This window comes from Solanum stenotomum, chromosome 1 (genome assembly GCF_019186545.1).
Source record: "Solanum stenotomum isolate F172 chromosome 1, ASM1918654v1, whole genome shotgun sequence".
Taxonomy (NCBI): domain Eukaryota; kingdom Viridiplantae; phylum Streptophyta; class Magnoliopsida; order Solanales; family Solanaceae; genus Solanum; species Solanum stenotomum.
This window is the reverse complement of record NC_064282.1, coordinates 18,955,038-19,091,280: the sequence shown is the minus strand read 5'-3', so window position 1 is coordinate 19,091,280 and position 136,243 is coordinate 18,955,038. Positions and strand designations below refer to the sequence as shown.

Here is a 136,243-nt window from a genome sequence, read left to right as displayed (position 1 = left end):
CCAGCCCCCACCCCCAAAAAAAATTAAGTTTGTTTTTAAAATTTTAATTTCAACAATTATTTTCTACTCTAGTAAAAATAAAAGAAATTTTTCAAAAAACATTTTTCATTCATAAATCAAACACTAAAAATCTTTTTCGGAAAATATTTTCTACTCACCAACCAAACATGAGAAAATAAGTCAAAAATCAACTTGTTTTCCAAGAAAACATTTTCCTTCATACCAAACACACCCGTAATATCATTAGACATATATGTGTACGATAAGCATAGCATAGCATATCATGTAAAATGCTTTTGATCTAACATATGTAGTTAGTTGTTGATTTCTGGTCTCCAAATAAACAGAAGTTGTGGCTTTAGCACTTGTTCATGTGCCCTGAAAACTAAGAGAAGACATTAAAACAGAGGCATGGTTAGAAAAGAACAGAGGAAACGAAAATATCCATTTTATCACCTCTTTATAGAAAGGAAAATCATAGAACGAAGAGGAAACCTACTTCTTCTTTCTTGATTGACGATTAGGATGAACATTTGTACCCGTGCTCAAAGTGATTGCAAAAAAGGTTAAATAACCTGCAAATATTTTTACCAAAAAAGAAAAGGGTGATGCTGGAAGATGAAAAGGGAAATGTTGTAACGTATATTTACTTACAGAATGAAAAAGAGAAATTTGTTTGTAACCCTCATCAAAAACTCCAGTTTTTACTGCATCTTCAACAATTCACTTGTTAAGTTGGTGGACGACAAAATACACAAACAAATAATTTTCTCACCTGAAGTATGAACAACTTCTGACTAAGCCTGGTTTGAACATCTTTCACTGAGAAAAACAAATTGAAATTTTTTTGCAAGTTCAATTTAAAAATGTAAAATCTATGCCGAAACTCTTCCACAGTAACAAAGTTTTTTTACTCTCTCGTCGGTAAATTTTTCTTTCTTGGATTCCAACATAGCTAACACATGCAGAAAGAAACAACTCAGTCAAAATTAGAGAACACCAAATTCGAATATTTTACTTTCGAAATACAAAACATTGAAATGGCTAATAAAAAAAGCAATGAAAAAGCCATCTATGGTGATAAAATTAGTGAGAAAAGTCATACTAGTTAGAAGTAGTTAGAATTAGAAAGTTAGTTAAATATGTTAGAAGTGTCAGATTAATTTCTTAGTCAGTTAATTTCCTTTCTCATGAATATGTATATAAACACACCAATGTAATGTTTATTTTTTCAATAAGTAATACAAAATATCAGTTTCCGGTTCTCTCTAGAAGTTTCTTCCATTTCTCATTCTCTCTGAGTTCAAGCTCCATTAATGGAGAACTCAAGTTCATTCCAGTATTTCTGTTTCTGATTTTGTCATGGTATCAGAGCTAGGGACTGCGTATTTTCATTCCGCATTTGAATCTAGATTGTGAGTATTGTATTGATCTCAATTCTCCTCTTACAAACTACGAAATTACAATATTATGGATCTTCTATGTTATCTTTATTCCGATTTGATTTAGTTTCAGTTGAATTGTTGTTGTCATATTTTCAATTTTTGGATCTTCTTCCAAATTCTGCGATCAATCATTATCGCATTTTCATTCATCTTTATTCGATTTCATTTGTTTTGAATACTATTCAAGCATGGTTGATGTTCAAGCTGATGACAACACAACCAATGTCAGAATGGACACTTCTAGTCCATTTTACCTACATCCATCAGAGAATGCAGGTTCAACATTGTTACCTGTTGTTTTTTATGGCACTGGGTACAGATCCTGGAGGAGAGCAGTTCTTAGAGCCTTGTCGGTGAAAAGCAAAACTAGTTTCATCAACGGGAAGATTGTGAAACCAGATTCTGCTGATCCAAGTTTTGCACATTGGGAGAGATGTGATGATATGGTAACCTCTTGGATTCTAAATTCACTTTCACATGACTTGAGAGATGGACTTCAATATGTGAACAATGCTAGGGAACTTTGGGAGGAGTTAGAGGACCGATATGACCAAATAAATGGATGCAAACTGTACCAACTTCAAAAGGAAATAAATGATCTGGTACAAGGAACTCTAGATATCACTGGATATTATACAAAAACGAAGAAGTTGTGGGAGAAGATGAACACAATTGATATCACTTCTCAATGCACTTGTGTGTGTACCTGTGGTGGAAAAACAAAGATGCACAAGGCTGAACAAGACAGAAGGCTCATACACTTCTTAATGGGATTGAATAAGATGTACACTGCTGTAAGGGGAAATATTCTAATGATGACAATTTTGCCTAGTATGGCACAAGCTTTTGTTATCCTATCTCAAGAGGAAAGGCAACGAGAAGTGAAGCCCCCTAACCAAGTTGCTTTGGAATCCACATCACTGAATGCATCTGCATCTCACCCCCACACCAGTAGAGAGTTCAAGACAAACTATAGTTCATACAGAGGAGGTCAAAATAATTCTGGAAATTACTTCAGAGGTAACTCTAGTACTGGTAAGTCACACTTGTTTTGTGATTATTGCAAAAGATCTGGCCACACCAAGGACAGATGTTATAAACTTCATGGCTACCCATCCAACTCCAAATTTCCCAAGGGAAAAAGTTCAGCCTCTGCAGCAAATGCTTACACATCTGAAGAAGAGAGTAATCAAGGTGGTGAGAAAAATCTTGAACTGAGGAGGCAAATGCCACTGAATTTGTCTAAAAGTCAGTATGAGCAGCTGCTCAACCTCTTGGGGACCTTGCAGGCTGGAAACAAAGACAATGATAATTCAGGGAACATGTTAAGTGGAGCTGTGAACCTGGCAGGTATACTTGCTTATTATTCTTCAATGAATGAGATAAGTGATCTATCATGTAATTGTGCCAAATTGACTGCTGGCTCTTGGATCATAAACTCAGGAGCATCACACCATATGACCTATGATAAACTGCCCTTAAAAATACTAGAACTCTGCCATATCCTTTTCTAATTACCTTACCAAATGGATACAAGGTTAAAGTAAATGAAATTGGAGATGTCTGTTTGAATCCAGTCTTGACTCTACATAAAGTGCTATTTGTGCCTAGTTTCAAGTTCAATTTAATATCTATCCATTGTTTATCAGTACAACTCAAAGGAACAGTTATTTTTAACAATTCTTCATGTTCATTGTAGGGTCCTTTTCTGAAGATCCCTCTGGAGCTTGGTAGAGCCAAGAATGACTTATATTTTCTGTGCACCAAGTGCCACAACTGCAGTGCATATTCTGATGGCACCAGTTCAGTCCATACTACTTGCTACTCTTCAGCTTGTCATCCTACTCCTTCTTTGGTCAATTGTAAAAACTTTTAGTTGAAAATAAATGTGCAATTTCCCAATCATCCATTGTAAGAAATTCCCAGTTATCAAATAATGAAACTTGTTCTACTGATCCTTTTTCTATTAGTGTTAATGCTTCTATTTCTAACTCTGTCCCCACATCTCATGATCATGCTACTGAACTCTTGTGGCATGCTAGACTAGGGCATGTGCCTTTTGTGAAGATGAGGAGTATATTCACCATACCTGTGAAATTTTCCACCAAGCAGCCTTTTACTTGCGTCATATGCCCTATGGCAAGACAAACTAGAATGCCCTTTCTAGAAAGCACCAGCACATCTAGTAAAATGTTTGAAATCTGTGAAAGCCCCCATATGTCTTATAGAAAACCAATTCCCACACTAAACTCAAAACCATCAGGTCTGACAATGTCCTGGAATTTACAAGTGGTGAGGCAACAACTTTCTTCCAAGAAAAAGGAATAATCCATCATAAATCACGCCCTTACACCCCCCAGCAAAATGGGGTGGTGGAAAGAAAACACAAACACCTCTTAGAAACGGGCAAGGGCACTTCTTTACCAATCCAAATTGCCCATGAGATATTGGGGAGAATGTATCCTAACTGCCACTTACCTCATTAATAGACTGCCTACCAAAATACTGCACAACAAAACACCATATGAACAATTATACCAAAGAAAGCCCACATATTCTCACCTTAGGAGTTTTGGATGTTTATGTTTTCCCTCTACATTGAAAACTCACAAGGACAAGTTTGAACCAAGGGCAACACCTCACATTTTTGTTGGATACCCTTTCAACACAAAAGGCTACAAGGTCTTAGATTTAGCTACTAAAAGGGTTCATGTATGTAGAGATGTCTCTTTTCATGAAACAATTTTTCCTTTTGTTATTGCTCCTGATGGTTCTAGTTTCAACTCTATTCTAAAGTTGCTTGTTCATAATTCTGATAAATTGACTTGTATACCTGGTACAATGAACACTTTAGTTGATGATGATTTACTGGACACAAACACATTCTGTGAATTTACTACTAACCAAGTAACCAATGATACCCTTGAACACACACTGGCCACCAATTCCCAGTCAGCCAGCACCACAACACAGCTTGAATCCATAGTTTCTAATGATGCTCCACCAGCACCAATACTTAGGAGGACAACTAGATCAGTTCATACACCTAGCTATCTCAAAGAATACAAATATACATTACCCAATCTGCATCCCTCTACTACACCTACACCTAATCCATCACATTCACTCACCTCAGTCAATGAGCCTATTTGTTTTACTTCTCTATGTTCAAACAGTCAGCAATTAGTAAAGGCACTATCACATGAATCAGAACCTTTTTGTTATGAGGAAGCAATCTTGAATCCTGCATGGCAAATGGCAATGACACAAGAGTTTGAAGCATTGTATGCAAATGACACCTGGGACCTGGTTCCTCTACCAACAGGGAAAAATGCCATTGGATGCAAATGAGTGTACAAAATCAAACACAAGGCAGATGGAAATGTGGAAAGGTTCAAAGCTAGGTTGGTAGTTAAAGGGTACACACAACAAGCTGGGGTTGATTACACTGAAACATTCTCACTTGTGGTGAAAATGACCACTGTGAGAACCTTGATTTGTTTGGCTGTGAAGAAGAGATCGAGTTTATACCAGTTGGATGTCAATAATGCATTTCTTCATGGTGATTTACATGAGGAGGTATATATGACACTACCAGAGGGTCTTATGGTAGACAGGATCAACCTGGTTTGCAGACTCAAAAAGTCTTTATATGGCTTAAAACAAGCAAGTAGACAGTGGTATGATAAGCTGGCCAATAGCCTTTGCTCAAAGGGTTACACACACTCCAACAGTGATTATTCACTGTTTTATAAATGTAAGGGAAGTTCTTTAGTGTTTGCTGCCATTTATGTGGATGATGTTATTCTAACAGGGACTGACTTGGAAGAAATCACATCTCTGAAGGTTTTCTTACATGACCAATTTAAGATAAAAGATCTTGGGAAATTGCATTACTTCCTGGGATTAGAGATATTGTACAAACAAGATTGTGTTCTTATTTCCCAGAGAAAGTTCACTACTGATCTCTTGAAGGAGTTTGATGTCATGAATTACAAAGTTAGCACATCACCACTTGACTCTAATGAAAAACTCACAACCACAGATGGAAAGCTATTATTGGATCCTACTATTTACAGAAAGCTGGTTGGGAAGCTTAACTTTCTCACAAACACAAGAATGGATATAACATTCAGTGTCCAGCATCTCAGTCAGTTTAAGCAATCACCTAGAGAGCCCCACCTTAAAGCTGCCTATCATGTGCTCAAATATCTGAAACAAGATCCTACTTTGGGGATTTTTATCTCAAATAAGCCTGATCTCACTGTCAGTGCTTATTGTGACTCAGACTGGGCAGCTTGTTCTGATTCAAGAAGGTCAGTTAGTGGATATCTAATTCTTATGGGAGACAACCTTATTAGTTGGAAATCTAAGAAGCAGGCTATAGTGTCATTATCATCTGCAGAAGCAGAGTATAGAGCTGTGAGACAAGTAGTAGGGGAATTGGTGTGGTTTGAAAGATTGCTGAATGAGTTAATGGTACACAGTCCCTTGCCTATACATGTGTTTTGTGATAGCCAAGCAGCAGTTCACATTGCCAAGAATCCAGTTTTTCATGAGGGAACAAAAAATATATAGAAGTGGATTGTCATTTTGTTAGGGACAAGCTGCAACAAGGGTTGATTGCTCTTCACCATATTTCCACACATTCATAGCTAGCAGACATCTTCACCAAGGCCCTAACTGGAGTTAAACATTCCACAATTCTAAGCAAGTTGTTTGTACTTACTGCACCTCCAACTTGAGGGGGGATGATAAAATTAGTGAGAAAAGTCATACTAGTTAGAAGTAGTTAGAATTAGAAAGTTAGTTAAATCTGTTAGAAGTGTCAGATTAATTTCTTAGTCAGTTAATTTCCTTTCTCATGAATGTGTATATAAACACACCAATGTAATGTTTATTTTTTCAGTAAGTAAGTAATACAAAATATCAGTTTCCGGTTCTCTCTAGAAGTTTCTTCCATTTCTCCTTCCCTCTGAGTTCAAGCTCCATTAATGGAGAACTCAAGTTCATTCCAGTATTTCTGTTTCTGATTTTGTCATATGGAATCCAACAAAGAAAAAGGTAGAACAAGAGTCAGAGAACAGCCAAAGCTCACAAGGAAAATTCAGAAGGAAAAAAAAAGATAACACAAATCTAAAGAAATCAGAATTTATTATAAAGAAGAAACTGAACTAAACAGAAGAAAGAACTCACCTCGGTGACCAAAAGAGTAGCGAAAAGAACTGAAAGAAGAATCCAGGAAACAGAGAAATTTGCAACGTGGGTCACTTGGAAAGGATGACAAATAATTGTTTTTTTTAAAAAAAAAAACAAAAAAATTGGGGGTTAGAGAAGTGGCCCTCATTTTTTATTTATTTACGAAAGTAGCCTTAGACGACCACATGTAGGCTATTTTTTTATTTCGTCGGACTGAGGCACCACCACTTATTTAGAATGAGATGATGATGATGATGAATTACGGAATTATGAAATTAGAAAAATACTTATAATAGTAGTGGAAAATATTTATCCACACTTGATTTATTATATTAAATATGTATAAAAATAATCAAAAATAGTCTATCCATTTTCATAAAATAGAAAACCTCACTAACAAATTTATATTGGATATGTTATTATTTAATTGTTAGATAAATTTTTGTCAACATTAATTATAAAAAATGTGACATACGTTACCACTAATAATAGTTAGTCTAATGCATTATTTTTAAAAGATAGATTGAGAAAAATACAAGAAAAAGTAGAAGAGAAAAAATTACAAAAAAATAATAATCTTAAGCGATGATGAAATTGAAAAAATACTTACTATTACAGTAGAGGAAAAGTATTTACCCACCCTCTATATTTAATTAAGCAAATAATTTATTTGTTGTTTGAAATTAGTTTCTCTAGCTTTATAGGGTAAGGGACAAGATTGACTAGACAATACTCTCCCAATATCCTATACGTAAAATTATATTTGATATGCTAGTATTATTTATTTGTTAGGATTTTTTTTGTAACACGCATTACCATTAATAATAGTTTATCTAATGCACTATTTATTTTAAAATTAAAACAAGGAAAAAGCATAATAAATAAATAGACAAGTAATATTGCAAATGGCGAGCAAGTACTCCAACTTTAAATATTTATACACATTTTATTTATATTAAGTAGCTAGATTTCTTCTAATATTTTCATAAGTTAGAGGTAAGAGGGTGTATATATCTCCCCCTCCCCCCTTACTAATATTCAACTTATAAAATCACATATTTTTTTTGTTTGTTAAATGAATTTTCTTTCAATACGAATTATAACAAAACATGACACGCGTTATGAAAACATGACATATGTTATGAAAAATCTGACAAGCATCTTCAAAAATGTGACATACGTTACCATTGTAGACACTATTAATAGTTTGTCTAATGTATTATTTATCAAAAAAATCACAAAAAGTATAGAAGAGTAAAAAAAAGAAAAAAATAGAAAGTTTTTTTCTTCTTTTTTTTTTTTTTTTAGTAACTGTAATTCTCATTATCAGATTATTAATATGTACAAAGATGGAACTCTACATATGAACAAGTTCCAATCTCACAGCCCACCTCCTTTAACAACCTACTCTAAGAACAGAAGTTATGACTATGCATAAACTTAGTAAGTTTAGGAATCATACCAGCTCTACATATAATGTATATATTGAATGATTAATCTAATGATCACCTCTATGTTCCTCTCCTTGTGTTGGAAGATTCTGTAGTTCCTCTTCTATCAAATGTAATATATTGTTGTTACTAGCATCACTTTATATACTTTTGCCAGTATTAATTATTTCGTTGATAGCATGTTTTGTAGTCCATGTGAACTCTTCATTCCATCTAGTACTACCTATTTTGATTGATAACCAAATTTGCATTTTTTGTCATATCTTTTGTGAGAATGTAAATGTGTAAAAATGTGCTTGTGTGTTTATGTTTCTGCACTGCATAGTGAACATTCAACATCAATAATGGTTCCCTACTTGTCCAACCTATCTTTGATGTATAGTTTTTTGTGTATAGTCAGGTAAAGTGCAAATACCCATTTAGGATTGCCTTGATTGTTGCATGTCAGTCTTCTCTATAAAATTTTATTGTATTCTCCTCTTAATTTCTGCCTCTATGATTTTTGTCACTTGCAAGCCCCTCTCTTCAAGTCAATACCTTGCATTGAATATTTTCCTCACAATCCAAGCAGTTTGATTAGTTAATATTTTCATCGTATTGATTTTATATGGTGTTTGGTTGTATTTTTGTAAATCTACATAGCTAATACTCACATAACTTATGAGGAAATCTATGTATAATTTTATGCGGGGTAGAAGGTGGAATAAGTTATAAGGGGCCATTCTGTTGCAGTAGTAGTTATGCAGGGTTTAGTTATGCATGTACTAGTTATGCAGGTTTAGTTATGCAGGAATTAGTTATGCAGGGTTTAGGTATGTTGGGTTTAGTTATGCGGGTATTAGCTATGCGGATATTAGTTATGTAGGTATTATTTAGTTATGTAGAGATTACAATACATGAATTATTAACTATTGAATATTGAATTTGTTGTAAATTATTAATATATATTATTTACAAAATAATAATAATACATGCTAATTAAATATGTGGAATAAATTGAATAAAATATAATGCTAATATTTGATTAGCATATGTGCCGTCAAAAAATATACAATCAAATTTCGAATATTAAAAAAACATTTACATTTGCATAAATAAACAAAAACTGTAAGTATATAAAAAGAAATTAAAACGGTCTATATATAAAAAGAAAATTTTAAAAAATAAAGCATAGTTAGGAAACAATAAAGTTTTCAATTAAAAAAAATTAATAGGGTAAATATGTAATTTATCATTTTAATACATGTACAACTAATACCCACATAACTTATTCCACCTTCTACCCCGCATAACTTATACATAGATTCCCTCCTAAGTTATGTTAGTATTAATTATGTAGGACTAGAAGAAATGCAACGAAACACCGTATAAATTAATATATGAATAACTTTTATACAACATTTAAAATCTTACCAACCAAACATGGTATAAGTTATGTTGACTTTTATACCTAATACAAAACTTTTACCAAACATAGTAAAGGGATAAGGGTTTGAAAAATACCCCAACTTTGGTCGAATTTGCTGTTGCGATGCTAAACTTTCATGAGGACCTATTACCATGAAAGTTTAGTATCGCAACAACAAATTCGACCAAAGTTGGAGTATTTTTCAGACCCTTATCCCCATAGTAAAACTAATGCAACTTTTTATACATGAATAAGATATATCTTATTCGTTATACATGGATTAAAATAATAAAATTTCATATTTATCCTTAATTTGTTTACTTAATTATTTGTTTGTAAATAATAATGTATATTGATTTATCAGATTAAGAAGTTAAATATTTTTCTTAAAAAAGACTAGACTATTTTTGTACCTCAAATTTAGTTTCAATATTTTAGTGCCCCCCTCCCCCTCAAATTTTAAAAAATAGAACTTTTCCTTCTCTTATTCGTTATATTAAGCAATGCTGAACTTGGAAAAATAATTAATATGGTAGAGAAAAGTATTTACTCGCGATATTTTATATTTAGTAACTAATTTTTTTTGATAAATAATTTATTTATCTTTACAAGATAGGAATGAGACTGTATACATACCAACTTTTTGATATATTGTAAAATTACATTAAATATATTAATATATTGTTATTATTTGTTAGTTGAATTTTTCTTTCAACATACATCGCGAGAAATTGTGACATGCCTTACACTACTACTAATAATGTCTAATGCATATTTATTTTTAAAATATAATGAAAAAAACAAGGGAAAACTTAGAAATATTATTTCTCTTATTTGGTTTGTTGAGTAATGTCGAAATTGGGGAAATGTCAAATAAGGTAGAGAAAAAACATTACCACGATATTTATATCAGGTGATTAAATTTTTCTTTTGAAAATTATCTCTTATTTTTACACGATAAATATAAGATTGTGTATAAATCATTTTTTCAATACCTCATTTATGAAATTACAATAAATAATGAATATGTTATCGTTTAATTATAAGCTCTTTTTTTTTTCAATATTCGTTGTAAAAAATGTGATACGCGTTACCTCTAATAACAATTTGCATAATATGCTATTTATTTAAAAATCAAAATGAAAAAAACAATGAAAAACATTTTTTAAAAAAGAAGAAGAAGAAGGAGAAGTAAAAATTATAAAATTACTGAGAAAATGTCCAAAATAGTCCCTCATCTTTGCGTTAAAACTCAAAGTCATCCTTTAGTTTTCACATGTAGTCCCTCATGTTTGCAACATTGGTGCACTTTTGGTCCTCCTTCAAAATTTTGCCTAAATCTTAACATTGATTTTATCCATAATTTATGTATGAAATGTTTAATGGTCATTTTATATATTTAGTAGAAATAATAACTCCATGTGAGAGATTGTAAGAAGAAAAACACCTCGTTTTGCTTAGTAAAAATCGTATTGCAGGTAAAGTCGAGAGGTTCATCACAACGATTTCACGTGTAATAGTACAAATTTTTCTTTTCTTGCAATGTCATATGTTAAAATGTTCTTAGTTTAGCTGTAATAATATTTCTACTGAATAGAACAATGTGTTCTTCTTCTCACTTCTCTCACATAGAGTTATTGTTTCTATTAAATGTATAAAAAGACAATGGGACATTCCTTACATAAAATAATGGATAAAATTAATGTTAAAAAATAGGCAAAAGCTTAGGGAAGGACCAAAAGTGCACCAATATTGTAAACATGAGGGACTATTAGTGCTCCATATGAAAATTCAAGGATGACTTTGAGTTTTAACCCAAAGATGATGGACTATTTTGGGCCTTTTCTCTAAAATTACTTCTCTTATTTGATTTATTAAGCAATGATGAAAGTAGAAAAGGGTTGATATACTTTAACTTTCGCCCTACCTTTTTTTATTTTATTTAGATAATTATATTATGGTATAGTTCATGAAGTTACCTTATATATTCAAAATTTTAGTAGTCGTTTGAACATGCGATATAAAATCATGAGATGAAATTCATATTCTTCAAAAATCATGATTTGAAAAATTCAAATCGTGATTTGGGATTTTTTAAATACAAAAATTGACCCACAATTAGTTTATATTTTATAAAAACAACTCAACATTTATATCTACCCCAAATCGCAGGTCCAAATAAAACTTCAACTTATTTCATGATTTCATCTCGCATTGCCAAATGAACCTTAATAGTATATAAATTTGTTTGTTATTGTATATGAATTTATACACACACATTTTATAATTTCATATCATATTATATATTGAAGTATAATGTTATATATTAAATTATGTTTTTATAAAAAAAAATTGAAAGTTTTATATATGGTTAAATACCGAATTGTTTTTGGGCTAAAAATTTGTAACGTAAGTTTTGAGTTGTATTCTTGCCATGTAAGATGGGAGGGGAAAAAACTCTTCGTATCTTTTTTTTGTTTAATATACATAGTAACAACTTTTATTACTATTTTCCTAAATTTCTTTTATCCGTTTTTTTTTCTTTTGAAATTCAGAACTAGAGAATGCCAAGATTGTCAATCAGGGAAAACCCAATAAAAAAATTTAGTACCCTAAACAAATTATTGTATTTTACATCAATCAAACTGTTGAGATTTTAGTATAGACGTGTAAAAAATTATAAAAAGAAATTTTAATTTGCATCAAAATTATTCATAGAATGATAAGAACAATTAACTTATTATGACCGAGCTCTCAAATATATGTACATGACAGAAGTGAAATTTCAATTGGATTAAACTTTCTAGCATTACGTGGTAGAGAAAATAACATAAACCAACAATGACGATTGTGTTGGAGTGATAAATACTTCTTCATCCTTAATCCGAGCTCTCAAGTTCAAGACTCTCTGAGTACAGAGTCACCTTTGTTATAGAGTAATTTACCCTCTAATGTGGGACTTTCTAAAATGAATTTAAATTTAATTGAACTTTAATATGAATATCGAATGGGAATCAATAAAAAAGAAGAAGTGGTCCTTTAATTTATGTTTGGGGTGGATTTAAACTAATTCTTAAATTATTTTTTGTGAGTAGTTTTTGTCTTTTAAATTTGTCAAATACCAGCATTTTTTGTCTCTCACAAATATGGGTAAATCGATTTTATTTTTATTTTTATTTAAAAAAAGAAATTTCCTCTAAATCTACAGGTGAAGTTTGTTAGGAAAAAATGATCGACAGTAAAAAGGTCCTTTTTTTTTTGACAAACTTAAAAAAGCAAAATTGTTCAAAATTATATGTAAGAAACTACTTTGAAAATGCCTCAAAGGAACCGTTTTTGTCTGAATTTGCGCCGTGAAGTTCCACTTTGAGGGGTAAATTGCTCCTTAACAAAGACAAGAGTGACAATTTCATATTTAGGGAAACTCGAACCCGAGACCTCTGATTAAGAATAAAGAAATACTTATCATTCCATCACAACTCTCATTGGTTCTTTCTTTCTTCTTTTTTTTTCCCACTAAATGATAGTGCAATTATGGAATGTCCAGGAAATAACTAAATACCATATATAGTTTGGTTTCATAGTTTTCTCAGATGAAAATATACATATGTTCAAAAGCTTGGTATAGATATATACATAAAAAAATCATTTTAATTTGTCGTAATTGTGGAAAAAAGTTTTTAATTATAAATTATAAGATCTGAAAATATCATTTTTTATTAGGGATGTAAAAAACAAAACTAACTAGGTTGGGGAGGAAAAGTAAAAATTAAGAAATACATGTCGTCATTTCTTTTGTTTGGTAGTAGTTAAAAGAGCAAGGGAAATGAAAATATATATTAAGCAACGATATAATATGAGTTAAAAAGATATTTTATGAGATTATTTTATTACATCTTTTGTTAAATATGGGAATAGTTGTTCGTCATTTTAGTACAATGATGGAATGAAATATTTTCGAAAGGTGGTGGAATCTGTGATGGAGAACATGTAATATCTCTGTAGATCGGGTGAATTATAGAAGCTGACCGTTGAGCCCACTCTGGCCTCGCATGGGGGGCATGTGGTTGCTAGTTAATATATCTCAAACCAAACATGAAATATAGTAGTTAATTTCAAATTTTATCTCGAGATTATTATTCTTATCTCACGTATCAAACAACTAAATAAATAAAAAATGTATATTCAATTATTAGGTACTTTCCTTCCAACCATACCAAACTATAAACGTAAATCAACAGTTATTCACCAAAGGAAATAATTAAACTACTCATGAATTTTCTTGTAGAGAGTAGGTACTAAATGCATTTATACAATAGCCATACACAAATTAGTTTTTGCATTTTATTTTATTTTACATTGGATAAGAGTCATTGCATGATTTGTAAATGGGAAAGAAAATCTTCTTGTTTGGCTGTGAGAATTATTTATTTATTTTTGAATTTTATTTTTTTAATTTAAAATTAAGTGTTTGATTATAAAGATTTTAATCTAACTTTGAGTTATTGGATTTCAAATTTAGAAAACTATTCCAAACATGAGAAAAATGTTCTATTTTCTCTTTTGCAAAAAAAAATATAATTAAACGTAACTTCATCTTCAATTTCAATTTTATAAATTTTCAAAAAAAAAGTAAACAATATTTCAAATCCATGGCCAAAAAGCCTACTTTGTTTGTAAAGAAAAAACTATTCTTCACTTTTTGTAGTTTGTTAACAAAACCAAGGAAAAAGTAAGGACCAGAAAGAAAACAAAAAGTTTTCCACTAGAACTCTCTTAAATTCTTCTTACACTCACTAAAATAAAGCTTATGTGTTTAGCAAATACACAATTTTCTTATTTAATTTTAGTGTTTGATAATTAAATAAAAAAATATGATCAAAAGAACAGTTATATAAGTGGAGGTGACTGGTGAGTGAGAAGAGGTGGAAAAGAGTCTATCAACGTAAAATGTCACTTATGAAATTTATTTTTTCTACTCCAATTATTTTCACCAACCCAACATACAAAAGTTAAAAAAAATATATATAAAGAATATATTCCTCCCTATCAAACACACCCTTAACCATACTAGTTTTTAGTTATTTCAACAGAATTGTGCTCTTTAGTGCTTATAGCACTACTTGATATAGGTTCACAAAAAGAATAAAACTACTACTTTGTTAGTATTATAGTTAGAAAAAAAAAGTTTTTTCTATAAATAATTGGTAGATTTTGTTGAAATCAATTTATTCCCACCATGAATAATTAATAAATATCAATCAATGTGTCATTTGATTGACACATAACTCTCAAATCTCAGTTTCTACTTTTTGTATTTTGCAAAAGCAACTTGAAGCAAATATTTTCTGAAAAAGGTACAAAATTGAGGTAGCAAATTCACCTAAGCTGGTACTTGGTAGACAAATCCATTGAAAAACGCCTATATAAATCAACTCAAATTTCTTTTATACAAAGGCAAAAGAGGAAGGTAAGTATAAAACTTCTCAAGTAAAGAACCAGAGTACAAGGAGTTACATCTCACAGCTAAATTTTTGAACAAATTCAGTAAATCTGTAGATATTGCAACAGTTAAAGGCCAGTAGCTATATTGACAATAGTTTCATTATAAAGCTTTCAATCAGAAAGCTAAGCTATTCGCATTCTCATGCATAAGCAGCATATTATAGGACACGATGAAATTTCTATCTATACAAAAAATCCAAATGCAAACACACCAAAAGGGGGAACGAGGGCAGAAGGAGTATCACAATGAAAATGGCTTCGCATACACATCGAATGGCTGGCAAGCTGTTAACTGAGGCTCCTGAAAAGAGTGCAGGGCAAATGTCAAGAACTACACTTACATTCTGTAACTCAAGGAAAATTATGATAGAATAATGACTTTACACCCGTACGAGTAAGTTTGATAATGGTCATAATTTCAAAAGAAGAAAGCTGATAAACACAAAACATGTCAAGTCTTTCAGAGCATAGCTAGTGCATTTATGCTCTTGCTAACCATGAGCTGCAAATGGAGTTGATACTTCGATCAATGCCAAAAAGAATTTTAAAATGTGGGTGAAATACACAAGGGTACTACAATAAACTCCCAAAATCACCCAAAAGGAAGAACAAGATTGGATCAAGCCTCAGATCACTTAAGTAATTGTGAAGCACCAAAAATTGAAGTTTGAAAGCCTCAAGTGAGCCAAGAATTTTTTTCAGTTCAAAATAGATTTGAATTATTCAAATATATGATATTGTTGACATTCTACTTAATGGTAAAATGAAATCACTAGATAACTAGAACTTTAGAAATAAAAGTGTGTGCAAAGCCAATTTTTTTAATTCAAAATGTATGAAATTATTTTCTACATTTCACATAGATGATGAGAATTTTAAAAAATATTACATTAACCTTATATATTTCCTAAAACATTGCATACATGTTTATATATAAATTTTATTGTATAAATTTAAACCACTTATCGGAGATAGGATTCAGAATCTAAACACTGCTTCTTCAAGAGCATTTTTTTCTTTATCAACAGGTTGAGCTGAGATCTAGACCTTTTAAATTCTTAAATCACCTAGCAAAACATGTACAGTTCCAGGACATTGTGAAGCATGCATGGCAGGATAATCAAAGAGGAAATGGCATGGGGAGAGAGTGGCAGAAATTAAAGAGGGTGAAGCAAGCACTAAAGACTCTCAATACAACTGAATTTCAGGGAGTGGAAGCTAGAATCAAGTTGTGCAGACAACAGTTGCAGGATGTACAGAGCTCTATGAGGCAACCAGGCCAGCCTACAAGCTTGATTGAAACAGAAAGGGAGGCGAAACTAAACCGAGAGAAATGGCTAAATGTAGAAGAAAGCATCACGAGACAGAAGTCAAGGGTGCAATGGTTGAAACTGGGAGATGGTAATACAGCTTACTTCCATGTTAGTCTAAAAAATAGGCTAGCTCAGAATAGAATCACCAGCTTGACCAGTGCAAATGTAAATATAATGACAAGCAGCAGTGATATAGAGGAGGAGATACTTGGTTTTTACAAAAAATTATTGGGGACTTGTGCAAACCAATTACCAGCAGTAAATCACCAAGCAATGAGAGATGGACCTAGATTGGATAGAGGGAAACAAGCACATCTGATAGTGTCTGTCTCAAGAGATGAAATACTACAGGCTCTACAGGGAATAAATGACAATAAAGCACCAGGGTCTGATGGTTTTAATGCCATCTTTTTCAAGACAGTGTGGGCAACTGTAGGAGAAGAGATCACTGATGCAACCCAGGAGTTTTTCTTATCAAGGAAGCTACTTAAAGCCATAAACTGCACCACTGACACTAATCCCTAAAATAGACCATCCATCAAATATTTCAGAGTATAGACCTACCTCATGTTGTACTGTGGTGTACAAAATTATTTCAAAAGTGCTCACTAATAGAATGCAGAGTGTGATGGATAGTCTAGTAGATAATGAGCAGTCTGCTTTTGTGCCAGGTAGGCTGATAAATGACAAACATTATCTTGAGCACTGAACTGGTCAAGGGCTATGAGAGGAAAGGAGTATCCCCTAGATGCATGCTGAAAGTTGATATGAGGAAAGCCTATGATTCAGTGAAGATAGATTCCCAGTATGTTTGTGGACTGGATTTTCCAATGCATAAGCACAATGTCTTGCACTGTCTTGATTAATGGCTTCCCCAGCACCCCCTTTGAGGCAAAGAAGGGGCTAAGACAAGGAGATCCACTATCTCCTTATCTCTTTGTTTTAGCCATGAAATATTTCACCAGACTGCTTAAACAACTGAGGAAGTCCCCAAATTTCAAGTACCATCCAAGATGTGCTAAAATGCACCTGGTCCAATTAAGCTTTGCTGATGACCTACTCTTGTTTAGTAAAGGTGAACTCACATCTGTTAGACAAGTTTATGAGCTTTTCAAAGTTTTCTCATCAGCTTCTGGGCTGGAAGCTAATATAGATACAAGCTCCATTATTTTGGAGGAGTATCACTTGAAATGCAACAAGCTATACTATAGGAACTAGGCTTCTCACAGGGCACAATGCCTTTTAAATACTTGGGAGTCCCCTTAAGTACCAAGAGAGTAACTATTGTGCAATGCCAACTATTGATTGACAAGATTATGGTAAGGATACAGAACTGGACCTCTAGGTTCCTTTCCTATGCAGGAAGGGTCCAACTTATCAGAGTGTGTTATTCTCTGTTCACACGTGTTCTGGTCGCAGGTGTTTATCTTACCAAAGAAAGTGATCACATGCATTGAAGGGTTATGTAGAAGTTTCATATGGACTGGAGGTGCAGATATATCAAAGGAAGCATTGATTGCTTGGGACCAGCTATGTAAACCAAGGACTACAGGAGGCCTAAGTATCTTAAGTATTCAGTAGTGGAACAAGGCAGCCATCTGCAAACTCCTGTGGAACCTGAGCAAAAAGAAGGACAAGCTATGGGTACAATGGGTGCATATGTATTAAGGGAAACAAGGAACAGTGTGGAATATCCAAGCAAACCAAGCCTCATGGATGGTGAGGAAAATACTACAAGCACATTAATACTTGGAAGCTGTGAGATGGAATGAAGCACAAGTAATACAAACAGTGAAGTTCTCAATTAAGCAAGTGTATCAACTGCTGAGAGGGGAATATTCAAAAGTAGAGTGGAGGAAACGGGTGTGCAATACTATTGCTTGCCCAAAATGGAGTTTTATCTTTTTTTTAACTCTACATGGGAGACTCCTGACAAAGGAAAGACTACTTGCTTGGGGAAGCGTGGATAGCACCAAGTGTATACTGTGTGATGCTGGGAATGAGAACATCGAGCATTTATTCTTCAGCTGCCCCTACTCGGGTCAGGTCTGGCAGAAGGTTCTACGATGGCAAAATATCCAGAAGCAGGCATCTGGATAGAATGAGGAGCAGAGATGGGCACAAGACCATTACAAAGGGAAATTACCAGAAGCTGAAATCTTTCAAATCATACTTGCAGCCAGTGTTTACTACATCTGGCAGGAGAGGAACCATAGGATTTCTCAGAAGAAGAATAGAGCTGTGGCGCTCTAATTAAGAAGATTGTTCAAGAAGTCCATATCAGAGGAGGAATGAAGCCGAAATTGAGCACGAAAATGCAGATGCTAGATTGGTACCCTATCTAATTAACTACTGGGTTATACGTGGTATTGGATAGACTAAGCAATGGTTTGGGGTAGAGTATGATAGAATGCTGGTAGTATACAGTTCTGGGAGATGTCCAGACTGTTCTTTTGATTTGTAACTCTCGCTTGGTAATAAAATCACTTTATTTACCAAAAAAAAAAAGAAGAAGAATACACTTCAGTGGCAAATTAACATAGTTTGTTCAAGTTACCTGACTAAATCCTCCACCCATACCAACACTACCACCTGTCAGAAGCATGGAGATGAGAGATGTGACAGCACCGCCACCAAAGTCACCCCCTGAACTTCCACCAGCTTGTCGAATAGCATTTCGCATTGCCGTCAATATACTTCCATATGTGGCACCATGACCACGCTCAATAGCTTGAATGAAACAGAAAGTCATAGCACCAGTTGAAGTTATTTTTGAAAGAGCCTGCACATCAAAGTCATTAGTTTCCTAATAGCTTCTAAGTTTAATCCAGTATACAGAAAGAGAGATAAACTAATAGTTTCAAGTTAAATTCAGTACACAAAAAGAGGGATAACATTAATCAAACTTACAGATGTATCAGCTGAAGTTTGATCATCATCACAACCACTAAAAGAGAAAACTTCACCACCATTAGTTCCTTTCCAGACACCAGAACGGGGACGATGGTCTTCCCATACATATTGTCCGCTCCTGTTTTCATGAAGTTACAAAAATAAGTATTACCAAAGATAGAGTAGAATTTGCCCCCAAGGCCTAGCTCAAGTGGCAAAAGGTGGAGGATTTGTGGTTTAGGTNAAGTTTGATCATCATCACAACCACTAAAAGAGAAAACTTCACCACCATTAGTTCCTTTCCAGACACCAGAACGGGGACGATGGTCTTCCCATACATATTGTCCGCTCCTGTTTTCATGAAGTTAAAAAAATAAGTATTACCAAAGATAGAGTAGAATTAGAAGTTGAACCTAGCTGGAAAAAAAATTACAGAACATTTTCAAGGTATTAACTTGTGTACTGTATATCATGTTCTAATTTAATCGTATTTGTAGAATTTGTTGTTTAGTCAAACCATATACATTCTCGAACTGAAGAGTCACTCATGGAACATATCATATCTCAAATGTCAGAGTAACCTATTAGTGAGGCGGCTCTTACTTATCAGCCCTCTATCTTAAATGAAAACAAAACAAAAGATACTTTGTTAATCTTTAAGATTAGGAATCTCTTAGAAGAGCTTGGTTGGTAATTAGAAGAGCTTGTCTCACCCATGAAGTGCTACAAAGAAGAGGTATACAGATCTGTTCAAAGTGCTACATGTGTGGACAGAAGACTGAAGTAAATGGTCATCTGTTTCTGCATTGCAAGATAGCTACAGATCTGTGGAACATGTTCGTTTGTATACTCGGGGTTAACTGGACAATGCCCAGAACCACTTTTGAGGTCCTAACACACTAGCAAGGAATCGGAAAGAGAGGATCAAAAGAAGACTGGTGGAAAAATATCCCTGCTTGCATATGGTGGACACTATGGAAGGAAAGGAATGGGAGATGTTTTGAAGGAAAGGTTAGCAGCCCAGAGGAGATCAAGATGAGATGTCTTAGTCTTTGTATTTTTGGTGTAAGCAAAATTTAGTGGGGGAAGTAGATAGCCTTGTGGAGTTTAAAAGCCAATTGTAAAGTTAGTTTTGTCTTTTTGGATTTGAGTATGATGGCACCCCCTGGGGGTTTGTAAATCCCACCTCATCGATTTTGATGAGTTCTTTTGTGTGAATACAAAGTTACCTATTTCAAAAAAAAAAAAAAAAAACATATTTAATGAAATTCGACTTCTTGTTTATCCAACTATACCTAAATGCTTCAACCAATAGATAACAATATCTAACAAAGAAAAATATCATAAATTACTAAGGATAAGTGACATACCTGCTCATTCTACAAAGGAATGGAAGGTCTAAAACAGTTCCGCTGTGGCAAGCATCTATTATGGCATGAAGTTTTACTCCTTGAGGAAGAGGCCTGACAATTGTTGCATTGATTTCATCATCAACAATCATACCCTGAGTTTCAAAATCTAGGGGACATAAAGTTTCATCATATCCATCCACTTCATCTCCATTGTAATTCCTTTGTCTTGAGCCATGACCAGAATAATGAAAGAGTAGCGAATCTCCCGGTTGGCATCCCTGTACAAGCCAATACAATGCCATGCGCATGTTCTGTTTAGTCGGAGTTCTATATGGATCGGTTTCCTCTTCTGCACATGCCAAGAGAGTTGAAATTATGAAACACGTCTCTAAAACAAATTACCCAAACTTGAAAAAATTCAAGCATCAACACTTCTGAGATTATTGTCAATGTAAAAAGGATAAACTATGATAACTAGTTGTTTCAAACAATAGAAGAGTGTAGACATACAATCATAACTATTCATCCTTGCAAATTTGTTAGGTACACTTTGAAAATTGATGGTGGCAATCAAAACTCAAAAGACTGTAGAGGTTGCACAACTAACCAAATAAAAAGAAACTATTAAAACGACTCCAGGCCGCTAACATCCATAATGTTAGACGTGCCATCATCTGATCATGTGGAGTATGCTGTCCTTTTTTCTTCATAATATGGTTAGCCCCACCCGAACCCCCTACACCTAGGAACCTGAAAGTCATTTTTTTCTCAGTTGCTCCTTTGGTAACTCTAATCCCCTCATTGTTAGAAGTTGAGGCCCTAACCACACTAGCCTATCCCTTGATCCTCTGAAACGTTATTGATGATCACTGCGTAAAAGGGACTATTTTGAAAGGCAATTTCCTTCTTTGACATGGTTTGGACACCACATGTATATCCGGGAACAAAGTTGTGTATTGATTTGCTCAAAAGGGAAAATAAACAACTTCTGCAATCTCAATCAATGTTTTCTCATTAGATTTTCAAAAGGTTATATCAATCAACTATATCTCAATCCTAAACTAGTTGAGTAAGGTAAATGAGATCTCCAAAAGAACAATTCCTAAGCAACAGAATCAAACAAATCATCCTAATTTATGCAATTCATATAATTGTCAAAACAGCTTAAAAAGCACAAAGATTCAATTTTTTTTTTACCAGTAAGCATAAGAATAGACGCCTCTGGAAAATGAAACTTGTTGATCAAGAGATATTTCATACATTTAGCATCATTAAGGCATCCTTTCAGTTCATGCCTAGAATACTTATACGATACACCAACAATCACAGCTTTCTTTCTTCCATGAGCATTGGGTGGTGGGCCAGGAGGTGCGTGGTTGTAAGGGGACGGAGGTGCGGCGGCGGCAGAGGAAGACGGTGGTGGGTGCTGGTATTGATTATGTGGTGGTGGAGGAACAGCACGCGGGTCAGCCAACTGTGTTACTGCCTGACAAATAGCACAACGAATGGATCTTGCACCTGGTGGTAGCTGTAATGGGGTATGACAATTGGAACAGTTTACCAGCATCATCATGGTTGATCTATGGCTCAAGAAAATTGGGGTAAGGGTACAAAGAATTTTTTGGAATTGAGGAATATGGAGAATGGGGTTTAGGTTAAAGGGAGAAAAATTGGGAGAATCAAGAATCTGAAGATGGAGGAATGATATGTTATAATTAGAGTATAAAATTTGTCATGTATGCAAAAAGGTTTTGACTTTTTATTATTTGGAAGAAAAAGAAAGAATCTAAGGGCAAAAGAAAATGACAATGGCTAACGCAATTTGGTATTGGTATTGTAAAGCTTATTTCAATTTTATTGGTCGAAGTTTCCATCAATTGTGCAGTGTTTCGTCCGCGTTCACGCTAAATGACGATGTGATTACTTATCTTCCGTTTGATTATAGATTATATAATTGAAATTTTGTAAATTTAAGTTTTTAGAAGCTGTAATTTTTTCCTCGATCAATTTCATGGTTAAACATATATTTAAAAATAAATTTTCAAAAATTTATAACCAAACGTCATGTTAATATAGCACGTATTGGAGGTGTGCTTTGGTTCGAATTAATGTATTATCGGTTCAATTTATCAATTTTTGGTTTTTTAAATATGATAAATAAATAACCAAACCAATAAGATATTTTTATTGATTTTTGATTTTTGGTTTAACGAATAAAAAAATGCTTATGAAATAAATACATGACTTCTCCAACAATTTGATGCGACAAGACACTAATGTAATTTTTAAAATGCTCATAGAATAAAAACAATAATAACTAACATAAAAAAAAACTATACAAGTTACACAATGAGAATATGAAATTAATAGAGTTCTTACTTTAGGTATTGGTGTTGTGTATAATATGAAGTTGTGAACTTAAAGTTAATATGTAGGGTAAATTGAAGGCCAGAGGTCAAAGGCACTAACTACTAAGGTACTGAGATTAATGTTTAGAGTAATATTTATGTACGGGTAAATGTTTAAATTACTACAAGTCTTAAGGAGTTATCGCTTATTGGTTTATCCAATATTAAAAAACCAAATCGATAACTTGATAATATTTTTTTTATAAAATCGTTAAAAACCCGTTAGCCCAATAATCCAATAACAATAAATCAATTACACTTTTTTTTATTTGATTTATCGATTATACAAGTTACACAATGAGAATATGAAATGAATAGAGTTCTTACTTTAGGTATTGGTGTTTTGTATAAAATATGAAGTTGTGACGTAAAGTTAATATGTAGGGTAATTTGAAGGCTAGAGGTCAAAGGCAATAACTACGAAGGTACTGAGATTAATGTTTAGAGTAATATTTATGTACGGGTAAATGTTTAAATTACTACAGTTTTAATGAGTTATCGCTTATTGGTTTATGCAATATTTAAAAAACCAAATCGATAACTTGATAATATTTTTTTTATAAAATCGTTAAAAACCCGTTAGCCCAATAACCCAATAACAATAAATCAATTACATTTTTTTTTATTTGATTTATCGATTATACAAGTTACACAATGAGAATATGAAATGAATAGAGTTCTTACTTTAGGTATTGGTGTTTGTATAATATGAAGTGGTGAACTTAAAGTTAATATGTAGGGTAATTTGAAGGCTAGAGGTCACAGGCAGTAACTACTAAGGTACTGAGATTAATGTTTAGAGTAATATTTATGTACGGGTAAATGTTTAAATTACTACAGTTTTAATGAGTTATCGCTTATTGGTTTATCCAATATTAAAAAACCAAATCGATAACTTGATAATATTTTTTTTTTATAAAATCGTTAAAAACCTGTTAGCCCAATAACCCAATAACAATAAACCAATTACACTTTTTTTTTATTTATTTTATCGATTAGTTTGATTTTTGCACACCCCTATAACATACTCATGTTACATGTTTACGTTTATTTTCAATTTAACACGAATATGAAAATTAAAATAAGCTTTAAAAAACAAAATATGACAATAATTTAATATTTTCTTAATCTTGATGACTAAATTAAATTAAACTCGATTTCTACGATTTTAATTCACTTTATTGAAAACTAAGTTATGAATTTGAATTATGTTACATCTCATTACAAAAATTTCATTCCCAAATGTTATTATATGAGTATTAGACTAGAAAAAAGGACTAAATGGGCCTGTATCCCTTACTGGATTTTAGGGCAAAACCCATGTTAGGATCCACCTAGAATCGGGCCACCCATATAAAAGCACCAACAAAAAGGACTAATGCTTTGCAGTCTAGGGTTTTATTGCAGCAGCCGCGGCGTCTTTCTCTTCCAGCAGGTGTCAAGGTTCTTCCGTAGCTCGCCAAAATGGTAATCTCTACTCTTAAAATTCAAACAACCATTACTGTTTAATACCTTCAGTAATTAGCAATTTGAACAATAGACTGTTATGCGGATTTACGCATCTTGTATTGTTTTGATGGATTTTTTTTCTGGTTTAAGTGTTGGATTAATCCTCAATTAGGTGAACTGTTTATTTAGTTTTTGTTGGTTCTTTCAAGTTGAAAAAGTGGCGTTCTTGGGATATGGTTGATTGTTGTCGTGTGTATAGACCAGTAAAAGTCAAGTGCTCGGGGGTAGCAAAGGTGTAGTCTTTAAGCTGATGATTATATGGGCCTCTTCTTCTGTTCTGTTTGGTGTTCTTCTGATTTTCTATTCTATTGTACTACGCTCATTTCTCATTGTATGCATATAGCTTGGGTTAGAAACAGTTTATGGGGAATATTACTCTTGTAATTTTGCCGACATTGCTAGCTATATGAATTATTAATATTAAATATTTTCAACTTAAATCTATATATTATTGCCACATATGTATAGGCAGAAATATCTTGTGTCCTTTGCGGTAGAGCCTCTTCTTTCCTTAATCTTACTTTGTGGTTGCCTGAATGGAATAAAGTCTATGGTTGTCCAATTGCAATGCATGGCTTTTGATTTAACTGATTATTCAATGATTTGATCTCTTATAATTTCTTGTTCGACTGCTAAGATATTTCTCATTTTCTTCGTTCTATCCTATTTCTGTTCTCATTTTAGCTTGACATGCTTGTTAAATGCAACTCTTTTATTTATGCAGACCAAGAGAACCAAGAAGGCTGGTATTGTCGGGAAATACGGTGTGTACCTTAAATGCTTAAGATGCTGTTGTGTTACTTCTGTATTTTAATGGTGAACAATAAGTAGCTTATTCTAGAAGATTGCATGTGAAGAAAAACAATAAGATTTGAATTTGCAGCTTATAGTTTATCACAATGATTTTCTAATAAACAAGACCGTTGTTATCTGCAATAACAATAATTATACCAGTCATTTATGTGGATTCTGTCTCCATTACTTTATTTTTGGTCATGATTTCATTTATACCTGCATTTGGTGGCTACGATCTACTGGTGGTATCCTCTAAGAAGCTTCATTTTCTTTTTTTAATGAAGTCCTTGAATAACCTCCTCTTTCTCCCAACATATAGGTACCCGTTATGGTGCCAGTTTGAGGAAGCAGATCAAGAAGATGGAGGTCAGTCAGCACAGCAAGTACTTCTGTGAGTTCTGCGGAAAGGTACAATTCTCCTGTGTTTTTTGTATGATAATTTTTTATAGAGCATGGATTCATTATTACATTGATAATAATGTCATTATGTTCTTACCTTGTAGTATGCCGTCAAGAGGAAAGCTGTTGGTATTTGGGGTTGCAAGGACTGTGGCAAAGTGAAAGCTGGCGGTGCTTACACATTGAAGTAATTATCATCTGAGCTCTTGTTGTTCTCTTTCTTCTTCTGTGCTTGAAGTACTAATTCTTTTATCCTCTTTTTTCCAGCACTGCTAGCGCTGTTACCGTAAGGAGCACTATCCGAAGGCTTAGGGAGCAGACAGAGAGCTAGTCATTTAGCTGCTAGCTAATTTAAAGTTGAAATTGATATAGTTTCACTGTTTGATATCTTGGTTTTGCATTGAAAGAGTTGTATTGTCTACTGTTTTTGAAAATTTTGATTTAGCCTAAGCATTGGAACAATATTCCCTGTGTGACTTATCCCAGATCTTATTTTCTCTATCTTATCAAGTTGAAGTTTAATGGGTTTCATGTTTCCTTGCTGTGCAAGTGTTTTTGTGTGGTCTATTGTTTTCTGATTTGCTCTTTCGTTATAATGGAACTTTGATCCCTGTTCGTTTAGGAGAGCCAAATCCCTCTATCTTAGTCGAGTAGTAGTTGAAATGACTTCATTGGCTTGACTTAAACATCTCTGCGTGGTGGTTATTGTACCAAATCATAGAAAGTATAAAATATAGCTACACGGATTATGCAATATAGCTTACTTATGCGTGAGCTATACACTAACTATACATTATGATACACTCAAAAAGTAGATTATAACTTAATTATACATGAAGTATACACCAAATAGACATATACACCCACTATGCATGAAATATACACTAACTATTCAATCTCAAACAATTAAAAATTTAGAAATGAAGTTCTCTCAATATTTTGAGTCTTTTAATATATAATTCGCTTGAAACGTATTGTTTGCAGTACATCAAATTATAAAGAAGAAAATTAAGAAAAAAGATGAAGCAGTAGCAAAAAAGGAGGAGGAAGGGGGAAAAAAGAAGAAGATGAAGAAGAGGGAAGTTGCTGGAGAAGAAAAAGAAAACGAAGAAGACACGACAATCATTTTCTTTTACTTTTATTTGAAAAAATTAGGGCCAAATAGCCATTTTATAACGGACTAAAAAGATGGTATGGACTGACATTTTGCATATCTTGCCCTTTTAACTTTTACCATATAGTTAGAATTTTGGGCTAATAAGAGTGTTTTGTACTTGAATCAAAACAAGTAAAGACAATCTTATTTATATTGATGTAACCTTCATTTTTTCTAAAACACTAATTTCGAAAAAAGTTTAGTTCTCGGGTCGTAGATTTCATCGAGAAAAACGCCGCACTTTCACTCTTCTTCACTCTTATTTTTCATCTTCTTCGATTTCACGTCTATAAGTTCCGTTGACCGATCAAAACTTTTTTTTATTCTTTTGAATTCTTGATGGTATTTTTTTTAGAATTTATAAATGTCAAAAATTAAATATACATTACTTGGGAGAAGAGTGAGAAATGTCGATTGATAGATCGGTTGACATTTCAAATAAAGTTGAAAAAGGAATTTTGTTAATTATATTATAATTTTACCTATATGAAGTAGAGAAATAACTAGAGATATCTACTTTTTAATCAAAAAAATCAAGATATTTTTGCAACAATTGATTAAGTATGAATGTTTATATACCATAAAATCAAATGTGGAACTTCAAATAGGAAAAAATGGATGAAAAAGAGTGTTTCTTTATGATTAAATATTAAGTAATCTAATTAGACAATTAATTTAAATTAATATAGTGTAAGGTTCCGTTCATTATTTGAAGAATGATTTCTTTGTGATAAAAATCAGGTACTATTATATCATATTAAAATCAAGTACTATTATATCATATTAAAATTAATTTAATAATTTTCAATAAAATCGTATATCATATATATATATATAAAAGAGAACCTTATGCCCGCCTACGTGGCGTCACTACAAACCAGAATTCCCTTTTAATTTATTTATTTACAAAACTAGTCTTCCCTTTCATGAAAAGTTGTGAAATTTATGAAAATTTGTGACTTTTATGAAAAGTTGTGACTTTAATGAAAAGTTGCGACTTTTATGAAAAGTTATGACTTTTATGAAAAATTGCAACTTTAATGAAGAGTTGCGACTTTTAAGAAAGGTTGTGACCTTTCCGAGGGGTTGCAACTTTTCCAAATAGTTGTAACATTTCTGATAAAGCGCAATAAACATTTGTTCACACTACCCTTTGTTGTCTATAAATAGAGGGTTTTCCTCTCATTTTAAAACAACGAAAATTATGAACCTCTTCTTCTTCTTCACAATTAAATATTTGTGTAATTTGCTCATGTTGAGTGGCTCACTGACACCATTTCTTATGTTACAAATCGTGGTATGTATTTTCACAATCATTAGTTTATGCTTTAAGGATAAATGATAAGACGTAATAATTTTCAATTTCCTTTACAGTATTAATGTTTGTTACTACGTAATTTTGTATGTAAGATAATATAATGTTTTAGTTTAATGACTGATAGTTTTTAAGTATTATTTTATAAATTTCATGATATTAAATTTCCGCGCGAAGCGCGGGTAATTTTACTAGTATATATATAAAAGAGAACCCTAGGCCCGCCTCCAAAAGGATAAGTTGCGTTGGAATTGATAAAGTTCTGTGGAGTTCATAATTGCATAAAAGGAGCCAAAGTAGTGGCTGCGGCGCGTTGAGGCACTTCTTCGACGGTCCCCGTACGCCTAATTCCCTTTTAATTTGTTTATTTCCAAAACTAGCCTTCCCCTTTCATGAAAATTTGTGACTTTTATGAATAGTTGTGACTTTAATGAAGAGTTGTGACTTCTATGAAAAGTTGTGACTTTTATGAAAAATTATGACTTTAATGAAAAGTTGCGACTTTAATGAAAATTTGTGACTTATATGAAAGGTTGTGACCTTTCCGAAGGGTTGCAACATTTTAAAATAGTTGTTGTCACGACCCGATTCCTCGAATCATGATGACACCTACTATAACCTACCATTAGGTAAGCCAACCCGTAACCCGGAACAACAAATAATGGGTCTGAGGGCAGAAACTAAACAAGAGTAGGCAAAATTTAAGATAACAACATAAACAGGCGGAAGAAAACCAAAACATATATACAAATAAAGATCCTTCCCAGAACCTGGAAGTCACTAGTACAGAGCTACCAACAAAACGAGTACAAGTCCCAAAAGTGGACCACAGAGACTGGACTGTCTCAAAAGGTAAAAGACAAGTCTATATACAGTTATACACAGATGGAGACTGAAATAGTACAAAACGTCGTGTGCTCACCCCCGTCTCCCCGTCTCCAGATCAGACTACTCCAAACTGGATCAACGCTGGCCACTGGTGCTCGAACCTGCATCACGAAATAGATGTAGAGCGTAGCATGAGTACCAAAACAACAGGTACCTAGCAGGCATCATAGAAAGACTGAACTTGAAAATTAAAGACAATATGAAAAGAAGGAATAACACAAACCGAAGTCAAGAACGAAAATCTAACTAACAATGGAATGCACACAAGTGTAGAAAGAACTAACTAAAGTAATCTATAAGCTAACTACACCTAACTGGATTCCCATAAGCCCAGAAGGTACACTCGTGCGCAAGTTAAATAAAAACCCAAACGGATCCCCATAAGCCCGATGAGTACACATAATAACTATAACAAGAATTGCATATAAAAATCTAAGAACAGAGAACATTGAATCAGAACCTCAACCCCAATTAGTAGAATCTAACAATATGGAGGCCGGACCTCGAACCGGATGCTCACCAGAAGTATCCAAGTAACCAATCACAAGTATCAAGTAACTGAGGCCGGAACTCTAACCGGATGCTCTATATAAGTATCTGGGCAATAGAGGCCGGACCTTAAACCGGATGCTCTATAAAGGTGCCAATGTAGCTGCTGAAAGAGTACTAATTGATCCACACCCATAAATGTCTATGGAACGCCATCCACACTTAGTCAATCAATGTAAGTCCTTGGAACCGAATTGAAAATCAAATTCCAGTCGTGAAGCAGAATTAGTGTCGCCGACGTAACTCGTGAAGTCATAACATCGGGAAAAATAAGAATAACTATAGTCGGAGCAAGCGTTTCGCGTAGCTAAAGCCCAAACTATCAGACTCAAGTCTGCTACACCAGTCTACAAGGATCTAAGCCGGTCGAGATCCGAATCATGCATTTCTAAGCCAAGCCCTAGTCAAACCTAAACTAAGGCCCAACATGTTTCAAATAAACAACAATTAAGCATGCAAGCACGCCACATAGCGAGAAAGGGTCAATTAATAACACAAAGCATGCTCACAGTTACCCGATAATTCTCGAAATAGGCCGAAAACATGATTTTTAAACACCTATACATGATTCAATAACTATCCAACCCAAATCCCAACTAATCAACATGCATTCACATTCTCGAGTTCAATCTAAGAGAGGAAAACCGTAGCCTACCTATAGGCCAATCACACGTGCTCCAAAATCACTTCTCCAGAGCTTCCCTTTTCGAACGACATCGAAACGCTGCCCCGCTATCAAAAATCGAGTCACAATGTTATTACGGTCGTTTAGACACCAAAATCACAACAAATGGAGACGGGTCAATTTTGGAGTCAAAACGGGAATCATGGGACCCCCACCGAACTGTCCGAATTTGACTCCGTCATGACACCCTAAACAATACCCCAAACTTGTGTTCCAAAATGGAACACCATTCGGGGCTCAAAACGCAGCAAAAACCAACAAGCAAGAAAATCACACTTTAATCAACTAAAAAGAAAACATTGCAGCAATCTAAACTCAAAATCTACAAGGATCTAATGGTGCCCATCACTCCTTGAATACTCTACGACAAATCCACGACAATTGTCAACACGTGGGACTTGGAATCACCCAAAATCGAGCTAAAATGAGTGAGATATGACCAAAACAAGGATGCCAAAAACAAAAGCTCGAAAAAGGGTACATCAGTCAGGTTTATCGCAAAATTTATATCGAACTACGCATACCCAACAACTTCCGAACACTCTACTGCGAAGCCACCAAAAATACAAAGCTCTCGCATTTTGAATCGCCTAATTCGGATGAAAGATGAGAGAGTTATGAGGGTTTCAAGTTTGGAAAATATTGCTGATGAATCTGTATTTTATAGCATATTTTTTGAAATTTTCCAAAAACTAAAATCTCCAATGGGGTGCTCCGATCTCGTTCGGAACCCTGTGCACGCAAACGAGATATACAACCATACCAAATTTGATATTCTAAACTCAATGACACAGTCAAAATTTTTATACGAGGTCATCTTGACAAAAAGTGGGTCCCACACCCAAATGCCAATTTAAGTCAAAAACCACAAAAGAGCTCCGAAAAATATCGAAACCTCGGGACACAAAAGAAAGGTCAATCTAGACCAAACTTGACATTCCGGAGCTAACCGCGTAGACTGAATTCTCATCCGTGCGCATTTACTCAGAATGTTGACCAAAGTCAAACTTTGGCTTAAAGTTAAAACGCCTAATCGCATCGATTCCCACTGAAAACCTCGGGAGTCATGCTGACCATGCTACTAGCATAAAATGACCCTTCCAGAGTTGATGGAATCGTCAGAAATGGATTCCGATGTCATCTTCTTGAACTTTTGATCGAAAATGATCGTTCAAGGTTCATAAGCTCCAAAACACAAAAACTCGCACCAAAACCAAACGAACGACCAGGTGACCGAACTGTCAGTCCCAATAAGTCATAAATGACTTGGGGTTGCTACAGGACCTCTCTAAACGACACACAGAAGGCTAGACACAGAAATGACCAGGATGGTCATTACAGTTGTGACTTTTCCTATAATGCACAATAAACATTTGTTCACCCTACTATTTGTTGTCTATAAATAGAGGGATTTTCTCTAATTTTAAAACAACAAAAATCAGAACTTCTTCTTCTGCACAATTAAATATTCGTATACTTTGCTCCTGTTGACAAACAACACTTCTTTTTCTGCACAATTAAATATTCGTGTACTTTGCATATGTTGAGTGGCTCAATGACACCATTGCTTATGTTACAGATCATGATATGTATTTTTACGGTCATTAATTTAGGCTTATGTTATTAAGGATAAATGATAAGATGTTATAATTTTAATTTTCTTTACATTATTAATGTTTGTTACTACACAATCTTGTATGTAAGATAATATCGTGTTTTAGTTTTAATGACTGATAGGATTTAAATATTATTTTATAAATTCCGTGATATTATATTCCCGCGCGAGGCGCGAGTAATTTACTAGTTTATGTTATAAATTTAAATATTTTGCATCCCCTATCTTCCTCTTTTCTTACAGTGCTTACTGGTTTGCAACCTTGGTAGTTTTCCCTCTTAACCCTTACCAACACTAGCAAGAAAATACCCGAACCGACTCAACTCGACCCGACCCCCACTAGGTACAATCCCTTCTCTATTCTAAATTGGGCAGTCGGAGCCGTCGAGCTTAGCGGCTTTAGAGACAATTATTTGAATCGTTTTCCCCAAATAACGGAGTAATTGGGGAAAGTGGTCAGAATTTGCCGCAGATTAATACCCTGAAGAGGGAGGAATAAAAGACTGGAACTTGAGGAATACCCACAATTCCTCTTTTCCATACACTATCAAAAAGTTTGATTGGATATACATCTTGCCCTGAAGTAAGTATTTGTTTATCAAGGTACTTTTGAACTGTAATTTAATCTTTTTTTGTTGACATGCTTATCGAATTTGTAGTGGATGAACTAATATTAGCTTCCTAGATATCTTTTAAGTCATTATGTGTTTTGATTTTTCAATTGTAATCCAGAGAATTTTCGTTTTCTTTCTTTCTTTCACCCTACAATTAGCTTGCACACGAAATAGGGAGCAAAAAGACTTGAACTTTAGGAATACCCACAATTTCTTTTATATATTTGAGATACACTTTAAGTAACTCAAGTTTAATTGGGTAGATATATTGCTTGGAAGTCTTTGTTTATTAAGATACTTGTAAAAATGTAATTTTTTTTGTTGATACTTCTTTGGGTGCTTATGGAATTTGTAGTGGATGAACTAATAATTTGTTCCTCGGGAAATTTTTTATTATTAATTTGTTCCTCTCTTCTTACCGTGCTTACTGTTTTGCAATCTTGGTAGTTTGCCCTCTTAACCCTTACCGGCACTAGCAAGAAAATACCCGACCCGACTCGACTCGACCCGACCCCCACTAAGTACAATCCCTTCTCCATTCTAAACTGGGCAGTCGGAGCCGTCGAGCTTAGCGGCTTTAGAGACAGTTATTTGAATCGTTTCCCCCAAATAACGGAGTAATTGGGGAAAGTGGTCAGAATTTGCCGCAGATTAATACCCTGAAGAGGGAGGAATAAAAGACTGGAACTTAAGGAATACCCACAATTCCTTTTTCCATACACTATCAAAAAGTTTGATTGGGTATACATCTTGCCCTGAAGTAAGTATCTGTTTATCAAGGTACTTTTGAACTGTAATTTAATCTTTTTTTTGTTGACATGCTTATCGAATTTGTAGTGGATGAACTAATATTAGCTTCCTGGATATCTTTTAAGTCATTATGTGTTTTGATTTTTCAATTGTAATCCAGAGAATTTTCATTTTCTTTCTTTCTTTCACCCTACAATTAGCTTGCACACGAAATAGGGAGCAAAAAGACTTGAACTTTAGGAATACCCACAATTTCTTTTATATATTTGAGATACATTTTAAGTAACTCAAATTTAATTGGGTAGATATATTGCTCGGAAGTCTTTGTTTATTAAGATACTTGTAAAAATGTAATCTTTTTTGTTGATACTTCTTTGGGTGCTGAATTTGTAGTGGATGAACTAATAATTTGTTCCTCGGGAAATCTTATCAGTGATCATGTATTAATTTAAGTGTTTTTTATTCTTTGTCCCCCCTCTTCCCCCGCCCCCCCACCCACACACAATTAGCTTGCACCCGAAACAAGGAGCAAAAAAAATACTGATACTTAATTTGAGGAATACCCAATTTTTCCCTCCCTCCAGGATATACTTTATGTTATAGAGGTTCCATTGAGTGGTCATCTTGGTCTGGACTCTTGAGTTAATTAAAAGCGGTATGAAAGGTTCTTAATAATTCTAAACCTTGGCTATTTTGGTACCTCGTTAGATGTTTATGGAGTTTGCAGTGGATGAATTGACAATTATCTGGCTTGACATTTTGTTGTTGATCTTGTTCTTTTAAGTCGACTGGATGTTGACAAATATCCATGTTTAATACACTCTCTAATGGCCCTTAGATGTGTTAGGTGCTTTATACACTTTTGACTCTGATTCAAGTAAATCAAAAGTGCTCGAGTTAGGGGGGTTTAAATCATATGAGTTAGGATTGTTAAATCCTAGCATGTAACTGATTATTACAAATAAAGAAATCACGCCCACCTTCACGTCCATTTAATAAATTCACATTTTTTTATATGAAATTGCATTCTGCATCACTGCATGAATTTCTTGTTGAATATGCATAAAGCTGACCATTATTGTAATACCCTATGATTAAACCCAAGTATTAAATTAGGGCAATTTAGTCATTAGCTTTAGTTAAAAAAAAGGAGGGGGAGTGGGCTTTAGTCCAGAGGCGTATCCAAGAGGGGGTCACCGGGTTCACGTGAACCCATGCTCCCCTCCTGAAATCATATATAGAAGTGTTATATTTTTTTAAAAAGATTTAAATATAGATATGTGAACCCACACTTGAAGTATCATAGCGTGTGATTATGATTGGGTGCACTTCTCTAAGTGAGGTTAATAACTTGAATCTTGTATTTATCTCGTTTTACTTTCCTTTCTAAATTTGGGTAACGCTTCTCTAAGTGGTTTGGATAGGTAAAAATAACTTTGGACCTATAATTTTAAAATTTTAATTATTTTTAGTGATAAGAATCTAAATGTTAAACCGATCAAATTTATATCTTAGATTCACATTTTTGTAATCAGGGGCGGCTCTAATAAATCGGTGGCCTAAAGCCAAATCCGAATGGAGGCCTTAAATTTGAATATATATATTTTTATGAAATTTTATTATAGTCAATTATTTGATCTTTCTTGAGACATAACATTCATAATTTGTCAAATTTCTATTACTTCTTTGCTCTTTTATAAAAAGTTTTTATTTTCTATAAATAATACTCGATATTTTTTTAAAAAAATACTTATAACCTATCTTTTTTTTTAAAAAATGAGGCCCCTTAAATTTTGGAGCCTAAGGCAATTGCTTTTTTTGCAAAGCTGTAGAGCCACCCCGTTTGAAATAGTGCACCCATCGTCTCAAAATCCTGAATACGCCTCTGCTTTAGCCCCCTCTCATGTGCAAAAAAGAGGGCTTCATGACTGCTGAATCCGTTCAGCCTTCCTCCTCCCATTTACGCAGCAGTAACTAAAAAGAACAAAAAAAAAAAAAAAAGAACTCTTCTTGTTCTCCGGTGAATGAACGAAGAAAGGAAAAAAATTCAAGACTTTGATTCATAAGTAAAGAGAGAAGCAGAAGAGAAAGGTAAGTTCCTAAACTTAGTTTATAGATTTGATTTGTCTATTCTATGGCTATACAATTGGGTTGAGAGTTATCAAACATGAATTTAAGAAATAGAAAAATTTGTTAAATTTTCCCGAACGGGGGAGGGCATTTAATGATTGGAATGTAAATTGTTGTATTTTGACATACAACAAAGAAAAGAGATTGAGCAGCAAGACAATTTTGGTTGTTTAAAGCACAAATTTGAATAATTTTGGAAAGAACTTTGAATGGAATAAGGATCTGGTAAGTTGGTAATATAATGGGCTAATTGAATTACTCAAAGTATGAGTAAATATAGTTGGACGAAGTGAGAATCAACCATGACATCCCATGGGTTGGGTATTCTAAATTTATTATGAATTAGCTTAAACGAGATTTCAACACGAGATCGATGTGATGTGATTGTAGAGTGATTGAAGGGAGGGCATACAGGTTGCTAGAGGTGACAAAGTTAGGTATTTCAACACGGGTACTATGACTAGTAATCTTACCATAATTTGTGTTTATAACTTCATGATTTATACATGGCTTACAAAGGGAGTGATTTACTGAAATGTTTTGAACTTGCATATGTGATAAGTCTTTTAATTGATATGATATCAAAATAGTTATTTGAAGATGAACTCATTTTTAGAAGACACGTTTATTGATACTTGAGATGTGATTACTGTTATCGAAAGAGTTTAACATTTACTTGAGAAATAGTATTTTGACATGTGTTTTTGATAAAAGTTTTATATACTATGGTTTGATAAGAACTTAAATGTCTTATAACATTTTGAAATGTTTCTACTATTTACAAAGAAAATTATAAACGAGGGTAGACCTTGATGGATCCTGTAGCTAACGGGGGTTCGTTAGACCGGGTGAACCTTTTAGTTACAGATTACCGATAAAGCCCTTGCTAGTGGGAAGGTAGAACTAGTGTACCGTTATCGATATCCCTCGAGTAGGGATCTACCGATATGAATATTTAACTCCTTATGAGGAGTTCACTGTTATTGGTTACTTCTTGAAGAAGAAGGCCACACTGATTACATGATTCATCCTTTGAAACCTCCCAAATATAAGATTTGATATGAAAGTGTTTTTCTGAGTTTATTCCTAGAAGTTCATATTGATTTTGCTTACATAAGACAAATAAGATTGAATATTATTACCGTTTCTGAAAAGGCATTGATTACATCATTTTGACTATCATACTAGCATGTTTTGAGACTTGTCCCTTATTAAAATGGTTGTGGTTAAGTGTTATTACTCACTGAGCTAGCGTCTCACTCCTTGCTAAATGTTTTTACGGAGAACTCAAGTGGTATTGATGAGGATTTCATTAACTAGAGAGCGATTTGGTAGCATTTGGTGAACCCCGCATTGCTTCGCGTGGCAAGAGATTTATCGAATTGCTATGTGTTTTTTTTTTTTAAAACTCTTTGAGTCGCTCCATTTGTCAGTCCTTTATTAGATTCATGATTATTCCTTCGTATTGTAGTCAAATGACTAGTTTTAAACTTCTATTCGTAATGGGAGAAGAATTGGTATAATTGTGTGGCGATTGAATTGTTGATGGATATTGGGTCATGAGTTAGAGATGTTATTAGCTGTATTGTTGATTTCTATGACAGGGAGAAATTGGATAGGCCCAAAAACAAAAGAAACTCTACCCGATTTTCTTATATTAAAGCTTGCTTTGGGATTCTTTCCCCTTAGAGCCGGTCACAGACCTAATTTGGGTCTTGACAATTATAGTTTGAAACTTTAAGACGACTTTCAACAATTTTTCACAAGATGGTGTATTGTTTGAGTTGATTCAGGTTACTTTGAGCATGGTGTGGTGTGTTAATTGTGCACAGGACAAGCCGACTAAAGATGTGGAGGGTAAAATGTAAGCTACATCACCTAGAATTCTTCTTCATTATAATACTCCTCTCCTTCATTTTATTTTATGTATATGGTTTATTTATTCTAAGATGCTTCATTTATGTATATATGTTTCATTCTAAGATGCTTCATTCCATTACATTATAGATGTTGTTCCTTCTGTGGAAAAGTACTTGAAGAAGATAATTTTTCTATTGAGCCCACTTTCGTCAAGAATGCTTCTGGACAGGTTAGTTCTTTCTTTCTTCTCCTTCTTGATGCATATGGGTTGCTATGTTTTAGACAGTTTGTTTTCCTTCCCTAAGATGCAATCCTAGATAGCTTTGATGGGGTGATTAATCTCTCTTAAACATTGTTATTAATTGTTAAAATAGAGTTTTCAAGGGGCAATGTGAGCACTGTTTAGAAAATAGAGGACATTTCATGAGGAAGACTGAGGACATCTGACTGCTGACAACCTTTTTCTTTATAAGCATGTGACTGCTGATAACCCCTTTCTTTATTAGTATGTGGCTGTAGTGGTCTGTGAATGTTATGAAATGAGTGAAAACTAGGGATGTCAAAATGAGTCCAAAAACAAAGGACCCGTTGACCCACTCAGATTTTTATGGGTTGCGCTCAAAGTAATTTAAAATTGGGTAAGTTCTTTTGAGAAATAAAACTGGATAAATTTTATGGGTAGTTCCTTACCTTTGTCAATAGTTCTATTTCTTCAAAACAGTATTGTTGAACAGGCTATATGTATGGTTATTTGTACACTATGTTTTTTCGATTTGTATTCTATCAAGACTAACTTAAATCATTTATAGAGCCAATTGTCAGGAAGCAGGGTGAGCACTATCCAAAGTAATTATTCAGTTTCACGTGAAAGAACACTAAAAGAAGGTATCCTATATATCTCTGATTGTTGTTTCCTCACAATGCGTTATGCTTACTGTACCTATTCGTATGACTTCTAAAATTTTCCTTTTCTGCTGAATGATTGATTGATTCTATTAGGGAAATTAGACAATTTTTGCTGATCTAGTTCTTGATTTTCAGTGGAAGTTGTATTACTTTCTAGAGTACAGTTGCATTTCCTTTGCATCAGATTTGGTCTGTATTATTAACATAATAAACGTTACATTCATAGTTTAGTTAGTATTTTTGTGTTAATGTGAGACTTGAATTCTAGTTTCCTGTAAGATTGGTGATGTGCTGCTCATTGTCATTATAGGCATTCACGTGGAACTATTTTTGAAAGTCTTCCAGTTAAGGAACTGTCTAATTGTGTCAAAATCAACTAATTGTATAGCTCAACAATGAATGTTGTGTTCTTGTTGATTGGTCACAACTCTCTCCTGATATGTCAACATAAGAGGTTTTGTTGATGGGCCAAGTGCAGCACTGCACTTAGAGTGCTAGTTTATGTAGCTATTATAGCAAAACACTGACTAGGCCTATCATATGGTCGATTAATCTGGTTAATATGATGTTGTAACACTACACTTAGAGGTGCACAAGCTATGTAGCACATATTGGGCTTGACAATACATTAATCTTCTCTTTGGTGTCAATATGATTTATTTATTTTGAAATTTTAAAAAATAAAAAATCAGATTGACACCAAAGAGAAGATCAAGTATGGTGTCAATATGATTTTTAAGTATGAAGTTCTGGCTGATGCATTTTTTTTGTCTTCCCCTTCCTGCAGCATATGAGGGTATAGAGGGTATGCTTTATGGGCTAGGAATTGATGGTGGTGATTCAATAGCTCGTCCAGCTTTGTCCTTCTATACGGTATGATTCATTATGCTTGGATCATACCTCTACTAGTAGGATATATCATTCTATTTCTGAATCTGTTCCTTTCAGATAGCAGTTGAAAAGAGTTTCACAAGGGGGCGCAGGAAAGAGCAAGTTCAAGCTGCTTGTCTTTACATTGCATGTAGGTGAGAGATTGTGTTTTATGATATTCTTTTTCAAAATATTATTTGTTCCCTAAGGGAAAAAAGAAGTGGGATAACTTGTAATGAAGCTTGACATGTAGGCAGGTTGACGTGAATCATGTTGTCTGTGCATCAGTGGTTGAAACAAAAAGAGAACATTGATTTTGTAAAACACAGGAACAACCCACCTGCATATGAGAATCCCATATTTCCGTTATAGTGGTTTGATTTTAGAGTGAGTGGTTTTAGCAGTTCTATAAGTATAATCAGTTATTTGATTTTAGGGAAATTTGCTCTTTTGATCCTTCAAATATTGACAAGTTTTCGTTTTGGTCCTTGTGATATATAACTAAGCATATTTAACTCTCAATTAATTAAAACGTGTAGGTTTGATCCCTCTACTTGTGAGTTATATGTTGTCTGCATACGATTATTCATTGAGTGTAAGTATCCAAGAAAAAACATGCTTTAAATGTTGACCTGAATTCTGTGCTGATAGTGGAACTAATTAATATGGTGGCTAAGTGAAAGAACTTAAACATTATAAACTTGACCTGGTTAATTGTGGATGAATCTATCAACTGTATTCTGCAGCATGGAGGATACCAAACCAACACAGTTTTCTTTAGTACGTAAGTAGAAAGAGTAACAAGGAAAGTAATCGTTTTGATTAAATGTTCTAATGTATTTCCTTGGTTCAAGCTACTTTACTAGTTACCAATTGGGGTTTCTTTATGTTTATTTTTCTTGCAGGGAGAACAAAAAGCCATTCCTACTCATTGACTTTTCTGAGTACTTGAGGATAAATGTGTACGTAAGCTTCATTTTTGTTTTGATGTAACACTTTGGATCAGTAATCACGAGCAAGAACTTAATGGTTTCCCTTTAGGACAGGAATTTTTATTATCCTATTCAGTATTATGATATTCTGCTTAGTATTTACCCCTTAGCTCCTTCTTGTAGTTATATTGTGAACTAGATCTCATGTGTGAATCTTGTGCGGTTAGAGTAAATTACAGAAATCTTGCTTCATGTTTAGCTAGATATGAAAGCAGCCTTGTGTGAAGTTGTACGCAGTGTTGGATTTGTGAAAGATAAAGGAGATCTTCTTTTTTAGCGGGAAGGAAATTTAAGACAGAAAAGGAATTGACTTTTGAGAAAGTTGCTGGATTATATGCTTTACAACCCTTCCAAAAATCTTCATGAAAAGGGTATATGATTTACAACCCTTCCAAAAATCTTCATGAAAAGGGTATATGCTTTATAACCCTTCCAAATATCTTCATCTAAAAACAACCCTTTCAAATATCTTCATCAAAAAACAACCCTTCCAAATATCTTCCTCAAAAAAACTACCCTTCCAAATGTACTCTTGAATAATCCTCAGCGTGACTGATTGGCTTTTGAATTTGAGGGCAGTTTCTCCCTTGCTGCAGTACCTCTTAACTCCCTACTTCGACAAGTTTCCTTTCCTCATCGGAAGAATCTAGGTGACCGTTTGCATATTAATAACTTAACATATTGTTAATTATGGAGGTTTCTTAGTACAATGCCTTGTTACTAATCATGAACAGTATTCTACTCTAAGCAAGTCCTATTGTCTTTAGGTCATTCATGAAGGGTTATACCTAAAGTTGGACAGTTGGAAAAACATTTACCCAATCACTATCTTTATTATCATAATTGAAACCTGTTCTCTTACTAAATGCAGGTATGTATTAGGAGCTGTATTCTTACAGCTTTGCAAGATTCTACACCTTGAAGACCACCCAATTGTTCAAAAACCTGTGGATCCGAGCCTGTTCATTCATCGATTTACTGATCGTAAGTATTTATGATTTGCTGGTTAGCTTTAATGTTTCTTTTTTCTTCTTTCTTGATCACCTTGTCACAGGTATCAACTTTGTGGCAGGGTTTATATATATTTTTTATTTATCCTTTGGTTTCTTGATTACGTTTTTGGATTTTCATGATGAGAAGTTTAAGGATCTTGTTTTGTAAGAATTTTATTCTGCAAGCGTGGTATTTGTTGCCATTGTTCTGGCAGTTAATTCTCTGTGGATGCTCATAAATGGATCTTGGTTACATCTTTTTCTTTGCCTCATCCGTGAGCCAACGATGTAGCATCTTTTAATCTCTTTTTTAAATAGAAGAGCAAAAAGGTTTTAGATTAGCACTAAGGTTCTAGATTGGTACACTGTGCCTTGAGGTACGCTGTTATGGAAAACACACCACTAGTTGATACATGGGGGCGGGAAATGCAGTTTAAAGCAGTTGAGGCTCAAAAAAACAGACAGGTTAACGTTTTGGTGGGCAAACTGGTTCTATTTATGTCACCGTCTGGTAAACCTGCTTTTTGGTTAGATGACTCATTTATCGTTAGCTCCTTTTGTAGACTAGAGCTTTTGCCTTTTTGTGTGGTGGTCTTGCCAGATTTAGCATCATTAGTTCAAATCAAAATTAGTGGCTACTCTTTGGAGGGATCAAATCAGATCCGTACTAATAAAGATTAGAACCACTCAGGTATTCAATTCTAGGTTTCTTACATGTGTGGGTTTTCATAATTGGTATTGTCTATAAGGAACATTAATGGTTTTTATGTCATATTTTCAAAAAAATAGTAATATGCTTAACTGTTAGTTTGAGATCAGTACGTTATAGAATAGACATATCCACAAGATGAGTGTGGTCAAATATAGATGTTGTGATGGATGTGATGTTAAACATGATTGGACAAAATTAGATATGATCACATTGATAGAGGTGCAAGCAGCACTCAGAGGAGAATGTTGATTGAGAGGTTTTGCTATATCTTACACAGACCTCTATATGCACTGGTTCACAAATGCGAGAGTTTGAGATTGAGGGTACTAAAAGGGGAAAAAGTAGACTTCAAATCACGATGAGCAAATTTTCTAGGAAGACTTATGATATATCAGATCAATGTGGATAGAACTGGGAAGAGACTGCTATGGTAAAGGATCTATATAGACTATACTAACATATTGGGACCAAGTCTTAATCATTGCTGTTACACTTCCGTCTGTTGTCTGTCAGAAGTCCTTTCCTTTCAGTATTCTAGGGATTTGTATGTCAATGTAGGGATAGATGGGAGATCCATAAAACATCTTATTTTCCTTTAAAGAGCAAATTATTTAGTAGTTACATGAGTGTATCCCAAATAGAATAAAATAGATAGAAACAATTCACATTGCCGACACAACTCATTCGAGATTGAGCAGGTAATTCATGCTTTATATATGACGGAGTTAGTTAGAAATCAAAAGGTATGTTTAAGCTTTCATGGACTGTGTCTCACTCTTCCAGATTGCTAACCACTTTTCACACCTTTTATGTACACTATTCCAAATTTAAAATCCATCGACATACCCCAGATAAATAGTTGGTACTGGACCCACCTCACATCCCAGAATAGCTGCTAGGACCTGGATATTGACAGCCTTAGGAATAACATACTCTTTCTCCAATTAACATGAATCCCCGAAACTGCTTCAAAATTATAATAAGCCATAGATATTTTAGTTGGTTTGCTTAAGTGTCGCAAAAGAACCAATGAATCATTTGCATAGAGAAGATGAGTGGTCTCTGTATTGTCTCCCTCCCTAGAGCCTTTAAATCCTTTCAGCCAACCTTTTTATTGAGCACCAGACTTGGTCCTTCCACTGCAATGAAGAAAAGGAAAGGTGATAACAGATCATCTTACCTCAGGCCTCTCTCGGAAGAAACGAATCCCTCCGGAGAAGAACTATTTACCAGGATGGAAATCTCATCATTTTATATGCAAAGAATATCCAGTTAATCTATTTTTGGGAAGACAATTGGCTGGGCAATGGCCTCTTAAAGTAACTGTATCTAGATTGTGTACACACAAAACTATCAGCAAGGGCAAAAGTAAGTGAGGTATGAAATAACCAAGGATGGAACCTCTCTTTCAGAAGACATTTGAATGACTTGGATTTGGACAGAATCACTGCCTACTTTAACAATCTCAATCAATTTAATGGCGTGTCAACGCATCAGGAGAACTATGTTGGGTGGGAGACAGAACATGAATTTTTTCAGTAAGGCCAGCATACCATTTGAAGAACAATAAAAACAATACACAGACACTATGGCCCAGGAGACAACTGTGGAAGGCAAATATACCTTACAATTGGCCTGCTTTGTATGGCTAGTGGTTAAAATGTCTTGCTTGACAGAAGACAGGTTGGAAAGAAGGGGGATACACCTATGCTCTATCTGCCTTCTATGTGGAGAATATGCAGAAACAAATGAGGACATATGCCCCATTTGTTGGGTATTTGAAGAGGCGCACATATGCCCCAGTGAGGAGGTGCTAGAGGTTGGATATAGTGGGTAGGGGTAGGCCAAAAAAGTATTGGGGAGAGGTGATTAATCAGGACATGATGCAACTTCAACTTACCCAGGATATGACATTTGATAGGAGGGTGTGGAGGTTGCGGATTAGGGTAGAAGGTTAGTAGGTAGTGAAGTGTTGTCTATTATAGTTTTATCCTTATCCTCGTAATGTATTGCTTTTGATTTCTAACACCATTTGTTTGTTTATTGTATTTAGTTTATCACACTATTTTGGTGTTGTTTCCTTTAATTAGTTGTTATGTTTCCTTCTGTCGTTTTTCCTTTGCATACCTACTATGATTTGCTGTACTTGAGCCAAGGTTCCTTTGGCAATAGCCTCTCTACCTCCACGAGGTAGAGGTAAGGTCTGCATACACTCTACCCTCCCAGACCTCACTTGTGGGATATCACTAGGTATGTCGTTGTTGTTGTTAGCTTGCTGGAGTTCTCAAGTGAAGACTATCAATTTATAATGTAGGTTTATTTGGGGGAAGGAAGCCAAACATTTCTAGATCTGCTCTTCACATTTTGGCTAGCATGAAGCGAGATTGGATGCAGGTTATACATCATTTTTCTGTATATAATTTTGTGTTACTGGATTATTTCTTTAGAATTACAGTGTTCTTTTGATAATTCAAACCAAAATAAAATCCACATTTGGTTGAGAGAATGGGTTGTTGTCTCGTTGTATGGCCTTGGGAGATTCTCATTGCAAGGACAAACATATCTCTATCTTGGTTTACCATATATTGGGACCCCATGTTGTGTTATCCACACTCCAGTTAACAAGGCCTAGGCCTGGGTGGGCTGGGAGGGGGGTACATGTTAATGTCCGACATTGGTTGAGAGAATGACTTGCTGTCTCCTTATAGGATCTTGGACAATCCTAAGCTCATGAGCTAGCTTTTGGGATTGATTTAGACCCAAGGTCCATTTACTTAACATAGATACAAATTACTTGCTTTTTTGCACTAATCCACAAATTGTCCATAGACAGGGAGAAAGCCAAGTGGATTATGTGGAGCTGCACTGTACATTGCTTCTCTTTCACATGGACTGAGTTGTTCTAAATCAGAAATTGTAAGTGGTCTTTCTAGGTTCCTTTATTTTGATTGTCAGCATTCAGATTCTTTGATCCTGTTTGGATTGACTTATAAGCCAAAAACCATAAGTTAAGATATGTAATTTATGGCTTTTGGCTTATTTTTGTTATTTTGACTTAAAAACAAGTGCTTGAAAGCACTTTTTAATTTTATCCAAACACTACAAAATGCTTAAAAGCTATTTTAGCTTAAAAGCACCTAAAATAAGCCAATCCAAACAGTCTCTTTACAGACAGACTTCACGTTGTAAGTTTTATTCGGTTTTGAGAAACTCTTATGTGCTTTAGCTAGTTTTCAAGGACTACTTGTTCTTAATCTCATGAAGTTCAGAATTTTTCCTCATCGAACTTAACAACTGTTCATGTTCTACTCTCTTGGCTTATTTCATGTTCTAGCCTATGTAGCACAAACACTGGCACTAGTTCACATTTATTTAGGGTGACATAACAAATGAGCGTGATATTTCCTTTTTCCTTTTAATCAACAGATCAAAGTGGTGCACATTTGCGAAGCAACACTGACAAAGCGTTTGATTGAATTTGAGAACACAGAATCTGGGAGCTTAACGGTATGTAGCATCAAGGCTGGTAGGATCAATACTGCTGGAACTTCAATTTTCAAAGTTTGAAAAGCTTCATGTGCATTTATTTAGTCATGTGTGTAGGTCCTTTAACTTTAGTGGGAAGGGGGCAGCTGTTAAAGTAGGATCCTAAAAGCAATCTAGTAATAGGTGTGTGCTCCTGTAATGCTCAAATTTTGTGTTTTTTCTCTGAGTTTGATACCATTGTGAATACTGAAAATATAATAAAGAAAGGAAGGAATCTAAAGGAAGAACAAGCATTATGGGGTTTGGGTTCTTATCTTAAAGTTGACAGGGGTCAGGGTAAGGTGTAAAATGTAATTGTTACCAAAGCTGGAACCAATATTGTAAAACTTCTGTAGTGCATTTACTCCAATTACATAGATAAACGCGTGTTCATGTCATTCGGTGAGAGTTGCAATTTTTCCTCTTATTTATGAATATTTATGTTTCTTAACGCTCTTCATTAAAACACTTATCTAAAGTAAAAGGGAGTCTATTTATTTTTTCACACAAGCTTATTGAAATAAGAGTATTTGAATTATAAGGATAAAACGGAATGTATGTACATATATGTATTGTTTACGGAAGATTTATTTATGTTTTAAAGTATTCAAAATTAAGCATATATGTCATTCGTTAATAATTTAGTTCACATATATCTTTATTGTTAAACAATACTGGGTCCAATACATCTTTAAATTAACTGAAGTCTTCAATTAATTACTTACAAAGGGCCAAAAAAAAAAAAACGAGCCAATAAAAGATGTATCTAGTGTGCTACTGTCATCAGATTTGATATGTCATGAAGCCACTCAAAGCCTGCACTCTGGAGAAGATTTTAATTCCATCTGTCTTCGACCTCTTGCTTCTTTTTGTCCCTGCCTTTTCTTAGAGTTCTGCTAGTGGGATCTTAAAAGAACTCGCCTGTGGGCTGCGCGCCTCAGCCTTCAAGTCATTTTGTTGCTCTTGTCCATGGGAAATCATCACCAGTGATGTGCTATTTTTTATGAGCCTGACGTGTCTGATGACATATTTAATATTGTTGACAGTTAAAACAAATTTTCCTGTGTATTTAAAAGTTTTAACCCCTCCCTTTTCCTTGGCACATTATAGTTGGAGTTTGATGCAATTTGATTCAGTTGTCATGGCGTGTAGGCCAAAAAATTCCTTTCCAAGTTTCATACTAATTCTTGAATTACTTGCAACTAGATTGATGAGTTCAATACAAGAGCTGAGGAGCTTGAGAAAGAAGAGACGCTGGCCCTGCAACTTTATTCGGGGTCAAAAGGATCTGGGATCACAGAAGTGCTGTGTGAACACAAGAAAAGCGTGAAGCTGCCTTTTGCCCATGGCCTTTGTGAAAGTTGTTATACTGATGTAATTACTTATTACCGGTCCTTTTAAGTTTTTAGTAGTATTGCGAAGTCATATATATAATACTTATGAATCTGTTTGCAGTTTGTAAAACTTTCAGGTGGGCTTGATGGAGGATCTGAACCTCCATCCTTCCAACGTGCTGAGAGGGAAAGATTAATGGCAAAACAAGATGCTGAAGAAATTGCGGAGGATCCAAGTTTTCCCATGTCCAGTCAGATGGAGAACAATGTCGGCGAGTATTTGGAGGTACTCCTCAGAGCTTTTACTTATCCAAAGCATTATTACCTTGTAGTCAGGAAGTAGAATGTATGCTCTCAAGGCTTTTGACTTCTGGAAAAGACACAGCTCAAGTTCTGAAAATTTCAAGATGGAAGGATGGATTTGAAAGAAAAGAATAGGCATCTATAATAAAATAGAGTAGGGTAGGAAGAAGAGGATTTCTTCGTAGATGCTAGGTTTTCTTGGGATTGAATTCCAAATTATGAGCTTGCAAAAGGAACCTAAAAGCACAACCTGCAAATGGGTGAACTGTATGATTGTTGAAAACTTGCAAGAGCTACCTCATAACTACTAAGTAATGTGGATGTTTGTGCTTTGGCAAAAGATCCTTTCAGTAGACTCATAACTCTTCCCTTTGTTTCTGGATTCTGAAGATATTAAGAACTTAATGAACTTCTAAGTTCTAAACATCTAGCTACCTAAATATAGAATCCAAACTATGTTGAGATGCAGATTCATGAATTCAAAAAAGGATGTAGAGTTCCGAGAAATCTTTGGGTTCTAAAGGCATTTCATTGGTGTAATGTAAGAAATCCGTCGACTAGACTTATCTTTGGCATATGTATCCTTTCAGTTCCACAGGCAGAATTTGTGAAAAATAAACAAAAATCAGCTAATGATGAGCTAAATTGTTTCCTGTCTGGGAATATGAGATTGATTTCAAACTTCCCCTAGTCAATGCAAGTTGAACTGCAGAAATCCAAAAGAGGCCTATATCTTGGTATGCTTGTTCCAGTCTGTTATTTGTCATATTATGCTTTAATATAATCTTTAGCTAGTAAGAAGTGTATACTAGTTACAGAAATGGGGAATGTCTGCTGGAAAAGAGTCTTCATATTTACTTACCTCAACCTCTCTGGTTGAGCAAATCAATTATTCTGCGTAGCCAATATGAATTATTCTTCTGCGAGATAAATCTTTGTAATGCAGACTTCCCCTTTTGACTGTTTGTATTTTGGTCTGGTATTTACTTCTGCTGATACTAATTCTTAGCTTTAGATGGTATGTTAAGGAAATATCCAGCATTTCTTGTGATTTCTTTTGAAGTATTTCCTTAGGCAGCTCCATACTGCAACTAATACCAAGTTCTTGAGTTTAGGTGTTTACTGGAAATATGCCAGGTTTTGCTTGCTTTCTGAATAGTGCCTCATCATTTATATGTTGTTTTTTTTTTCTTTTGGTTGATGATCAGCCTGATAAGGAAGGGAACACCCAGAGTGTGAAAAATGTGCATATATCAGGATCTGAGCAAGTAGGTAAGCAATATTTTCTCCAGGAACTAGAATGATGGAGAAACTTAGTCCTGGATCAGAATTAGAGAATTAAGTCACTTTTCTACATTTTCGAAAAAAAGAAGAAAAAAATAAGTCTTTTTTCTCTCAATTACAGGAGCATTCTCAGTGGATAAAACTGATCATATTGCGACTCCTGATACATTACATGGCATGGATGGTATTGATCATGATGAATCAGGAAACTTTTCCGATATCGATGATGTAGAGGTGTGCTACTTCTTTCATGTTTGTAAAATCTAGTAGGGACAATTCCACTGCTCACATTCCTCGAATGTTTTCATAAATTATCTGTCAGTCTAGATGCAAAAGCTGTGATTTTGTCTGATTTCATTCCGCTCTTCATCATGTGATACTTAGCAAATCATAGTATGATACTACCCGACCCTGCTTTCTTCCTTTGCTTAGGAAACATCATCGATAATAAGGGAAGTAACATGTAACAGATACTGGAAATTAAGTAACTGCTCATTAAAGACTTTTATAATGGTATTAGTTCTACATTTATGGGTATGTATTTTCTGGTTCACTAACTTGTCATGGCTGTTACCCTATACCTGCATTGTTGTCAGGTTGACAGTTATCTTCACAATGAGCAGGAAAAGAAATACAAGAAGATCATTTGGGAAACAATGAACCGAGAATATCTTGAGGTGAATTATTTTATTTATTTTTATGAATCACCATGTGAAGTCGTATGTAGATCGCAAGGTCCTATAGTGGTTTTAGGATTTATTAGTGCATAAGAAGTACTTGAATGAACGTCTCTGATTCTTGAGATTACAATTATCAGTTATAATGGGAATCTTGTCATGAATTTAGGATAGATTGATTTTCTTAATTAAGGATTTTTGATGATGCTTTGTATAGTCTACTAAGTTGACAGTGATTAAGCCATGAGTCTTTTTCTAACTTTTGCTCCCTTTTGTCCATCTTCAGGATTATTTTGCTTATCACATAACAGTAGTCTGCACTAACTTCATTAAAGAAAGAAAAAACAGTAGTCTGCACTCAGTGACTCTCTTTCTTACTGCCTCTTCCTTCTTCTAACTGACCTTGCTGATCAATATTTGTAGGAACAAGCAGCCAAGGAAGCTGCTGTATTAGAAGCCAAGAAGCAACATGAGTTCATTTTAGCTAACTGTCCGGAGGATGTACAAAAGTTTGCTGCTGCTGCTGCTGCTTCTGTTGCAAAGTCAAAAAAGGTAACTCTGAACTTATATTGAGTTTGTTACCTGGTGAAAATTGATGCTTAAAGTTTCAAGTTGAGGAACTAAGAAACTATAAAGAAGGGAAATTTGTTGATGTCGCCGGTAGTTAAGAATTTGATGGTTGTTAACATATTCAAACTCAGAAAATATTTGAAAATGACTTGTATTTTCTCTTGTGATTCGAAGAACTCAGGGCTTGGATACAATGATCCAAAAGTGAGACAAAAACACAGTTTTTTTAATGGTCAAATTTTGAGATTGTTTTCGCTACTCTTGCATGGGGAGGAATAGGGGCTATTAGTTTCTTAGTAAGTTCATAATGTTAATTGCCAATTTTGTCTGTTTTGATCTTGTCAGTTATCCAACAGTTTTATAATATAACAAAAAAGAATGGCAAGATTGGTCTGTGGTTGTGATATTTCTTATCTTCTTGATAAATTAAATCATCTATTGCCCTAAGATGGTACCAAAAACTTACATTTTTATCTGCACGACTGGCCTTCCAAAATTTCCACCCAACCATCTCTCAACATTTTCTTTACACTTAAAAGTATCAAAAAATACCAAAGAACTCCTAGTCTCAATTCCTTCAATTAATCATCTATTCCTCTCTCCTTCTCTTCCCAATAGCGCTCCTCTTTCAACTCATTAGGCCTCTTCAACTAAAATGAATTAAATACCAATTCTACTTGAAGGATGAGTAAATAAAACTCCACAAGCTGGTGAAAAGTAGGTGGGATTTGTGTCTTCCCCCCGTCCACCTTTCTTGAACTTACAATATCAACTGGCTACACTTGTTCTCTCTTCCTTAAGTTACTTTGCCACAAGAATAGCACATGCATGTGGCCTATCACCAAAAAGAAAAAGTGCGTGCATGTGATATTTCTTATACACAGTACTTGCTCTAGATGCCTTGTGGAATAAGCTTACACTCTGCTTTATGATATCATCTGCAGGAAAAACAACAGAAAAGGGCTGCAGAACTGAAAAATACCGGCCCTGCTCAAACTGCTGCAGAAGCAACAAAGCAAATGTTAGCTAAAAAGGTGTGTGTGATAGAGGAGAGAAATGTACAATCTTTAGCATTCTATTTGCACGGATCTCTGTGTTCTGGAAGCTTCTTACTGTTTCCTTGTGTTCAGTATCCAAAAACTATAGTACTTAAATGAATTGCTAATTGGGGAACTTACGCAAATGCAGAGGTGAACCCACATGTGTATTTAGGGGTGCACGTGCACCCGTTAACTTCGGAAAAAATCATCTATATATATGTATATCCATCTTGAGAAACTGGTAGAAACTAAATATAATTAATAGTCTTGGAAAACATAAAAGGGTGCTTTGGACTGCTGGTACACGCAAATACATCCACCCACGTGAACTGGGTTCTATCCCAGATACTACCTCTTTTTTTAGTTTAATATTAGTGAACTTGGAGTTTTCAAATTCTAGGTTCGCCTCTGCAGTCAAATGTACACTTCGGCCATCACTAACATGGCCGAAATATACACTATAGATACATTTTGGTTGTATGTGTAGTGTATAGGTATGTGTATATATGTATAGTATATGTATATTTAATATAAAGTATACATTATCTATACACCGTGTACATATTTTATAAACTTGATGTCCATATGGTTGTTGACTGTAATATTCCTTACTAATCTGTAGATTATGTATCTTCGTTGTTATCTGAAACCATAATTTCTAATATCTTCTGGAAGTTTGTCTTTGTTGCTCCATGTTTAGCCTCTACAATATGGTTATATGCTGTAAATCTTTTTGATGGTTGCCAGCATACCCTCATTGCTGAGGAATACAACTTTACTTTATCAAAAAAAAAAAACAATATGGTTATATGCACTAGGATAAGTGAAAGAGATTTGGAGTTCTGTAGTTTTTGAGAAAGATATTTTGTTCATTTGATCCACAAAATATCAAAATGTTTCTTGGAATCCTTTATTTATTTGTATGTAATGCAGTTTCAAGTTGTAGCTTCTTTTTCCTTGTAATTTATCCGAGTAAATTTAATGAAAATCCATACTTGCAGACTTGCAGAATGTTTCAGTTTTTTCTTGTTAAGTGTTTGTTTTTCTCAATTTCAACATTTCTGTTGCTTTTGGCCTGAGTTTGATAGAGTTTAAGGATTGCAAATGAGCTTGCAAGTCCATTTACCTATATGAATATGTAACTATGAAGTTCACAAAAAAGTTCTAGTTTCTTCCCATTGTTCACAATCATTTTTTGGCCTCTGTCTTATGTTTGTATTGTGTGGTATATCTTCCTGTTTGCGTGAACCAATATTCATAGATTTATCGGTTCTGTTGTTTTCCACTTACGCTGCTTTATATCATGTGATGCAGAGGCTGAGCAATAAGATCAACTACGATGTGCTAGAGAAGCTTTTTGATGATTCTGTATGTGCTTCTCCTACTCCAAAAATTCTTGAGAATTCCTTTATACCTTCTGCTGTTACTTTCAATTTTGCTTAGATGTCAATTCCTTTGCCAGAGTATTGTTTTCTTTTTTAAAAAAAAATCTTCAGTTTTGACCTTATTAGGTAGATGGAATCTTGGGTGTTGGGGGTGGATGGAGATGGCTGGTATTTGAGACATCATTATGCATAATATTTGGATATTTAAGAAGCTGGGAAGTACTTAAATAATGAAAACTTAGTTATGCTGCATCAAAATATTATAGAATTTTCCATTTTTCCAGTTCTACTGCTTGCTCAATTTGTAATTACTGGGAACTGCATGTGAGAAACTCTACTATTACAAGCGTAAGTTTTGTATCCTAACCCTTTCCTCTGTAAAGGGAACTGAGTTACAGTTTCTTGAAAAGGAGAAATGTATGGTTTATCTTTAGTTGGGTTCCGGATTTTCTTGTGATTAATATAAAAAGATTTGACAACCAAACACACTCATAAAATTTGGAAGAGAGATAAGAAACCTTGAAACTACAAGTCCTAGTAGAACTTCTGTAGCACCCTGAAAATTTATAGTTACATGTGTGTTCATCTAAAGGACAAATTACACAAATCCTTTGGCTTATTGCTGTCATAACTCATCTCCATATATATGTGCAACTCATGGTCATTTTATTTATGCAGTTACCTGAGAACCCAAAGAAAGCTCGAACTGCATACGATTCAACAGATGATTACGGGGTAAAGAGCGACAAATTTGATCCAGAAGTAGATGAGAATTATGAAAACACATTTGGCGAGGATGTTGGAGGATATGGCTATGATCAAGACTATGATTTGGATGATTATTGAATTAATCTGCCTTCCATATGGCTGGTTTCCCCTTAAGAAACAGAGGATACAAGATGTCAGATAGCACATTTTCCTTCACTTGTATTAGGAACTGTTGGGATGGCTAACTGCATCTCAAAGTTATTTTCTTTTTAATTATCATTGATTAATTTATTTTCTGGGAACACTTCCCATTGCTGGAATGTTAAAAAGTGTGTATCAGCTTTACTTGTGAGAGAATTCGGTTCTTTCTTAGAATAAACGTTTGCATGATTGAAGTTGAATCTGGTAATCTGTTCTGTCTTGATAGGAATGTGCCGCCACGACTTAGAGGGTATGTTTCATACGTGAAGGGAAGTCTTTCTTTTTTGAGCCGTTCCAGTTTTGTAAAGTATAAAAGTATATCTCCATTTTAAAGCTGGAGATCTTAATCTGCTTTCCTTTCTGCTGAAACCTACTTGACTCTGAAATACTTAACCTTTTCACAAGGGAGAAGAATAGTAAATAAACTATAGAACCAGTATCTTTCACAACATACTCGATGTCACATAGGACTAGTAACATTTCTATAAATTGAAATCGTTATATTTTTCTAATAACAAACGTGCAATATAGCATGCTAGTTTTGTAAGTTTTAACACAAATGTTGTTAATAATCGAGCAGGCTTGTTGAACTTTCATACCTCAAAAAACAGCTAATTGAAAAATATATGAGCGCTTGTGACCTCAATATCAGACTTTGAGGCTACAAAAAGGACTTGACGCATTCAAAATGGTAATGTTGCATATTATTAGTTGTTGAAATAATAATAATTTTTAGGCAGTAAACCTGAAAGGGAGGAGTCATTTTGCTAGCGTAGACACCTCTATCTAAGATCAAGAAATCATTTTCATCGAACTAAAAAAGAATAAGTGCCGATGATCCACACACACAACACTGCTAAACACATAACAGAATCCAAAAGCTGTCTAATATACAATACAAGGATGACTTAAACACCCCTCACTTTAGTATGTATCCATCGTCTTGGCATATTGCAAGTTTTCTGAAAAATATTAATGAATCCATGGCACACTCGAGTGATTCGTATTGCAAACACCATGTCAGAATACCAGGCATTGCACAATTTAGATGAATCTCTCCTCTGCCCTATCTTGTGCCAGAAGTACATGTCAGACAACAAACCTGCTTCAGAGAGACCAGCAAAAAGAAATTTAACTTTCTAGAAATCAATCTTATATGATTACAAGGAACTATCCGTCAGAACTGGAATGACACCCCCATACTGTGTAAAATATGCAAGAAATATATGAAACAAGATAAAAGAATTACTATTAAATTCTGTCTTCTTTTTATCTGTGGCAACCTAGAGATGCCATCATCTCAGCACTTGAACAGGATGAAGCTTCTGCATGCTATTTCTTCCTTTGAGCAGCCTGTGATAAGTTGAAACCGTATATGTAAGGAAGTTCCTTAAAAAAATACTTTTAGGATGGATAACGACGTACTGAAAAATTTCTTTCTAAACTATAAAGGTAAGGAGAGATGAGTAAAATGGAGCAGTTTGTAACAATAACAGTAACAATTCCACAAAGGAGAAGTGAAACGAGAAACTCTTTTAACTCCTCAAATCACAACTCAATCTGCCCTCCTTTCTTTTCCCTTCCATTTTTCAGTACAAGCATGGATATTTTCTTTCAGAGCACCAGCGAAGTTGTATCTGACCTCAAAATTAGGTAATATATGTAAAAGATGAACCCTCAGGGGTTGGCCTGCTGGCAATTGACTTGAGCCTTGGGGTTTGCTCCCTTTCAAGGTCTCAAGTTCGAAACCCACTAGGTGCAAACAATTTCTGAGGGCCATCGGACTGGGTAAAACCTGAATTAACCGTGGTGCACTTGCGGGAAACTCCTTGCCGAGGGCCTGTGCACCCCCGGGATTAGTCGGGGCTCAAAGAGACTCGGACACCCGGTGCAAATCAAAAAAAAAAAATAAAAAAAATATGTAAAAGATGAAACCCAATTGACGGCTTCTCGCTGATTTGGTTGTGTTCCACTCCATTCATGCACCTCTCGACCCTCCGAACATACTAGCAAAGCACATTCTTTTTTCTTTTTTTTGGAAAGAAATCGATTCATTTCTCCAATAACATCATCTTGTGTGGTTGAATGTAGAAAGTCAAAAGAGCAGTAAATGGACAGGTTATACTACCTAATTTGATTATAACCTCACTTGTTGACAAAATAGAAAAGTTAATAGAAGTCATCCATCAAGCTTTCCTGCAGTCTAGTCTCAGTAGCAACCAGTAGCAGAATCAGATTTTCCTAAAGCCTATGCAGCAATTTAGCAGTTAAAACAACCCTACTGAAATAATACTTCCTAGCAAAGTCAAGCCCTATCAGATTTCCTCAGCAGAAAACATTCATACATACTACTTTTTTTAAATAGAATTTAAGATCCCTACCCAGAAAACTTCCCTAATATTTTAAGTCACAAACAAACAAACAACTTCTGCTGGAAGCGCACAGGCATAACTTCAAAAACTCTTTACAATTTTTTTTATAACCCTTTTTACATAAAAGGTTCCCCTCCTAGTTACAGATGCAATTACTACTCTTAATAAGATTAACTTTGAGTTCTTTTCAACCATAGATACATATTCAGAAGGATTTCAACTTGAGGTAAAAAAAAAAGACAACAAATTCAGATAGAATAGACCTATTTGCGAATTCATTACAATCTACAGCACTGTATAAAAGGATATATCAGAATGTAAAACAACAGTTTAAAGCAGTTCATACCTTCCTCATTTTTTCCAATACCGAGTCTTCAAATTTCTGGTATCCAGCACCTACAAGATTACTCAAACTCGGGCCCTCAGATTCTCCATTTTTCTCAGCGTTAGGAAACGGAGATGGCATTGGAGGTTGGAGAGGCACAATTAAGAGAGGATTTGATAGATCCCCCAAGACATTTCCACAAGAAGCTCTCTAAAAAAGGGAAAAAACGTTACTGATGTATTCCAAACAGTAGAGATGATCAATTAAAATCAACACTCAATTTCCTTATATTAATCAAGAATCAGTACTCAATTTCATAAAGTACTCACAGCTGCGTCTTTAGATGACATGACAACAAGAGCAGAGCCTTTCTTCTTAGAACTCTTGATTACTACATCTTCAACCTCACCAAACTCACTAAACAACTCTCTTAGTCTTTGGGCAGTATAGTCTTCACCGATCTTCTCCCAAGATACCTTAAGCACCTTTTCCCTGTCTACACTATTCCCATTGCCTTCTGTACTACTCTCCTTAGCTCTAGCATGTGCCTCTTTCTGTAAAGGATCTATAGGAGTAAACACTTTCTTTGAATGCATTGCACGAATTCGAGCAATTTCCTCCTTAAGTTTTCTAGCAATTCGTTCCTCCTCATCTCGAGCTAGAACACTTGCATCAGGTGAAAAAGCAGCACGCTCTCTTGCATCGAGATCTGACATCATCTTTCTACGCTTTGAATCGTGTTGTGATTGGCGTTGGATCTTCTCACGTTTCACACGAAGTAGATCATCAAACAGCTTCCTAGCTTTCTCATCCTTGAGAATCTCGTATGAAGTTTTTAGCTTTTGAAAGTTCAAGTGAGCATTTGGGTCATCACGCCTCTTGTCTGGATGCAACTCTAGTGCTTTCTTCTTATAGGCTTTAGATATGTCTTTCTCAGAAAGTTGGGCCCCTTCCTCACCAGAGGGTAAACCCAAAGCAGCATAATGATCAACTTCAATATCCATTTTCTACCCCGGACTTTGAACTGTGCAACAAATTCAAACCAACTGCATCAGACAAACTATAAGATTAAAACTACAAACTGAAATAATTGACAATCATAAACTTTTCAAGATAGATTTTAGCTAGCTAAGGAGAGACTTAACCAATGACACATCAATAGATTGATAAAGGTACCATTCAGCAGTTTAACAAGTTCTATTAGTGTAGATCCTGTCACTGGTTCTATTCCCAAGTTCATTGATATTATAGATAGGGTAACAAATGATTTGGCTTGGAAAAGTTAAAAAAGGACACGTGGAATTAAATAACATAATAGAAAAACCATTTGTGAACAGAACTTCAATAAGCTTCATGTATATTATTACTAATAACTATTAAAGATTATAAATAGGAGAAGATCCAAACAGGAATATTGATGCAAGAATTAGCCACAACTTCAAGAATTACCAAGGCCATAGGTTGTAAGGCAACAACAACAACATACCCAGTGTAATCCCATAGTGGGTCTAGGGAGGTAAGAGTGTACGCAGACCTTTACCCTACCCCGAGGTAGAGAAATTACTTTCGGAAGACCCTCAACAATGCATATCAAAGCAGTTTGGAGAAAAAATACAGAAGTAAGGAGGACATAGCAAATGATATGGAAAACTTCACATGGCATTCAAAAAACAGAATGAGCAACAATAGCCAAATAATGTGATAATCGAAGCACAAGAAACATGTAGTAACAAAAATCGCAGGACAAGAAACTACGAGAATAATGTTGCTACTACTGGTATGGAAGGAGAAACATGTACGGAGCACCAATCTAGAAAGCAAGACAACACTAAACTACTTACTAACCATCTACCTCATATCCTCCTATCTTAGGTCATATCCTATTAAGCTCAAGATGTGTCATATCATGTCCTGTCTAATACTCTCCCTAAAACTTATCGGTATTCATCAATCCTATTGATGGGAATCTGCGCATCTCCTTTTCACATGCTCGAACCATCTCAATCTCGCTTCGCTCATCTTGTCCCCTTCCACCTTGTCCCAAATATATTCATTCCTAATCTTATCTCTCCTAATACGCCCACACATCCACTCATTCTTGCAAGTTTCACTTTTAGAACATGAGAGTTCTTAACTGGCCAACACTACGCCCCATACAACATAGTTTGCCACTTGACCTAACCACCACTCCGTAAAATTTACCTTTAATATTAGTTATCTAAGTGAGGCGGCTATAATACAAATTTTTCCCTAAACTATCAAACTGTTGCTTAGCTTTTTCCTCCGCCAGAAATTGGCAACAAAAGTACCCTCATTGTTACCCTTCCATATCATATTTTCCCTTCTTCTCCACCTCAACAAAAGAATCTTAGCCACAATTCACCATCGTCCACAAAAGTTCACACATAGATGACACGTTTGAGCCAATTCGGCCAGACAATACCAACTCCAACACCCATTGAGCCAACTCAGAAGCCCATGCCCATGAGCGCATCCAACACTCTAGACAAAAAATATCCCAAATTCCCGAGAATCTGTCAAACCCCTTCGTGACTCCCTTTTCAGAGGCAGATGCACTGCCTGTGATACGGGTTCATAGAGTAACTTCAGCTCAAAATTTGTATATACTTTTAAAAATTCACTAAGTACAAATAATAGTTTTGAAATCCAGAAAATCGAGTGGATTTATGGTAGAATTCCGGACTCAAATCCATAGTATTTAAATTCTAGCTATGCTCCTCTTCTGTTTAGGTCAAAAGAAGTTGAGTTGACTCACAACCATATGGAATTCTACACACCTTGTTATATTCTTACCATGAAAGAAACAACGGATTGTCTCAGAAAAAGCACTACTTTTTTATTCTTCCAGCAGAAGAGGGTATACTATGAGAGAGGAGCCGGAATGGGAAGCCGGCAGATGAGATTCCAAAATTATTTAGTATGAGATTAGAAGCCTAGCTCATACAGTGCTCAAGATAGTTTAAAATCTAAAGAAAAGGGAAAACGAAGATCAAGCAAGGGAATTCTGTAAGATCAATCAACAACCTGCAAACACCAAAATGCAACAATAAGGTCATATGGAAACTCTAATTACATTTCCAAACAATGTAGTGACAGCACTTGGGATCAAAAAGACAAATAAAAAGTTTCAGGTGTGAATGAGAAGCAAGTATACAAGTGTGTATATTATGCACAACTATCAATCTTCTATAGATAAAAGAAGACATATCAAGAAGAAGAAGATGGAAACTCTAATTTCACTTCCCAGTTATACAGGAACAGGTACGATAAAAAAGAAAAAAGAAGTTTCAGGTATGAATGAGAAGCAAGTGTACAAGTGTATAACAGTATACATTATGCACAACTGAAGCTTTTACCAGAAGAAAAAGATGGAAGCTCTAATTCCACTTCCAAATTACATAGTGACCACACTTGGGATAAAAAAGAACACAAACAACAGGTTTCAGGCATGACTTAGAAGCAAGTTAACAGGTACATAACTAAATATGTTATGCACAACTAAAGCTTCATACACTAATAAATTTTTAGTGTTAATAAGTGCATAGCTGTAACAAGTTAACAAGTGCATCACTGAATATGTTACACTGGAAATTATCCTCTGCACAGTGTACATACCAATTTACTGCCAGAATCACACTCAAACATTAAGACAATCATATAGAATAAGTTTTTGAAGAACTTCCTTAAAATAATACAGCATTTGCTTAAGTCCAGACTCACTACATATATTACCAATTGTCTAATGGGCAGCAAAAATGTGAAATTTTGGTGCTACATTACACCTGAGAGGAAAACAATAAGCTTTTTTTTTTATTGTTGAGAATAAAACAAAAAGTATTTTCTTTTGTGCAATAGCTTTGTCTTTTCACTCCACAACAGAAAGGCTAGTCATGCTCTCTACAACAACCTATCTATGACATGAAAAAGTGTAGCTTGAAAACAACGGCAAATCCACAATTTAAAAGGCCATGGGTGCTCATACACCCACTCAGCTCTATGGGGGTTCGTCCCTAGCTGCAAGAGAGAAGAACCAAATGTGCTAGTGAAAGGCAGTCACTTTACCTTGTGATAAAAAAGTAAGTATGTAATCCTAGGTGAGAAGATGTCAGGTGTGTTGTAGACGATGAACAGAGGGAAGACAAAAAGGGTAAAATTAAAATAAAACGTGCAAATTAAGAAAAGGAACATGAATCATTTCGACGGGCATCTTTACTAATGACCTGTATCATGGGTGCTCACCACATATAAACTTATCACTAATGATCATGAGAAACACCAATTTTAAAGGCGACGCAATGACAGAATTATATAAAAGCAAGCTTAACCAATTATCTCCGACTGATATCAATATATGATCAAACTGAGATGGTCAATAGATGCTCAGAAAGTTACCTAAGGTGCATGACCTTTGAGATACCTAAGGAGTGGCCACAATGGTAATCCTTAGATGAATTTTGGTATAATACTTCTTACCATGCCTCTATACATATGACCTTCTATGAAGCAGTTTATGGCCAGAAGCCATCCTCACTGCTTCCTTACATGGCATTTGATTCCTAACTGGATTTGGTTGATAGGAGGTTGAGGACAAGAGAAGCCACATTAAGGAACATTAAGTTCCACCTTGAGAGATCCTAGAGTAAAATGAAGTTGTTGGCTGATAAGGGGAGGACTGACAGATCTTGTAGTGTTGGTGATTGGGTCTATGTCAAATTAAAGGCCTACGGGATATTATCCTTAAGGTATCATGCTTATCAGAAGCTTTTATCCATGTTTTTGGGACACTTTAAGATCTTAGCCGGGGTCGGAGCTACTGCTTACACTTAAGAGTTGTCTATTGCCTCCAAGATCCACCCCAATTTTCACATTTCTCAGTTGAAAAGAAAGTTAGGATCTCACATTGCGACCCTGCATGTTGTTCAAACTGAAGTTGGTCCTGTCCTTTTGGAGCCTGAATTAGTGTTGGATAGAAGATCGATCTAGAAGCATGAAAAGGCTACTCCTCAGCTTCTGATCAATGGTTTAGTACTGCTGATAAGGACAGGACTTGGGAGGACTATTCCTCTTTTGGTCAGCAGTTCCCTCACTTCAATCCTTGAGTACAAGGATTGTCTCAAGGGGAGGGTAGTTGATATGATCCTAATGTGTCCTCCTCAATTTGGATTGTAGAAGTTAGTTAGTTGTAGTTATAAGCCTCATGTGAGCTGCACGTGAGAGGTCCTGTTAGGTTGTTAAAACACTTAAGAGTTAGTTATAACAGTTTTCTGGAAGTTCTTGTGTAGATTTCATATATGTAGTTAGTTCCTGTCAATTGTAATCATTCAGAAAGTAAATCAATCCAAACATCTCCCTCTTTTCTCAATCAGTGTTTTCTATATCAATACGCAAAGTTGCTCAAGGGCAATTCTCAATTCATTTTCTCTTTAGGCTAGCTCAATATTTCCAATTCTACTTGTAATCACGTCACATCCACTAAAGAAGAAGAAGACAACATTAGAACAGGAGATGGAGGTTTTTTCTCTTTTGCCCTAAAAGACAATCTTTTATCGTCTATACTGAAGGTAATTAAAGTGAATGGTTTTCTATTATGTATCCAGAAGGCCATTAGTTCGAATAATTCAAATTCATGTGGCGTACGCAGGGGAATTATCAAACTCCGCAAAATGAAACACTGAATAATTATCAGACTCCGCAAAATGAGCAATCAAAGTATAAACGGAATCTATCAATACAAATATTAATAAAGAAAGATGAATATTGGATTTGATAAAGCCAACTATTTTGGAGTGACTGACCTTGAGTTGACGAATCGATGGTAGTAGCAATTGCAGACTGTACGAACAACCCTGGTAAGAAATCCCGAAACCAGTTTTAGCCCTAGCAAATTGGGAAAAGAACAATAAGATGTTGAAAAAGCAATTGCATAGTAAAATTAGATGACTTTAGTATTTAAAGACGGGGATTTAGCCCAAAAAAACTTACCAGTAGCCGTTGAAAACTCGGAGAAACTTGGTAATATGGCAACAACGTTTGGGTAGAGAACTGTCAGAGGTATGCTGGGGCGAATTCTGTAGACTATCTATTCCGGTGGTGTCTAACAAAGTCAGTGATGATGAAGTGAGTCTGAGGAAGACGAAAAGGAGAGCAACAGGGTACTACTCCAGATATATAATTTTACAAGACCAAAGGCGCAGTTGTTACCCAATCAGAACAAAAAGCACAAAAAGTAAGCTTCCAAAAAGACAATAAGCACAAGAAAAAACTGGGTTTGACCTTGGATGGCCGCAATAGAGTTAGCCGGAGAAAACGTCCGGGAATCCGGCGGGTGTGGACCTCCGGCGGCGATTAAGAGAGCAAGTATCGGAGAGGTATTAGGCTTTTGAAAGGATAGATAGAGTATCACTTTGATCCCTAAGGATTGTAATATTGAGATTTAAACCCTCATTTTTAGATTAATATATAAAGTGGTATGCCCAGTCCCCCAGTCTCATAAAATAACAGTCAGATAAATTTGGGAATTGATTCCTTATTTTTTTTTATAGAATATATAAACTATATTATATGTTCCACAATTATTATTTGGTGACTTAAACAGATAACTTTTTTATAATTATTTTTACATATAATTTCTTTTAGATATTTTGAATTGTTAATTATAATACTTTTCTATATAATTTTTAAATATGTAGAAATTAAAAATCTATATTAAATTTACATGAAATTACGGGTCCGTTTGATCCTACGTTATGAAATCATGAGACAAAATTGAAATTTTGTTTGGACATGCAATATGGACTTTTTATGTTATATATTTTCTTATGAACATAAAAAGCTCATAAATTGTAAAACTATTAAAATTGTCCCAATTTTTATACAATCTTACTAAATATGCAAAAGCTTATAAATCACATAATATACTATTACAAAGTTATTCTAAAAAAAACATTTATTGATCAAACTTTAATTCAATAAAAAAAAATTGAACATAAGTTGTAGAGTCTTTAATATAATCCTCTCACATAGTATGGTCAATCTTCTCACGTTGAATTTGCGTTTCTTGATCATATGACCAAGAAGATGAACCAATAATTTTATATTGAGCCATTTATTGGTAAATTTGGTTGGTAAATAAATTTGATCAAAAATAAAAAATTTGGTGAATATAAATGATAAAGTAGAAAAAGATTTAAAGTAATAATAAATTTTATGTTGATGAGAATAATCCTTGGTTACCTATTACAAGGTAAAACTTCGTATATAGCTAGTTCCTTGGATGTTTGCCCAAACTAAGATTAAACTGTATATATCAAAATAACTACAACAATTATGAGTTTATCAAAATGTTTTGTTCCTTCCTCCTTCCTTGACTTAAGCATCAGTCGCCAAATTTTACTCCCTGTAGGCTGTATATAACAAAGAAAACTAACCTACCAAGTAGTATTAGCACAAAGAAATAACAACAAAGGCAAAAATGAGAAGAAAAAGCACACATTTTGCATTCAACGTAAAAACACATTACAACATCAGGAATCAAAACTCAAGGCTTGCACCGACATGCCTCTAGAATTATCGATCACAATTATATATTTTTTTTATCGTCATTATATCAAATTTGATTAGACTTTAGTACTGTATTGCGACGTTACATCTGGAAATGGTCCAACAAAAAGGAGCAAAAAACCTTAATGTATCCTAACCTAACCTCCAGACTAGTGCCTCTGCTGGAAAATGGCAGCATTCAGTATTGAAGCACCAAGAGAAAAGGGCAAACAGATACCAAAGAACTACATGAGGAATAAATCCAATTCTCTAGCTACCTAGAAAAGAAATAAGCTTACAGATGCTCTTTTGTATTTCATGATGAAATTTCAGAGACGAATTTCACTTGACAGATTCACCATCGTTGCTTTCTTGATCAATGAATCAAGTTTGTCATATCTAGAACTCCTTCCGTTTTTACCTGGGCTCTACCACGACGGCTTGTACATTATAGCCAGGTAAGAAGCATTAGTGGCAGAAAGCTTTAACATCTTCACAATATCACAATGGCCTTCACTGTCAAGTTTTGTGGAGCTTGAAACCGAATACCCTGGGGACATAATTTTGTGTTGGTTTTTGTGGCTTGAGGTGTCCGTAAGTCATCAAATAGAGGTGTGGAAATGTTGTTCCAAAGTAAGCTCCATCGATATCTTGGGCCGTTAAAGAAATCATAATAGAGAATAGAAATGCTCAAAACATGGCAAAGTAATGACTAATATTCAAGATCAATGAGCAAACTACCACAGAAAAGTGTACTCAAGTTCCATACAAGTGAAAATTGAAGAACGAGGAGAATCACAATAGTAGAAACTTAGGAACAAAAATACACACAGCTCAACCACTTGGCATAATTGTGAAAAGCTTCAGAGTAAACAAAAGAAATGTATAAATGACGAGAGGAGACATATATTAAAAAGAGGAACTTCAAAAAGTGATAGCATAAAGGATACTGCCTTGGTACTTTGATCGGGGATAATAGATATCCTCACATCTAGGACAGTATATTTTTACTGTACTTGAACGTGGAATATCGGACTGACCAACTGGAAGGCAAGGCTGTCCACAGCAATAAACTCGTGGACATCTCCCAAAGTCGTAGTTCTTGTACTTCTCTAACTGAAAAAGAGTTTTCCCAGAGTTTACACATCATGAGAAGTGAATAAAAAAAATGAAAGGAGACAACACAAAAGCAGATAGGTTCCTTGTGAAGCTGTAGTCCTAAGCATGGTTGGGTTTTTGTAATTGTAGATAGCACTGTTATGGTGCGGATCTAATACATATATACATGTTACCAGTTTCCAAAAAAAAAAAAAGAGAAAGCTAAGCATAAGAGATCACCATTGCAGCCATTCCCTTGCTAGTCAAAATGTACCGGACATGGATCAAACCATACAACATCTCTGCCGCTGACTCAACCAATTCATTCTGCTCCTCGGTGAACATATCACCTAGTCAAAGCAGGAAAAAGTTACAAAGTTGACATTCTCCAATTATGAAAAAGACGAGCTATCCTTTTGAGAGCATGCTATATATTCAGTGCCATAAGATAGACGATATCTACGTGGAAAAAACAAACTGGTTCTTATTTTCAAAGGAGAACAAGAAGAATATTGTAAAAGCAGGGGGAAAGAAGCATGAATTCGAATTTATTGCCTAAAGCAGATTCCATGTCCATTTTAAACTCATGTAAAAGAGATAATTCAGGGGTATCAATTTTCACATCTATCATTTTTTCAAGGCACTAAAATTTGTTGAAAATCACAATAACATAAAACAACTACATGACTATTCATTCATCCCCCCTCCCCAGAAAAAAGACATTCGATGAAGGGAAAGTGGTCAACAACACAGGTTGTATGCAAAGTTCTCTAACTGTGAGTCCTGGTTGGACTCTCTAGCATTTCTGGTCCTTGTAGTTTCCAACGAAAGTATCAAGGTAGATTGAAGCCATGAAGAATTGGCTGAGGCCCACAACTCCAACGAAGATTCAGAGTTTCTTGGGTTTGAACGGGTGTTATAATTATAGGAGGTTTGTGGAAGGATTCTCCCAGTTTTTCAGTAGCTAAAATTCAGTATTTAACAACAAAGAACAGCAGCTACTGTTAAAACACAGTTTTTACAAATAAAACAGCAGTGTATTGTAGTGGTAAATACAGATTTTATATGGAGGGTCAACTGGACAATGTCACTAAGGATTTCCAACTAAGCTGGCATAGAGAAGGTATTTGGAAACAAGAGGTCGAGTACTTGCTACCGGAAAACTCTGCCTACCAAAACTAAGACACAAGGAAAGAAATCGCCTAATGTTTTAGTCTCTACTGAGATTTGAACTCTGGTCTCCCATGGTTTCGATCTCACTTAGTCGTCTGCTATGTCACACCTTTGGCTGCAAGGAAACATCCAGCATCTTCTCCCAGAATTGATTAAAAAAAAAGAGTCACAAACTGCTGATTATGTATCCACATGTTCACTTAACATGAGAATCAACACCATCTAGATTGTTGAAAGAAGGACGAGTTCCACATGCCAAAAGAAAACAAAACTTGCAGAACTTGTAGTTTTACCTTCCTTTTTTCAGAGAAGATCAGATACCACATCCTTTGGTTGAAATAGTAAGACCAAATAGAAGTTTCCTAGTAATTCGTAGCAATACAAGAAGTACTCTAAACAAGCAAACATACTTACCATGAGAGGATTCAACATCAAGGATCAGGTCAAGTGCATAGTCATAGTATGGCACTTGACTGCTCAATCCACATAGATTAAAATCATCTTGAATGTATTCGTCATCAACTTCACAGAAGAACTCATTTCCACGCAGGTTACAAAACCAAGAAATCCATGATGTATCTTCCCCATCAGAACCACTAACATCAGACTCTTCACTGTCTGTTTCAGATTCATCTGCAAAAGACAAAATATTGGATATACTCTCATATTTAGTTCGAAATATAAAAGAGACAAAATAAAGAATTTATGTCTACTTAGCATGCGGAAATACTAGTTTACAGCTCGTCAAAAGCCAATATCATGAGCCATTTATCAAAAGGAAAACTAAAAAATGACGAACCAACATAAATTGTACTTAAATGATGATGTCAAAAGAGTTGTAGTAATGCGGAAACAAACTAAGCTTAAAGGTTGTTGCAACCAAATACATTAACAATCTCTACGGCGCTACCACCAGCTGTGACTCCATTACATACTCTCTAGTCTAAATTCTAAAGGCAAACACTTCTTTGAAATTGAAAACTAAAACTAGAGGCAACAAAACATTAAGATGCAACTATGAGTAACAGTAAGCAACTCTGAGCTTCTGACTGGACACCACAAAACATCATAAGCCATTAATAGAAATGGAAAACACCAGGGATATTCCCTGTGAACTTTTCGTTCACCCATGAAAGAATTCAAAGATTAGCTAGAACAAATTTGAGATGGCGCGCTAAGAACCTCACAGAATGAGAAGATGATCACAACTAGTCCATCCATTCTCTTTGAAACTTGATAATCTTTTTTCTGGTCCCATTCCACGCTGCTCTTCGCAGATAAGCATAATCTATTGCATTCAGACAAGTAGTCAGATCTTATTGGAAACAAAAATCACCACCAGCTCTAAGATAACTGAAAATGCTCCAAAGAAGCCCCTAAACATATCCCTCTGAGCAGTAAAGGATTCTGAGGGTCGTAAAACAACTTCTCAATTTACTCGAACAAAATTTATCATTACTGGTATTTTCTCAACACCCCCCAAAGAAGAATTTAAACTCAAAATCACAAAATTTGACATTATCAGATCTCCTCATCTTCTCAAGCTTCCCACAGCTACAAGGCAAGAGACCAAATTACCACATAAAACTTATTCCGGCATGAAATGCTCCCAGCCCAACTATGCAGCTAAACTGCTAGAGCGATATTAGACATATGTAGGTGTATCCTTCTCCTTGCATTTCTTCTAAGAGGTTTTTTCATGTTTCATACACAGGAGCAACTTTGTTGAGCCAATCCTCTCCCTCAATACAAATCAAACATATGGCCTAATAATAATCTTTCTAGCTTTTCACTAAAATAAAATCACAAAGACACTACACAACGTTAAAGACTACATGTTAAAACTAAAGCAGCATCTACCGGATCCACATTCCACTAACATGAGGGAAATGAATAATCAACCATTGTCAGCTACAATCTTACCCGATATCAGCAAATTAAAAGCATTCAAATATCAAAGAAATTGTTATACAGGAAATGAGGGGAATCCTTTTTTCCCAAAAAAAAAAAAGAGTCTAACCATCTGAACACTTGTTCTTCGTAGCGAGACTAGAGGAAGAGCGGGTGTCTCGATGATCAATATGCTGCTGATGCAATTTCCCGGCACCTACGGAGGTAGACGGAACCGCCTTGTCCTTCAAGGCTCTAGATGTAGAAGGTGCAGATTTTTCCAAGTGCTTATCCAACGCATCATTAATTCGCTTCCGATCCAACGTTCCACCAACGATCTCCGACCTTGATGAACCACCACCACCTCGATCCCTATACATTTCTCTCTCCTTCAACCAAACCTATACGTATATACTAATATATATCTATAAACCTATCAGTTCTACATGTATGAAGGTCAAAACTCCATAGAAACGGAAATATATAAAAGGAGAAACTGTGTATGCGAAAAGAGTAAGTTGAATAGACGGAGATAACTAGGGTTTCATCGACATTTGAGAGAGATGACAGGAGAGAAGCTAGTCCTCTGTACTTCGTCTTTTTCTCTCTCTTCTATATTTTTTTTGGTTTCAGATTTTTTTTATTTAATTTATGCGATCTAAAGTTTTACTTTGTTAATAAAATTAAATTTTCGATTTCATAATTCAGTAGAATGTACTCCAAAAAAAAAAAAAAGTTAGCATGCTTGATTCAAAAGCTTTCTCGTAGAAATCGACTCAAATGTTAATTAAATGCTTATTCTTCTTTACTAAAAAAATACATATTAAACTATACTAATAAAATAATGTATGACAACTTTATCTCATCTTAAATAAGTGCTCAAGTTGAAACCTGTACAAAATTAGAATCGTAAAGATTTAATTTATTCTATACTTTTCGTGAAGAAAAAAATGTGTAACCTTTTAATTTCAGAAATGTTTTTTCTTCTAAATTCGTAACATAATTTAAAAGGTTTCGAATTTGAATGTAAAAATAAATAAAAAATATTTAATTTCCAAATACAAATTTGAATTAGTTAGCTCTTTTCTCTTCCATATTTTATTGGAGCAATTAGCACTATAAGTTACTGCTTAAAAGTTTTCTATAAACGATAAAGAAACCTTTTGATTTTATGAAGATATAATTCATAAATTAGCTAAATGTACTCATATCAAGAAATTGGAAAGATGTGTTATGTGTTGCTTTCAATGTGGGTAACAAACAGACTAATTATTGAGATTAATTATAAAGATAGACAAACTATTTGTTAGAAAAATACTAAAATTGGTCATTCTTACTTTTTTTATTTACTACATTTTTAAATGATTTTTTCTGAAAGTTTACATTATGTATACTAAAATGATTTTTTCTTAAAGAAAACGTTAAAATTTAGAAATATACATAATGCTTACACCAGTATCCATTTTGATCTTTTCCTTTTCTTAAAAAAGAGAAAAAAAACTTTCTTCTGCACTCTTGCTTACGCACTTCTTTTATTTAAAAAAAATTAAGTTTGTACTTTTTTCACAAACATTAAAAGTTTTATAATTTATGATTTTTTAAAAAAAATCATTTCTTATAATCTTATCAACGGAGCAAATCATAATTTATAAGCAAGGTGTTAGAATATCTCTATGTTCATTTTATAAATAAAGTTTGCAATTATATGTTATTACAATTAATAACTAGCTATTATTTTAAACAATTCTTTCATATAATATGAACAACCTTTTCGCCGAGCATAATTTTAAATATAAATTTGTAGGTCAATAAATTATAAAAATAATTGAAATTCACAATTTGAAATCCTAAATTCTGCTTTCAAGAGGATTTGTATTTGAAATTTGAAATTATGATCACATGCAAAATGGTCTACTAAGTAATGAAACGCACCACACAATTTCATAACAGTAAACAACCAGCTAGTAAAATAGCTAGAGATGTTTGAGATCAGAAAAAACTTTATAGGCATCTGTACAAATGTATGAAGAGGCGTTGAAACAATAGGAAAACTGTGTTTGTGTGAACTATCATTTAAGAAATATTTGAATCGATGAATGTTTGCGCCAGAGTAACCTACGTCACACCCCCTTGAAGTACAATATTTTTTTCGAATCCAATATAAAAACAGGCAACAGAGCAAAGTAACTCCCATTGCATGCTATCATTAAAGGATGTGGTGTTGTGAATGGAGTCGTATCTCCTTTAATTAAAGGTCTTGAGTCACTTCTCCTTGAATGAGGCCACATGCGAAGCAAATCTAGATTATTCGGGCTTCAAATGAAAAAATAAAAACCACCATTGCTAGTGGGTTTGCTATAAATTATCCCCACAACCACATATAGTACAGACAAAGATATGAGAAAGCATGGGTCCTTAGCTTACCAATTTTTTTTATACTATTATAGATTAGTTACTATTTTTATCATGTATGATGTAACTGATATTTAAGTGTCATAATAATTTACACACATTACCTTATAAGGTAGTATTAAATTATGTACAGTAAATATCTTGAGATTGCTAGTACATAAAAACATAAACTCAAATCAATCAACAATTATATAAAAATATGGTAGAGTAAAAAAGTATTCTTCCTACTGGACAAGATATCACCTTTTTTGTTAGAGAACGATTTACCACATAATGTTGAACTTTTCAATGCAAATCTAAATTTAATCAAATTTCAATATGAAAGTACCGGATATCGGGCGAAAATAAAATAAAAAACCACAAAAATCAAGTATAAATACTAAGGTGTGAAAGGGAACAAGTGGGAGAATCTGACAACCCAACTGGAGTCTATTTGGGTGTCATCATTAGTGTCTCTGCCCTGCAGTATCACATGTGTGTACTCATTCTTGTACTGGAGCAAAAAAATCTCGTGAGAAGGACAAAACAAAAACTCTTGGGAAATAACTAGATAATAATTTAAAAGAAATTTTCTATAGGAAATTGAAATTTGTGTTCTTTCTATATACAGTAAGTATAAGTATATATGGACTCTTATCAAAATAAAATCAAGATTTGTCAACACCTCTGAATGTGGATTTAGTGACTGCATTTGGATACTAATGTAGAATTATACTATTGGACTACAACAATATATATAAACACCAACAACATATCTAGTGTAATCCCAAAAGTAAGGTTTGGCGGAGGGTAGGATGTACGCAAACCTTACCTCTAACTTTGTGGGGTAGAGAGGTTGTTTCCGCATTCTGATACACCCTTGGTTCACTACAACAATATATATGCTGCATAAAAAAACTGGTTTTCAAGATTGTATTGCAATGCTAACAGAATCACACACTACTCTTAGACATCTCTAAAATCTAAAGCACACAACTCATCCAGAAGAAAATAGATATAAGAAGAGCAGTAGCAAGTTGTATTCTGTAGAGTTCAGCACACTCATCCTTCTTCCAATAAACTTGCTGATTCTGTTCAACTTTTTGTACTCCTAAACTCAAACTCACTCACAAGACAAATAGCAATAATAGGCTGAGACACTGCTTCTACAAATTCCCAGAGTATGCCGCTGAAATTCAGATAAAAACAAGCCCTAATGAATCATCTGGAGTGAATAATGAATTACGATTCATATACAGTTATCGCTCTACTAATCAACAGATCTGTCTGTGAGAACTTGAGCCATGCCAAAAGAAACATCTTCCTCTCCCTTGATATTAGTATAGAATCTAGTACTCCAATATGTTAAAAGTTATTTCCTTAATGTAAATTTGTATAAACCTAAAACAACTTGTAATTTTCCCTCCCCCTACCCTAAGAATATAAATTTATTGGATGATCAGGGTTATTGAGATTACATTTACGACAACAGGATGATTACTAGAAAGTATTAAAAAGTTATAACAAAGTAATGTGGTATGTTGCTATGTAAATTTCTTGGGTTAAATGCATTTCTAAAGCCGAGGCTCTAAACAGTTTCTATTTGATAAGTTCCTCTTCAAAATAGTTCTTCCTAGTTCCAAGCCAAGGTTATAATCAAATGTTCAGATTCTTTTGAAGATGCAGCTCAAATACTTCTAAATACCATTACTCAGTTATATAGTAGCTAAAATAATTTCTACAAAAAGATGGCTGTTCTAGCACAACAATTACATCATAGAAATCAGTATAACTTGATTGACGGTGAACATTAACTAATTCTACCTACATCCCTATGTGAAACCAATACAAAGAAATCAATAACAGCTCTTGACAATCATGCTAACCGAAGAACCAAAAGTTGAATTTCAGGTAACTTTTCCCTTTTGGATACAACTCCAGCAACAATCAATGCAACTGCAGAAGAATCATGTTCGATGTCCATAGCAGATAATTGATCCTCTGCTTCATCTCTTGGAATCCCAAGAAAACAACTTAACATAAGGGTATCCATATCATCAAACAATTTTAAAAGCAAACAACAAGACAAAAAACAAAATGACCTTTTATTTATAAAAAAAAGACTTTATAACATCTAACCGCGCTAGAGGGAGAGGGAGAAACTCTTACAATTTGTACAGGCAAAATATGCTCCTTGTCACCTATTCAAGAGTTGAACAACAAAATACTCTACCATACTCATTTTGGCCAGTAACATCATCAAAAGGAGTGACCAACCAAGGATGTTATGCATTTGTAGGTATATTAAATCATTTGTTGAGTTTTTCTACAAGCACCGGGGTACTTTCTTTCACTGCTTCTGGTCTCACAATGCCAATTTCTCCTGCTAAAGGAAAAATCTTATACAAGTGTGTTACAAATAAGAAGAAAGGTTTCATGATATAGAACCTTCTAGAGTATGCAGGCTATAGCCAGATAGGAATAGTGGTCTTTGGAGTGCTTCTGCAGCATTTAGCTCAAGGAGACTGGTGTTTTACCCAGAGCATAATCCTGCTTCTTGGAAGTTACAATCACACTTTTCCATATGGTTTAGCAAGCATAATACATCTTCAATCTGTGTCACATGATAGAGGCTCTGCAGCTTATACTTACCGGGAGAGCTTCCTGAAAAACAATTTGGCACTTGTTGTGCCAGCATCGAAAGCCTAAAACCTTTGATGTTAAATTGAGTATTTTAGGACCCAGTAGCAAGATGCTTCATACAGCATTCAGATCAAGCAAAATAGGCAAGCGACAGATATGAGACCCATCAAGCACTCAAACCCGCCCAATTTTTGAAAGCAATAAGTGCCTCCATTTTACCGCGATTTTTCCTTCTTAACTTTGAAACTCTGAGCTTCTTATGTTTCTCCATGAATGCTTGTTTATATCTCCATTTATCAACAAAAATTTTCATCTCTTGAGATTTCTCCACGACTTGCATTACTGCATCAAAGAAGCCCCCTTTAACCAATGCATACAGAAACGCATCAACCAGGCTACTATCTAGTTTTAACTTTGTTTCCCCTTCTGCAGAAACCTTTCTTTTGACTTCATTCCACAGCATCATAACATTGAAATACTTCTCCACGGTCACATTTCCATTTATTAGAGAAAGATATGTCTGCTCATTTGGTTCGAACTGAAGGAAGGTCATTCTCCTGAAAGTCCTCCTTGCATCTTCTAGCTGTCCAGCCTTGCAGAAGGCATGGATGATGGAGTTCCAATCATGCGTTCCGATTTCAATTCTAGGATCCTCAACGATCTCATCCAAGAAAGCTGCCATGAGCTCAGGTCGATGACTTTCTGTTAAACCGGTCATGATTGTCAAGTAACTCCCTTGCAAGTCAGGTATTCTTGCTTCTCTCATGTCCCTAAACACAGAAAATGCAGATTGAAAATCTTGACATGACATTGAAGCTTCAATTAGAGCATCATAGGTAGCAACATCCAACTGGAGACCTAAACTGCTTATGTCTGTCACCAGTTGAGCTGCTTCAGCGGTTCTTTGCTCTTTGCAATATGCTTTCAGTATTGGAAGGTAGACTCCAAGACCTAAAGAAGCACCCTGAGCATTCATTTCATCAAATATCATGTGTGCCTTGTCCAATAACCCAAGATTAACGCAAGCATTTATGATGCCATATCCAACGGATCTCTCAACAATCACAGATGGAGATTCCAAGGTCTGAGTTTCACCAATCAACGTAGCTAAATCTTTTATGCTCCCATTTTGAAGAAACCCACTTACTACTTCACTATAAGTTACTTCTTGAAAACATAATCCTTGTCCATCCGTTTCTCTTACACCTTGAAGAATAGTTGCTGAAACAGACGCCAAATTACCACACTTTACAAATCCGCTAATCAAATTACTAAGAAAAACCCCTTTATCCGGGAAACCAAATCCACTTATTAAACCTTCTAACTCAGCCATTTTCTCTTTAAGACCCTTCAATGCATACAAATAAGCTAGTAAACCAAAACTACATTCATCAGGCCTAACACCCAAAACTGACATGGTCTCCACCACTTTCTCCGCATCAGTAATCGATTCAACCTCTCGACAACAACATTCTAGTGCAGCATTACAAGCTGCCAAACTAGGTTTCAAGAAATTCAACTTCTCATCAATAGCAACCCTACAATTCTCATTAAAAACTTGTAAAAACCCACCAAAGTTACCATTTTTCCTACAAATTTCCACAAGAACATCACCCCAGAGACTAAAATGGACGAAAAATCTGTTCTTGAACATACACTTCACCAAAGCAAAAGCAGGGGCAGCACTATTAGCATCCCTCATTGAATTCAACAGTACATGTACAGTTTCAGGCTTTAACAATTCTTGTTTCTTCTCTAACAAGAAAACTACTGATGCAAATGCTCTTTTTATGTTATGGGTATCATTCAGTGATGACAAATGAATGATTACTGAATTGGTAAGTGACTTACTTGGGAAAGCAGAGTAATTTGAAAGAGTCTTGAATGATTTCCATGCTTCATCTGTGTTGTTACTTTTGATTGAATCTAGAAGAGTGGATTCAAGATTAGATTTGTGTTCTTGTGTTAAGGTTAGAGGGGTTTGGTTATGGGGTTTTGGTGGGGTTGTAGAAGGTGATTCAGTTCTTTTTAAGGAAAAAATTGAAGGCTGGAGAAAGGAATACAAAGTGGGTATTTCAGGTTGTGAAGAAAAGGGTCTTTTTGAGAGATTACAGAAAGCTCTTCTCCACATTCTTGCTCACTGTGTCGCGCTGTTTGTTCGACAGAGAAGATGAAAAAAAGAAAGAAAAGCTTTGCGCAAAACTAATTAAGTCAAACAATTTTGTTACTAAAATTTATATCAATAGTACTTACAAATAAAATAGGGAAAATACACGAAGTTAATTAATATAGCTATAGTTTACATTAATTATAATTCGAAGCTTACTTTTAGTTATAATTACATTCTCTCTTTTGCCTCTCTCTGGATTCACACTCGCCACTCTCCTCTTTTGTTCCCTTATCAGTACACTTTTGTCTATTTTTCTCGTTTTATACAAACACAAATCATACAATTGAGAGAGATTGAATATACAAATATAAATATTTTAACTCGATTCAATTGTATACGAATTCAAATTGTATGCCAATATACAAATATAATAATTGATACTCCACATGATAGTTACATATATACAATTATCTAATCGTAATAAGCAAACTATACCTATGTAACATAATTAAGTTATTTTTGAGTGACTATATGCTAAAATTTCCCAAGATAAACCCCAACACAAAAAAAGAAATAAAAAAGCGGGGCATTCCGAGAATTGAACTCGGGACCTCTCGCACCCTAAGCGAGAATCATACCACTAGACCAAATGCCCATATTGATAATTGTTAGCAAATTTTTAGTTTTAGTATAAAAAGATTGTCCCTTGAAAGCAAAAAACAATTATGTTGGAAAAAATAGAAGCTTTCAATGCCGTGGAAGTAGCTGCTTCATCCATCTAGCATGTCAATGTACCACACCTTGCCATTTTTGTCTTCATATTTTATTCAATGGAAGGAGCATCATCAGAAATAATAAAATCTTAAGCCCCTCAACTCAAATATTTAACACCTTTTATCCATTTATAAGTAGATTCTATCAACTGATCAACATACAGTTTTAGAGGAATTTTAAAATGGAAACACAACAATTACTGATAATTTCATCACTAGTTTTATGTGGATCTCTGGTGTTGTTCTGTGCATATCTCACCAATTTTTTACTTTTACATCCAAGAAAATTGAGATCAAAACTTCAAAGCCAAGGGATTAAGGGACCTTCTTCACCATCTTTTCTCTATGGATATATCAAGAAACAGGCAATCCCAGAAGAAACCAACAATCAAGAATTACAAGAAAACAAACATACATGGCCTTCCAGAGTGTTTTCACATATAAAACAGTGGCAAATTGAATATGGTCAAATCTTGATATTTATACAACCTTCATTCATATAACTTCAATTCTTTTAGCGTATGTGGGTTTTTTTTTTTATGTTTAAATTACTGCAGGATCAATATTCATGTATTCATCTGGAACCATACAGATACTATGTGTAACTGATGCAGATATGGTGAAAGAGATATCTTTGAACCTTGGAAAGCCATCTTACTTATCCAAAGATCATGGTCCTCTTCTAGGCCAAGGCATTTTCTCTTCAAATGGCCCTTACTGGGCTCATCAGAGAAAGATCATTGCCCCTGAATTCTATCTCAACAAGGTTAAGGTACATACACATATTTATGCACTTGTTAAGTTTTAGTAGTATAATCACAAGTAGTCGCGGAACTAAGATTTTCACCAAGGGGGTGTCAATTGGCGATAAGGGTAGCTCCGCTCCTGATTGCAAGACTAGAATTTCAAATAGCTATTGATTATGCAGGAGATGGTGAAGCTGATGGTTGAATCCACCAGTAATATGATAGAATCATGGGATGAGAGAACAAGAAATTCAGAAGGAAAATCGGAGGTTAAGGTGGACGATGATCTCAAGAGTTTGTCAGCAGATATAATCTCAAGAGCTTGTTTCGGAAGCAGCTATGCTGAGGGGGAACAAATGTTCCTAAAACTTCAAACACTTGAAATGGTTATGTCCAAAGTTCCCATTGGAGTTCCTGGATTGAGGTAAAAGGATATTGTTGCTACTTTAGAACTATGTTTAGCTCTGTAAAGTGTAGGGGAAAGGGGAAAAAAGTGAGAAAATATCGAAAAAAAAATTCTAGTTTCAAAGAGGAGGAAAAGGAAGGAGGATTAAATAAAGTAAAACTCATGGTAATAGATAATTTTCCCACTATGTTCAGATTGTGACAGGCATATTCCAAGTAAACATAATAGGGAGATATGGAGATTGGACAAAGAGATTAAAGCAATGATATTGAAGATAGTACGAGCACGGAAAAGCCCTACTCATGAGAAAGACCTTCTGCAATTGATACTTGATGCTGCTAAGAGTTATGAAGAGAGTGGTGGTGATCAGCTACCAGCTGACGTTTCTGCTGAAATGTTCATTGTTGATAATTGCAAGAGCATATACTTTGCTGGCCATGAGAACACTGGTCTCACAGCATCATGGTGTTTGATGTTACTAGCTGCATATCCAGAATGGCAAGCTCATGCCCGTGCTGAGGTGCTTGACATCTGTGGTACTGAGTTGCCAAACGATTCTATGCTTAGACAAATGAAAGTGGTATGCAGTAATCTAAAAACCATATAATCAAAATTCACATACATTTTATACCTGGATCTCTAACATGTATACATATTTGATTGGCAGCTGACAATGATCATCCATGAAACGTTACGTTTGTACCCACCAGTAGCATTCGTGGTGAGAGAAGCGTTGCAGGATATAAGTTTCAAGAGAATTGAGATACCAAAAGGGACTAATATTGAGATTCCAATCCCAATCCTGCATCAGCAGTCTGAACTCTGGGGACCAGATACCTACAAGTTCAATCCAGAAAGATTTGCCAAGGGCATTGCAAAGGCTTGCAAAGTCCCAAGTGCTTATATACCATTTGGCATAGGGAGTAGAACCTGTGTGGGGCAAAATTTTGCAATGATTGAACTGAAGGTGATTGTATCGATGATTTTGTCCAGGTTTACATTTTCCTTGTCACCAGGATATCAACACAGCCCTGTTTTTAGATTAGTATTAGAACCTGAGCATGGCATCTATCTGTATCTCCAAAGAATTTGACATATTTCTCTTCTTGGATATTTGTCGATACCTGTAAATTGTAATCTATTAAAGTTCAATTGACCTAAGAAAGGTTTAATGAGTAGTTCTTCAGTCATGTTACTTTTTACAAGCCATCTCCTAGAGCAACACAACAGAGGAGCAAGAGAAACTACTGTTGTTACTTGTGCTGTCATAAATATTGCAATCATGCTATTCTTCCATTAGAAAACTCACTGTTACATGTTCCTTTCATTTACCTATTTCTGGTCCTGACAAATAAATCTTTTAAGTACTTGCCACAGATGCCACGAATGCTAGTTAGCATCGGTGCTAAAATGAAGATTAAAGAATCATATCAGAGTATATGCAAGTCTTGACCATGAATTAGAAACACGAAGATTTGCATGAGTAGATGGCTCGTCAAGTGAAACACGAAGATTTGCATGAGTAGATGGCTCGTCAAGTGAATTCACCTGAGCATGAGAAGAGAAGTAGTCGCCAGTCTAAACACACCAGTGTCTATAACTCTTCTTCGTTTACAAGAAGGATTAGAAACACGAAGATTTGCATGAGGAAACTATCAAAAAACATAGCCCCAATACTCGCCTGTAAATCAACATTCAAATATCTTCAACGCAATCCTCATCATTTATTGCAAATTAATAAATCTATTACCAAAAACGAGCCAAAAGGCCACAACAAATTAAACACAATCACATTGATTCTAACATGAAGGATCTACATTGTAGTTGCTTCTTGGAATAAGTTATATGAAAGTGTGATTAGCCTTATAAATAGTTCATAATGATAGCACTATAAACTTCAATCTCTTATGACTCATGAGAATAAAGATCGACTTCGATTGCGCTCCAGCCGAGCTTCCCTCTGCAACATGCCAGAAAATGAAAATGAAATATCAGAAATAAAATGATATATCATGAAAATCAATACCCAAAAAAAGGGTTAAACGAAAAATCTGAAGGCGCAGGAAAGGCAATTCTCTTAAAAAATTATTTAAAGCATAAAGTGGCAAAGACATTCCATGATGTCAATGTCAAAAACACCTAAAAACCATAGACAATTAATTGCTTAATAATATCTTCCCTCCCACCACTACATCCCTGTTTATGCACCACAAAATTAAATTTAAAAAGAGCTCCAAATAAAGTAAATATTTTTGAACTATATAATTCCAAGTGACAAAAAAGAATTGGGAGACTCTGTTCTCTCTATAGATTCAGGTCTGAGTATGGGCTGCATTGATAGTGATCCAATCAAGGACTGGCTAGTGGCAAGAGTATACAATTTTTTTTAGGGCAATGGCAAGAGTATATAACTTAACGAACACGAAAATGAATCTTAATCAATATGCAATCTTACACCTAAACTTGTTTGTTTTGAGCTGCTAAACAACTTGCTCCCTTTCAAAACTATTAACACAGAGTCTTGGAGCAACTTGTCTGAAAGTTTTTTACAAGTTCCTTCACACCCATATAAAAAAATATACCACTCCAAGTGTCCATGGAAGAAGCTCTCAAAGTCCATTTTACAGGGCAAAACTCTACATCAGAGGGGTAAAAGCATTTTGTACTTTCTTTCACATTATCAATTTCATCATAACATAATTTCTCGTGCATTTATCACAGGTTAGTACACATATACTACTATTATCCTCATTCACATACAAATAGATGTGGAAGAAAACAGTTAACATGCATACCTCCTTTTTCTTGCATTCCTTGTAAACATCAAAATGTTCTTGGCATTTGCTCTTGTCAGAGCTAAACTGTTCCAAACCTGAAAAGCGTTCACAAATTAATCAATTCCCTGAAACAACTGCATAACAGGGTAGAACATACATCTTTAAATAAATTGATATGACGGAAAAGCCTTTTCCACTAATTCTACAGACAATGAATATGAATAACAATGATATCTCAAATATAATTGCAAGAAATTGATGCACAATGACTTGTGTATATGGATATAGCCATGAACTCCAACAATCTGGATTAGTAAACCTAAATGCTCCACATTCAAAGGTCCTTCAAACCTTCCACAAAACCTTCATCAAGCTACTTTCATTGCTCTCTGATCGATTACCAAGTATTCTTCAAATAAATTATGGACAATTCTCTATGCAATTATCATTACAAATAAGCTCTGCTCAATTAACAAAAAATATGTTCTTTTACCTAAATTCTTGCGAATATAACTTATCTAACCGAAACAACCACAAGAATTCAATACCCAGATAATAAAAAGAGTAATATAATCTTACAAAATACGTTACATATCAAAATTCCAATAATGATCATGAGTATAATTTCTTTTCTCCTTAGAAAAATTCCAAATACAACAAAAACAGAATATGATCGGACGAACAAAGTGGCAGTTGAGTTTACATTTGAGCGAAGCAGTGTATTGAGGATAGCAATCGGAATCAGCAAGTTTTGCTGCACTTGGATACGCCGGTGTTTGAATTTTCGAATTTGCCATCTTGCCCTAATTTTTCCAATTTCCAGTCTGCAATTTCACTGGATTCAATTGGGTATTTTCTCTATTTATTCTTCGGGTCGAATTCCACCGACCGACTATGAAAGAAAGTTGACCCGGAAAGGAACAGATCGGCCCATCTGAACTGTGGTTCATATCACTGGCCCAAATAAGAGAGATCTGCCTCTATTTGCAAAAATGGCATTTTTTAAGTTTTGGCCTCATTTGATAAATATTTTGCCAAAATAAACATGAATAGAGTATGAATTTTAATTTTTGCATCAAATTGAGTACAAATCAATTTTAAGCGACTTCAAGTTTCATATTCAACAATTCTCGATGGTTATTTTCAATTTAGACTTTTTAAAAAATAATAAATTCACTATATATTTTCTAAATAATCAAAATTTAACAATAGTATTTCTCAAGTTTTTTTGTTTTTCCATCCGGTATTCGATATCTACATTAGAGTCTAACTAAATATAAATTCGTGTCGAAAAGACCCACAATGGGGTAAAACGCTCTCTAACAAAGGCGACTCTATAACCAAAGAGACTCAAACTCGAGACCTCCAATTAATAATGGAAGAGTATTTACCACTCCAGTATAACCCGGTGTCTTCAATTTTCTATATTTGAAGAAGATGGAGAAAAGGGGGAGAAAAAAGAGTAACACAAGTCTAATGAATATCTATACATTTGTACTACTTTTCTTAATAGGGCCAAAAGTAAAATATCAATCTTTAAAAGAAAAAAAAAAAAAAAAAAAAAAAAAAAATCTTTAAAAGACATTAGGTGAAAATTCTTGCAATTATCTCACCTTTAATAACTTTAGAATGTTGGATTCAATTTATGTGGCGTAGTTGATTGCTCACAAAATTTAAGAAAGAAAGTAGGAGAATTTTTTGAACTTATTGTGTTAAATAAGTCATACAGTACTTACTTGTGTAATTATAAATTGGTTTCAGTAAAAAATTAAGAATAACTTTTCATTTGATTGACACAAGACATACATAAAAAACACCAACACTAACTAACAATATATAAACAAATTGAGTAATAATAACTTCTTCTTTTTTAGTAATAATAACTTTTTATTTCTTTAAAACATTAAAAAATTGGGAAACAAATGATTTTGTGAAAGAATTCATTTATAAAATAACATTTGGCTACAAGGGACAGGCCCCCCTCCCCAAATTTCCGGGGCCGGATTAAACCCATCACATGATTACGTGGAAATGTGAATCGGTCGGTTCAATCATAAAAATTATAAATTAAAAAATAAAATGTAAAAATTAAATTTGTGTTTGATCATAAATATAAATTAAAGCTATTTGATTTTCTACGAGTTATTTAAATTGAAAAAAAAAAAGAAGTAAAACATTTTTTGATTTTTTTTTCAAATTTCAAAATTTTATAATTAAATTCAATTTAAAAAAAGTAAAAAATACATTTTTCCCTCTCTGACAGCTCAAAATAAAGCTACCTTCATTACTTTCCTGCCAAAAAAAGGGGTCTTATAAAATCTTTGTTTTGCTTTTTCTTGTTCCCTCCTTTTGTCCCACTAAAATAGAGTAGCTGCGATACTTTCTCCAAAGGGTTCTTGAATTTTTCTCCACTTCAAGCTTCATAAAAACTCAAAATCTTGTATTCTTTTTAGTAGCAGTTTTTCATTTTCTTGATTGATGAGATGAATAATAGTACTAGTGCTAGTAATAATGCTACAACAACTGGAACAAAGTTCATCAAATGTGTTACAGTTGGAGATGGTGCTGTTGGAAAAACTTGCCTTCTCATCTCCTACACTAGCAACACTTTCCCCACTGTATGTAAAGATTCAATTTTTATCTCTGTTTTTTAATCTTGTGGGTATTTTTGTTTCTTGATTTTTTTGTCTTTTATCTTTTCAGGATTATGTGCCAACTGTTTTTGACAATTTCAGTGCCAATGTTAATGTTGATGGGAAGATTGTGAATCTTGGCCTGTGGGATACTGCTGGTATGATAAACCCTTTTTTTGTTAGTATAAAGATCATCCTTTTTCATCAAAGTTGTCAATTTGGTCTTTGCCATTCTTGTTTTCTTTGTGTTAACAGATTTTATTGCATATGAAATTCTGTTTTGTTTCTGATTGTTATTTTCAAGTAAAGAAAGATAAGGGGGTGTTTGTACTTCAGTTAAGATTTTGCCTTAGTGCAAATCTTGAACCAGAAGTGGTAATTGAAATGTGAATGTTGGCAAAATTGTTAACTCTTTCTCTTTCAAACAATCAATTGATCATCATCAGAAGCAGTCGGATGAAATTTTAGTGTTTAATCAAGGTTATGTTTAGCTTGAAGTAGTTTTACATTAACAAGTAAACTGTCTGCTTTCTGTTCACTTTGGCTAAGTGTTTAGAAAAGTTATCCCAGAATGGTCATCCTCATGGTGGTCCTATTACTTAGCATGCTCATACAATGAAACTCAAATTGAGGGAAAAATTTAAATGAGAAAACCATATAATGTATGGATTCTTGTGATAAAATCTTATGGAACTTTGACATTGAAAAAGCTGCAATGAATCAGATTTGAGCCATTAGTACATAAGTAGTAGTAAAGACTAATGAGGAAGATAACAAACGTGTCGTCTTCAAGAAGTCATTCTACATGATAAAATTGTGAGTTTTCAATTGCTCTCTTCACAGGTCAAGAGGATTATAACAGGCTTAGGCCTCTTAGTTATCGAGGAGCCGATGTCTTCCTGCTTGCTTTCTCTCTCATAAGTAGGCCTAGCTTTGAAAACATATCAAAAAAGGTATGCTTTTTTTCCCCTCATCTTTCAACTTTAATAGCTGTTCCAGTGGCTGTGTTGTTCTTTTGCTCCTCTGATCATGTAATCCTGACATCATTTTAACTTTTTTTTATTTCTTGTTATGTTGGAAAGTGGGTTCCTGAGCTAAGACATTATGCCCCATCAGTGCCTATTGTTCTAGTGGGGACTAAATTGGGTAAGTTTTCTTTCATTTTAAGATTCCTATACTTTACTAGTAGCTCTTGAGAGGATATATGCCTTTTTCCCTTTGTTAAAGTTTTCCCCTTTTATTTCCCTTAAACACTTGTGAATTTGGCAGATACTGTATATTAAAATGAGTCCTGGAGTTTAACTAGTCTGTTAATGTTTAATCAACAAAAAAGCTAACACAAACTATAATTTTATTTGCAAATATGGATTATGTAGTGGTAATATTGCACTACAGTTTTTCTTCTACCTACTGTTTTTTCATTTTCTTGAGGAGGAGACCTACACACTACATCGGTCTACACTGTATTGTACACAAGTTTACTTATTTCACAGGGATGAATCCGAAAGCCCCCTTTGGAATATCCTCTGGATCTTAGCTAAAATATAACTGAGGGAATGGAGTGAACCTTCTCTTATATGTGCTTAACACGGGGCTGAAAGTTCTGACAATTTTATAGGCAAGAAATTATACCCATATGGTTTAATAGTTTGTTGTGCTCTGTGATCATATTCTTCTTGTAGACTCAATGCTTCATCTGTTTCTTTAGTTTCATTTGAGTTCTTTCTCACCACTTAGTGTTCAAAGCCGAGCGAACTGATTCAGTACTCCCACTCTCCCTATACTTCGAACTAAGACTCTTCTTCAAACATAGGTTCTCTATCTTTTATTCTTGGGGTACATAGGCTACACCATTCTTTGGATAAGGCTATATAGAAACCAACAATTGTTAACTGCGGAAAGCCTTGTAACATGATCTTGTTGTGTTTGACAATGGATAGTTAATCAATTTGTTCAGCAATGTATTGTTTTAACCAAAGGAAAAAAAAAAGACATAGCAGTGTATGTTACATGTTTACTGGTATATAATCTTCCATTATCATATAATCTGAGTCCAATGAGCTGGTTGATGCAGAGATGAAATTGAGCTTATCTATCACTCTTTATTTCTAAGTTTCTATCTAACCAAAGTTCAAATGGACAGATTTAAGAGAGGACAAGCAATTTAGAAGGGACTATCCTGGTGCATGTACAATTTCAACAGAACAGGTGTGTATATTTTGAAAAAGAGGTATATGTATTAAATCTTTCAAAAGTTTAATGTAGCTTATCCAAAAATCTGGTGCATGGGCCACCTTCTTATAAAGAAAGGAAAGTGAAAAGGAGAGCATAAAGTAAGACTTATGTCCCAAAAGAAAAGGAAAACATGAAGTATGAAAGCATCTGGGAATCGACTGTGGTCAGTCTTGGATGTTAGTGAGACAATGTCAAGTTTGAAAAAAATAACATGATAAATTAAGTCAATAGATTACCAAATGATGTAGAAAGGAAAATTCAGTCAAGTTTTCGTCTTCAAACACTCTCTCTCACATTACAAAATCTGTTGACTTTTTACTTCTCTTTAAAATTACAGGGTGAAGAACTGAAAAAACAAATAGGTGCAGTGGCTTACGTTGAGTGCAGTGCTAAGACGCAGCAGGTAATATTTGAAACTTTTAGTATCATTGGAACTTAAAAAGATTTAGTACATGAAACATGATGACCAATTCTAGGTGCACTTCCAAAACAAGCAAACAATTTAGATGAATGCAGCTTGTTCATTTTACGATTATATATGAACCGAAGCCAATTGAGAAAATATTCTTTGTAATGTAGAATGTGAAGGCTGTTTTTGATACTGCAATCAAGGTAGTTCTTCAGCCTCCAAAGACCAAAAAACAGAAAAGAAAACACAAAGCCTGCTGGATACTTTGATCTAAGTAGCTGGAAGAGAGATGTTTGTACATTAATCTTTTTCCATTTTGGTGAGATGTTTAGCCATGCTATCCGTAGATTTATAACTTTCTCTTTTCTTTTCTCCCTATTTGCTTTAGTAAGAATGCCAGTTTTCTCATTTCATAGTATGTGTGATGTGCTTGTTGAGTTTATTGCTGGCTGCTTGTACATGGTTTTATATGATGGAAAAAAAGTGGGAAGTTGTTTGTTTGTCAATGTGGTGGTATTGATGTAGACAGAACATGCTGTATTTTATGCAATGATCTGCGTTTCATGTGTTGTTTTGGTTTCTGTAGATGGAAATATTCTTGACATAGTCTCTCAGAATATTCAGGACTTAAAATTGTTTTCTCTAAGCCTAAAGAAGAAGCTTTCAAAGTAAAGTCACTCCTAAATCATTATGATACTCATATTAATGTAAAGTCACTCCTAAATCTCTCAGAATATTCAGGACTTTTACTCATCCACAATGAACTTTGCATTTCTTTTAAGGAATAGTAAATAAAGTACATATTCATATTAATGTTGGTGTATAGTCTTTAATGAACATGATAAATGATTTTGAATACATAGTTAATGATAAAGGTAAAAATAGTTATTGAAAAAAAGAGAGAAAATGGTCAAAATGGTCCTTCAGATATACCAGATAATTGAAATAGTCCATGATGTATATAAAAAATATGATCATTTGGTCCTTATGTGACGGTCCGCCATATCCTCATGCCACATAAGCCCACGTAAGTACCACATGGCATAAAGTTGCCCATGTGGAGGGCTTACATTGGAAAAAAGACTAGTTCTTGTGGATGATTCTACATAAACGTGAAGATTTCTCATGGAAGATTATAGAATTGCATAGAAGATCCTTAGAATATTCTAGGCACATAGAGAGTTCTAGAGAAAAGACCTAAATGTAAATATGTAGAGACTTTCATAACAATTATTAAATATTTGTATATCAACCCTTAAGTTAGTAGTTTATATAGAGAGCATCCATTTGTAAATTCATGAAGCAAAAATCAAAGTTCTCTAACAATCCGCTTGTGTTATCTGTACCATTCTCTTAGCGATTCCTAAAATTTTAGGTTATCTAACATAGCAAGATCGCGAACAATTGATGCAAGAACATGTGCAAGTTATCAAGTGTTGCACGTATACTTAGTAGAAGAGTAAGGACATAACACTAAATAGAAGGACTTAGAGATCGAGAATTAGGATAGAATATTAGTAAATATTATAGAAGTGTATAATTATTATTGTTCCCCTACACCTTTTATCATTACATGTTTCCTTTTCTTTAGTTACTATATTATTTGTTATTGATAATGTTCCTTTTTTTCATTATTTTTAAAATGGCTTGTTCACTAGTGGATTTTCTTTTCAAACCTGCTTTGATATATTTAAGTAGTTGAATAACAGTTTTGTGGAAACAGTTTTTCTATATTCACAAGATAGGAATAAAGCATTTATACGCCTTCCATTTATAGATTTTTCTTGTGAAATTGCTGTTATATTGCATCGCAAGAAGGCCTATTTTTGGGTGAAAAGAAAAACTATAGTTCATGAATATACAGATAACGAAGTTATATATTCAAAACTCGCTTTATTAAAGAAAATCTATAATTTAATTTACACAAACTCAAACCAGATGAAATGTCATTAATCACTTTACTCAATCCGCTCCAATAATACATATTTGACTATTCTTCTTTTCACTATATACATTAATGTCTTTTGTATTTATTAAACTGAGGATACAGGTGAAAAAAATATATTTTTTTAAAAAAACTAATATGTATTTTAAATCAATTATTTTTAATAATGATAAGTAAAATAAGAAGGATATTTTATACTTAGAATTAGTAAAATTGCACAAGTTTTTTTTGAAGTAAAATAAGTCCAACGTAAACTCAACTAGGTCATAGGTGGACCTCTTAAGTCTTCAAATTTAATGCTAGCACACAAAATTAATTGAGATCTGCCATAGGGCTGCAAATGGACAAATGAAAGTTTGACAAGTTTGAGTGAATGTGTGAAAGTCAAATGCATCTCACTTATACGACTTACGATATTCGTATTAGAGTCTGACTAATTTAGTATCACCTCAGTCTTAGATAAAATCCATTCAAAAATAATATTTTCTATCAAAAAAAAAAAATCATATCTAAAAATGGGAATGCACTTTTTCACCTTTAGATACCACAAGGCACATATTTGGTATGAAGGAAATATTTTTCAGAAAAATGATTTCCGTTAGTAAGTAACTTTCTGATATTTGATTGCTATAAAATATATATCTTTTACAGTATCTTTTAAAGAGAGAAATAACTAATTTCCCTGTTTAGAAAATGACTTTTCTGCTTATGAATAAGAGTCATTTTAAATAAAATTACCTTAATTTTGAAGTTTATATTACTTGTTTTGACTAATATTTAAATGTTAGTTATCATTTATAAATAAATATAGTACGTAGCATTTTCCATTTTGCCATCTATCTTGGGATAAACTTAAATACAATAAAAAATTGTGTTCATGTTTTTTAATGTATTCTTTTATAGTCTATTTGTGTTTAATTAATATGAAATTTTATCTAATCTATTACTTCACTAAGGTAAAGTATATTGTTTCAGTGTATGAATTTTTGTCATGATATTGTGGGATCTTAAAATGTTTTTAGGTTCAAGCTTTAACTAATATATACAAAGAGTCTGTTTGACATTGTTGTTGGGAGGTCAGAAACACTTTTTTTTGAAAAAAAAAAATATTTTTGTTGAAAGATTAACTGTTTGGCAAATCAGTAAAAGTGTTTTTAAATGAAAGCAGAAACAGTTTTTCTATTGTTGGGAATAAGCTAAAAATTTATGTATTTAAAAAAAAGCAGAAGCAGAAACAAAAAAAAAATTCTCAATAATAAAATGTCGTTTTCATATATACATATTAACCAATATATTTTTTATTAATTAATTAGCATATATCATAAGTTTGGTTAAATTTCATTTAATTTTATAAAATTATTTTTATATAATAAATTTTATAATTTATTTTACAATTATATATTATTATTTTATATATTATTTTACGTATTATTTTACAGAATTAGAAAAAATATATAACAATATTTTTACAAGATTAGAAAAAAGACAAAAAATAAAAATTAAAGATTTCAGCCTCCCAAAAAAAGTATAATATTGATTCAAATTTTAAACATGTACATTTTCATTTAATAAAAATAAAAAATTAATTAATTTTTTTCATAATAGATATTTAAAATAGTTTTTCTTTATAAAATAATTTTAATATTGGAAGTATATTAATGATTGTCCTTTTTTTTAAAATTAGACTCTCAAAAACACTTTTTTATAAAAGATCAACCAAACACAATTTGCTTATGAAAAACACATTTCAAATGAATCAGCCAAACACAAATTGTATTTTTCAAAAATACTCTTTTGAAAAGCTATTTTAATTTTAATAGATTATATAATTTTTTGCTAATTATGACATTTTATTTGAGCTTTTTTAGGACCATCAGAGAATTTACTAAGTGGCATGAAAAAAATAATCATGTTGAAAATGCCTAGCAACAGACAACTTTTCTATATTTACCTTCTCCTAGTTTCTATATATTCTAACACTAATGTCTAGCGGTCTATTAAAATAATAATATTATAATATATTACACCAATTAATATGTTTTTGTGTATATATTATATATTTGATTAGCATCTATAATTATTTTTTAGTACATATCCTCCCCATTTTGTTTTCATTGCATAGCCTTTTAAGTTCAATAACAATAATTACATATAATCTCATAAAATGAAATTTGAAAATACACATAATTTTTACCGTTCAGATACAAAAAGGGACCTTCCTAACTTCAAGAATAACAATGACATATTTGTACAATCTCATGAACAAACTGAAATTCAAAAAAAATAAAGTATACGTAAATTTTGTTGTTTAATTACAAAAAAGTTGTTTACATAATCTTTGCAACTTCAATAACAATAATGACATATTTGTATAATCTCATAAAATAAAATTTTAAAAAATAAAATATACACAAATATTATCATTCAAATATAAAAAAGTTGTTTACATGACTTGCCTAACCCTAACAACAACAATAAGTTGATGTTACTCTATATATACATAGAGGCTGTTTACATGACCTTCCTAAAGCAAAAAAGAAGAAAAAACTTCCCTACCTACCCCACACCCCAAATCTCCTTACATAACAAAAGGCAAAACCCCCCAAAAACATTGGAATACTTTTGGTGAAGATTCAAAATCCACTAAACTAAAAATAAAAATGGATTACACCAAGAACTCCATCTCCACTCTTGCAATTATTTCTCTGCTTTTAGTTGGATTTATTTATATTTCTACTTTATCTACTTTTCCCCCTAAAACTTTCTTGTCTTTTCAAATTAACCCAACAAACTCTCCACCTGTAAGTATCCTTATCAATAATTTATTTACCCTAATTTCATATTACTCCATGTGAATGTTAATTTTTTTTTTTGGGTAAAAACAGGGGATGGCGAAGTATGAGCTTGAAGGAGCTTTAAAAAAAGCATCAATGGCGGAAAAAACAGTAATTATTACTGTAATAAACAAAGCTTACGTGGAGCCCTATAACGGCGAGTACCCATCGATGTTCGATCTATTTTTGGAGGGATTTTGGGAAGGAGAGAGTACAAGGGTATTACTGGAACATTTATTAGTGGTAGCTGTGGATCAGACGGCGTATGAACGGTGTAGGTTCCGGCGACTTCATTGTTACCGGTTAGTCACCGGCGACGGAGATTTCGCCAGAGAGAAGATTTATATGTCGGAGGAGTTTATTAAAATGATGTGGAGAAGGACACGGTTTTTGATGGAAGTGCTTAAACTTGGTTATAATTTCATATTTACGGTACGTTCACTTTTTTCTAATTAATTCTTATTCTTATTTTCATTTGAATTAATTTATCTAATTTTAATTTGATACCTAAGTTAAAAATAGCATGGAGTGCGTGGTTTATATTTTATAAACATGTTAAAAAACATGTCATGTAAAGTGACAGTTAAGATTTTCCGTTTTAGATGAAGTAATTCTCGTACATTTTGTTCTACTTGTCTTAAGCTCAGCGAAATTTATAAATATTCGAAAAAAGAAATAGTATAATTTTGAAATTGGAAGTTGAAAAAATATAGGCATAATATATAAATATGACCCTTAATTTGACTTCAGCGAATAACTATGTCCTCCAATTTTGAGTGTGCACAAGTAGACACCTAAACTTGTATAAAATTGAACAAGTAAACACACATGTCCTACATGACATAATACACGTAGGACGCCACGTAGGACACAAAATTGCAATGTACCATGTAGGATGAATGTGTCAATTTGTTCTATTTTATACAAATTTAAATGTCTACTTGTGCACATCCAAAATTAAAGGTCATAGTTGCAACTAAACTAACGCCAAGTTAAGAGTATACTAAAATTAAATTGTGTTTCTATATGCATTTAACTTGAAATTTAAAGTTGTTTTTCTTAATGTAATGGCTAAAAGTTTTTTTAAAAAATAAATATTGAAATTGGTTTCGGAAGAACATCTATATTTATTGGCGGGGCTTGTTTATAAAATATAAATATGTGGATCAACTTTTATATTTTTAAAAATATGAAATTATGATGTAAAATTTTCGAATCAAATATTTTGAAGCATTTGAATTTTATCTCATAATTTCAAACACTTGAATTCATCTCGTAATTTTAAATTGAGATGAAAAGCTATTATGTACATTTTCTGAATACTTTAAATCTTCCCCCTCCCTCCCTCAAAAGTACATTGTAGTTCTGATTTATCAGTGAAAGGATTTTAAAAATCCAATTTTTAGTAAACTTTACATAAAAATATATTTGATTGATTGTTATTTTCCGTAAAAAAAATAAAACTGTGGTGATGATTGTGATCGCACATTTTGTCATTTTTTTTTTAATGGGACACGTGTTAGCAATAGTTTACTTGCTCTTTCTGATATTTACCTTTCACAGTTCAGAGACAAAATTTTCTTTTTCAATTTTCATGAACCATAGGCAGAGAGACAATTGCAATTTACCGCACCAAAAAGATATGTTTAAGTGGATGAGATTGTTTCGTTCTTTAATCAGATATTTTGGATTTGAGTCTCGAATATAGAAAAAAATTTGATAGAAAATACTTTTCCCCAAATAGAGCCCTATGTGGCATGATTCCGGAATAGTCGAGCTCCAGCGGCCGTCTGGAAAACAAAATAAATATTTGCAATCTAATTTTTAATTTTCATCCTTTTTGGACCCGCACAATTCTAATGGGTTTATTGGGCCTGATCCTTCTTTTCTACTAAAAGCCCACTTATAGATGACTTACCCAAGGCCCATTATAAGTAGAGCTAATTTTTGCAGGACACAGATGTAATGTGGCTAAGAAATCCATTTTTATTGTTAAACAAGAGCAAAAAATTGGATTTACAAATGAGTACTGATCGGTTCAATGGAGACTCTTTCTCCTACTCAAATTCCATCAATACAGGGTTTTACTATGTGAGGTCCAACAGAAAAACCATCACATTATTTGAAATTTGGTACGCGATGAGGAGGAACTCGAAGGGCATGAAAGAACAAGACGTGTTGGCCAAAATGTTACGTGAAGGCGTGAATAAGGAACTCTATCTTAGAATGAAATTCTTGGACACCCTATATTTTGGTGGTTTCTGTAGCGATAATAAAGATGTTAAGTTAGTTATGACCGTTCACGCTAATTGTTGCCGGACCATTGAAGCTAAAGTGGCTGATTTGAAGAATGTACTAGTAGATTGGAAGAGATTCAAGGAGGGTCATGTTACTGCTGGTGAAAATAGCTTCAAATGGTCTAACCATATTTCTTGTAACAATTCATGGCATGTACTTTGAGCTAGAGAGGATTCCTAGTCTAGCAGTGCATTATTTAGAATAGTAGAAATATATATAAGTGAACAAGTAGAGTATACTATAACGTTTCGAGAGTTACGTTCAAAGAATTCTACAAAAATAACATCTAACTTCAAGAGAATCTTTTCTATCTTTTGAATCTTCTCTAATGATTTTGACTTAATTACTTTGTTTTAAATACTTCAACGATTTTTATTATTTATGAATTATGAATTGCTTTGATATACTAGGTATGCTACTATTGTTATTGTTGGACTGCTTTGATAAAAAAACACTAATTTATAATTACGATGTGTGCTAACTTTTATTTTTGTAAAATTAGAGGTCGAGTTTAATTTTTCTATGATTAACATTTCCCATTTGTTTTTCTTCAAGCTCTGAATTACTCTCACACTAGATTATCAAGTGTGTGTCATCAAACCATCCACTATCTAAATTAAATCATCTTTTCATAACATAGAGAGAAGATGGTCAAATGATCCCTCAATTTATTATCGGATTTTCAATTACACACTTATGTTTTACGGGGTTCTATTAACCCCTGAGCTATTTTAAAGTGAAATTATTTCCTCCCTGAAATATCATTATCAGACATGTGTCTTGTGGTGAAATACACACACTTGACACGTGTATCTCACCATTTAATAAAAAAAAATTAAAAGAAAGTACTCCTCTTTCCTCTTCCTTTCTTTCCCAATCATTTTTTCAACCCTAACTATAATAAACACCATTTTTTACCTTAATAAATTTTTATATCTCTAACAATTTATAAAAACGAAAATTCAAGTGACCTTTTCTCTTCCCAATTTTTTATTCTTTCTCCCTCTAAATTTTTCATGATTAATTTATAATTTGAGTTTTTGATTTTGAATCTTCATGGGTTTTAGGAGAACATGTAGGATCCTTCTTTAAAAATGTAGAAAAAATTGTTTTGTTTTAGTTTCTTTTAATAAGTTTGAAGATATTTTTTAAATATACAATTACTTCGCTTTGATTTTGTTACACTTGAGTCCATGACTTAAAAAAAAATTAATTAATGGGTATGCTTTTTTTTTTTTTAAATAAATTAATTTGTTAGATATGTTCTAAATATATCTATTGAAAAATTATTTATTCATAAAATGCATTAGTTGTTATAATTTTTATACCAAACATCTATTGAAAAAGCTTCAACAATGATAATGGTGAAAAATGTAAAGTTGTATAGATAAATAAGAAGAAAGAAAGAGAAAGAAAAACGGAAATTTAAAAATAATAATAATAGGCAACTCACTCTTTCAAAGAGAGTGACATACACTCTCTATGCCAACTCAACACTTAAGGGGTTATTTATTCCATTCTAAAGTAGTTCAGGGAGGTAATAGGACTCCCGCGAAGAATAAGTGTGTAGTTGAAAATCTGGTAATAGGTTGGGAGGTCATTGACCATTAGAGATTACATGCATCTTTTATAATTATGATAAAGATAGTAGATATACTGTGAATTGTCATAACATAGATTACATGTATCTTTCATAATTGTGACAGAGATAGTAAATATGCTGCAAAATTGTCATAACAGACATACATGTATCTTTCATAATTGTGGTGGTGATATGTTTTAATATCTATTATCCACAATTTAGTTAATTTCACAATGTATCTAGGAAGACGAAAGGCATCACCTTGTATAGCAATGAACTAATAGACTTATAATGGAGGATTGTTTTTTACACCTCCCCAAAAATCAACACTAGCCATTATCACCTCCACAAACTATTATCACCCTTCTACAAACGTCATCAACTAATAGCGTAATATCTCAAACTGACCACCAAAATCATAGCTAGTAGCTGCAAGCGATAGTCACTTCCACCACTGACCTTCAACATAATCGTTATCATCAACCTCTACTACTGTTTATTAGATGTTGTTATGAATTCAAGATTGATATTTAATCACCTCTACTACTGTTTATTATATGTTGATATGAATTCAAGATTGATATTTAATCACATTTACCACAAGCCTTCAACATAATCACTATCATCAATCACCTCTACCACTATTTATCATACATAGATATGAACTCAAGATTGAAATTTAATCACCCCCACCAGCAGCCTTCAGCATAATCGTTACCATCAACCTCTACGACTATTTATCATATATAGATATAAATTTAAGACTGAAATTTAATCACCTCCACCCATAGACCTTCAAACTATTTATCATATGTAGATACAAACTAAAGATTTGATTTATTTTTTTTGACTATCTCAAGTTAATATACAAATAATAATCAAATTTATAATAAAATCTAACTTCAAGAGAATCTTTTTTACATTGCTTTCTTTTGAATCTCCTCTAATGGTTTTAACTTAATTACTTTGTATTAAATACTTAAGCGATTTCTATTATTTATGAATTACGAATTGCTTCAATACATTAGGTATGCTATTATTGCTATTATTGAACTGCTTAGATAGAACGCTTTTTATAATGATGATGTGTGCTAATTTTATTTTATTTTTTAAATTAGAGGTTGAGTTTGATAGTTAGAAGAATTGTTAAACTTTGATTAACACTTTATTTTGGTTTTTTTTCATGCTCCGAGTTACTCTCACACTAGATTATCAAGAGTGTGTAATCAAACCATCTCCTATTTAAATTCAATCATCTTTATCATAAACAGAGATTACATGTATCTTTCATAATTTGATAGAGATATCAGATACACTGTGAAATTATCATAACAGAGATTACATGTATCTTTCATAATTGTGGAAGAGATAGCAGATACACTGTGAAATTATCATAACAGAGATTACTTGTATCTTTCATAATTGTGGTAAAGATAGTAGATACAATGTGAAATTATCATAACAGAGATTACATGTATCTTTTATAATTGTGACAGTGATAGTAAATATAATGTGAAACTATCATAACAGAGATATACATGTATCTTTCATAATTGTGGTAGATATACTGTAATCCCTATTATCCACAATTTAGTTAATTTTACAATGTATCTTCTATCTCTTATCAATGTAATACATGTTTATACACTTGATATATGAAGAAGGAAGACGGAACACATTGTATCGTAATGAACTAGTAGGCTTATATCGGAGGATTGCTTTTACACCGCTCTAGAAATCAACACTAGCCATCATCACCTCCACAAACTATCACCACCCTTCTACAAACGTCCTCTGCTAAGAGCGTATCATCTCAAACTGACCACCAAAATCATAGCTAGTAGCTGCAATCAACAATCACCTTCACCACTGATCTTCAGCATAATTGCTATCATCAACCTCTACTTCTGTTTTCATATGTAGATACGAATCAAAATTGAAATTTAATCACCTCTACCACCAGCCTTCAACATAATCACTATCATTAATCACCTCTATCACTATTTATCATGTATAGATACGAATTCAAGATTGAAATTTAGTCACCTCCACCAACAACCTTCAACATAACCGTTATCATCAACCTCTACAACTATTTATCATATATAAATATAAATTTAAGACTGAAATTAATCACCTCCACCCATAGACCTTCAACATGATCCTATCATCAATCACCTCTACCCACTATTTATCATATGTAGATACAAACTTAAGATTTGAGATTTATTATTTTTTTTTGATGATCTCAAGTTATACTAATAAATTTATTAATATACAAACAATAATCACATTTATACTAATAAATTATTTATTGTACTTCTTTTTTCTCTCTCTATATAAAGCAAATTAGGGTTCCAAAATTCCCAATTCTCCTAATTCGGGTGTGTTCTCTCTCAATTTTTCCTGATATCATATATAGACAATAGAAGTTCTTCAATCTTTCAGATCATTCTTAATTTCCTCGAAGTTCCTAAAGATCCAATCTTTAGAGTTTTCTTGGAATTCTAGCGGCCGAAAACATGCCTCCGAAAGCTGTAAAGAAGACGACGACAGGATCTGCATCGAAACGGGGCGGGCGGACAGCCCGAGGGACACCTAAATCACAAGGAAATCAGCCGGTGGCGGCGGCGGATGAACCGGTAAAAGTTGAGGTTTCTGCGGTGGTGGAGGAGAGGAAGAAGGTGGAGGTCAAACAAGAATCAAAACCGGTGGCTGACCGAAAAGCCGAGCCTGAGAAACCAGTGAAATCTGTGGAGAATCGGGTTGTTGCTGAGAAGAGTAAGTTCTACTATTTTCTTGTAAATTGGTGTTATATGAACTTTGTTGATAATTTTCTGGCCAGCTTGTTTGTATCATACTTGTTGACAATTATTCCTGGATATTATATTAATTTGAAATCTTGTTGGTTAATTAAATTTTAAAAGTTCACTACTGAAGAATATTGAATTATTGGGTGTCTTTTTTGATATAGTAATTTGAATTCTTGTTGTTTAATCACTATAAATAATATTTAGACTCTTTTCTGTTATAGTAGTTCGAATTCTCGTTTATAGAAAATATAGTATCAAACATTATTGTAGTATAGGTACAAAAAGCAGTTGGTTTTATGGGTGAGGTTTTGTCGGTGCGGACACTGGAATTAATAGAACTATAAAAGACGATTATCCAAGATAGGATGAACATGGGAGGACAAAAGAGTTGTATATGAATTACACGATATGACCTGCTGAGAATTAATTGATACATGTTTGTCCCAATTAACAATTTCTGCTTTGGTGATTCTTGGTTAGTGCATGTAGCTGTATGAAGAAAGCAATGAAATAGCAAATCAACAAATCATGATGATTAGTCATTTATAGTGATATTTATTCCCATAACATGTTTTTTTTAATCCTATTTTTCATTCAATTTTATATAATAAATCGTTGCCGGGAAAATAGAATTACCTACTTAAGCTCTAGGCGCATACGGCGGTAAAACTATGTGTCCTCCACCTTTATGAGGGAAAGGTTTGGAATCAATTTGTAATTATAGAAAACTACAGAGGAAGTGTAGCTTCAGGATTCATTCATAATTTGGAGATGGATCAAATTGTTGTTCATTCTTCAATGAAGGAGAAACTACAAAGGAGGGTTACAGTGACAAGGGTGATTAAGCTCTGGTGACCTTGGAATAAGAATCTTTATTTTGACGTATTTCCCTTTCCATGGTTGCAACCCTCTTTTGGAGCATGTTTTCTTGATCAAGATATCAATTTTATTTCTCTAGATAGTTTCAAGTTGTGACAACTTACAAGGTTTACCATAAATCTGGTTACATGGGTCAAGGGGTTAGACTCTTCTATTTTCAGTTTATTTATGGGCCTGGATGGCTATTTTTTGATGGCAGAGGACGATGTGAAAGAGTCAGTTGATGAATATGAAAAAGGTGAGCGATTAGATTTGGAGGATAATGATCCTGAATTTGAGCCTGAAGAGTATGGTGGTGTTGATTATGATGAGAGAGGAATTGAACATGAGGATGTTCAGGAAGAGGATTATGAAATAGAGGAGGATCCCCAAGAGGGAGATGATGGTGAAAAGGAGGAGGGTGATATGGTTGAAGAGGAAGTTGAAGAGCATGAGGACTTTGAGGGCGAGGAAGAAAATGAGCATGCATCAGGGGAGGAGCATGAGCATGCTGAGATGGTCGATGCAGCTGAGGATGCAGAACATCACGAAGTTGCTAAAGAAAGGCTTAAGAGGAAGGAATTCGAAATTTTTATTGGTGGCTTGGACAAGGATGCTGTTGAGGATGACCTCAGGAAAATTTTCAGTCAAGTTGGTGAGGTAACGGAAGTGAGACTCTTGATGAATCCTCAGACAAAGAAGAATAAAGGATTTGCATTCCTGCGTTTTGCAACAGTGGAACAAGCTAAACGAGCTTGTATTGAGCTGAAAAATCCAGTGGTACTCTCTTGATTCTGTAGTTATCAGAGCGCCTGATGTTCATTACTTGATAAAGCTTGTTTCCTAACATACCAACTTCCAGGTGAATGGCAAGAAATGTGGTGTTTCCCCCAGTCAGGACAGTGATACCCTATTCTTGGGCAACATATGCAAATCTTGGACAAAAGAAGCTGTAAGTAGACACAAGCAAATTCATATGGTCATGAAACATCGACTTCTTAAGCTCGAAGAGCTGCTTAACTTCTGTCTGATATATGTTTACTTTCACTCCAGTTAAAAGAGAAGTTGAAGCATTATGGCATTGATAATGTTGAGGATTTGACATTAGTTGAAGACACTAATAATGAAGGAATGAATCGGGGATTTGCTTTTTTGGAGTTCCCGTCACGCTCAGAGGCCATGGATGCTTTCAAACGTCTACAGAAGAGAGATATTGTGTTTGGAGTTGATAGGCCTGCAAAGGTTTCTTTTGCAGATTCATTCATTGACCCTGGAGATGAAATTATGGCACAGGTAAGCTCTTCGGACCCATTTATCTGTTTTTGAAAAGGACTGCGGCTCTGGCCAAGTTTGGCTACTATGTCTTCCAAATGGAGTTGGTTACACTTAGCTTATTGGAGAAGCTTAGTTATTTTGCGGTGGACTATTTGGTATATACTAATTTTGAACTTGTTACTGAAGTAGTATATCCTTTTATGGTTTGCTTCCTACCCTCTTATTTTAGTACCTTATGCTTCAACAGGAAAGAAAGATGGGTGAGGCTACTGATTGTATTTACTGCTAGTTCAGTTAGACTGGATAACTTTGTTCCAGTCTGAGGTTCTTTATATTTTTTTTGTCTTTCTTGGTCGGGTGGGGGGAGGGGGGAGGGGGTTGATAGAGGGTAAGCTAAGTGATTTTTCCCCATGAAGGTGCTCTTCGGATGACTTTGTAGGTTCAATGTAGATCTTGCAGTGCAGCAAGTCATTATTTGACAATTGATGTGTATTGATTTCAGGTTAAAACAATTTTTATTGATGGTCTTTCTGCATCTTGGGATGAGGATCGTGTGCGAGATTTACTTAAACAATATGGCAAGATTGAAAAAATTGAGCTTGCTCGTAATATGCCTTCTGCCAAGAGAAAGGATTTTGGATTTGTCTCCTTCGACACTCATGATGCTGCAGTTATTTGTGTCAAAAGCATTAATAATGAAGAGTTGGGGGAAGGAGATAAGAAGGTCTGTCTTTTTTGTCTTGAATCTTATCTGAACATGTCCTTCTTGTGCATGCCTGCTTATAGTTGTATATTCCAGGTCAAAGTTAGGGCCAGATTATCACGACCACTTCAGAGGGGAAGAGGGAGATATGGTGCGCGTGATCTGCGACCTCGACGTGGGCTGATGCGTGGCCCCCCTGCTCCTTGGAGTCGTCCAGTCTCTCGCAGACTCCCTGTTCGTGGATCTAGAGTTAGTTCACGTGTCCCTCCCCTTGCCGATCGTAGTTTTAAACGACCTGTCGCAATGAGGGATAGGCGACCAGTTATGGCCCCTAGGGGCAGACCTATGTCTCCACTATCCAGCAGGTCCTATGACAGGAGACCACCTGGTATGGGATCAGTTCTGAACTTTTGTTTTGCCCTGCTGCTTCCACTCTACTTTCTTTCTAGATGACTAAAATTGAATTGCAGTTCCCTCATATTCAAAGAGTAACTTGAAGAGGGAGTATGCACGACATGAGGAAATTCCTCCTCCTAGAAGCAGAGCCACAATGGATTATTCTTCTAGGTTTTCTTCCGACAGACGTGTTTCCTACAGGGATGACTATTCCTCTCGTAGCTCGGGATACTCTGATTTTCCTAGAGGTACTGCTCGCACAACGACAAGGAGAACGTATGTTGATGATGATTATGAACAGCGGTATGAAAGGCCTCCTCCTGCGTATCGTGAGGGGAGAGGTAGGGAATATGACTCCACGTCGGGCTCCAAACGTTCATACAGTGCAATGGTATGTAGTCTTAGCCAGCGTGTCAGATGTTACTAAATGCAGTGGGATATTTTGATGTTCGTAACATTCTTGATCTACATAAGATGTAAGATCTAATTTAGTGTGTCCACATGTCAGGATGATGTTCCTCCCCGCTATGCTGATGCAGGACCCCGCCCTTCTCGTTCTCGTTTGGATTATGAACTTGGTGGTGCTAGTGGCACACAATATGGGGATTACAGTGACAGGTATGCTGTTTTTCTATTGAGATGATAGTTATATCCCTTGCAATTCTAGTGTTATACTGACTTTCTATTCCTGAATAGCAGTAGGCTAGGGAGATCAAATGCTGGATATAGTGGCAGCCGGAGTTCCCTTTCTGGTCAAGATTCTCATGGAATGTATAGCAGTCGTCAAGGAGGCTATGGTGGAGGTGAGTTCTTAGTGTTCTTTGAAAAATCTGGGGCTCATGTGAACTGTAGGTGTTATAGTGTTCGACGTTGGATAACTGTCTTAACTTCTTTTTGGGGATTTACAGGCTCCTATGATGGCAGTGGTGTCAGTGGAATGTATTCATCTGGCTATGGTGGCGATTACATGTCTCGTAGCAATGATGTATACTTTATTTTGACGATTATTTGTCTGGAGCTTCTGTTTTGATTGCGGACCACTGTATTTATGTTACTCTGTTGAAATTTTCAGGTTGCTGGTAGCTCTTACTCATCAGCCTATTCCAGCCGTAACATGGGTGGTAGTGGTTATATGGGCAGTGGTGATTCTGGATCTTATTACTAAGGTACGTCACATGTTAAAAGCTTGTGTTATTTGATGTTTATTTTGTTCTCGTGTACAGAGTATCTTACTGAATTAGCAAATTCTTTTTCCCTGTTAAGTTGTGGGGAAGATGGAGACTTACGTTTCTTCTAATAAGAGTTGCAGTGGAAGATGAGGAACTTTTGGTCACCACAAATTTGTTTATGGTACAGATTTGAGTTGGACAAAAAGATGGCAACTGGATGTGTATAGCTGGAAGCTCCCTGTGCAATTGGATCCCACCAGAAGAAGCTGGAGTTGATCTGTTATTTGGCCTCATTATTTAAATAGGGTGAGAGTGTCTTAGTTTTAGGTTGTATTGCTCCAGAGCATGTTGGATTCTACTGTGGGGAAAAGAGACATCTGGTCCTTTCCTGCTGTAAGGAAAATTGAGCTTTTTAGAGTACAGTCGACACTCTGGTGTTTAAACAACGCAATATTTTGTTATGGCATCTCCATGTAAGAATTTACTGGAATAATAGAGGAGGTATCCTGCATGATTATTTCAAGCGCAAATGGTACATGAAAGTGCAAGTTACCTATTATCTGGTTAAGATCCCCTTAGATATATTGCGTGAGGGTCATTAGGATAGTTTCTGACAGCATTATGTCCAGTTGTTGGATATTTTTCTCACAAGAATGCATAGTGTCGAAAAGAGATTCGTTTATGTGATCAAAGTATCTGGTATTATATTTTAGTTAATGGATTGACACGCATTTTGAAATATCATTAACATTGCTTTTGAAGGTTTGAGATTACGTTTGTAGTGAAGGGAAAATAAGTATTCAGTTAGATATGCTTGGAGATAATGCAATCATGAAGCAAAAGGAAGAAAGTCATTTATTTGTTTGTCAGTTGCTCAATTTACAAAACCAACACTTATTCTTGAACGGAAAGAAAGAAATTGATTTCTGATGTGTGGTGTGTGTTTGCGAATCCCATAACTGTGAATTCTCTGTGCTTGTTGTCTTGGTGCTGTAGTCCTTGGATTTTGAGCTGCTATGAAGTTCTCATTGTTGGACATAAAACATTGTCGTTCAGGTGCTTCAAATCCTCCCAGCTCTGGAACTATTTCTCGTCGCATATTTTTTGAGTCATTGCCTATATGATGCCTAATAGCGCTCCCAAATGAGATTTACTCTTTCAGTTGCTGTACAATTTGTTTGCACAAATCACATTACATTATTCCTGACAGCTTATGCTGAAGTTGATTTTTATTGAAATACTTCATTCTTATAAGCGTGAGGACAAGACAATGTGAAGATTTGCACTGTGCTGCACTCGTTTGTTCTGTTCCTTCATTACATGATGCTCTCTGATATATGGTAGTAGCTCTGTTGTTAATAGAGTGATCAACCCTTGGAAAAGAAATGTATACTAAAGATGAAAGTGGTAGTTTTCTAGGTTTTACTGTAAGAGGGAATGTGACGGTTCATGAAACTGCTGGTGTTTTTGTTCCTTGTAGAATGATGAAGTGCCCAGAGTCTTAAAACTAAGTAGCTAATGGCACCAGATGTTTGAGCAGCTTTTCCTTTGTTTGTGCAATTGCATTTTGTTAACTGATTTTGATGTTACAGTTGCAGGCTTACTCCGGTTTGGGGTGCACTTGTCTTCTCTTCTTCCCCCTTTTTGAAAATCCATTTAGTAGCTTTGGAACAATGTTCTTGTACAGTGGTTTCGAGAGCAAGCTTACATTTGGATTCATACATACAGATTAAGAACAGGATTTTGTATCAGTAACATCATGGTAATTGTGAAAGCTATAGCTGATTTTGCGTTGCGACTTTTGTATCAACTTGTTTTGGATGTACTTGTTTGCCCCCAATATTTGGTAGTAATTAGGAACCTACCTAGAAGAATGACTCAGTAGTACTGACAAAAGATGCAGTTGTGCTGTATTATTTATCTTTGCTTTTCAATCTCGACTTGACTTGGAAGTCTTGCCGTATTTAGTGGGAAGTAGAAAAATGACAATTACTCAATGACTTTACTGATGGTTTGGATTTCAGAAAACGTGCAAGGAAATTTTGACCTAAGAGAGTATACCAAGTCCAACCGGCAAAAGTTGATAGCTTGTTTGACTCGAACTTAAAAATATCTTGTGTTAAAGTTTTTTTTTTTTGGAAAAGTACTTTGAAGTATAATCGTTTGTGTTTGCCTAGTTTTGTAAAGTATGTTTGTCGATCGCTTGACCGATGCTCCAATAGTGCTTTTGGGATAAAGTTATTTTTTTCTCGAAAGCATTTTATGTTACTACTCAAAAATGCATATTTTTCTTTGGAAAGTTACTTTAAGCACATAACTTTCTAAAATAAGCGTTTTGGCAAGTTTGACTAAGCAAACTACAATGAAGGCCAAAAAAAAAAAAAAAAATCCATTTTCAAATGCTATCTAGTGTTTGGTACTACTACTATATATATATAAACTTAGGAGTGCTTGAGCATTCAACACACTAAAATTTTTAAACTTGGAACTTGTTATAACTTAATTTAAGTTAGAATGGAGAGTAGGCTATTTGATGCATCACGAACAGGAAACGTTGATGTTCTGATGGAGCTATTAAGATCTGATCCTATTATCGTTCGCCGCGTTGGCTTAGTTGATGGTGATTCCCCCTTGCACCTTGCTTGTTTAGGTGGCCACTTCAATTTTGTGAAAGAGCTTCTCAAGTTGAGGAAAGAACTAGCAGGGGAGCTAAATCAGAATGGTTTCAGTTGCTTGCATATTGCTGCTTCCAATGGGGACTTACACATTGTCAAGGAGATTTTAAAAGTGGACATTGGTTTGTGCCTTGTGAAGGGCAGGGAGAGAAGAATTCCTCTTCACTGTGCTGTTATCAAAGGCAGAGTTGATGTCATGAAAGAGTTGCTCTCTGCTTGTGTTGAATCTGTTGAAGTTGTGACTTCTCGAGGGGAAACTGCGCTCCACCTTGCTGTCAAGAGCGGTCAGTTTGAAGCGTTGGAAGTGTTGATCAAGCACATCAAGATGTTCAATAAGATGGAGGTCTTTAACAAACAGGATGAGCTAGGAAATAGTGTCTTGCATCTTGCAGCAGCAAGGAAACAGCACGAGGTACGTAGATATTATATTAGCCAGTTGCTAGCATATTGCTTCAATTTTCTTGTCTACATGACTCGTTTATACTACTATACAATAGCAGAGTCGGGATTTTCACTAAGAAACCATAGATGTTTCAGGTGGTGGATCTCTTGCTGAATGGGAGCTTACCAGCAAGTTTGGCAGTTGGAGTGAATTCTTTGAACCAAATGGGATTCACAGCTCTTGATGTCTTTTTTCTTTCTCAAAGTGAAGCTGGCGATAGGGAAATTGAAGACATTCTTCGACGAGCAGGAGCCCTTAAGGCCACAGACATGGTAGGAATACCAATCAGATCATGTAATCAAATCTGTGCATCAAACAGACAACATGGGGAGGTAATGTCTTACATATGTCTCGAAAACATTCCCTCATCACTTGCAGGGCTAATTCTTTTTCATTCACTAAGTACGCGAAAATCCTTTTTACTTGGACATACCTCTGTCTGTTAGAGAAAACACACTTTTATTTACTTAATTACTACATCTCAAACAGGTAATGCCTAGGCGAAAGATGAAGAGTGGGTGGTTAGTAGACTTCCTAAAGTACGACAAAGATAGAGATAGCATAGAATCCATAAGAGAAGTACTAGTTGTGATCATGATGCTCATGGCTATGCTCACATTTCAAGCTGCTCTTAATCCTCCAGGTAACTTACAACAACAGCAACAGCCCAATTACCAAATTGAAGCTGATCACCTGATTCACTATTCATCACACATATTCTTGTTTTTCAACTCGCTCGGGTTCTTCATCAGCCTCCACGTGTTCCACATCGTTACGAGGGAATTTCCCATGAGAGTTGAGCTGGTATTCTGTGTGTTTGCAATTGGGATAACTTACATCAGTTGCCTAATGATCAAGTTGCCAACATACTTTTGCTATTATCTTTGTGTAGGCGTACCATTCATACTGGTCTTTTCTCTCAATATCTCACGTTCTGCAGATTATTTGCATCCACACAAAATTACATCAGCCAATCTTTCACTAGTTAACCAACCTTGAAGGATTATATATCTGAATTTATTCTTAGCTCTGCATTTCTCTGAATTCCGGAGAGTTTTAGGATTTGACTATGTATCGGAGATTTATATATATATATATGTGTGTAATGCGAGGCGAATTTAGAATTTATTTATGTTTAACGTACCCTTAACACTATAGGTTCACCTCTGTACAAGGTTGTTTTCAGAGCAAACCAAAGTATGTTAAACATATAAAAACATTTCGCCTAATGTTATATGAACATTATGATAAAAGAGATTAATATAATTTTAGATAGATAAATGCGCAAACATTATTACGATTTGTGAATTTCAATTTATAAGTTAGTTTAGCAACTGTTAAATTTGATTTCTTAATGATATGCGTGCTATCTGTTTGTGTTCTTAACCAAATTTAATAAAATGACCAAGATCTTATATCTTCAAATCCAACGATAAATAGTAGAAAATTACGATTGATGGAAATAAGTCATTATTTAAATTAATTCATCAAAATAATATATTTCTTTGAAACTTTTCAAAACTAGGATAAATACATTCCATAGTAACATATTAGTTGTTATTTTATTTAGGGAAAAATTTAAATATGCCATTAAACTTTGAGAAAAATGGCTCATCTATGCAATTTTCGTTTGAGAAAAAACTCATTCATGTCATTATTTATTAACTGAAAGACCAAACACATATGCAAACCCTTAAACTTGTCCCTAAATATCATTTTGGCACTCCAACTCAACCTTGTTCCATTTTAACCCTCAACTCCAATTTTTATGTTCCATTTAAAAACACATACACAACTCCTATAACTTGCCCCCATTTTTTATTTTGACACCGTATCTTAGCATTGTTCCATTTTAACCCTTCAACTCTATTTTATATACTATTTAAACACAAAATACTAATTTTATGATTTCTTTATTTTTATTTATGTTCTTCATTTCCACTATTTCATTTTAAAAATCAACATCATATCTTTAAATAAAATTAACGGATGAACATCATTTTTTAATTTTTTTAGAGTTTCTCTACATTATTATGTGAAAAAATAACCTACGAAAGTGTGTTATTTTTCTTTTTTAAAACAATTAATTAAATTAAATGACACCACATATTATTTTTCTTCGTATCCAGTCTATTTGGATTTAACTCAAATACCAGCTTTATAATTTTTCATCAACTAAATACGAGTAAAAAAATCATGTTCATTACTAATTATTAACACTACAAAAAAACGCTAAAATTCGACACACTTTATTGGGTCGTCTATAATTTTTTTAAGAAAGAAAATTGACGCACTTTCGTAGGATATTTTTCACACGAAAATACAGAGAAGCTCTCATAAAGAAATTGTTACTTTTTTTAAAAATAAAATAAAATAAAAAATCAATGATCATCCGTCAATTTTTTATTTTTTTTACAATAACTAACGGATGAACGTCGATTTTTAAAATGCAAAATTGAAATTGAAGAGCATATATAGAAATAAAGAAATCATAAAATTAGTATTTTGTGTTTAAATGGTATATAAAAAAAGTTGAAGGGTTAATCTTTTTATTATTTTTTTTATTTTTTTAAAAGAAAAAAACATTTTTTTTTTGTTTTTCACTCTTTTAGAGAAAGTGTGATGCACATACTCTGCCACATCACTTAAAAGTGCCTGAATGAAACATAAAAATTGGAGTCAAAGGATTAAAATGAAACAAGGTTGAGTTGGAGTGCCAAAATGAAATTTAGAGACAAGTTTAAAGATCTGGCCTAAGTCCTAATTGAAATAACATAAATGAACCAAACTTTTAACAAATGACATAGATAAGTTTTTTTCTCAAAGGTCGATGACATATTTGAGTCTTTTCCTCTTAAGAAATGATTTAATTAATGATGCGGCCGCATTATAATTGACCACGCGTAATTTTTTTTTCAAAATCAGAACTATTTTCAATTAACAATCATAGCCTTTTCTAAAATGGAAATTACAAGGATGAACCAAACTTTTAACGAATGACATGAATGAACCTTTTTTTCAAAGTTCGATAACATATTTGAGCCTTTTCTCTTTTATTTATAAAAATCCAACCAACAAAACTGTCAATAAACAAATTTGATGACTATAAAATAAGTGATTTGTTGTCGTAAATAACGTTTTATATGACACTAAAAATAGGGACATCTTTTAGCAACTAAGTAATAATAGAGACATTTTTATTTTAAATATTGACTATCAAGAAGATATTTTAGATTAAACTATTAATTGAGGAGATTTTTATTCAATTTTATATATAGTATAAGTATAGCCGGAAAACTTTAGTTTAAAGGCATTAACATGTTATTACGTAACTATAAAGAAAGAAAGAAAATTAGGAAGCAGGAAGAAAAGTGTTGTCGCCTCCGCCCACAAGAAACGCTCAAATGCCCATAAATTTTACTATCTTTTTAGGCCACACCACAAACGCCTCTGCCAGCTGACGCCTTGTTGGGCGGTGGGCGCCGAACGCAGCAAGCACTACTCGGTCAACATTATTACGCCCTCCGCGCACGTTAGCCACCCCACACACCCCTAACACCTTTAGCGGTGGCCTCTTCTCTCTCTCTAGATCTCCCCCCCTTTTAACCTAACATTCTTTCATTATGCCTCCGCTTTCCTCCGCCGCCACCCACCACCACCACCACAACCACAACCCCTTTTCCTTCCTCTCTTTTTCCTTTATAAATCTGAACCGGTTAACTAATTCTGGGTGTTTACTGATTTTGAGAGATTTGATATTCTGTAATACCACCCACAACAATGGCGACTTTATCTCCATCAACTCAAGATTTCTCTACCACCCCATCACAGACTCTGTCTACATCCAACGTTACAGTTGCGGTGGCTTCTCGACGTCTTCCGCCGCCGTGTTGGTCACATGAGGAGACAATAGCGCTCATTGATGCTTATAGGGATAAGTGGTATTCTCTAAGGAAGGGGAATCTACGGGCTAATCATTGGCAGGAAGTTGCTGATGATGTTGGTTCTAGATGCCCTGTTGATCCCCCGAAGACCGCTGTGCAGTGCCGGCATAAGATGGAGAAGCTTCGGAAACGTTATCGTGCTGAAATCCAGCGTGCTGCTCCGTATGGTGGGGCTCGATCTCATCGTTATTGCTCTGCTTGGGTACATTTTAAGCGTATGGATATGATGGAGAGAGGTCCTAATGCTGTTTCTCCACCGCCCAGTGAGGATGAAGCTGATGAGGATGTAGAAGATTACCATCAAAATGGCGTTAAACTTGTTGGGGATTTGTATGGTAACAATGTGCATACGGGTAATCGGAGTAGTTTCCAAGGGGTTGTGAGTAATGGAGGAGGTGGGTTTCGGATCCGGATACCTGGGATGCCCGGGTTAGCTCCTCCAATGGCGAAACTGTATAGTAGATTTGAGGACGCTCGAGTTGAAACCCCTAGTAATTTTGGATCTAGTCAGATGTTCAGGGATGGATTCGTGAAGAAAGCTGATTTGGGGAAAAGGGTTGTTGGTGAAGGAGTGGGGGAGAAGAAAAAGGAGGATCCCATGGCGGAAATGGTGGCTGCGATAAAGGTATTAGGTGATGGATTCGTCAGAATGGAGAGGATGAAGATGGACGCAGCAAGAGAGTTGGAAGGGATGAGAATGGAAATGGAGATGAAAAGAACTGAGATGATACTCGAGTCACAGCAAAGGATTGTGGAGGCGTTTGCTCAGGCGTTATCGGAGAAGAAATATAAGAAGGCCAAGAGAATGCCAACTCCTGAATGCTAGATTAATATTAGGTGTGTGATAAAGTTTTCTTTTTGGTGGATCTTTTGCAGCATTGAATTGCAGAATGCATACTGGATTACGCTAATTCCCCATATAAAGTGAGCTTGCAATATGCCTTTCCCTTCCATCTTGGTATTTACTTGAGTAGCAAAAGAATGCTAAAATAGAAACTTATCAGTTCATTGATGTAGCATCTTTTTGTTATGAATTTGTGCTAGCATTGCATGATACTCATTGCAGTAATTATGTAATGCGATGCGTTTAGATCAGGGTTCTGACATTGGAGTCGTTGTTAGTAGTCTGTAGTGCCTGTTTAATTTGGTCAATGTCTATTATGATGTTGCTTACTGGAGTTTAAAATTGCAATACTCCATTGCTAGAAATACAATTGTACTTTGGAAATTACGTTCTGTTTTTTGTTCAAAGATAATTGGGAAGGAACTGTTCCTTCTGTGACTTTATCTGTTAGTAATTTACTTGACCTGAAGCAGTAATTGAGGAAAAATTACACTTGGATAGACTCTGCCTTGCCATGAGAGTGATTCTGCTTGTTCTTTTACTAAATGCATGTCAGTACGCAGCCATTACATCTGTATTCTGTAACAAACAATACTAGTGTACTATCTATATGCCTTGGCTGAATACAAAGATCACACTTTTAGAAATGGCACCAATGAACCATGTTCAATATTTAATTTGGTTACAAGATGCAAAGAGTTTGGGTCCCTAATTCATTTTGACATGATAATATTTGAATGGTATAATTAACATTGTTAAATGTATAGGTTTATACAATCCTATTAGAATATGAATAGGTTTATACAATCCTATTAGAATAGGAATAGGTTTATACAATCCTATAAGAATAGGAATAGGTTTATATAATCCTATTAGAATAGAAATAGGAATAGAAATAGAAATAGGAATACTAAATAGTATCCTACTTGGTAAAGGATTGTATTCTAGGGTCTATAAATAGGGTCTCAATGTAATAATGTAGACATAACAACAATTCAATGTAACAGACCCACAAATGTAGTGATTTGTGGGTCTGTTACAGAGAAGAGTTGCCTTTTCAGCTCTTTTTGTTCTCAGGAATTAGAACTTTGGGTTTCTTCGTGAGTGTGGATTGCCTTGTGAATGTGTGATGTGTTGGTGTTGCAGTTCATTTAGGATAACAAAAGATCAAACATGCTCCCCTCTCCCTGCCTTAGTTTCCTGTTTAAACTTTTTGAGGGGGCATGAACTTGATATGTGTTGAAGCCAATTATTGAAGGTTATTGGCGTAGAAGTAATGTAAGCTTGTTTTCTAGTGTGTATGTTTCTTGGATTTTATATTTTTGATTGTTAGTTTATTGGAGAACCTTTCTGGGAAGCATAATAGGCATTGCCCCTAGGTTTGTTGGTTCTGTTTTGCTGTACTGTGTGATTTGTTCAATGTTGATACTGCAAGTTAAGTCTTGCTTTCCTGTGATAGTTGGACAGTATGTACATGATAAAGGCCTTTGCTAACAACTCGCAAATACTTTTGTTCTGTCTTGCTGTCCTGTCTTCATGGCTTTTCTTCGAGTAGAGAGAAGCCTGAATTGATCTAGTCAATGGTAGGGTTGATTCCCTGCCTGAGTGAATAAATTGGAGTAGCTGATCGCAAGTGTTTACCGTGATGCGACCCCTAACACATTGTTTGGATGGTTGTTACGTATTGTTTCATATTTTATTGTTTTAATGAATACAATACTTGAATAGATTGTATCGTTTACCGTCGTTACATAATGTGACACATTCATAATTTGAATGATAAATCTAAATAAAGAAAATAGGGTGCGAAGTAGAGTTACTATCAAAAGGTAGGATGAAAGATAAAAGGGAAAAGGCACAAGTACCCCTCTCAACTATACGCGAAATTCCAACGACACACCTTAATTATACATGATTCCTATTATCCCCTGAATTATTGTAATAAACGCACCCTTGCTGAGGTGGCACATAGCGTGTGTTCACTCTCTTAGAGACATGTGACATGTGAGATACGAAAAAGAGGTATTAAAATCTGAACACGTGTTCACTTTTTAATTGGACATTTTTATAATTAATAGTCTAGAGATATATTTGATCATTCAAACATTATCTTTATAAAAATAGAAGATATATATTTGACCATTTTCTGTTAATTTAAGGTGGATAGTAGTCCTGAAAAAGGGAAGATATAATATGGGGAATTAAACAACATATAAAGTGAAAAAAAGAGGCAACCAGGATTTTCTATATTGCTACTGAGTTTTTGTGTGAAAGAAATTTTAATTTTTTTGTACACAGTTAGAAATACGAAAGGCAAGTGACATATACTACACCAACAACATACCAAGTGAAATTTATAAGTGGGGTCTGAGGCATTACTTTTACCTTGTAGTAATTGAGAGGTTGTCTGCGAGTATCACATTTCAAAGCAGTATGAAAAGAGGTTGTCTGCGAGTATCACATTTCAAAGCAATATGAAAAAGGAAACTACAGAAGAAAAGAAGAGGAAGCAAATAGTGTAGTACACACAAGATTTGTAAGTCAACTGAGTCCACTCATTTCTCTTTCTTATCCTAGAAAAGAGATAGATTTTTAGAATTCAGAGGTGAAACAGCTAAAAGGTTTCATAATTCTTTGGTAGATCTAATGGACAGAAGGCTGTGGGAGGCTGCTAAAACAGGAGATGTTCATCACTTGCAAAGCTTGATCAAAGAAGATCCTCTTTTGCTCAGGGCAGTTTCATTAGCAGGTAATGAGTCTCCTCTGCATATTGCTTGTTTGAGTTGGCATCTTGAGTTTGCTAAGGAGATCATTCACCTGAGGCCAGAATACGCTGGAGAATTAAACCAGGATGGTTTCAGCCCTTTGCATATTGCCTCAGTAAATGGAGATATAGAGATTGTGAAGGAGATCTTGAATGTTGACAGTAATCTATGCCTTCTCAAAGGAAAGGATAGAAGAATTCCACTTCACTATGCAGTAATCAAAGGCAGAGAACATGTTATGAAGGAGCTTCTTGTGGTTTCTCCAGACTCAGCAGAAGAAGTGACTGCTCGTGGCGAGACTTGCCTTCATTTAGCTGTCAAGAATTATCAGTTTGAAGCATTCAAATTTTTACTTGACAACCTCAAGGATTTAAACAAGTATGGTCTTTTAAACAAGAAGGATATCCAAGGAAACACTGTTTTGCATCTTGCTGTCTCAACTAAGCAATATGAGGCAAGTATCTTCATTATGCCTCTTTTGATCTTATCCTCTTGATTTTTAACTTACAATTTAGAAATGATTCATTCAGGTTGTTGATATGTTACTCGGCGAGAATGTTGTTTCTAAGGGAACAATTGAGGTGAATTCTTTGAACAAGAAAGGCCTTACACCTTTGGAGGTACTATTAGAGGAATCTGAAGATACAGATATTGAGGAAATTCTTAGAGCATCTGGTGCTTTATCTGCTGAAAACTTGCAATCTCTGCAACAACAAGTTTTGCCACAATCTTGGGTTGTTCCATTTCAAGATCCATCAAATGAACAATCCAGCAGAGAGCAAAGAAAGGACCTGCCTCGATCTCGTGCTAAGAAGCTTCAGGATTTCTTCAAGTACAATAAAAGCAAAGACTGTCCAGGAAAAGTAAGAGACACCCTTCTAGTGATAGCGATTCTAATTGCAACAGCAACTTATCAAGCAGTTTTCAGTCCACCAGGAGGCGTATGGCAAGACACTTACTGGCCTGATGACAATAACAACAGTAGTCATGATGGCAAAATGTCCTTGCGGCATATCGCAGGACAGTCAGTGATGGGTACCAACTATCCGATTTCCTATGGCTTGTTCTTGGTTTTCAACTCCATCGGATTTTTCGTATCCCTCCACACAATAAATTTCCTTACAATAGGATTTCCTTTGCAATTAGAACTGCAAGTCTCACTTGTTGCTTTGGTGGCAACCTATGATACTGTGATGTCTGCCATAACGCCTAACCAGGGAATTTCTTTATTCTTTTTTATCTTTTCCGTAGTCTTTTCAGCACTGTTTCCTTTCATTACAATGATGTTGAGAAACTATTGCAAGAAACCTAGATTCTTGTCATGATTTATAAACTGGACAACTACTTGAACAGCATCTTCCTGTAGTTTGTTCTTTTGAGGTTCAATCAGGACGTGTTGAGATTCTAAATAAAAAACTACTTATGAGATTTATTACGATCACTTTTACTTGATCGGGTTTAAATAGTCTTATATGAAACTAGGTTGACGTGTTGTTTTCTTGACGCTTCCATAGTGTTTTACTATTTAACAAACTCTCAAATGAAGACCAAGAACATTATTCTATATTATCATTGACTTTGAATTTGCTAAACAACTTGAATATTAGGATTACCTCAATTCAAGTATTGGCTGCAGTTGTTGATTGTTTCTTAGAGACTTGTCCAAAGGTGTAGCGTAGTGATCAATGAAGTGGGGAAAGTCATGGGAGACCAAAACTCTAAGCAGAAGAATGCTAGAATAGAAACTTATCAGTTCATTGATATAGCATCTTTTTGTTATGAATTTGTGCTAGCATTGCATGATATTCTTTGCAGTAGTTACGTGATGCGATGCGTTTGGATCAGGTTTCTGGTTGTTAGTAGTCTGTAGTGCCTGTTTAATTTAGTCGTTGAGAGTGATTCTGCTTGTTCTTTTACTAAATGCATGTCACTACAGCAGCCATTACATGTGTATTCTGTAACAAACAATACTATTGTACTATCTATATGCCTTGGCTGAATTCAAAGATCACACTTTTAGAAATGGCACCAATGAACCATGTTCTATATTTAATTTGGTTACAAGATGCAAAGAGTTTGGGTCCCTAATTCATTTTGATATGATAATATGTGAATGGTATAAATAACATTGTTAAATGTAGTGATTTGTGGGTCTGTTATGGAGAAGAGTTGCTTTTTCAGCTTCTTCTTGTTTTTAGGAAGTAGAAATTTGGGTCTCTTCAAGAATGTGAATTGCCTTGTGAACGTGTCATGTGTTGCAGTTCATTTAGTATAACCAAAGATCAAACATGCTCCCCTCTCCCTGCCTAATTCTATTGGATGTCATGTAAGATTGTTTTCAAGTGTCTAGAAAAAGGTGTCTCTTGGAAAAAGTTTAGTTTTTTCTTGGAGAACCTTTCTGGGCAGTACAATAGGTATTGCCTGTAGGTTTGTTGGTTCTGTTTTGCTGTAATGTGTAGTTTGTTCAACGATAATACTGCAAGTTAATTTTGCTTTCCTTTGATTGTTAGACAGATAATGTCATTACTTTGCCAAAGACACATCACAAGTACTTTTGTTCTGTCTTGCTGTCCTATCTTATGACTTGCCTTTGAGTAAAGAGTAGCCTGGAATTGATCTGGTCAATGGTTGGCAGGTCGGTTCCCTGCCTGAGTGGATCATTGGAGTGGTGGATTGCAAGTGTTTAGCGAGATGCGACCTTTAAATGAAAGAGTATATTTCCCCAGGCAAGAAAAATTTTGAGCATGACTATGCCATTGGGACAGACTACTAGGCAGAATTCTAGTGCGCCTGCCATTGATGACTGACTTTTTGTATGGTTTAAACAGAAGCAGAATCGGACTAAAAGAGTGAAAGCTCCTTTTGCTTTTCAAAACAAATATTGAATTGTGCATATTCTCAATTAATGCTGGATGTGTTGAGATTCTAGGGCCCATTTGGCCATGCGATATGGTATCATGATATGATATCATAATATGGAATTATGAGATGAAATTGAAGTTTTGTTTGGACATGCGATATGGAATATTGATGTTGTATATTTTCTCATTAACATGAGAATCTCATAAGTTGTAAAATTATTAAAATAGCCCTAATTATGTATCAAATCTTACCAAATAAACAAAAATTTATAAAATCGCATAATATATTATTACATTGTTATTTGTTCTCCACTTAAGTAAATGTTTCATCCAACTTTAATTCAATAAAAAAATTGAACATAAATTGTAGTGTACTAGTCTATAATATTACTCAACAATTGGTTGGTGTGAGTTAAAGTGAATATATGTTGGTGAGAATAATAAATTTTATGTCGGTAAGAATAATAAATTTTAAAAAGTAACGATGTCATTCTAAATTTTGTTTACATATAAACTAAATGGTTAGTAGATATAAATGTGGAGTTGTTTTAACAAAATATAAACTTGTGGATCAATTTTTGTATTAAAAATATCTCAATTTTTGGAGAATATGGAATCACATCTCATGATATGGAATCATGAGATGGAATCAACGTAAAATCGCATGTCCAAACGCTGATTCCATCCCATGATACCATATCGTGATATGATATCGCATGGCTAAACGCCTACTAAATCAAAAACAGTTTATGAGATTTATTACAATCACTTTTACTTTTATCGCTTTAAAATGGTCTTATATGAAAGTAGGTTGACATGTTGTTTTCTTGACGATACCATAGTATTTTACTATTAAACAAACTCTCAAATGAAGTCCAACCTGTGTCAAGTCTGAATTCAGGTACTGAGCATTACATGTGTATTCTGTAACAAACAATAATATAATAGTGCACTGTCTATATGCCTTGGCTGAATACAAAGATCACACTGTTAGAAATGGCACCAATGAACTATGTTCTATACATAATTTGGTTACAATATACAAAGAGTTTGGGTCCCTAATTCATTTTGATACGGTAATATAAATAACATTATAAAATGATTTGTGCATCTGTTACAGAGAAGGGTAGCTTTTTCAGCCTCGTGTTGTTTTCAGGAAGTAGAAATTTGGGTTTCTTCATGAGTGTGAATTGCCTTGTGAATGTGTGATGTGTTGCAGTTCATTTAGGATAACAAAGTCAAGATCAAACATGCTCCCCTCTCCCTGCCTTAGTTTCCCCCTTATACTTTTCGAGGGGGCATGATTCATGAACATGATATGAGTTGAAGCCAATTATTCACGTAGCTTGTTTTCAAGTGTGTAGATGTTTCTTGGACTTCTTTTTTTGTTTTTGATTGTTAGTTTCTTGGAGAACCTTTCTGGAAGCATAAATTGCCCCTAGGTTTGTTTGGTTCTGTTTTGATGTAGTGTGTAATTTGTTCAATGTTAATACTGCAAGTTAGTCTTGCTTTCCTGTGATTACTGTACATGATAAAGGCCTTTGTTAACGACTCGCAAACACTTTTGTTCTGTCTTCATGGCTTTCCTTTGAGTAGAGAGAAACTTGAATTGATCTAAGTCAATGGTTGCGTTGATTCCCTGCAATTGGAGTAGCTGATCGCAAGTGTTTACAGTGATGCGACCCCTAGCACTTTGTTTGCATGGTTGTTACGTTGTTTCATAATGTATCGTATTATATCACATTGTTTGTATCGTTCTCAGGGTACGAAGTAAAGTTACTGTGAAAAGAGAGGCCCTAATATTTTGTTTCTTTAATCTATTTAATAATTTTATTCTTACCTTCACTTGCCAATAAGTTAAAATAATTTATTTGTATATTATGCCCGAGGATGAATATGAATTTCGTCATGCTTATTCTTCAAATATGTTCTTGCATAGCTGGATCAAATTAATTAATCATTTCAATTAGGCTTTAAAAATTACCGTTACTTTCTTGATAGATCTTTTCATTTGTTCTCCTAAATGCTAAATTATTTTTCCATAGAGTTTTGATCACGTCAACAATTCTTGACAATACATTTTTCCATTTCACTTTATCTCTATCAATTTGTTCCTGCACAACTTTATCAATTGTTTTTTAATGCAAACTCATTTCTAAATCAATACACGAGCTCATATTATTAATAATGTGTTCATTCTTTACTTCATGGACTTTGAGCTTAACACTAAGATTTCTCACTCATTATTACCTTCACTAGCTAGAAGTTGTGCTAAATAATTTACAACAAAAACAAAAAAAAACTATCCAAATCTTTAGAGTAGATTAATCATTTTCTTTCATGCTTTTCTCCGTTTACCAATTTTTGAATATAGTGTGTTGTAGAAAAATGCGATATGTATTTATCTTGTGGAAAATTTATATCAGTCATTCTAAATGGTCCCTTTTCTATTACTAGATCTCTCAATTTTGTATCTACATTATTCCATTGACTTGGATCATATATATATTTTTAGGGATGCAACTATTTAAATTATTTAGGAGTTCTTGATATCGGGAACAATGTCATATTTTCACCAACTTCTTCTAGATTTTATTCTTGTATATTATTATTATCTAACTCAATTCTATTGGTGACTTGTTCATTTGAAGATCATCCTCCAATATTTTTTGATTCGAAATATTTATTATTTGTTTAAAATCTATCAAAGGCTCTTTTTTAAGATTTATTTAATTCTTCAAGTTTTCTTTTTTTTTGCAAAATCGGAATCATGTTTTCTAGTTGACATATTAAAATTGAATAAATTTTAATAACAATTAAAACAATTTACATATACTTAAGAATATCAACAATAACAATTTTTCAAGAAAATCTATAAAACCTCTTACACGTTTTTTTCCTTCAAAAAATTAATATATTTTTTTAATATTATGTATAAGTATTTTTTAAAAAAAAATGGAAGCTTCAAAGAATATGGAACCCAAGCGATAGTTTTAGTGATCTAGTGGTTAAGATGGTCCAGCCGTTGGGACAGGCAGAATTCTAGTGCGCCTTTGAAGAAGTCTAAAGTTAATGGGTTTTGATGACTTTATGTATGGTGAAAGTTCCTTTTGCCTCTCCAAACAAATATTGTATTGTACATATTTTCAACTACTTGTGTATATAGATCGGATTGGTTTGTATTTTTCAATTATTAATTTTAAGTTCTTAAATTTATAAGCTAAATCAAATCAAATCAAACTAATCAAATTTGTGTTCTTTAACCTCGAATTTTTTGAATTTCTTGGTTTTTCATGTTTTTTGGTAAATTATTTATACAAACATATAAGTAATTAACTTGTGCTTCAAATATTTCTTTAGTCATACTAAAATACAACTATCTAAGGTATTTCTTAAGAAAATATAACTATATGAGTGACAATACTAAAATATTCAACAAAAAAATAATATGTAATGAAATCGCATAAAACAAATATTGCAAATAAATAAGTCATAGTGAAAATGATTATTATTTAAAAGTACTAAATCATGGTAAAATAAATCTTTAATTATATGTCTAAACATTAAAGAATAACTAAAATTAGATTATGTATTTTAATTGTCTAAACCAAGTTAAACTTGAAATAATATGTTGAAAGATAAAAAAATATATATGAAAAAGTATAAGAAATATTTATAAATTATATCAAAGTAAATACTTTTATCTAAAATAAAATTTTAAAAATAATTATATATATATATATATATATATGGAGAGAGAGAGAGAGTATAATGAGAGAAAAAAATACTGTTGTCAAAGAGAAATATTATTTTGATTTCTTGAACTCTACATTTAAAAAAATAAAAGGAGTTAATATTAAAAATTTACTCAACTACATTCATCATTAAAATAAATTTTAGATAACAAATAACATATATATTTTTTTATGTCATGTAATTTTGAACTCTATAAATAAATAAAATAATAGAATATATTTATTATTTTATCCGTCCCACCCACAAATTAGATTCTCAAAAGACTAATTTTTGATTAAGCATAAAATTACAGAACGTTATTCGGAAATTACCAAAAGATCGATATAACGCTGCATTTTCAACTTGACAGCATGCTTTAACACCATTATTTGGTAATGATTATTATATTAATATTTTGTAGAAATAATTTAGCAGAAAGTATTAATTTGAGTAAACAACGCCTTGCTTTCTACCCAGAATTAGTCTTTAGAAAAACTTAATTAGTAATTTAGTAGAAAGTACTAATATGAGTAAAGAGTGACTTGCTTTCTACTTGGAATTAGTCTTTAGACAAACTTAATTAGTGGTGGGTTAGGTATAGTAATATATAAAGTCTATAGTATACTACTATTATTTATTTGTTTGGTTTATAAACAATATTCTATTTTGTCATGTTAATTTATTTTAATAATAAATGTTGTTGAGTAATATTTGAAGATAAAACTTTTAAACTGAGTAATTTTTGAAGGTAGAAGCTTTAAATTGAGTGATTTTATTAATACAAAATAAAATTCAATAACTTTACTAAATACTTTCTCCTAATTTAATGACCTTTTAAAATATTGACTCGAGTAAAAGCAAGTAGAATATAATAATAAACTAGCCTAGAAATTAGAATATCTCTGTAAAATATATCTTTAACAAACTACTATTACTAATAAGAAAAAACTAGCTAACCAACTATTAACTAGAATTTATTCAAAAACTAAAACAGTAAAGTTCAAAACCATAATTCTAACCTTGTGCTCTCTTGTTCATTGTCATTTTTATAATTTTAGAGCTCCTTAATCAATTGGCTTGATGAAGATATTACCAAATGAATGCCGATTAATGCCAACGACGACATTAGTTATCTGCTTATCTTTCACGTTGAGGCAAATCATGATTTAAATCTGATGAATTCAATTTTTAAGATTTTTATTGAAACGTTTATGGTTACTTATAAAATTATGTATTAAGAATCTTATAATTTTGGCATTTTAGTAACTTTTCTCATGCATATCTGTACTCCATGGACGGAGCTAGAATGTAGAGTCCGAAGCTAAAATGACCATTTTTTCCCTTCAAAATGGATAAAGGGCCACCATTAAAAAAATAAAATCAAAACAGATAATTTGCTCCTGAGGGAGCGAAATCCTGGTTTTAACTGTCGTTAACGAGATATTTTCTTTCTTTCTCGCTGCTCAATCAGCGAGAAATGTTAATTTAAAAAAAAAAAAAACAAAATCGCTGCAAGAGCAGCAAGTTCCATAAAAAAACGAGTTTATTTAATTTAACTTTTTTTCATAAATCGCATAGCAGCGTTTTTCAAAACTTAATTTTAAAACTAATAACCTATAGACAATTTTGTCTTTTTTTCCTATGTTGATTAGGATATAAAAATACCAAGATTTCCAAATTTTAGGCTGCTCCATTTTTTTTTTCCTTTTCAAGGTATCAACAAAATATGTAATGGAAGTTACATTGGGATATAATACTACTCCTTCGTTTAAAAAAGAATGACCTCATTTCCTTTTTAGTTTGTTTAAAAAAGAATTGCCTCTTTCTTTTTTTGGTAATATTTTAATTTCAACTTTCCACATGACATGTTTGAGGCCACAAGATTAAAGATTAATTTTGTACATTTGACATAACTTTAATTTAGGATCACAAGATTCAAAAGTGTTCTTTATTTTTTTAAGCTATGTCATTCTTTTTGAAACGGAGGGAGTAATTAATAGTACATCTCATTTGCTTCCAACTCTTAATGAATCCAAGTGGGAATTAATAATTCCAAATTTACAATTAATTAAATTGATCTACTTTAATTTGATTTTCAAAATTAATCAATTTAATTCTTGAAAAGCAAACATGATCACTTTATGTGATAATGCTTTTTGGATCCTTATAATTGATTAAAGTTGTGTGCAAAGGCATTTGCTATTAAAAATTCACTGCAGTTGTAGCGATAAATTGTTGTTGGAACTCGCTGCTACAACAACGATTTTGTTAATTTTTTTTTTATTGGACGCTGTTAATGGCTGTTAAAACCACAAAGGATCTCACTTCCAAGAGTAAATTTGAATGGCCCTTTATATATTTTGGAAGAAAAAAATGGTCTTTTTGGCTCCGGGACTCTAGAATACATGTTATGAATTTAGTCGAACTTACTAGCTTTGGTCCAAACCCTATAAGTGTCTTAAGAAATTCATTCAATATGTATAATTTGCTAAGAACTACAATCTTGAACTCATAAACTTAAAACAGATTCGACCGAACTTACTAGTTTTAAGAATTTTTTTCAATATGTATAGATTATCGACGACCAGAACCGCACGCTCATTGACTTCAAATTTTTTGGTTCTTTTTATTTGAACCTAATTAATTTAACTGAAAAGGGTCAAATATACCCATGTACTATTATAAATATTTTAAATATATCCCTCGTTATACTTTATACTCCTCTCATTACACTTTTGGGCTAACTAACAAACGTGTCCCTCGTTTAGTTATAAGGGTAAATATGTGCCAAAAGTATAACAATAGGGGTATTTTTAGCCCAAAAGTATAATGCGAGTTATATTTCCAATACTACATAGATATATTTGACCCTTTTCCGTTAATTTAAGGTGGATAGTAGTCCTGAAAAAAGGGAAGATACAATATGGGGAATAAAACAACATAGAAAGACCAGGATATTCTATATTGTTACTGAGTTTTTGTGTGAAAGAAACTTTATTTTTTTTGTACAGAGTTAGAAATACGAAAGGCAAGTGAGAAATATTACACCAACAAATTTCATAAGTGGGGTCGGAGGGCGTTACTTTTAGCTTGTGGTAATAGAGAGGTTGTGTGCGAGTATCACATTTGAAAGCAGTATGAAAAAGGAAATACAGAAGAAAAGAAGAGGAAGCAAATAGTGTAGTCAACTAAGTCCACACTTTTCTCTTTCCTTATATCCTAGAAAAGAGAGAGCTTTTGAGAATTCAGAGGTGAAACATCTAAAAGATTTCATAATTCTTTGTTAGAACTAATGGATAGAAGGCTGTGGGAAGCTGCTCAAAAAGGAGATGTTCATCACTTGCAAAGCTTGATCAAAGAAGTCCCTTTTCTGCTCAGCACAGTTTCATTAGCAGGTAGTAATGAAACTCCTCTGCATATTGCTTGTTCGGGTGTCCATCTTGAGTTTGCTAAGGAGATCATTCATTTGAGGCCAGAATTTGCAAGAAAACTAAACCAGGATGGTTTCAGCCCTTTGCATATTGCCTCAGCAAATGGGGATATAGAGATTGTGAAGGAGCTCTTGAACGTTGACCGTAATCTATGCCTTATCAAGGGGAAGGACAGAAGGATTCCCCTTCACTATGCAGTAATCAACGGCAGAGAAAATGTCATGAAGGAGCTTCTTGTTTCTCCAGACTCAGCAGAAGAAGTGACTGCTCGTGGTGAGACTTGCCTTCATTTAGCTGTCAAGAATCATCAGTTTGAAGCATTCAAGTTATTACTTGACAACCTCAAGTATGATCTTTTAAACAAGAAGGATATCCAAGGAAACACTGTTTTGCATCTTGCTGTCTCAACTAAGCAATACGAGGCAAGTATCTTTTCATTAAATATATATGCCTCATCTTTTGATCTTGATTTTTAACTTTCAATGATTCATTCATTCAGGTTGTTGATATGTTGCTGGATGAGAATGTTGTATCTAAGGGCACAATTGAGGTGAATTCTTTGAACAAGAAAGGTCTTGCACCTTTGGAGGTACTATTAGAGGAATCTGGAGATGGAGATATTGAGGAAATTCTAAGAGCATCTGGTGCTTTATCTGCTGAAAACTTGCAAGTTTTGGTTGTTCCAGTTCAAGATCAACAATCCAGCAGGGAACAAACAAGGGACGATGGGCCTCGATCTAATGTTAAGAAGCTTCAGGATTTCTTCAAGTACAATAAGACCAAAGATCCTCCAGGAAAAATAAGAGACACTATTCTTGTGATAGCCATTCTAATTGCAACAGCAACTTATCAAGCAGGTGTCAATCCACCAGGAGGCTTATGGCAGGACACTTGCTCGCCTGACGACAATAACAACTGTACTAGTCGTGATGGCATACTGCGGCATTTCGCAGGAGAGTCAGTGATCGCTACCATCAATCCTGTTTACTATGGCATGTTCTTGGTTTTCAACTCCCTCGGATTTACTGTATCCATCTACATGATAAGTTTCCTTACAGGAGGATTTCCTATGGAATTTGAACTGCTAATCTCACTTATTGCCTTGGCGGTAACCTATTTTATTGTTGTAGTTTCCATACTACCTTACTGGGGACTTACTGTCTTCTTTCTTTTCCTTTTCCCAGTCCTTCTAGTACTGATTCCCGTCACTTTAGTGATGTTGAGAAACTATTGCAAGAAACCTAGATTCTTATCACAATTTGTTGTTGGGTTGTGAATGGGAAATAAGAAGAGAAAATGGAAAATGTGGGGAAACTAATTTGGAGGGAAAATGAAAAGTCATTCTTTGAAGATGAAAAATCATTTCTCCCATATTGGTAAAAGAAAGGAAATTGTTGTATTTATATTAGGAAACACTTCCTTTAGTTCTTAAAAGGTTAAGAAGAAGGTGCCTCCTCGTGCCATCGTCACTCGGCTTTGGATTTGGCAAATGATTGATTGATAATATTTTTGGACAAAATTTATTTAATCAATCTCATTAATTGATTTCCTTTCTCTTATAAATTAATTCAGAATATTAGTTAATTAACAAAATTAATTTTGCGTAACGGAATTTATTTGAAATTCGCGTGTAACGGTAAAACCGTTATGAAGGGACCCGTTCCTTCGGAAAAGGCGTTACTTTTCCCAAAAAAGATGCAATGCTCTGGAAAGACACCATTGTCCGAACAGACGCGTTGCTTGCTGCAAATGGCTATAAATAAGAGGTTTTTTCCGTTTTTCATTCACTGAATTTTTTTACTCTTTGCATACATTTTCTTACAAAAAAACAAATTGTCGATCGATTGAGTCTGTGTGTGCTCTCGTTGTTGTTCTTGCGTTGACTGAAATTAGTGAAGTTTGAGGTACTGCTACTTCTCTAATAGTTAATCCATTTTATCTTGGGAGGAGTTAATCTGTAACCTCGGGTACTTGAGGGGATTAAATTTCTTAAGGAAACACAGTGAGTTCTGTGGATTCGGATTCTATTTTTCTGTCTGTTTCATCTTCTTTATGTTTCTGTTTTTTGCTAACTGAATACAGGAGATAACAAGCTTAAGAAATTTAATTGGTTTATGTATTTGAGGTTTCTAGAGATTATAACCTTTATGGTTTTCTACTCTGTTTGAATTTTTAAAATTCATTTGATTAACGATTAAAAGAACATAAAAACTTTATCGTTAAATCAGAAACAGGCTGTGTAATAATTTATTCTTTACTGTTAGTATTTCACATACTAAATTGTCTGTCATTTGTGATAGAAAAATGACAAATTCAAGTCAAGTAAATGTTGGAACAGTGAGTGATGCAACAACATTGGTTGCACACAATCGTTCAAATGCTTCCCTTGCACCGGCTGAGAAACCTGCAAAGCTTTTTGGAGTCGACGTCAAGAGATGGTAGCAGAAGATGTTCTTCTATCTGACTACGTTGAGTCTGCAGAGGTTCATTAGTGAGAACATTTATGTTATGTTGAATGAAACTCTGACCGAAGAACGATTCTTGGTGATAGAAGCATGAACACATTTAGATTTTTTGTGTAAAAATTATATTCTGAGTGGCCTGCAAGATGATCTGTACAATGTGTACAGTAGTGTCAAGACCTCAAAAGAACTCTGGGATGCTTTAGAAAAGAAGTACAAAACAGAGGATGCCGAAATGAAGAAGTTCATTGTGGCAAAATTTTTGGACTGTAAGATGATAGACAGTAAGACCGTTGTCACCCAAGTTCAAGAACTGTAGGTCATAATCCATGATCTCCTTGCTAAAGGTATAAATTTATTTAATGCCTACGTTGAAAATATTAAGTCTATTCTTAATACTCACATAATCTTTAATGTAGGATTGATTGCGAATGATGTTTTTCAAGTGGCGGCCATTATTGAGAAGTTACCTCCATTGTGGAAGGATTTCAAAAACTACTTGAAACATAAACGCAAGGAGATGACTGTTGAAGATCTCATGGTAAGGTTGAGAATTGAAGAGGATAACAAGGCCGCAGAAAAGAGGTCACGTGGTAATTCAGCAATGTCTGGAGTAAATATTGTTGAAGAAGATCCCACAAAATCAATGAAAAGAAAGAAAACATCTGGTCCAAAGAGCAATCCTCTTAAGAAGAAATTCAATGGAAGTTGCTTCAATTGTGACAAACGTGGTCATAGGGCTACTGAATATTGGGGTCCCAAGAAGGACAAGAAGAAGGATCAATCAAATTTGGCTGAATCTAAAGAAGAGATGGACGATCTCTGTGCAATGCTTTTAGAATGCAACTTGGTTGGAAATCCAAGAGAATGGTGGATAGATTATGGTGCCTCATGCTATGTTTGTGCCAACAAAGAATTATTTACATCATATACTCCAGCACCCGTATACGAGAAGTTATTTATGGCGAACTCCGCTACTACAAAGGTTGAAGGAACTAGCAAGGTCCACTTAAAGATGACATCGGGCAAGGTGGTGACTTTGAACAAGGTCTTGTATGTCCCAAAACTGCAAAATAACTTTGTTTCTATACCAGTTCTTACCAAGAATGGATTCAAATGTGTATTTGTTTCTGATAAAGTTGTAGTAAGTAAGAATGAGATGTATGTAGGAAAAAGTTACCTCACTGAGGGCCTCTTCAAACTCAATGTAATTGCAGTTGATATGAATAAATATTATGCTTCTTCTTACTTGCTTGAGTCTAAATGTTTATGGCATGAACGTTTGGGACACATTAATAACAAAACCTTGCGAAAACTGATTAACTTAAATGTTTTGCCTAAATTTCAGTGAAATAAATCAAAATGTCACGTTTGCGTTGAATCTAAGTATGTTAAGCATTCTTATAAATCTGTTGAAAGAAATTCATATCCCTTAGAACTGATTCATACTGACATTTGTGACATGAAGTCAACACCATCACGTGGTGGGAAAAAGAATTTCATAACTTTTATTGGCGATTGTATTAGATACTGTTATGTATATTTGCTAAATAGTAAGGATGAAGCAATAGATGCATTTAGGCAATATAAAATTGAAGTTGAAAATCAGTTGGATAAAATGATCAAAAGTAATAGAGATGGAGAATATGAATCTCCATTTGCAGAAATATGTTTGGAAAATGGAATCATCCATCAAACTACTACTTCTTACTCTATTCAATCTAATGGAATTGCGGAAAAGAAAAACCAAACTTTAAAGGAAATGATGAATGCCTTACTTATAAGTTCATATTTACCATAAATCTTGTGGGGGAAGCTATCCTTACCGCAAATCAAATACTCAATAGAGTGCCTCACACACCAAGACACGTGTTATTCCATATGAGAAATGGAAAGGTAGAACACTTAACTTGAAATATTTCAAAGTGTGGGGGAGTCTAGCCAAAGTCCAGGTTCCTATACCTAAGAGGGTGAAAATAGAGCCTAAGACTGTGGATTGTATATTAATTGGATATGCCACAAATAGTATGGCATGTCAATTTTTGGTTCATAAGTCCGAACATCTGGATATTCATAACAATACGGTAATGGAATCAGATAATGCTGAATTCTTTGAACATATCTATCCGTATAAAACTAGACTTGAGTCATCTAGTGGGGGGTCTAAACAACCTCAAGAAGAACCAAAAGAGAATGAATCTAATGAAGAGAGTCCAAGGTGCAGTAAATGTCAAAGGACATCTACTTCATTTGGATATGATTTTGTAACATTCCTTCTTGAAAATGAGCCTCAAACATTCAAGGAAGCTATGTTTTCTAACGACTCAACCTCTTGGAAGGAGGCTGTCAATAGTGAGATTGAATCAATCTTAAGCAATCATACTTGGGAGTTGGTTGACCTTTCTCCAGGGAACAAACCCTTGGGTTCAAAATGGATCTTCAAAAGGAAGATGAAAGATGATGGAACTATTGACAAATATAAAGCAAGACTTGTTGTCAAAGGATTTAGACAGAAAAAAGGTCTTGATTATTTTGACACATACTCGCCAGTGACTAGGATTACATCAATTCGGATGTTAATTACCCTAGCTGCAGTATACGGTCTTGTAAGCCATCAAATGGATGTGAAAACCGCCTTCTTAAATGGAGAGCTGGAGAAAGAGATTTACATGGAACAACCTAAGGGCTTCGTAGTTCTCGATAAAGAAAAGAAAGTATGCAAACTTGTTAAATCACTTTGTGGATTAAAACAAGCACCGAAATAATGACATGCAAAGTTTGATCAAACCATGTTGTCAAATGGATTAAAGATCAATGAATGTGATAAATGTGTCTACATTAAAGACACTCCGAATTAGGAGGTCATTGTATACCTATATGTGGATGTCATGTTGATAATGAGCAAGGACATTGCTAATGTAAAAGCTACTAAGCGTATGCTCGCTAGTAAGTTTGATATAAAAGACTTAGGAGTTGTTAATTTGATATTGGGAATTAAGATTTACAAAACTCCTAACGGTCTAGCATTGTCTCAATCTCACTATATTCAAAAGGTACTTGAAAAGTTCAAATATTTGAATTTCAAAAGGGCAAAGACCCCAATTGATGTGAACTTTAATCTTGCTAAGAATAAAGGAGAAAGTCAGTCTCAATCGAATTATGACAGAGTATTGGGACGTTTGATGTATGTCATGAATTGTACACGACCAGACATAGCATGCACTATATGTAAACTGAGTCGATACACAAGTAATCCCAATCAAAATCATTGGATGGCAATGAAGAGAGTTTTAGGGTACTTAGATGACACTCTAAACTATGCTTTTTATTACACCAAATGTACAACAGTTTTTGAAGGATATAATGATGCAAATTGGATTACTGGGTCAACTGAAACGAAATCCATGAGTGGATATATTTTCACTATTGGTGGATGAGCAATATCTTGAAAATCATCCAAACAAATATGTATAGCTTGCTCTACAATGGAGTCTGAATTCATCGCCTTAGACAAGGCAGGTGAAGAAGCTTAGTGGCTCCGGAATTTCTTAGAAGCTATTCCGTTTTGGCCTAAACCAATGGCCCCTATATGCATACATTGTGATAGTCAAGCTGCAATAGGAAGGGCTGGAAGTGTTATGTATAACGGGAAGTCTCGTCATATACGACGAAGACGTAACTCTGTTAGACAACTACTCTCTAGTGGAATTATCACAATTGACTATGTAAAGTCAAAGGATAATGTGTCGGATCCACTTACAAAAGGCCTAACTAGAGATGGAGTTGAGAGATCATCGACGTGAATGGGACTATGGCCGAGAAGAAGTCATCTTGGCGGTAACTCTACCTAGAAGACTGGAGATCCCAAGATCTAGGTTCAAGGAGATCAAACAAAGTCATAGATAACGGTTCAACATTGTCAATTTATTTTATAATGGTTTCTAAGTTTGATACAGGGTATATCAAATAGTGTATCTACGGGATAACACAGTTAGAAACCACTTATGTAAGTGTGAAGTGTAAGTCGCTTCAAAGAGAATTCGGTAAGGCCAGTTCTCTAAGCACTTATTAACCAAGATGTGTTCATGGCTGAAACGAATAAAACAATGAGAACCAAAAACAGTTCAAGGGTTGATTGTGTGACTTATGTTGTCTAGGTATACACCAAAGCTCGACGGTTCAAAGATATCAAATCTACTGATTGACCGAGTATATCCGATATATTTTCACTACGAAAAGTTTAAAGGGAAACCTACTTATCCAAATGCGATTAACCCTTACTTACGAGACACACAAGTTTTTCATGCATATGTTTTAACAATAGCCCTTCCCCATTCATGTGGGGGATTGTTGGGTTTTAACAAGGTGTGAATGGGAAATAAGAAGAGAAAATGGAAAATGTGGGGGAACCAATTTGGAGGTAAATGAAAAGTCATTCTTTGAAGATGAAAAGTGATTTCTCCCATATTGGTAGAAGAAAGGAAATTGTTGTCCTTATATTAGGAAACACTTCCTTTAGTTCTTAAAGGGTTAAGAAGAAGGTTCCCCCCTTGCGCCGTCGTCGTCGCTCGCTTGACTTTGGCTTTGGCTTTGGAAATGATTTGATTGATAATATTTTTGGACAAAATTTATTTAATCAATCTCATTAATTGATTTCCTTTCTCTTATAAATTAATTCAAAATATAAGTTAATTAACAGAATTAATTTCGCGTAACAGAATTTATTTGAAATTCGTGTGTAACGGTAAAAACGTTCTGAAGGGACCTGTTCCTTTCGAAAAGCCATTACTTTTCCCAAAAAAGACACAACATTCTAGAAAGACACCATTGTCCGAACAGACGCGTTCCTTGTTGCAAATGGCTATAAATAAGAGGTTTTTTTTCCGTTTTTCATTCACTGAAATTTTTTCCTCTCTGCATACATTTTCTTACAAAAAAACAAATTGTCGATCGACTGAGTCTGTGTGTGCTCTCGTTGTTGTTCTTGCGTTCGCTGAAATTAGTGAAGTTTGAGGTACCGCTACTTCTCTAATAGTTAATCCGTTTTATCTTGGAAGAAATTAATCTGTACTCGGGTACTTGAGGGGATTAAATTTCTTAAGGAAACATAGTGGGTTCTGTGGACTCGGATTCTATTTTTCTGTCTGTTTCATCTTTTGTCTATTTCTATTTTTTGCTAACCTGAATACAAGGAGATAACATTTATAAACTAGACAGCTACTTGAACAAAACATTTATAAACTAGACAGCTACTTGAACAACGTCTTCCTGTATTTTCTTCTTCTTTTGAGGTTCAATCAGGATGTATTGAGATTCTAAATAAAAAATTACTTGTGAGATTTATTACAATCACTTTTACTTGATCGCTTTTAAATGGTCTTATATGAAAATAGGTTGACGTGTTGTTTTTGTTGACGCTTCCATAGTATTTTACTATTAAACAAACTCTCAAATTTAGAACTACCTGAGTCAAGTCTGAATTCAGGCACTCAACATTATTCTATATTATCAGTAACTTTGAATTTGCTAACCACCTTAATATTAGGATTACCTCAATTCAAGTATTGGCTGCAGTTGTCAATAGACCCGTCCAAAGGTGTAGCATAATGGTCAATAAAGTGAGGGAAAGTCCTCGGAGACCAAAACTCTAGATAGTCAAAAAAATGTTAAGTGGTTTCTTCCCATTTCTAAGTCTTTGTGGACAAAGTTACTCAGTACCTATGATCAATTTTACTATCAAATGCCATTAATATGCTTTCCTGACAATTCAACTTAATCCTCAATTTTATTTCAATGAATTGGCATACTAGTTTATTAAACAAAACCTTTAGAATTCATAATCACTATTTGAACAAGATAAGAGCAAGTTATTATATACATGTCATGTTCTGAATTAATTGATCCATTCAGCAAAGGTTCGGGTGATTTTAGCACAACAATTATATACATTACATTGACTTTGAATTGCTTACATATCTAAATACACGATTAAGAAATACATAAATATCCATATGTCTAATTAAATAAACTACTACTCAATTAAGTATGATTTTAGCATAACAATTATATACATTTTATTGACTTTTTCACCATAATTTGCTTGACATATTGAACTTAAAATATCAAAAGAGAGTGACTTAATGATAACTAACATTTGTCTTACTATTTGATAAACCTGAGATTTGCTCATTCAAGAAGAAAACTCTCATCCTAAACAAGTCAAACTGAACTCCTTTCTAAAAGAGTTGAATTTGAGATATTCAGAGCTGAGATATTCCTATCTGCTGAGCACAACTTGATGAAAGAAACTAAAATCCAAACGATAAAAACCGAAAAAATTGCATAATTCATTGGTAGAATCGATGGACAGAAGGCTGAGGGAGGCTGCTCAAAAAGGAGATGTTCATCACTTGCAAAGCTTGATCAAAGAAGTCCCTTTTCTGCTCAGCACAGTTTCATTAGCAGGTAGTAATGAAACTCCTCTGCATATTGCTTGTTTGAGTGTCCATCTTGAGTTTGCTAGGGAGATCATTCATTTGAGGCCCGAATTTGCAAGAGAACTAAACCAGGATGGTTTCAGCCCTTTGCATATTGCCTCAGCAAATGGAGATATAGAGATTGTGAAGGAGCTATTGAACGTTGACCGTAATCTATGCCTTCTCAAGGGGAAGGACATAAGAATTCCCCTTCACTATGCAGTAATCAAAGGCAGAAAACATGTTATAAAGGAGCTTCTTGTGGCTTCTCTAGACTCTACAGCAGAAATGACTGCTCGTGGCGAGACTTGTCTTCATTTAGCTGTCAAGAATCATCAGTTTGAAGCTTTCAAATTACTACTTGAGAATCTCAAAGAATTCACAAGTATGGCCTTTTAAACAAGAAGGATATCCAAGGAAACACTGTTTTGCATCTTGCTACGTCAACTACGCAATTCGAGGTAAGTATCTCCATTACTATGCCTCTTTTATCTCATCATATCAACTTTTAAATTTCAATAACAGATGAGAGAAATGATCGTCCAGGTTGTTGATCTATTGCTCGACGAAAATTTTGTTGCTAAAGGCACTATTGAGGTGAATTCTTTGAACAAAGGAGGCCTTACATTTTTGGAAGTACTACTTAAGGAATCCGGAGATAGAGATATTGAGGAAATTCTAACAACATCTGGTGCTGTATCTGCTGAACACTTGCAAACTTCGCAACAAGAAGGTTTTCCACAATCTTGGGTTGTTCCAGTTCAAGATCCATCAAATGAACAATCCAGAAGAGAACAAACAAGGGACGATGGGCCTCGATCTAATTCTAAGAAGCTTCAGGATTTCTTCAAGTACAATAAAACCAAAGATTGTCCAGGAAAAGTAGGAGACACCCTTCTTGTAATAGCTATTTTAATTGCAACAGCAACTTATCAAACAGTACTTAGTCCACCAGGAGGTGAATGGCAGGACACTTACTGGCCTGATTACAATAACAGCAGCAGTAGTGATGGCATAATGTCCTTGCGACGAATTGCAGGACAATCAGTGATGGGAACCAACAATCCAATTTCCTATGGCTTGTTCTTGGTTTTCAACTCTATCGGATTTTTCGTGTCCCTTCACACTATAAATTTCCTGACCATAGGATTTCTTTTGCAATTGGAACTACAGATCTCACTTGTTGCCTTGATAGCAACCTATGATACTGTGATGTCTGCCATAACGCCTAACCGGGGAATTTCTCTCTTATTTGCTATCTTTTCCATAGTGTTTCCAGTATTCTTGCCTCACATTACAAAGTTGTTGAGAAACCATTGCAAGAAACCTAAATTTATTATCAAGATTTGTGAACTGTTTAGATAGTTGAACAACATCATCCTATATTTGATTCTTTAAAGGGCATTATGTTTAGGGCTCGCGTCCAATACTTTAGGGCTCGAGTGGAGCTCCTTCATTGGCTAATGTCTTACCTTTGTAACATATAAATATATAGTTTACCATTCTCACTAGTAATTCATTATGATTTCTCAAGGAATACACAATACTAATACTTTCCTTACACTTTAAGTTTCCTCTCTGCATTCTCCGCTGCGTTGCTCTCCTAGTTTGTACTACGATCGTACCTCAGATGCTCACTGCGACGTAATCATTTTATCTAAGCTATTTTTTTTTCTATTTCTAAGTTATATTCTATCTAACAAGCTAGCTAAGTTAATAACGCATACCGTTGACTTCTAACAAATTCAACCGTACCGTTTTTCGGTGAACACATATATAGTTAGTTTTATTCTATGCTAGATTTTAAATCTAAATCAACTATGAAAAGATGTGTTTGTCTTGCTGATAAATCTTTTACTTTTTTTTTATATACATATTACTTAAGTTTTATAGACACGACAGACACCGGGGGGCTCTAAGGCTTGGCCAGTGAGATCATTGCCTTGGGCCTAAAAAATTTGAAGGCCTCAAATTTGTTTAGATTATTATTATTAATTTTTTATAAATTAATATAATTTATATAATTAAAATTGTTATTGTATATTTTTTATTATTATTTATTTGAGAGTATTTTTTACCAATAAATTCATAAATTCTCATAATCTTTTCTCTCATTATTTGATATATTTGTTTTAACTTCCAATTTTAAATTTTATCTTTTTTATATAGGAACTAAGTTATATATATTGATAACATAATGATTTTTTTTTCAATCTTTTCATGAACTACGTGAACACAAAAATATTCATGCACAAGTTTCCTTTTCATTTTAATTTAATATATTATATGAAAATTTTATAATTTGTTTTAGATATTCACCAATGAGTGCTACTTAATGGAATGAATTATATCATTTAAATTGATCAGAAATTTGGATATTTTTATTACTATCCATGCTCAAAACTTCAACTATTAAGTTATGTTTTTTTCTTTTTCTTATTTGTGATGATAGCCAAATTAAAATTTCAATTTGAGTTTTGAAGCTTAACATCGATAATCCATCCCTTTTATTTTTTGTACTCTTCTTCCTTCTTCTTTTTTTTGTGTCAAATTTGATAATTTTTTGTCTTAAATGATTAATCTATTGTGTAGAAAATTGTTTTTCTTGTTAGTGTATAAATTTTATAAAATAAATTTAAGGACCTTTTAATATAATTTTGCCTTAAGCCACAAAATCTGTTGAGCCACCCCTCAGACACGTGACTATTTAGTTATTACCAAAATTACAAATAGTACGTAGAATAATATACAAAATTGTTATACATGTTTTCACATGTGTTATTGCTAACCATTAGTGTATTTGATCGGGCTTTGCATACTAAAGAAATTTTATTACAAATATAAAGACTACACATAGATTTGATCATAGAAGTCGTATGCTTATGTATGCTGTTGAGAGTTGGAATTTATTATTTGTGATGGGGTGTGAGGTGAGGTCAAAAATACATTATTTTAATCATTATTTGCCTCATATTTATTATTTATATATGTCCTTTTTGAGCATGAATTTTATGGATTGTGCTAAATAATGTATTTTATTTGTAGGAGTAAATTGGTGTAAAGTTGAAGAAGTTTGAAGCTAAAACGAATTAAATATAAAAGGTTCAAGAAGGAAATCAAGCGGACAACTTAATAAATTAAATTCAATATAATAATATATAAAATATATAAGAAGTGCGTGCAATTACGAAGTGCAAAATGAATTCAAGGCTGCCACGTGCCAGAATCTGAAGAGAGTGGCCAATTGAGAGGCGGTGGAAGTTGAGGCGGTTTTACGCACAGGAGGAATTCCAATTCCTTTTGGTTTCGGTTTTGGGTTTCTAATTTGCTTTGGACTCAATTATTTTATTTAGGGTTTACTATATCGATAAATAGTCCATAGAAATAATTATTGGAGGCATCAATTATAGAAGGAGATCAATTAGAGGGCATCAAGTAGAAAGTCATCAATACTTTTTAGGTTTCTTTTCTTCCTCTTGTTTTCTTAGATATTAGTAGCTAAAACTCTTGTTCTGGAGCTGTAGCTACGGATTCAATGTTGATTATTTAAGGTTTTTGAATTAATTCTTGGTTGTCATTATAAGTTACTTCTATATTCTTGTTTTAGTATTTTATGCTTGATCACCATGAGATAAATACATTGTCTAATTTGAAAATCGAGAGATGAGGGATTAGATTGACCAGAGAATTTAGAGAGCTCGGTCCACCCATTAGATTGAGGTGATTAGTGTTCAGGAGTGACGCCCAGACGAACACCTTGCTTGGTTACGAAATAGGATGAAATATAAATGCTCGCCAGTTAGTTTATTTATCCCCGATCAACGATGTAGTTAGATAGCTAATGGGGTAGGCGACGAGAGGCGTATAACCCGGATCATATCATCAACCCTATAAACCAGTAACTTGACAACTAAAATTAGTTCTAAGCCAAAAATATGATACATGAAATCCAATACATGCTGCAGCCCTGGGATTTTCCAACTATTGTAAGTAATTTTATTATTTTGTTCTTGCATTCTTCTCTTTTGGCTCTCTTAAATAAATAATTAGATCAGTATAATTTAGTAAAAATAGTTAATTGACAAGTCATTTGGGTTCGATAATCTGGTTCTTTTAAGAGCCACTATATTACTTGCGCGATCACGTACACTTGCGTGTGCAATTGGGAGCAACAGGTTGTTCTTGAAAATTTCACACATAAAAGATATTATGAGATTTTTAGAAACTTTATTTTATGTTTTGCATGGATTAAAGAAAAAATTGAAGAAGAAATTTTGGGAAATAGAGAGACTCTTTAGGACAAAAGAGAATTTTATGACTGATTTTACTATGTTTGATCTACACTCAATACATGATTAAATATGGATTGAGTATCTGATAGTCTAGTATCGCGATTTTAATAATAATCATTCTAGATTTGAGAGAAATATCGTATAGGTTTGAACTTTATATATAAGTGTTGTGCATTTGGAAATTCAAACATTTTTTCGCAACACATGCATAAATTATGTATTTAATTGGTAGTCGCGAGTGTCTTTGCAACCTTTTTTTTTGCATTTGCATGACAATTTCAATAAAATTAATGGTCTAAATTCTAGTGGAAGAAGTCTAAAGTCAATGGGTTTTGATGACTTTATGTATGGTGAAAGTTCCTTTTGCTTTTCCAAACAAATATTGTATTGTACATATTTTCAACTATCGGTGTATATAGACCAGGTTGGTTTGCATTTTTCAATTATTAAATTAAAATTATTAATGTTGAGTTCTTAATTTATAAACTAAATCAAATCAAATCAAACTAATAAATTATGTTCTTTAACCTCGAATTTTTTGAATTTCTCGGTTTTTCAAGTTTTTTGATAAAGTATTTATACAAACATATAAGTAATTAACTTGTGCTTCAAATATTTCTTTAGTCATACTAAAATACAACTATCTAAGGTATTTCTTAAGAAAATATAACTATATGAGTGACGACACTAAAATATTCAACAAAAAAATAATACGTAATGAAATCGCATAAAACAAATATTGCAAATAAATAAGTCATAGTGAAAATGATTATTATTTAAAAGTACTAAATCATGCTAAAATAAATCTTTAATTATAAATCTAAGTATTAAAGAATAACTAAACTTAGATTATGTATTTTAATTATCTAAACCAATGTAAGATTAAAGAACCAAATGTTCAACATTATTGTCATTCTTAGGATTGAATTAATTTTTTGTTAGCATTAGTATTGATTTGAGCTTTATTAAAGTTACTAATATCTATAACTTTTATTGTACCATTCAAAATTCTAAGTTAAACTTGAAATAATATGTTGAAAGATAAAAACTATATATGAAAAAGTAAGAAATATTTATAAATTATATCAAAGTAAATACTTTTATCTAAAATAAAATTTAAAAATAATTATATATATATATATATATAGAGAGAGAGAGAGAGAGAGTATAATGAGAGAAAAAATATTGTTGTCAAAGAGAAATATTATTTTGATTTCTTGAACTCTACATTTATAAAAATAAAAGGAGTTAATATTAAAAATTCACTCAACTACATTCATCATTAAAATAAATTTTAGATAACAAATAACATATATATTTTTTTTATTTCATGTAATTATGAACTCTATAAATAAATAAAACAATAGAATATATTTATTATTGTATCCGTCCCACCCACAAATTAGATTCTCAAAAGACTAATTTTTAATTAAGCATAAAATAGAACGTTATTCGGAAATTACCAAAAGATCGATACAACGCTGCATTTTCAACTTGATTTTAACATCATTATTTGGTAATGATTATTATATTAATATTTTGTAGAAATAATTTAGCAGAAAGTATTAATTTGAGTAACAACGACTTACTTTCTACCCAGAATTAGTCTTTATACAAACTTAATTAGTAATTTAGTAGAAAGTACTAATCTGAGTAAAGAATGACTTGCTTTCTACTTGGAATTAGTCTTTAGACAAACTTAATTAGTAGTGGGTTAGGTATAGTAATATATAAAGTCTATAGTATACGGATCCGGCTCCCCTCCATTACCCCTTCCTTTCATTTCGTCAAGTGCACCTCTAGATATGAGACACATGTCTTATTTAAAGTTTAAAGGTCAAGATTATATTATATTAACAAATATCATAACCATAGTTAAGTCAACTAATTTTAGAAAACTACTCTCTAAATTTGATAAAAATTACAGTATATTTCATACAAAATTTAATAGTTATTAATAGCATTAATTTCATCATATATTTTTATATTTAATTATTAAAATTGTAGAACATGAAACATTTATATTTAATGTGATAAATAATAATCTTCAAAAATATTTGTATTTAAAACAATGTTTTCTTTTATTTCACAAAAATAAGAATATAAACGAATATTTTAAAAAACGTATATTTTTCCCTTCAGACGTACAATAACCACATTTTCTC

General features: G+C 34.0%; 15 protein-coding genes and 1 non-coding gene across 31 annotated transcripts; 10 read left to right on the top strand and 6 right to left on the bottom strand.

The window, feature by feature from the left end:
- Positions 1 to 15,063: 15,063 nt before the first annotated feature.
- On the bottom strand, positions 15,064 to 22,317 carry LOC125842333 (metacaspase-1). The gene is made up of 5 exons (XM_049521614.1): positions 21,763 to 22,317; positions 20,584 to 20,914; positions 19,232 to 19,352; positions 18,879 to 19,103; positions 15,064 to 15,309 (listed from the first exon to the last, which is right to left on the bottom strand). The coding sequence occupies exons 1-5, from the start codon at positions 22,136 to 22,138 to the stop codon at positions 15,250 to 15,252; spliced, it is 1,113 nt and encodes a 370-aa protein (XP_049377571.1). The 5' UTR covers positions 22,139 to 22,317; the 3' UTR covers positions 15,064 to 15,249.
- Positions 22,318 to 24,321: 2,004 nt separating this feature from the next.
- On the top strand, positions 24,322 to 26,225 carry LOC125877152 (60S ribosomal protein L37a). The gene is made up of 5 exons (XM_049558492.1): positions 24,322 to 24,440; positions 25,207 to 25,246; positions 25,597 to 25,685; positions 25,781 to 25,863; positions 25,944 to 26,225. The coding sequence occupies exons 1-5, from the start codon at positions 24,438 to 24,440 to the stop codon at positions 26,005 to 26,007; spliced, it is 279 nt and encodes a 92-aa protein (XP_049414449.1). The 5' UTR covers positions 24,322 to 24,437; the 3' UTR covers positions 26,008 to 26,225.
- Positions 26,226 to 33,002: 6,777 nt separating this feature from the next.
- Positions 33,003 to 52,931, top strand: LOC125843035 (transcription factor IIIB 60 kDa subunit). 3 transcript variants are annotated; one of them, XM_049522296.1, is made up of 20 exons: positions 33,003 to 33,258; positions 37,172 to 37,242; positions 37,386 to 37,467; positions 38,048 to 38,123; positions 38,932 to 39,017; positions 39,093 to 39,169; positions 39,920 to 39,976; positions 40,878 to 40,990; positions 44,025 to 44,104; positions 44,540 to 44,626; positions 45,137 to 45,217; positions 46,442 to 46,609; positions 46,691 to 46,855; positions 48,081 to 48,144; positions 48,278 to 48,390; positions 48,753 to 48,833; positions 49,257 to 49,385; positions 50,348 to 50,437; positions 51,758 to 51,811; positions 52,507 to 52,931. In XM_049522296.1, exons 2-20 carry the CDS (start codon positions 37,184 to 37,186, stop codon positions 52,672 to 52,674), a joined length of 1,830 nt encoding a protein of 609 aa, XP_049378253.1. In that variant the 5' UTR covers positions 33,003 to 33,258; positions 37,172 to 37,183; the 3' UTR covers positions 52,675 to 52,931. The 3 variants fall into 3 exon arrangements, with proteins under 3 accessions (XP_049378253.1, XP_049378243.1, XP_049378248.1); XM_049522286.1 differs by having other exon boundaries at positions 33,003 to 33,278; XM_049522291.1 differs by lacking the exon at positions 33,003 to 33,258 and having other exon boundaries at positions 37,052 to 37,242.
- A 598-nt stretch (positions 52,932 to 53,529) lies between these two features.
- On the bottom strand, positions 53,530 to 61,865 carry LOC125843103 (uncharacterized). Of its 11 annotated transcripts, none has more exons than XR_007443951.1 (6): positions 61,438 to 61,854; positions 61,251 to 61,332; positions 55,764 to 56,458; positions 55,456 to 55,644; positions 53,987 to 54,090; positions 53,530 to 53,842 (listed from the first exon to the last, which is right to left on the bottom strand). XR_007443951.1 is itself a non-coding variant. In XM_049522354.1 (6 exons), exons 4-6 carry the CDS (start codon positions 56,436 to 56,438, stop codon positions 54,070 to 54,072), a joined length of 885 nt encoding a protein of 294 aa, XP_049378311.1. In that variant the 5' UTR covers positions 56,439 to 56,480; positions 61,251 to 61,332; positions 61,438 to 61,549; positions 61,729 to 61,865; the 3' UTR covers positions 53,530 to 54,069. The 11 variants fall into 11 exon arrangements, 9 of the variants coding, with proteins under 9 accessions (XP_049378311.1, XP_049378330.1, XP_049378325.1 ...); XR_007443950.1 differs by having other exon boundaries at positions 53,530 to 53,839; XM_049522354.1 differs by having other exon boundaries at positions 53,530 to 54,090; positions 55,764 to 56,480; positions 61,438 to 61,549; positions 61,729 to 61,865.
- Positions 61,866 to 62,927: 1,062 nt separating this feature from the next.
- LOC125843161 (putative casein kinase II subunit beta-4) lies at positions 62,928 to 67,752 on the bottom strand. Its single transcript, XM_049522384.1, has 5 exons — positions 67,286 to 67,752; positions 65,680 to 65,898; positions 64,333 to 64,442; positions 63,945 to 64,110; positions 62,928 to 63,644 (listed from the first exon to the last, which is right to left on the bottom strand). Exons 1-5 carry the CDS (start codon positions 67,533 to 67,535, stop codon positions 63,514 to 63,516), a joined length of 876 nt encoding a protein of 291 aa, XP_049378341.1. The 5' UTR covers positions 67,536 to 67,752; the 3' UTR covers positions 62,928 to 63,513.
- Positions 67,753 to 71,288: 3,536 nt separating this feature from the next.
- On the bottom strand, positions 71,289 to 74,361 carry LOC125843028 (pentatricopeptide repeat-containing protein At1g69290-like). Its single transcript, XM_049522279.1, has one exon. The coding sequence runs from the start codon at positions 74,318 to 74,320 to the stop codon at positions 72,356 to 72,358; it is 1,965 nt and encodes a 654-aa protein (XP_049378236.1). The 5' UTR covers positions 74,321 to 74,361; the 3' UTR covers positions 71,289 to 72,355.
- Positions 74,362 to 74,882: 521 nt separating this feature from the next.
- TRNAP-AGG (transfer RNA proline (anticodon AGG)) lies at positions 74,883 to 74,954 on the bottom strand. The gene has a single exon. It is a non-coding gene; the product is annotated as a tRNA-Pro (tRNA).
- Positions 74,955 to 75,169: 215 nt separating this feature from the next.
- Positions 75,170 to 77,369, top strand: LOC125843058 (cytochrome P450 714C2-like). Its single transcript, XM_049522301.1, has 5 exons — positions 75,170 to 75,537; positions 75,630 to 75,844; positions 76,001 to 76,242; positions 76,429 to 76,804; positions 76,892 to 77,369. Exons 1-5 carry the CDS (start codon positions 75,255 to 75,257, stop codon positions 77,315 to 77,317), a joined length of 1,542 nt encoding a protein of 513 aa, XP_049378258.1. The 5' UTR covers positions 75,170 to 75,254; the 3' UTR covers positions 77,318 to 77,369.
- Positions 77,370 to 78,006: 637 nt separating this feature from the next.
- Positions 78,007 to 79,834, bottom strand: LOC125843191 (cytochrome c oxidase-assembly factor COX23, mitochondrial). Its single transcript, XM_049522408.1, has 3 exons — positions 79,705 to 79,834; positions 79,020 to 79,096; positions 78,007 to 78,184 (listed from the first exon to the last, which is right to left on the bottom strand). The coding sequence occupies exons 1-3, from the start codon at positions 79,796 to 79,798 to the stop codon at positions 78,137 to 78,139; spliced, it is 219 nt and encodes a 72-aa protein (XP_049378365.1). The 5' UTR covers positions 79,799 to 79,834; the 3' UTR covers positions 78,007 to 78,136.
- Positions 79,835 to 81,359: 1,525 nt separating this feature from the next.
- LOC125843181 (rac-like GTP-binding protein 5) lies at positions 81,360 to 84,784 on the top strand. The gene is made up of 7 exons (XM_049522401.1): positions 81,360 to 81,619; positions 81,705 to 81,792; positions 82,478 to 82,587; positions 82,717 to 82,780; positions 83,778 to 83,842; positions 84,207 to 84,272; positions 84,449 to 84,784. The coding sequence occupies exons 1-7, from the start codon at positions 81,485 to 81,487 to the stop codon at positions 84,545 to 84,547; spliced, it is 627 nt and encodes a 208-aa protein (XP_049378358.1). The 5' UTR covers positions 81,360 to 81,484; the 3' UTR covers positions 84,548 to 84,784.
- A 4,029-nt stretch (positions 84,785 to 88,813) lies between these two features.
- LOC125843086 (uncharacterized protein At1g28695-like) lies at positions 88,814 to 91,665 on the top strand. Its single transcript, XM_049522320.1, has 3 exons — positions 88,814 to 89,024; positions 89,109 to 89,489; positions 91,011 to 91,665. The coding sequence occupies exons 1-3, from the start codon at positions 88,884 to 88,886 to the stop codon at positions 91,515 to 91,517; spliced, it is 1,029 nt and encodes a 342-aa protein (XP_049378277.1). The 5' UTR covers positions 88,814 to 88,883; the 3' UTR covers positions 91,518 to 91,665.
- Positions 91,666 to 95,296: 3,631 nt separating this feature from the next.
- On the top strand, positions 95,297 to 100,674 carry LOC125843009 (uncharacterized). Of its 3 annotated transcripts, none has more exons than XM_049522270.1 (12): positions 95,297 to 95,718; positions 96,829 to 97,388; positions 97,471 to 97,560; positions 97,662 to 97,901; positions 98,386 to 98,607; positions 98,683 to 98,974; positions 99,057 to 99,373; positions 99,491 to 99,600; positions 99,679 to 99,785; positions 99,891 to 99,967; positions 100,055 to 100,148; positions 100,292 to 100,674. In XM_049522270.1, the coding sequence occupies exons 1-11, from the start codon at positions 95,460 to 95,462 to the stop codon at positions 100,145 to 100,147; spliced, it is 2,367 nt and encodes a 788-aa protein (XP_049378227.1). In that variant the 5' UTR covers positions 95,297 to 95,459; the 3' UTR covers position 100,148; positions 100,292 to 100,674. The 3 variants fall into 3 exon arrangements, with proteins under 3 accessions (XP_049378227.1, XP_049378230.1, XP_049378222.1); XM_049522273.1 differs by having other exon boundaries at positions 95,298 to 95,718; positions 99,682 to 99,785; positions 100,339 to 100,674; XM_049522265.1 differs by having other exon boundaries at positions 95,298 to 95,718; positions 100,339 to 100,674.
- A 1,989-nt stretch (positions 100,675 to 102,663) lies between these two features.
- LOC125843065 (ankyrin repeat-containing protein BDA1-like) lies at positions 102,664 to 104,267 on the top strand. Its single transcript, XM_049522307.1, has 3 exons — positions 102,664 to 103,238; positions 103,355 to 103,600; positions 103,758 to 104,267. The coding sequence occupies exons 1-3, from the start codon at positions 102,666 to 102,668 to the stop codon at positions 104,265 to 104,267; spliced, it is 1,329 nt and encodes a 442-aa protein (XP_049378264.1). The 5' UTR covers positions 102,664 to 102,665.
- Positions 104,268 to 106,617: 2,350 nt separating this feature from the next.
- LOC125843094 (trihelix transcription factor ASIL2) lies at positions 106,618 to 108,460 on the top strand. Its single transcript, XM_049522326.1, has one exon. It carries the CDS (start codon positions 107,049 to 107,051, stop codon positions 108,036 to 108,038), a length of 990 nt encoding a protein of 329 aa, XP_049378283.1. The 5' UTR covers positions 106,618 to 107,048; the 3' UTR covers positions 108,039 to 108,460.
- A 1,801-nt stretch (positions 108,461 to 110,261) lies between these two features.
- LOC125843075 (ankyrin repeat-containing protein BDA1-like) lies at positions 110,262 to 112,259 on the top strand. 2 transcript variants are annotated; one of them, XM_049522314.1, is made up of 4 exons: positions 110,262 to 110,592; positions 110,698 to 110,805; positions 110,884 to 111,275; positions 111,352 to 112,259. In XM_049522314.1, the coding sequence occupies exons 2-4, from the start codon at positions 110,703 to 110,705 to the stop codon at positions 112,144 to 112,146; spliced, it is 1,290 nt and encodes a 429-aa protein (XP_049378271.1). In that variant the 5' UTR covers positions 110,262 to 110,592; positions 110,698 to 110,702; the 3' UTR covers positions 112,147 to 112,259. The 2 variants fall into 2 exon arrangements, with proteins under 2 accessions (XP_049378271.1, XP_049378268.1); XM_049522311.1 differs by having other exon boundaries at positions 110,262 to 110,805.
- Positions 112,260 to 120,677: 8,418 nt separating this feature from the next.
- LOC125861600 (uncharacterized) lies at positions 120,678 to 131,156 on the top strand. Its single transcript, XM_049541483.1, has 8 exons — positions 120,678 to 121,270; positions 121,348 to 122,117; positions 123,149 to 123,286; positions 123,479 to 123,594; positions 123,730 to 123,916; positions 124,049 to 124,363; positions 129,681 to 130,176; positions 130,312 to 131,156. Exons 1-8 carry the CDS (start codon positions 120,710 to 120,712, stop codon positions 131,149 to 131,151), a joined length of 3,423 nt encoding a protein of 1,140 aa, XP_049397440.1. The 5' UTR covers positions 120,678 to 120,709; the 3' UTR covers positions 131,152 to 131,156.
- The last annotated feature ends 5,087 nt before the right edge of the window (positions 131,157 to 136,243 follow it).

Coding starts and splice junctions, on each gene's coding strand:
- LOC125861600 (XM_049541483.1), top strand. CDS start 120,710: ATGGATAGAAGGCTGTGGGAAGCTGCTCAAAAAGGAGATGTTCATCAC. Junction 122,118..123,148: donor TTATCACAATTTGTTGTTGG/GTTGTGAATGGG, acceptor CATTTGTGATAG/AAAAATGACAAATTCAAGTC. Junction 124,364..129,680: donor GTGACTTTGAACAAGGTCTT/GTATGTCCCAAA, acceptor ATCGATGGACAG/AAGGCTGAGGGAGGCTGCTC.
- LOC125843009 (XM_049522270.1), top strand. CDS start 95,460: ATGCCTCCGAAAGCTGTAAAGAAGACGACGACAGGATCTGCATCGAAA. Junction 97,561..97,661: donor AATCTTGGACAAAAGAAGCT/GTAAGTAGACAC, acceptor CTTTCACTCCAG/TTAAAAGAGAAGTTGAAGCA. Junction 99,786..99,890: donor TCAAGGAGGCTATGGTGGAG/GTGAGTTCTTAG, acceptor GGGGATTTACAG/GCTCCTATGATGGCAGTGGT.
- LOC125877152 (XM_049558492.1), top strand. Junction 25,247..25,596: donor TGGTATTGTCGGGAAATACG/GTGTGTACCTTA, acceptor CCCAACATATAG/GTACCCGTTATGGTGCCAGT. Junction 25,686..25,780: donor TCTGTGAGTTCTGCGGAAAG/GTACAATTCTCC, acceptor CTTACCTTGTAG/TATGCCGTCAAGAGGAAAGC.
- LOC125843103 (XM_049522354.1), bottom strand. CDS start 56,438: ATGGATATTGAAGTTGATCATTATGCTGCTTTGGGTTTACCCTCTGGT. Junction 55,645..55,763: donor TGTCATCTAAAGACGCAGCT/GTGAGTACTTTA, acceptor TCCCTTTTTTAG/AGAGCTTCTTGTGGAAATGT. Junction 54,091..55,455: donor TATTGGAAAAAATGAGGAAG/GTATGAACTGCT, acceptor AACTTATCACAG/GCTGCTCAAAGGAAGAAATA.
- LOC125842333 (XM_049521614.1), bottom strand. CDS start 22,138: ATGATGATGCTGGTAAACTGTTCCAATTGTCATACCCCATTACAGCTA. Junction 19,353..20,583: donor TTCCTTTGTAGAATGAGCAG/GTATGTCACTTA, acceptor TCATGAAAACAG/GAGCGGACAATATGTATGGG. Junction 15,310..18,878: donor TGGGTGGAGGATTTAGTCAG/GTAACTTGAACA, acceptor CACTCTTTTCAG/GAGCCTCAGTTAACAGCTTG.
- LOC125843058 (XM_049522301.1), top strand. CDS start 75,255: ATGGAAACACAACAATTACTGATAATTTCATCACTAGTTTTATGTGGA. Junction 75,538..75,629: donor ACAGTGGCAAATTGAATATG/GTCAAATCTTGA, acceptor AAATTACTGCAG/GATCAATATTCATGTATTCA. Junction 76,805..76,891: donor TGCTTAGACAAATGAAAGTG/GTATGCAGTAAT, acceptor TTTGATTGGCAG/CTGACAATGATCATCCATGA.
- LOC125843161 (XM_049522384.1), bottom strand. CDS start 67,535: ATGTATAGGGATCGAGGTGGTGGTGGTTCATCAAGGTCGGAGATCGTT. Junction 65,899..67,285: donor GAAGAACAAGTGTTCAGATG/GTTAGACTCTTT, acceptor TGTCTTTTGCAG/ATGAATCTGAAACAGACAGT. Junction 63,645..63,944: donor CCGATCAAAGTACCAAGGCA/GTATCCTTTATG, acceptor TAACGGCCCAAG/ATATCGATGGAGCTTACTTT.
- LOC125843181 (XM_049522401.1), top strand. CDS start 81,485: ATGAATAATAGTACTAGTGCTAGTAATAATGCTACAACAACTGGAACA. Junction 81,793..82,477: donor TGGCCTGTGGGATACTGCTG/GTATGATAAACC, acceptor CTCTCTTCACAG/GTCAAGAGGATTATAACAGG. Junction 82,781..83,777: donor TCTAGTGGGGACTAAATTGG/GTAAGTTTTCTT, acceptor TCAAATGGACAG/ATTTAAGAGAGGACAAGCAA.
- LOC125843075 (XM_049522314.1), top strand. CDS start 110,703: ATGGACAGAAGGCTGTGGGAGGCTGCTAAAACAGGAGATGTTCATCAC. Junction 110,806..110,883: donor CAGGGCAGTTTCATTAGCAG/GTAATGAGTCTC, acceptor ACCTGAGGCCAG/AATACGCTGGAGAATTAAAC. Junction 111,276..111,351: donor TCTCAACTAAGCAATATGAG/GCAAGTATCTTC, acceptor TGATTCATTCAG/GTTGTTGATATGTTACTCGG.
- LOC125843191 (XM_049522408.1), bottom strand. CDS start 79,798: ATGGCAAATTCGAAAATTCAAACACCGGCGTATCCAAGTGCAGCAAAA. Junction 79,097..79,704: donor ATACACTGCTTCGCTCAAAT/GTAAACTCAACT, acceptor AACGCTTTTCAG/GTTTGGAACAGTTTAGCTCT. Junction 78,185..79,019: donor AGGAATGCAAGAAAAAGGAG/GTATGCATGTTA, acceptor GGCATGTTGCAG/AGGGAAGCTCGGCTGGAGCG.
- LOC125843065 (XM_049522307.1), top strand. CDS start 102,666: ATGGAGAGTAGGCTATTTGATGCATCACGAACAGGAAACGTTGATGTT. Junction 103,239..103,354: donor CAGCAAGGAAACAGCACGAG/GTACGTAGATAT, acceptor AAGAAACCATAG/ATGTTTCAGGTGGTGGATCT. Junction 103,601..103,757: donor CAAACAGACAACATGGGGAG/GTAATGTCTTAC, acceptor CATCTCAAACAG/GTAATGCCTAGGCGAAAGAT.
- LOC125843035 (XM_049522296.1), top strand. CDS start 37,184: ATGGTGTGGTGTGTTAATTGTGCACAGGACAAGCCGACTAAAGATGTG. Junction 37,468..38,047: donor TCAAGAATGCTTCTGGACAG/GTTAGTTCTTTC, acceptor AATCATTTATAG/AGCCAATTGTCAGGAAGCAG. Junction 50,438..51,757: donor AGCAAATGTTAGCTAAAAAG/GTGTGTGTGATA, acceptor CATGTGATGCAG/AGGCTGAGCAATAAGATCAA.
- LOC125843028 (XM_049522279.1), bottom strand. CDS start 74,320: ATGTGGAGAAGAGCTTTCTGTAATCTCTCAAAAAGACCCTTTTCTTCA.
- LOC125843094 (XM_049522326.1), top strand. CDS start 107,049: ATGGCGACTTTATCTCCATCAACTCAAGATTTCTCTACCACCCCATCA.
- LOC125843086 (XM_049522320.1), top strand. CDS start 88,884: ATGGATTACACCAAGAACTCCATCTCCACTCTTGCAATTATTTCTCTG. Junction 89,025..89,108: donor ACCCAACAAACTCTCCACCT/GTAAGTATCCTT, acceptor GGGTAAAAACAG/GGGATGGCGAAGTATGAGCT. Junction 89,490..91,010: donor GTTATAATTTCATATTTACG/GTACGTTCACTT, acceptor TAATTTTTGCAG/GACACAGATGTAATGTGGCT.